General features: G+C 38.3%; 2 protein-coding genes across 3 annotated transcripts; one reads left to right on the top strand and one right to left on the bottom strand.

The window, feature by feature from the left end:
* The first annotated feature begins 4,973 nt into the window (after positions 1 to 4,973).
* LOC134639976 (VPS10 domain-containing receptor SorCS1-like) lies at positions 4,974 to 53,907 on the top strand. Its single transcript, XM_063491517.1, has 27 exons — positions 4,974 to 5,747; positions 19,997 to 20,064; positions 22,347 to 22,446; positions 22,640 to 22,798; positions 24,142 to 24,215; positions 30,395 to 30,459; positions 30,998 to 31,116; positions 31,445 to 31,534; positions 32,359 to 32,538; positions 35,050 to 35,196; positions 36,917 to 37,019; positions 37,327 to 37,403; positions 38,058 to 38,149; positions 38,328 to 38,435; positions 38,622 to 38,739; positions 38,904 to 39,037; positions 40,079 to 40,192; positions 40,928 to 41,099; positions 41,379 to 41,565; positions 42,543 to 42,676; positions 42,779 to 42,902; positions 44,528 to 44,640; positions 45,545 to 45,679; positions 48,909 to 49,008; positions 49,371 to 49,479; positions 50,506 to 50,660; positions 51,969 to 53,907. The coding sequence occupies exons 1-27, from the start codon at positions 5,058 to 5,060 to the stop codon at positions 52,025 to 52,027; spliced, it is 3,726 nt and encodes a 1,241-aa protein (XP_063347587.1). The 5' UTR covers positions 4,974 to 5,057; the 3' UTR covers positions 52,028 to 53,907.
* A 1,473-nt stretch (positions 53,908 to 55,380) lies between these two features.
* sorcs3b (sortilin related VPS10 domain containing receptor 3b) lies at positions 55,381 to 108,204 on the bottom strand. 2 transcript variants are annotated; one of them, XM_063491304.1, is made up of 28 exons: positions 107,389 to 108,204; positions 90,015 to 90,082; positions 81,842 to 81,941; positions 81,516 to 81,674; positions 81,319 to 81,392; positions 80,389 to 80,453; positions 79,640 to 79,758; positions 76,630 to 76,719; positions 76,188 to 76,367; positions 75,563 to 75,709; positions 74,558 to 74,660; positions 72,980 to 73,056; positions 72,792 to 72,883; positions 71,892 to 71,999; positions 71,529 to 71,646; positions 71,274 to 71,407; positions 70,566 to 70,679; positions 69,809 to 69,980; positions 67,468 to 67,654; positions 67,084 to 67,217; positions 66,588 to 66,711; positions 66,164 to 66,276; positions 65,806 to 65,940; positions 65,029 to 65,128; positions 64,093 to 64,198; positions 63,844 to 64,004; positions 58,044 to 58,128; positions 55,381 to 56,338 (listed from the first exon to the last, which is right to left on the bottom strand). In XM_063491304.1, the coding sequence occupies exons 1-27, from the start codon at positions 108,076 to 108,078 to the stop codon at positions 58,064 to 58,066; spliced, it is 3,735 nt and encodes a 1,244-aa protein (XP_063347374.1). In that variant the 5' UTR covers positions 108,079 to 108,204; the 3' UTR covers positions 55,381 to 56,338; positions 58,044 to 58,063. The 2 variants fall into 2 exon arrangements, with proteins under 2 accessions (XP_063347374.1, XP_063347373.1); XM_063491303.1 differs by having other exon boundaries at positions 55,381 to 58,128.
* Positions 108,205 to 144,179: the final 35,975 nt, after the last annotated feature.

A 144,179-nucleotide genomic window follows, 5' to 3' on the forward strand; every position in this document is an offset into this window, starting at 1 on the left:
GCTTCTGTCCAGTTGTAAATTACCATGATGATGTCTAAATTAAGCAACAAAAAAAGAAAAAGACACATCACTTTAAGGAGGGGATGCTCACCAGGATGCCTGGACATCTGTCACTACAAAGTGAAGTGGACATGAAATACTTCTAAAAGTTTAATTACAAGCTACATCAGGAGAACTCCAGACCTGCTGTGCCAACATTTCAATATTTCTCTCAGATATTAATGTTTACAGCCAGCGTGCCCTCAACTACAGGTTCAGCTTTCTTTTACTTTTCCCACTTTCGCAGGTTCCTCAGACCACCTGAAGTCATCCCCCAGGAATCAAATTTGTTAATCTAATGGTGGGTTGAATTACCTAGACAGCAGTTTCCAAGGAGTCCATTTTTATAAAAGACTAAAAAAAAAGACAGAAAGAAAAAAACCCGTGGGGCCATTGTCTGCAAACGTGCATGAATTTGTTATCGTAAAATGAACTTTTTCATAAAATGAACTCTCTTTTTCCTGCCTTTTTATGTAGTGTACCTCATAAAGATGACATTTGTTAAAGGCTATACACTCACGCAGAGAGAACTCTCATTCAGCGCTAACATTTCCTTTAACTCCAACACGCAGGTCTGCAAAAACATGATTTAAAAGATATTTCATTTCTGAAAATGGATGCATATTCTATTGAAACGGGATATTAGGCTTGTACATAATGTGATCTTTTGTTGGGTTTTGTTCCAAAATAACCTGGGGACGACACCTTTGTCATCATGGCTGCAATAGTAAACGTGCACTATGGATCACTTACCGTAAAAAATTCTTTACATTTCAAATACTACACTGACAGTCAGCACAGAAGCAAATTACTGAGTCCGTGTCTAAAGCACATCTTATCCAGAAATAACTCTAGGTGTTGTTGATTACATTGTTATTTTTACTAGCAGACCTGAATGTAAACACATTTTCACTGTACAAGAAATGATGCAGTCAATAATGAACACCTTCAATATTGCACAGTTGCTATCCTCCTCCATCAGTTCCTGAATGCTAATTAGCACCTGCATTATCTTTTAATATTTAGTGCCTCCATAGTGTAGTGGTTTACACATTCGCCTAACAAGCAAAAGATTCCATCCTGGGAGGAAACATAAATCCCTTCGGATGTAAAAATCTGTCAAATCAAAAACATGTGGACCTACCTGCTGCGGTGACCCCTTGTGAATGAGGCAGCAGCTGGAAGCAGCTCTGTTGTCTTTTTAAATTTTGTGGTTATTCAAGTCCTTCTAAGTGCTTCAAGTTTGGACCTGTAATGTTAAAATATTCCAATTAATGCAGGATTCTCCGACAAAAAATGAATGCAATGATAAAGCAGGTAAACATTCACTCAGTACATTTGTCTCACACTGTAAGAATACCTTTACTACCCAAACCACTTATGAAAAAGTAGTCCAAGCTACATAATTGTTGATGTTATTCTTTTTTTAATTTAAATTATTCTGCTCCTAGTCCTAACTGTAGCTTTCAGCTAAATTTCCTCAGACCAATAATGGGGTCAGATCAAACACACTGTAGTTAAGCAATAACATCAATGCATTTGGCTCTCTGGCGGGAGTAAAATGAGGAAAAATCTATGCCCTGTAGCTCAAAACATTTATTTCTTAGCATTTCCTCAAACTGTGTGAAGCATGAACTCTTTCAGATGCGGATTAATGACGCTTTTGTGATAATATTAGGCTGCTGTTGTTGTCCTGAGCTCCAATAAGGCAGATTCTGCCCACTGAAGGTTAAGCAAAACATTAGGAAGAATGAAGATTAACATAATGGTGAAGAAGTATGATAATAAGGAAATCCAGCTCGCTGATTACTAAATTTGTGCTGAATAACTAATGGTTTTAAATTAGACCTCATATGCAAGAACCGAAGGTCAGTTAATTAAAGCTGCACCCACCTTACCTGAAATAAGCAGAAACTAGACTTCAGTATACAAAGTATGCATGTGGTAGGTTTCTGTTACTTACACGTTCACAGCATTTTACGCACTGCTTCACTTCACTCACAGCAAAGCAGACACATCAAATCATATATTTGAACGACTCACTGAAAGGTTTGAGCTATTAATTGTACATAGCCTATAGCATTTCAGCGTTTCTTTCAGCGTTTTACCTTATCTCTCAATATTGTAATTGAAATCATTATTTGAAAAGGTGATTTTCTCTTCCTGGTGCCCCCGAGGTGTGTTCAGCATTAATTAAAGTGGATGTCTCAGGTGTCCGTCATCGAACTGAGCTCGGCTATTCCTACCGCAACACCTTACAACGAGGCACGAGTTGCTGCATAACACGTCTGCACAGCAGCTACACTTTTTTTCACCCCTTCTCTTTTATTTTTAGAGGATCACACTTTCATTATGTACATTGAATTACTGGATGCAAAAAGAAAGAGGTTATTTTTCTATGGCAACTGTGCATGACTTTTGCCATATACAGATACTGTTGCTGCCACCCAACACTTTGCAGCACTGAAGGCAGATGTTACCTTTTAGTTTGAGCAGAAGGCTTTAGACAATGTTCTGTGCATGAGTAATGTCCTGACTGTCTTTGCTCCCTTTTTAAAGCTATTATGAGGACTGGAGTAATAAGGACAGTTGTGAAAGTAAACCAGACGTCAACGTGGAAAAGACTAATTTCAGAGATGCCCTATACAGTGCTCTCTTCTTCTTCTGCTGAATTCTATTTAATTAAAAACACAGACTAATCCAGCAACATAGATAGCTGTCACCTCTTTCCTTTGTGTGCTTCTCACACTGCTGGCTCACAAGTTCCCATCATAAAGGCAGGAGCTCAGGGAGCATAACGCAGTTTGTATTCAGTCAGTGTGACAGGCAGCAAAGCAGCAATCTTGTCTGTCGAAAGACAATGATTCCACTCAGCTGCCATGTTGTGCACACAAATGTGCTATACGACATCAGTCCCGAAATCTGTCACCTTGCAGTGAAATTTAAAGTCTGCGAACAAGAGTAAAAGATCCTCCGCGGATATTGTTTTTTTAATGCACAATTTATTTTTGCTCTCTTTCACACAAAGTTGGCTTGTACTTACCACAGTTTTTCTTTTTCTGAGACATCTACAAGTTTTTTTTCCTTACACTTCATCCTCCTACCGTGGCTTCAAGAATGAGTAAAGAAAACAAGACTTGCAGCTCAGGGTTTAATGATTAGTTGGCTATTGGTTTATCCACAGAAAATGACTTTCTCCCTGTGACACAACTGCTTGTTTCATTTATATGAGCTAAAATCAAATGACCCCTGGGTTTGGAAGATTTTTTTGAGATCAAGCAAGTAATTTCAGAATGTCATCTTAGACTAAGATATTGTCATGGCGTCTTTTCACTATTTTCTGATTAAAAACATTTTTGAATAATATGACAAAGTAATCAGTAAACGTAATAAATCTGCTAAATTGATGCTGAGGATAACTTTTTAGCATTATCTATCACAGAGACGTTACAAGCAAAACAAAAGCTAACTAAGCAGGAACTGCTTATCCACATCTGAACTAAGCAGATAGGTCAGGCATTATGATCACTGCATTATTACTGTGAACTCGACAAAGTCAGAACAAGCACAGAAACCCACATGTGTAAACTTGTGGAAGTGTCACTCACACACTCACTTGTACACAGAAAAAAAAGAGACCAGTTTTTTCCATTTTTAAAAAAGGTGTTCTGTATTGAAACAGTTGGACTTTGCTTGAGGTTTTCATTACAGTCGAAAGTTGAGGTTTTTAGCCAGTGTTCTCTGTGATTGAAATTCTCAGTCAGCCATCAATCTGCATTATAGACTGGTTTCCCCTTGTCTGGTGGGGGCTAACTGAAACAGATTGAGACAGCTCTTGCTCACTGCATCACTAATGGCTGGCAATGAAAGACGTCTCTGTGCAGTTGACCCGTATGTGGAACAGGATCACGTCGCAGCTCAGAGCGATGGGGAGAACGCAGCTCAATATAGGGAGTCTCTTCGGCATCACTCACCAGTCAACAGCATCCTCATCCTATTGACTAAATGTTGCCCAGAAATAGAATCTAATCACAGGGTTTGGACAGGCTCTAGTTCTCCTAATGGTCCACCATTAGCTGACTGGAACAAAGCCCAAAGTATAGAGAAATATAACAATATATTTTTGCTGTATGCACTGCATGGCAATAATGGGATCGTTATTATTGCCGTGACACCTGCGCACTCTTCTGTACTTATACTCAACAGCAGAGATCAGAGATGTAGCAAGACTGATTACTCAATCACCTCTGCTTTGAATTCTTCTCATTATTTCCTGTTATTCAAGCCTCCATTAACCCCAAGAAAAGGCCACAGAAAACAGCAGGTAAAATTTGGGGAATATGCATTTTCTCCATTCAGCTGTATTGAATGGATAATACAGGAGCAAAGCCTAAGTGAAACAATTTCCAGCCCATTTTGCAGGCAGGCCACAGCCGGGACATTACCTGCATGACATAATTGACAGTGAACACAGGCAATCTTGTTAATTGATTACTCAGACCTGCTAATGGAAAATGCAAACCCTCATTGTATCTTCCATAAAGCTCCTGTCAGTAACATTTCCTCACAAAGACTGCCAGTGGCAGACCCACTAATGTTTCCAGACTTCCCCCCCAGGGACCCCATACATCACCTTTCAGGCTGTTTTGATTCTGTCCATAATTACCAAGATATAAGATGATTATTAAATCAAATGTTTTATAATGACATACTATCTGTCACACTGTTGATCAGAAATAAACTTAAGTTACACCCAGCCCCTATGCTTGTTTTTATTATTCTGTTGTTCCTTCCTTCTTCTTCTTTTTCTTTTTGTTTTAATCCAGGTTGAGATGATGATGCGGGGTATCGGCCCCGCTCCCCTCTTGTGCAGGATTCAGCCTCCAGCTCCTCCTCTGATGCATCGTTTGCATCAGTACTTGGGAGCACTTGTCCGCGCGCTGCTGCACCTCCTCACAGTACATTCAACCACTTTACCAGGTGATGACAGACACTCGCTCAAGACTAAAAAAAATGATATGTTTTTAAGTAGGAATCAACGTAGAATGGAGACGCGCCTCGGTCACTGCCTTTTTATCATTTTCTCTGAGTGGATTTGGATCTTTACCCTAACTTCCATCCTGGGCGGAACAAAAGCGGAGGTAAGGTGCATTCCCTCTTGCCAGCTGCCGCTCATTTCCGCAGCATTTCCCCGGGAACTCTCGGCGCTGGATTTGACAAATTTTGGAGAGGCAACAGCTGAAGAGTTTCTTAGATTTACCGAGGGGTCGGTCACCCCCCGAAACGAAAGGCACTACGATGCGGAACTGACCGCGAGCGAAGAAAGTTCGTCCAAAGTACAGCCACGGTTTGGGGGAAATATCTCAAGTTCTCTGCATAAAGGCGCCCCAAGCAGTAACCAGAAACTTTCCCAATCTGAAGTGTCTTCACGCGTGTCCTCCCCCTTTCTCAGCAATGTAACCGAGAATAACACAGACGATGGGGGAAATAAAATTGGTGATGTGACGGAAAACGAGGACAGGAATGTGACCAGTTGGAGACGTAGTGCGAGGAGCACAGAGACTTGGTCCGGATTCAGACCCGAGGGCGGGGAGGATGCTTCGGTTTCGGACCAGGAGGAGTTTCACCTCACAAGTTCGACATTTGCGCTCACCGAGGACACGGCTCATAACCAGGCGATGGTGCACTGGTCCGGACAAAACAGTAGCGTAAGTAGTTAATGTGCTCCAGATTTACGCACGGACCTCTTTTTGACGCAGTGTGGTCATCATTCATCCACAGGTCTTATGTGGCAGTAAGACTCATTCAGAGGTTTCATTTAGAGCACGAGTAACGCGATGAAAGATTAAAACTGAGAGCTTGCAGAATTTAAAGGAATCAGTCTCTGCCTTTCAACCTCTCCCTTGCTCTCCCTCTCTCTTTTTCTGTCTGTCTCGCGCACGCGCACATACACGTGCACGCACACCCTATTCATGCTGTTGTTTATTGATCGGCTGACTTGGCAGATATGGTAAAGAAAAAGAAAATAATGTTCTGCACACATAGTTTAAGGGGATTATGCCCCTTTGCTCTTTTGTGCGTGTTTCTCCCATTTAGTCACTCACAGAAGCTCATTTTGCTTTTCCCCGTTTTGGTCAGTCACTCATTTGTAAGTTCTCTGCATACATATGATTTGCAAGATTAAATCAATAAAACTATAATTCGCCTACCACCCATTATATAAGAATGGCTCAGATAAAGTATAGGACGAAAGTTATAATAGCGTAATAATTAAGAATCAATATAATTACAATCATGTAAAGAAGCTAAACCTGGAGTCCTTTAGACTAAAAGACAAATTAAGGATAAATGAAGCATGAAATAACATCTTAATACAATGACATGCTAAAATAAGGACTTGGAGACAAATGGATTTACAGGTTGAAAGATAACAGAATGCTCAGTGGGGGTTATTCCCTGATATCCAGAGGGACATACTTTCTACAGTTTGGACAGATCCAATTTTCTTATGTCTGATTGTGGTTCTGAACTTCAAACAACCTACATGGAGGACATGAGTAAATGTAAAGACACTTAAAACAACAGGGAGCCTTATGGATGGAAGCTGGTGAAACACCGTAGTGCTTTATAGACGAGCAAGTTATTTAATATCTGTAAAATATATATGGAGCTATACCGAGTTTGGCTATAACCAGAATCACTCAGTGTTCTCTTCTTCTTGTTCTGGTCAATATCACAAGCACCAGAATTTGAATGATTTGTAATTGACAAATCAAATTCTCAGCAAGACCACTGAAATACACAGCAGACTAGTCTAGTCTACTGAGAATTAAGCACAAACTGGGTTTTTGATATGGCAATGTTACTCAGCTGAGAGAATGCCGATTTTATGGTGTAATATATTGCTATGATCAAAGTCCAGCACACTCTCACTAATGTCTTTTGCTTAGGCTTGAACTGTGGAAGTAGAGAGCTAAGATTTTTGGACAGTACATCTCTTGTGGCCCTGAGGCAAAGCAGAAGTATTTTTTACCTTGCTTGTCTTTCATGAGTCTCACAAAGTTATTACTCGTCAGACTTATTGTATCATTTGGCTGCACAGGTATGCATAATTCTGTGTCATCAGCATAGCTGTGGAAAGTTCCTATTTGAATACATTACCTCAGTGTTGCTCTGCTTTGACTTTAGGGCAGTTACATCTATTGGCTTTTTTACTCATAGTTCTGATAACGATCTTCTCTCCTCTGTACATAAACACTAGCTAGGATGCCAGAGCCAACTGGTGGTTAGCCGAGTTTAGCAGTAAGCCTGGAAACGGAGGAAACTGCTTCCCCAGCTTATCCAAAAAGTAACTGGTATGATACATCTTGTCTACAACAACAGCAGAAATTTTTTGCTTTGTGAGGCGACTAGAATGATTTCTTAACAGTTTCCTCCCAGTTTGCATTCATTATGCTAAGCTATAAGCCTCACAGTGCACAGTTTTCTACCGCTTGCCAGGAAACTAAATAAGCTTATCATCCATAATGCAGTATAGTTACAGTATAAGATGGGAAGTATCTTGGGGTATCAAAGATCCAAAAGTCATACAGTAATAAAAAGTGATTAAAGTGCTTTTTGTGTATTTTTGTCTGCTTTTAATTAACAGCATTAGTTAGTTATACTCCAAAATCTGTTATTGTATTAAGTCATTTTCAGCAGGATTTGGCACTCTCGTCTTCACAGTTGCATGGCGAACTTTCTGCTTCAACAAATTTCCCCCTTATGCAGAATCTCACCTCGCCTACTCACAGTCTAATGTGTTTGTGTGTGTGTGTGTGTTACTTGCCACACCCTCTCCCCTTCTTTCTCTCTTTCTCCATGTGCGTAAGTGGAGGCCAGGTGGTCACTAAGAAAACGTGTACATTTTCCAGCTGGTCTACTTTTTAAAATAAATCTATTTAAAGCAGTAATCTATTTCAAAATGAAGCGAGTTGCCTTGTCCTAATTAAACATCTTTGCTTAATCTATTAACACTTACAGTTTAGTCATAAGGGCTTTAATCAGGTTCCCTGGAAACAAGAAGACATTTAGTATCACACATCACAGGCCTAAGCAGCCTTGTCTTACAGGCTGAATAAAAGGACACATTTTGTATTATTGACCCTCTCATACAAAGAAAGAAGAACTGTTTAGGGACCCATGTGACTCAGTTTGTATGGGAACCTGCTTTGAGAATTTACACAGTTGTTGTCACATTATATTTGTCATCCATGACATTTTATTTTTTAGCAATGCTCAAAAATGTAGATATTTGTTTGTTGTGCTTGCTTGAAAACTCTGAAATATAATAACTGATGAAGCATTACATCTAAAGAAATTCAGTCAGTTTGTACGGTTTGTGACACACATTGTCCGAGCTTGATGTCGACATGCCTTGATATCTAGTTTTTCTGTGCAGTTCAGGCAGATGCTTTGCTACTTATTTGCTGAAGCCTAGTTGATGGATGGTGCCATTCATTTATCATTTGTCCAATTATCACGGTTCACAAACGAAGCTGCAACATCATTTCAGCTTTTCAATCAACACAAAAAACCAGGCAAAATCAAAAGTAGTGCTCAGTCCATGCTGCTAATTCATGTGGTTGTTGTCTGTCACATTTAGCATTTCAATACCAAGGGTGCCTTCATTAGAGTTGAACAATTTAACTGTAGCGGTTAATTAGCAAGCTTCAAGGACTCTATTAAGAAGAAGAAACTGCAATAAATTGAGATATATTTGAATGTTTGCTTCACGCTGAATTGTAGTGTAGTATTAAATAACTTTCAATGGTTTACCTGCATTAGATAATTTCAATAAACTCTTCAGCACTGGGTTTTTGAGTGGAGCCAAGGGCACAACGTGTTTTGCAGGAGGAATTATAACAGCTTAAATATCCACAGGTGGGTAGTGTTTGATAAACCATATTTGCGTTAGACTTTGTCGCTCTTTATTTGAACAAACCAGGTGTGTGTATCTCCAACAGGCTGCTTCTTATAGTCTGCTTGCATCTTTTTCAGTGCACTGGGTCTCTTCCAACACGTCCTCCGGATAAACGATTGTGATCAATCTGTTGTTTCAGCCGTCATAGCACGTCATCACCATTCCTGGCTTGAGACAGGGATGCTGGAGTAAGACTGTTATCTAATTTTCAGAATTTGCTTTAAAATAGAGCCTTTTAAAACATTAAACACATATTTCAAAGTTTCATTTTGTAGGTTATAAGGGTGCCTAAAGGTAGCGACTCTCTCATTTGAACAGCTGTTTTCCAGGGGAGGACTGTCTCTTCTCCTCTGTTTAGTAAAATAGAAAAAGCATGTTAGCTGAGAGCTTAGACTGAATTTTGGAATCTACAATATGGATGGAAAAATTGTGGCTAAGGCTTACAGCAAATATTTCAGTTCACTGGCTTATAGAACATGTATAAATTGGCCAAAACATATACATCCACAGAGCACAGGTAAACCAGCAATATATAAGGTAAATCACTGAAAACTTGCAGTTTTAGTCACACTAAATAAAATACTTATTTTAAAAACATGCTTGCTGTAATTTATAATGGATCTTTTCATGGCAGCCATGTGGAAAATCAGACTGGAATTTTGGTCAGCAGTGTTGGTAAAAGTGCAAGACAGGTGACCAGAAGTTAATCAGGTAAATAGTCAGGCATCGTGAGTCCCCATCAACTAAACATTTAACTTCAAATGATGTGGAAAAATCACAAAAACAGTGCGACAGAGGCAGCACTGCAAATTACTTCTGCAGAATATTGCAGGATTGGGCTGTGTGGGTTGCACTCAATTTATCTGAACAAACGAGGTGTTAGTTTAATGTTGAACGTTGTCATTTCAGAGGGTATGATGTTCAGGTTGCGTGTTGTCCTTGTGTTCGAATGGCTTCATTCAGGTGCTCTAGTTTCCTCCCACAGTCCAAAGACTAGCAAGGTGAATCGGAAAGTCTAAATTGCCTGCAGGTGTGAAAGTGCTTGTCATTCTGTTTCCCCCGTGAGGCTGTCAAACCTGTCCCAGGCCTTACCCAGGTTACGCTGGGATACGATCCAGCATCACATGACCTTGAAAACATCTGTTCCGTTTTATTTTCACTTTATCCAGCTGTTACACTGAAGAAGAAGAAGAAGAAGAAGAAGAATGCAGGATGCACGGTGTGTTATTTGTTTTGTGAAGGAAAAAGTTAAAAGCAGAAAATTATTGATAGTGTTGTTAGTAGAAAACACATATTTTTCCCCACCCTTCCATATTTTCAAGGTCAGGATAGGGAAGAGTGCTACGACGTCCAGGAAAATTCTCAAACATTTTTGTCCAAAAGAACGCTTAAATTACTAGTAGATAGATAGAGAGGCTCCTAATACATCTCCCAGTCCTTGAGCTTTTCAGGGGTTAAGACATTTAACGTGGTTCATAACTATTTTATCATGGTCAAGCTTCATGGCCTGCTTCTGGGTGCTCGAAGCCTTCTGTGCATGTAGTGTTGAATTTCTCTGTGCTTCTCTGCTTTGAGCAACCTCAAGGAGAAGCTTCGCAGTTCATGACAATCCATATTTTCAGCTTTCCCATTTTTGTAGAGGGCATCCTCCTCTTCATAGATCACGTTCTTGATAGCTTGGTGCGCAGCTTCTCCTCATCTGCCTCATTGAGTTTTTAGTGAATTGTCTCATCCGCTACTGCGAAACTGGAGGCTGGCCAGGTATGCAGTCAGTCACCAGTTTCATCCGAGTTTTTAGTCGTTTCTATGACTCACTGACTGAATCACAGATAAAATTTTGTCATTCTCCAGTTCCACTTTATGACTGTCTTCTGTGCCCTTGAAAGTCAATATGGGTAAGCATCACTACAGTATCTTTTTAACTTTAATGTTGCTGAGCTGAGTCTTTGTGTTTGTTAGGTTTGGGCTATAAAAATGATGAGATGAGCAAGCCATTTGTGTATTCACTGTCAATACAAACATCTGTCCTATAATTCACCTTTATATGTATATAAATCTCTGCTGTCACATGAAAAGCGTGAGTCTACCGCACCCCAACTACATAAACCTGAAAACAGAAGATAAGATTTAGGGTTACAGATATATTTAAGTTTGCCAGCACCTGTTTTTTTGAGGATAAATTATCAGTTAAATTTGTGGTTTCAGTCATACTATCAGTGTTACTAAAATGATGTGATTACCCAAGATAATTAAGGAATCAAAAGCAAAATGTTGGTGTTAGAGCACTATGGAGGTATGTAAATTAATACATCAAAATTAAGGCTGGAAACTTCATGCTAATAAAACAAATAAATAAATTTTGAGGGTGCTGAAAAATGTGAAAGTCATATCTCTTTCCTTTCTAACTTCCAGGCCTCTTCTTCTCTGTTTTCCCATATATACCATCATCCCGGAGCCACAACGAGAATACTGTGTTTGCCCAAAGTGCGATATTTTCAGTACAAAGCTGGCCTTATTCAAAGAAAATGCTAATGTATCAGCACCAGGAATATGCAGGATAAAATTGGATGAAATAAGCAGTATATGGTGAAAAAAAACTGTTGTGTGGACCTGAAAAAACTGTCAAAAATAAGTGAGACATGCAAAGTGTTGGAAGGAAAATAAATAATCATATTTACCAAGATGTTGCATTTTTGGTTTGATGTAAAGGAGAGGAAAGGCACAGCAAACATGCAATATTCCATGTTTTTAAGAAAATGAGCACACGGGTCAGAAAAAATTCAGAGGTCTTTGGACCTTATCCAAAATTAGCTCATCATTAATAAATGTAATAAAGCAAAATAATGCTGTCATTCTTTCTTTCTTTAAATCTATACTCATATAAGTCAATGCTAAATTAAATCTTAATGAATAAACAGTGACATGAAAGGGATTTATGACTTCACATCTCCCTGTTGATCAGTTTGACACAATTTCCTGTCCCATTTCTATCAAATGCCATATTGAAGTAATTACAAAAGAAAGTGCAGCTTTCTCTGCAGCAAACTCTAATCTAGATCATATTGCTGCTGTTTTGCCATTTTTATTTGTGCTGGGTTCAAAAACTAGTCCGACCATTAACATCTTTCCACTATTTTATCTCGCCTATGTAAATTCTGTCTCTTCAGTAAAGCATCACAAACAGCAAACAGCCTGTTGACATGCTCAGGTATCCTCAGACAGCCCACTGACCGACGCAGCCAGAATGGACCTCCACCAGCTCTGCTCACTCCTGGCTGGGATGTGGAGCCCGAGGGGTTGGTGTAACGTTTCGGGAAGGGAAACATCACACACATAAATAAATTCATGAAATACATAATGATAGGAATCGCAACACCATGACTTAGCATAAGACAACCGAAGACAACAAATTCATTTTTCCTGACAATTTATGGCTGTAGTACTGCCTGTACTGCATGGATAAACAGAGAGACTGTTTTTTTAAAGCTCAGCACTGCACAGAAACTACTGGCAGGATGAGTTCAGCTCTGCCGAGCCACCAAGCCTTCCTGTGGTGAGGTTCTCTTACGCCTTGAAATCCTGCTGAGTGTGTTTTTTTTTATTGGCAAGCTGCGTTCCCCTCCTGGGTTTCCTTTCTTCTGCACCGAGTGTGGTCTAACAGAGCAGAAATTCCAAATTCAAATCAGGTAACGATCTTATTCTAGACAAGGATAAAGTTAATTTGCCGGGAACAATGCATAATGAGATCTCACCTCTTTCTTTGTTATATTTTTTTCCTTTTTTTGTCACAGACACATCTTTTTGTTTGCACTTCTTTGTGTTTGCTTAAATACAACTTATGCTGTGCAGGTCCATGCTATTGTTATGTGTGCTCTGGCTGTTTCCACTGTGACTCAGTGTTGTTTCATGAGCAGCTGCTAAAGCTTCAGAATAATTGGAGTACCAGTTGGTAAGCAAAGAGTTGGCCTATTCATTTGCACAGATATCTTCACAATTAATGTTAAAATTACCGCTATATTGTTGAAGTGCTATTTGAGTTGTCAGCTGCTTGGTGTGCCTCAGTGCCTCAGTGCTCCAGCTCAAACACTCTGCCAGTTGGTTGCTGCTGTCAATATTCTTTTGTCGACCATTGCTCAGTTTGCACCTCATTTTGTGGTTCAGAACACTTTCATTTTACAGTGGCCACCTGCATTACTTGTTCATATACCATCTGGCTGCTTCAAGAAAAGCCTTATAATCAAAACCATAACTTTGATTTGCTCACTCCAGCTCTCCGTTTTGGATTTACAGTGATGCATTTTGGCAAACAGAAGGATCAGCTGTTTTACTTTATTTACATCAGAGGAAACACATTGAAGAGTCCAGGGAGCTTTTAGGTTTGTCAACACACTGCCAATTTTTTACCTTTTCACTCAGCACTTCCAAATTTCAAAGTGAGTGCTGAAGATTTAAAGGGAGTTTGAAAAAAAAGAAAAAGACAAATCCTCCTCGCACAGCGGGCGTAACTTTTTGGCTGAGTTGGAAACCTACCCACTTGCTGTCTAATCTTGCTTGCATTGATCAGACCCCCTCCTCGTGCACACTGAAGCTCACAAGCTTAGCATGCTGCTGCAACCCAGCTGCTGAACTAGCCTGGGCGTTCATTTATGGTGAAGAAGCAAATGATGCGAGAGCTTAAGCTGAAAGAGTAAGGAAGCCGTTTCAGATGACTTGCCAACCGAGCTTCTACTTCGACACAGTTCCGTTGTCTCGGCAAGAGAAGTCCAATAAAGTCAGATACTTGCTGCTCTGCTCAAAAGCCAAAGCTGTAATGTGAAGCTGCACTTAAAATGCTGATTATTTGATGTTTTCTGTCTGCCAGAGGAACAGAGTACTGCCATCAGGCACATCATAGATGAACTTTATTTCTGCAAGAATGATAGTAAAATGTGCATCCTTGTTAAAGCAGCGGTCGGAAAGCCTTTACTTAAATTCCCAAGCAGCACATTTACTCCGATTAACACCTTCTTGTATTTATACATCATTCTCATCAGGACACGGATAGTTTATGTTGTGCAAAGTGCTGTTGTGAAGTTACTTCATAATTTATGATTGCAGTGACCTGCAATCCATGGGAAAGCCAACAGCCCTGACTTCAAACAACCTAGCTCCAGCGCAACATCTGCTCTACGAGGAAATGTTGCCTTTGTTAATGAAATGATATAAATTGATGTGGCAGACAAAAGGCTCTGTACATTGTGTGTCTCACTCAGGTGGTATTGAAGTGTATGACAGCATGCTCTCCTGCAGGCTTTTGTTGCCGCGCAGTGCGTCGTAGGGCAATAAACACCCTAATAGAATTAGACAATGCTTTCTTTTTTGAAGGTGTTAAATGATGCTGTTTAATGTGGTAATTTCATAAAGTGAAGTTTCATACTTTTTGCTGTGCTGCCCCTGGGGGCTTTGAATTTGCTTGCTAAGCTTTGTTTTTTTTTTTTCCATTCCTTAAACAGCGTGCACTCTAACATTGTTATCACCTCTGTGGTGTGGATGTCTAGGTGTTCTCACATTTCTTCTCCCAATTAGTTTGTCTTATTTGTGAAAATCAGTGCCACCAGTTGTCACACCTTTAAGCGTCATCATTACACAAAATCTTGATGCCCTATGACAACATGCAGTAATTAAATTTGCTCAAATCGTGTATTTGTGTTAACGGCAGATCGTATGCTTACTTGTGATGCGGATGTGTTACATTTGAGCATGCAGCAGGGAAAAAGGCTTCGACAGTGACCACTTTTTGATGTGTAATATTTGTCCTTATTATTAATATTCCAGTGAGTAACTCCTGTAACAACTGCTTTTATGGAATCATCCATCTGTTTAATTGCTGTGGCGAAATGTGATGACAGTTTTATTGATGAGGCGTCTTAATTCCAACAGCTGATAAGGCCTGATCAGCGGGTTGGTTAGAGTAGGAATGAATTGCAGTGTGCACTCTGTTGCTCATTTCATTTGTCTCAAGTGTTCATCCTTCAGTAACCGAATCCCCACACTGCTTTCTACCACCACACCTCCCCTACCCCTCCGCATACAACGCCTTCATTTCCCACCAGTAATCTCTTCACCCTAAGCTCTTTAAGTCACCATTAAGCCTCCATTCATTCTTATATAATGATCAAATTCATCCCAGGCCATTTACCTTCAAGGTTTAAGATTTACAAAGGATTAAGAGTTGAAAAATCAATTTGCTTGCACTTGGATGTCAAGTAATCCACTTTGGAAACATGCTGGAGTTACTGCAGCCTACTGTTCTATGTGCCACACCTTAGCTGCAGGAGTAGGTTAAGGTTGATTTGCAGTGCAAACATGCGTGGGTTGTCTGGTGGTACACGATCTCGATAAGCACTCTGCTAAAAGTTTTGATTATTATTATTAAATCTGTTATTTAGACTCTTACCTTATACATCACACGTGATTCATTCACAAATAAAGAAAAGCTTATGCAAGGTTAGTTCAAGATAAATAAATATAACCTTTTAAAATGTTTCTATTAAATCAGGGAATGTAGTTTCCTGGCTTTTTGTAGCTCTTTCCATTTATTGACAGCAAAGTATTTAAATTCAGTTTTTCCAGTGCAGTGTGTGAACAAGAGGTCCAGCTAATGTTAAAATTATTAGCAGTCCTGGGATTGGACATTGTAATTACAGTGTTTAAATTTAATTAAAGAGCATATGCAAGCAGGGAGTTTTTACAGTAGGGCTTTGTAAATAAAATCATAGAATGATGCTATCTTTTCTAAGCTTGTTCATGTAAAATATATAAAAAATAATCCCCACTGTGATACACACAATCAAGAGGACTTAAGGTAGATGAAGAAGCTTGCATGTAAACAATATCCCCATAGTCAAGCGCAGACAGATTGTTTAATGATTTTACGACTGCTGAATGAGAAGCAAGATTTGTTTACCTGCAAAAATCCAATTTTTGATTTTGGCTGTCTTGGTCCACGTGGGCCTTAAAACTGATTCCAGCATCCAGCCACTGTTGTTGTAAAAGTATTTATAACAACAGATTCAGTTTTATGACCATGAATGGTTTGAATATTGACTATAGGGCTGATACTTCTTTATCTCCTCCATGGAGATTATGTGGTCTATCTGTTACTCAAAAAATAATTCAATTCAATTCAGTTTTATTTATACCAACAACAGTCACCTCAAGGCCAATGATGTTGTGCTTATATACAGTTGTATATAGTTGTTGCTGTTTTTTAAAGCTGGTAAAAACCAAAATTAACCATTCCACCTACCTACCTGTATAAGTCATAAACCTAAATAGAGTCCAATGACATTATCTATATGCATATTGTAAAGCTGAAGCTGGTTTACTATTCAGCTATTTGCCATTTTCATTTTATTGTTTGTTAATGCAAAATATCTATTATCTAAAGGTTTATTGATGATCAATTTGCTGTTACTTAATAATAGTTATTATAATGTGAGGGCTTGAGTACATCAAGATCTGCTGCGTTCAGGATCTAGCAAGTCAAGTTTATTTTTCTTTCATTTATCCATCTGTTAATCTATAGGTGCATTTTTATTATATCCGCGGGAAAAATTATTCTTAAACATTTGTTTCTTATTTACCCCCTCCCCCCTTTAATACAAGGGAAAGGACTGAACCAAAGCCAGAGTACAATATGAACCAAACAGTGAGTTACAGAGTTGTTTTACCCCCAGGTAGCTGACACCTTTGTTCAAATTGAAAGGTAAAAATGTGCTAAAACAGATTCTATTATCATTTAAATTCAGAGGATAAATTACCATGTGGTGTATTCATTAAAAGAAGAGCCTTCATCTGGTGGTTTGAAATAGCAATTTAATAGCTTCTGTGACATGTTAAGCACCTTTCTGACACAGACATGCCAACAAAGTGAATATTGTATCACTTTATTGACGTTTTAACTGCAGCCATCAAGTTTCACCTTACTTTCAGCATCACTCAGAATACAGGACTCTTTTCCAGCCAGCAGGAAGGTAGATACACATGACATTTTGCTGTAATCTTGGAGTCTTTCCAAGGAAATGCATAAAGTTAATTGCCATACAGAAGAGGGGGTGGGAGTGTAATTTGTCCTAATTTTCAGACTGCTGCAGGTTGTTTTATTGTGTATGACAGTGTCCATGAGGCTATGACTTTTGGAAGGCATAAAGGCCATTTTATTGGAAGACCATAAATCTCTGCAAGCCAGTCTGGACACAAAGTTATAACAAGCTGTGGGGATTATCTTAGAACTACCTCCCATAAAGAGAATTTTTATACATTCAGCACAAGGTAAGAGCAGAGTCAGAGTTTTCTGTCTCAGCCTATGCATAGGGGGAATACAGTCTGGAAAGAAAGTAAAACCGTGAATTTACAATTTACTGCATTAACGGTGTGGTGTTAGGTAGAGGCAGTGGGCTATTGGTAATATTCATAATATATCAGATAATGGGTTTTTCTCTTGGAGAAACATGAGCAGAATGAACTAAATTTGCTGTTTAGAGGTTATATACAGTAATTGCAAATATGATATCTCTGAGAGGATCTTTCATTCAGCTCAGAGTAATTGTGATAAAATATTAACTGATCTGTAGACAACTAATCTAAACAAATGATCACTGATTTCAACCCCAGTCATTTAATGTCCAAAGTAAACTGCAATCGCATAATAACACAATAATAACAATAAAAATATGTACTTGAAAAAAAGTCCACAATTTGTTGAAAACATAACTACTGTACATGCATTTTGTAGTTTTTTAAAAATCTGTACACCACAGTGGATTTTAATTAAAACATTTGATATGTAACCAAAATGCAGATTTTCAGCTTTGATTTGGGGTTTTTAAAAAAAGTTTTGCACTAACTGTTAACGAATCGCAGCCATTTGTATACTTAGTCTTCCATTTGCACAGACTCAAGTAATAGGGACTGGATGACTGCCTGTCTAATGCTATGTTTCCTCCCCTGAGATGCTCTGCCAGGCCTATACTGCAGCCACCTTCAGTTAATGCTTGTTTGTGGCTCTGTCTGTTTTGTACATAATAACTGAAAGCATTCTCTACTGGGTTGAGATCAGGTGACTGACTCGGCTATTGAAATATGGCCTTGAGAAACTCTTGGGCTGCTTTGTAGTATGCTATGGGTCATTATCCGTTTGCACTGTGAAGCACTGCCTGATCAGTTTTGCACTATTTTTCACGATCCAACTTGGTGCTTCTATCAGCAGTCACATCAATAAACACGTGTAGTCCAGGTTCATATGCCCATGCCATAACATTACCATAATCCACCAAATGATGTGGTATGCTTCAGAACAGGAGCTGCTGCTCTCTCCTTCTCTATACTTTTCTCTTCCCATCATTCTAGTACAAGTTCATCTTGGTTTCATTTGTCCAAATATGTTTTTCAGATCTGTGCTTGCTCTTTTAGGTGTTTTCTGGCAAAATCCAATCTGGCCTTCCTGTTCCTGAGTGTAACCAGTGGTTTGCACTTTGATTGTCTAAACCATCTGTATGCCCATTTTTGAAGGCAGGTCTTGATTGTAAACCTTGGGAATAATATGTTTACCTCCTCGAGTGTTCTTGACTTGTTAGATGCTCTGAAGTTGCTTTTCTCCTAAAGCTTTTGCTATCTCTCTGTTTATTTTGTTGTTTCAACCTAATTATGGTCTCGCTTGCTTGCTGTGACACGTCTTTGCATCTACAGTATATTTAGGAATCATAAGCATATTGAGAACAAACTTGATTTGACTTCATATTGAATAATTTAGCTTTGAAAAATACTACTATGGATTTTTTCTTTTTTTTACAGAAAATATGGTACATGATTCACCTGAAAGTGCCTCATGGAGTCCAAATTGTTTTCTGAAGCAGTTTTAGTAAAGCACATTTATCAAATAGAGATGAAAAGGATTTGTTTGATTTTAACCTGGAAAATGAGTTCTGTCTGGCCTTTTTATATGCAGAAGTTTAATAACAAAAAGTTAAAAATTCCTGTTAATATGATGAAGTTCTTAGTCACCATAGGGAATGTCACCCCAAATGCTCATAACGCTTGATAATTAGAAGGTAGCGGTGAAAAGCTCAACAAGATGCCTCAAAAGGCTTCCCGAGAGAGTTATATGAGCTGCTGGTTTTATGATTCCCTAGTGCACAAAGGGCACTGCTTGAGCAGTTAATTTGCGTAAAGGATGAAGGGCACCACGTGAACAGCAGTTCACATGGTGCCCTTCATTAGTTCACAATGACTGTTTAGCAGACATTATTTTTATTTCTGCATTTGTTTGTGCTAAATATATATAATTATATGTAAAACCATTTCTTCACTAAAAAAAAGTAAAAAAACAAACAAGTAAAGAGCATGTAAACACGCCTTCATGCATCAGTAATTACATGCACATACAAACACACTGGCTTTGATTAAGGTTTGATACGTTCTGAGAAAAGCAGGCAAATGATATTCCACAGCAAGCCGTTTATTAATATTAATTTGCAAGACAGCAGGAAATCTGTAGTTTTTATGTGTTTGGTAAAGCCCTGTGAACTGTAAACCACACATGTAAGTGACATTTTTTATGACTCTCTACAGAACGGATGTCCTATATATTTTTAAGGTCTGCCTTTCTATGCCAAGAATAAATTATAGTGTTTACTGATTTATTCATTTAGTCATTGCTCACCAGTGGTAGCATTTCGTCTTAAAATATATAGGTATATAAAACGCAGTATATCATACATATGTGATCAGATTTTTTCCCTTGAGAATATGCACAAGGCTTCACGGCGTACGGGGGTAGTGGGTTGACAAGGCATCACGGTTTTGTTGTGTTTTTAATAAAGCATTGTCTGTCAGGGAGATTAAAAGACACATGCACGGACGGATTTTGGTTCGCTATCTGACACTTTGTGGCTGCTATTGAAAACTGATGATACACACCTTCACAGCTGGTAATCTGTTTGATCTGTTTTCTAGGTGATTCTCATGTTGACAAAATACTACGACTTTAACTCTGGCAGAGTAACGGAGAGTTCTTTATGGAGGTAAGATCTCCTCTCTGATATTACGCTCTGTAGTTATACAGCAGGACACATTGATGTTACTGTTATGTTGATGTTAATGTAGCTGCACATTCTAATGTCCTGTTTGGACCCTTGGAGAGCTCATTTAACAGCACAAAAGCATTAACTTAATGTCATTCTTGTGTCCACAGTGACACAAGTTACTTTCCTGTCAGTAAAAAGGTGAACGACTGAATGATTTAGTGTAATAGAAGTTTTTTTGGTAGGGTCTACACTTTGTCATCAGATGTTGAATCCAGCCTTGCCCACATATTTATGACAAGCATTTTAATTTTTGTCTTTATTAAAAGAAGCGCCCATAAAAATAAATGCTGACAACAAAGAATTTAATTAAATGGGAGGAACACAAATTACTGACAGAATAGTTGAAGGATGAAGCTTTAGCTTATCACGCCTATCCTTTATACAGAGCATATTTGAAATGGCAACGCTTTTCTAACTTGATTTCATTGAAACAAAAAGCAAATGAAAAATAATACATTTGAAACAAATGGTAAACAAGGACAAAAACGAATGTTTCACAAACAATAGTAATAATACCTAAGGTTTTACATTTGTTCATCACCTGGTTTTTGGAATTTAAAAAGAGAACTACACAATCTTAATTCCTTGTCATACCTATTCCACAACTGTTACACCTATTCCAGGTGTTAAAGATTCCTCCTGTTGGTGAAAAATGTTCATTGTTTTCATGAACTCTGACTAATGCTCTGATCAAGGCCTGTGTGCTGAGTCGTGCTGGAGCCTTTTTTTTAGGCTAAACAAATGAGGTTTTATTTAATTTAACCTTTGAATACAGTTTGGAGGTGGATTAGTTTGTGCTTTGTATATTACCAGCGCAGTGTTGAGATAGACTGAATAGTAAAATTTTAAGGCATGTAGTTTAATGAATAGTCGCATGGTTGGTTTATGATTATCTGATCAATTTTTAAGTCCTGTAGCATTTTTTCCCTGTACCATACACACTGTATTAGGTCTTGTTTTGAATGTGTTTCTCTATACCTCCACACAGTAAGTAATGCACAGTATGTATAATGATTTTGATTTATGTAAAGTTTTAGGTATATTTAGTTTTGGACCTTCATGTTTTTACATTGTTTATATTCGCCTAACAAGTGAAAGTTCAATCCCTTTGAAGTTTGGGAACATAGATCCGTTTGGGCTTGTGTCAAGAACGGCATCTGTCGTAAAAAATCTGCCAAATCTGACATGTGGAGTTACCCGCTGTGGCGACCCCTTTGTGTATAATAGAGCAGCCAAAAGTGGTTTTCATATGAACCTTCCAACATCATTTATAGACAATTATCATGCCCCAAAATACATTTTTCTTACCCTCTTTACACTTATAAATTTACTTAATTTTTTTTATTTGCCTGTTACAAAACATCCTCTGCTTTAATTTAGTGATAATATATATATATTTTAATTTCAGCCCTTTTCTTTCAGTTTTCTTTCCACTATATTGTTCCAGGTTTTCCCAGAGAAATATAAATTAATCATCAGCAAATAAAGTGAATTTTAACAATTTAGACCTGTTACATGTCATTTATATACAGTATGTCATGTTGGTGTTTACTACAGTCATCATGAACTGAAGAAACAAAGTGATTTTCTAGTTATTATCATTCTTAGTTCATGAAGTTTTGTGCCACATTTCAATGCATTCTCTTGCCAGGATATCAAATACTGGTGTTTATCCTCTAAGACACCCTAAATCCACAGGTGTTTTTTTTGTATTATGCAGTGCAATGCCTGTTTTTACTGAAATGTCACCAACCACCTAAAACCGATATCTATTTTGGTGAAAATAATAGGCATTCAAAATGAAATCTGAAATAGTGCCTTTGTTTTGAGATGAAAAAACAAAGACTTCAAAACCCCATTATTAAGCTTTTAGGCAAATATGTCCTTTATTTGATTTCTAAAACACGACAGAGTGGTAATTAAATGTAAGCATCAATAATAACAACAATAATAACACTTATAATACCACTACTAATTAAAAAGGAATAATAATATCATGCCCCAGCCACACATGCAACACTGGATTTATTGTTGTTTATTTTAATAATTAAAAAAATCTCCATTCATTTAGCAAATTGCTTCACGACTTCTGCTGTGGTAATTTTCTGCTTCCCTGAAATGCTTAATGATACCATCAGCATCTTAACTAGTAGGTGTTGCGCTGTTCTTCTCCTCTCTCCAGCAAAACCCATTTACTTTGTCCTATAATTGAATTTTAGGTCAACCGATTATGGGACCACGTATGAAAAGCTCAATGAGAAAGTCGGGACAAAAACCATACTGAGCTACTTGTATGTCAGTCCAAACAACAAGATGAAGGTAAGTGTGAACGTGCATGTCGTGTACGTGGATTCATAAGTCTGTCAGCAGGGTTATTATGATTTTTACCCTACGCAGCCATGCAGGAGTCTGTGCCTTGCGTCTGTTGCACAAGCACTCTTTAAGCCCTGTGGAATGGATGCTGTCATGGTGGGCTGCTGATTCCCCTGTCTCTTGTCTTGTCTTGTCTTAGATCATGTTACTGACCGACCCAGAAGTGGAGAGCAGCTTGCTCATTAGCCTTGACGAGGGGGCGTCCTATCAAAAATACAGCTTAGCCTTTGATATCCTCAGCTTGCTTTTTCACCCCGAGCAGGAAGACTGGATTCTGGCTTACAGCCATGACCAAAAGGTAGAGTGTAGCTGTCAGATGGCATGAAATAGTTGCAATAAAACCTGAAAATGTGACAGAAAAACATCTCCATATGAGAATGTGGGCTGTTGTATACGGATTACTTGCTGCTTTTTACTCTTTTGTTAGTTTTACTTGAATGTTCTGCCAGACTGAAGTCACCATGGGGTCACATTGCAAGTAATCTCTCTATAAAATGATACAGAACATAGGTTGCCTTCAAGGCCAGATGCATTCATTTTAATGCCAACATTAACTCTCATAACATGGTCTTCACAAGCACAGATATCTGCAACTTCTGCAACCCTTAACAAGTCATAAGGTGCAGCTGCAGACAGCTCTGAATGGATGTGTCCTCAGAAAGCACAGGGGAAAGTTAACAAGTTAGACACGCCCAAACAATGCACAAACTCACTCACACACAATAGCGAGCATAAACACACACCCTCCATTACTCTGTGTGAGAACCCTGCTGTCTGCTTTACTCAAAACCAGAGGCATCAAACTCGGACTCCCCAGCCTGCTATTGGAAGACTTGATTTTCAGAGAGAAAAACAGTCAAGGTCTGAGAAGTGAGATAAATGATGCAGGGAGGAAGATGAAAGCTGAGTTGAGAGCCACAGATGGGTCAAAATAAAGATGCTCCAGAGAAGTTTGCCTTTAGGTCATTCTGTATGTCTTTGTAAAGCTACATTTCAGTGGTTTTCCTTGTTCCTTTTATCGCGGCTATAGCTGGGTTTCATTTTACATTTATTGATTGCCTGTCATGTCTTTTAAAAGTTGTAAGTACTTAGATAACTCAAAAATGATATTGCCGATCCTTGTAAGGCTGAGAGCTTAAGATGCACGCTGCTCAGTCATTAAGGAGAGATGACAGGCTTTCGGACTGCTTGAACAGAAGTAAAATGGCTTTATGGAGAAAAATTACAATGACAGCTACAAGACGGATTTTAAGATGCCAGGTAGGAATCCTGCTGTGTTACTTTAAGAACAAGACGCTGTGGTTTTTAACTCAGAGACCACTTTGTATATCACTTTCCTCTTATTTAAGCCACAGTAGATATACACCATTCCCTGTTTTATTTTAAAAATCTGGCTTCTAAGGGTTATTGCATTTTTACATGAACTGGTGGATCTCCGCATATAGCATGCACTTAGTAGTACTGTATTTTAAAAAAAACAACTAAAAATCATAATGCCACAAAATTTAAAGATTTGGCAGCTGCTTGGAAATAAAGTTGGAAATAAATCTTGAATTAATCCTTTTGGAGATTCAGAAAAAAATCATCTTTATACTGTACCTCATGCCGTAGACATTTGATTAATGCATTCCCATTTTTCAGCTCTATGTCTCCGTTGAGTTTGGAAGGAGATGGCAGCTTGTGCATGACAACGTCGTCCCCAACAGATTCTACTGGTGAGATCAACATCCAGTCATTTGTCATTCTGGTAGAAACAGGCTGCATTATTTTCACACAAAATATGTAAATTGAGTTGTGTGCATTTTTAGCACACGGCTCACAACAGTAGTACAGAGGGGAATGATCAGTCTGCAGCTTGTTTTCAGTAATGACAAAGAAGACAAAACATTAATGTTATCAAGTCAGATTTAAACCTAACATCTAGAGTCTCAAGTGTGCCATTTTTTAAAGTTTTAACTCGGGCCTGCCATTTTTATTTTGTCTTGTAAAGCACTTTGTGGCTTTGTTTTCAAAAGTGCCATGTAAAGCATTTTTTTTTAATAAAGATCTTTGTAGGAAGTGCCTTGGGTTATAGAAAAAACAACATGTTTGCATTTGTCCTTTCAGAAATGGTAAAAATTAATTAAATGTAAAGCCCTTTTCTTTAAATAGCAAATGCCAAGCAAGGTTTCCAGGAAGGCAGAGCTTGTATTTATAAATATTTTATATTTGCTTGTCGTTCTTTTTATTTTTTACATAATGCGCTGTGTCTAGTTTACACACACTTATAAATATTTGATCCACTGAATGCAGTCTCCTCATGAAATATTTTTGGCATGGTGTTGGATTACCACAGTATGTTACAAATCAGGGCTTACCCAAACATTATCCATCAGGTTTTCTTTTTTTGGTTTCCTTTCTTTCTTTCTTTTTGCATGTACCTGATGCATAGAGTCAGGACTGAGGTTGTGTCCTGGGGCTTTTGAGCTGCTCTTAGGAACCAATACAGGGACTATGGTCGCTGATATGTGTTAAATTTATGACAGTTTTTATAGTAGCTGGCTTCACACTCCATTTCAAGCTCTTCTCTACATAAATAAATAAATAAAGCCATATTAATCAGGGAGTTTGAAATGACGTACAGTGGAGTGATCTGCAGGTTTTTGTTAGTCTTAAATCATGTTGACAATATTATGGTAAATACAAATCTTTAGAGAAGAAGTATGACTAAGTAGAATTTAGGGAAAGTCATGAAAAAGGCATTTTAGTGCCTTGTTTAATGATGCTGATATTTTTATCCTCAAGCCTCATTGCTTATGGTTGTTCAGGAGAAATAGTTAACTTTCTAATTTGTTTTTTTCTAGTCAATAAAATTAAATGCAGAACGATGGACATCTTTGGGTTAAAGGTACTTCAGTTTGCAGTTAGGTTGGAAAATCTTCATAAGCTAAAACTGCTGCATGAAGTAAGCCCACAGGATTTAGTGACTGTGTGTGTGTGAGTTCGGTATTTATTGCGTCAAACTCCCAGCCCACAAGGACTTAAAATACACTAAAAATACAATTTGCAGTGGTGAAGGAGCTTGTCATGCAGCAGCTTGTCTTTCTATGTAACCTAAATAATAAACTACACACAGTACTATACAAGGCCTTTCATAATTTTCCTATAGACAATGGCTATTTTTCACTCATTTTCAGTCCAGTACTTTTAGAGAAATGGTATGTAACACTGACCTATTAATCATCTAAGGATACAAAAAAGGCTCCTAACTGGAGGGATGAACCAGCCTACATTCAAGAAACAACTTGACAAATAAACAATTTTATATTGTATCTTTAGGCACTTTGTTACTAAATCCTCTCTCAAACACATTAGTTCCCATTTCTTGAGCTAAATCTGTGAAACATGTCAAACATAAAGCAGTTTTACAAATATGAAATTGTATGTTTGCACCGATTGCCAAATTAGCTGAAAAGTTGCCATATCTCGACGTAAACAATACCTGATCTATCACCATTGTGAAGACCATCATAGAGTATCCACTCGCTTAAATACTGACATTCAAATTTTAACTAAATTAATAATATAATAAAAGAAAGAAAGCAAGCGTTGCTTGACTGCTGTAAATTAATGAACTTCATTCATTCATTTCTAACTCCCATCTTCTTCGTTGTTCTGTGTTTTACTACATTGAATGGAAAATTTATTTGCTACCTTAAATGAGTTCATTTACTTCATCTTCATTGTATGTACACAATTATCAGTGTATTTATAGATTTCACATTTAGTCTTTTGTCTATTTAAATAAGTTATTCTGATCATTAAAAATTAAAAACCATATTCTTATGGGCAGTCAGGATGGGCTCATTGTAGATGTGGATGCAGAATCTATGGTCTAGAAAGCATCTGACTGGCAACAGCTTAATTTTTCAGCATTAAAAGGATCCCAAACACACAGCGAAACACGGACAGTCATGAGATCTGACCCAGATCCAGCCAAAAAACAGCCAATATTCAAAGAAAAGCTTTAAATGTCCTTCAATAAGCATAGAGAACTATTCAAAGACATTACAAGATAGCTTGCCTAAGAGGGTTCAGGCTGTGATGAATGTAATCCTACCAAATATTGACTTTCAAGCTTGTTAGAAATGTGTTTTTAGGCAGTTTACCTCATACACTGTTGTTCCATGTATGTTTACTGCACCTGTTCCACATCCCCTAGCAAAATATAAAGAAATGAGGGGCAGCTGAACATTTTTGCACAGTAGGTTAGTATATAAATACACGTTTGACTTTCAAATTCTTCCTTACATGAGACTGCAGCTGCTCTTCAGCAGAGAATGTGTTCATAATTTAGGTTTGTACAAGACATCAGCAGATGGTCTTTCTTCACAAACCACCAAAGGTTTGGTGTGAAAATCACACATAACAGTTGTTTGTTTTAAAAAATAAAAACCAAAAACCAAATAAAGAATTCACCTCACTAACACAGAAGCGTCAATGCAACATATCCCAGTTTTAAAGATATGTTTGATTTTTCCCCCCATCATCTGGAACAGTGAGTGATGCCAAAGGATTAATCAAAAATCTAATTTACAGTGCTCAAATGTGTAAGCACATCCTTTTGTCTTTAAGGAAATATGTAAACCCAAATATGCAAGAAAAAAACATCCCACACTGCTCAGTTTAAGATGATTTACAAATGCATATGGTAACACTTATTGTGAATTCATGACCTCTTGCATACTGATATGAAAAGTTGAATATGATTTATTTTCTGCTGCTATTTATCATTTGCTTTGTTGTGTTAAAGAAGGACAAGGCTGCCTCTTTATCCGAAAGGCCAGGCTAAAGATACGAAGAATAAAAGCTTTGATATGTAATTATAACATTTGGAATTCAACCAAAATTGCTCAGTGCCATTACTTCATTTTTCTAGCCCATCCTACACCATGATGAAGACATTAACATGATTTGATAATTCACAAATCTTTGCCATTGAAATCCCTAAATTGTTGCATTAGATACTATTAATTCAGGTATGTTACTTATAGTTCTGAAGGTTTTAATCAAATATTTTAATCAAATGTGTTTACTCAACCACAAAGCGGTCTATGAATTCCTGAAAGGTCTTGCGTCCTTGCTGTAAAATGCTACCAAAAGGCGTTAGTTATTGGGGAACATAGTGTAACATTGCAGGGGTTATTTAAGAGCAAGTGCTGCTGTTCACTGATAGAATTGGATGAAGTATTTGACAGAAAGTCCATTAAAAGAGATGGAGCTGTGAGGCAATTACAGAGTGCTGAGGGAAGCAGGATTGGAGCTTTTTATATTGTAGTTCAGACACAGTATGGAAAATGAGAAGAAAACCCATCTTCTGTCACAACAGCTGCTATTAATACAAGAAGTGGTCACTCCAGTCACTCTTCACTTAACCGCTACCGTGAAGAATCTGTAGTGAAAGTGAATAAAATAGCTAAGTATACTTTACAGATAACGAGTGGTACAGGCCAAACGACCCATCAGGTCAGCGTCTGTAGTTATGGTTGCTATGTTGTTGCTCCTGAAAAATGAAACCCTAAAAATCGCCACTGCTCCTTCTCTTATTTCTCATGACCACTAATGAAATTAAAAATGACAACCAACTAATCTAAGACAAATATTGCACTTCTAAGAGCATTAAAAAACCCCACCAATTACTGTGAGCTCAGTGCGCTTACTAAGGAGTTTTCTCAGTTTTCTTTGTTTCTGTTACAGCCTGATTATGTACAAGGCTCCACTTTATTCAAATATATTCAATGCTTTTTGTCTCACTATTTTACTAAGCTACTTGATACAAAACACTGAATGTTAAAATTGGGGGACCTATAATGAAAGCCTAATTTAGGGCTTCAGGAGTCCCAAAATAATTTATTAAGGGGATAAAATAAAAACAAAAATAAAAATTCTGCCTGTTCTTTAAGTTGAACTAACTTTTAATCCTTTGCAAATGTATGCAAGTCAGTACAGTTATATTTATATGTAAATAAGTTATTTCTCAGTTAGCATTAGTTGTTCTCATGCAGTTTATGAAAAAAAACCATGAGCTGCATGAACATATGCAGCAACTATCAGCACTAGTGGTGACAAAAAATAGTAATACTCCAATTTAAATGTAACAACTTCTTGATTTTGGAACTACTGGGAATAACTGGGAATAACTGTTTAATACATAACTTAAAGGGGCATGCAGTGTAATGCTTGCTGCTTTATATTTTATTGTCAATCTGTATTGTAGTAGCTTTGGAGGAATCACACCAAAAAAATCTGATAAAATATAAATTATATAAAAGCTGATATTACTTCTGAACTCTTTAAGTCCTTCATCTCAGACAGCCTGTTGTCTTCTGATTGGCCAACTGGAAGCCTGGGCAGCTCCAGGTGCTTTGGAGCAATATCACATCTGTTTGGCAGCGTGGAGTTTCCAAATACACATATGTGTGTATAAAAGATAGATGTACCCAGCATGTCATTGTTTTCTGTGCTCTGTAGTTTGAGGCCTCATTTTGGCTGCTGCCGTGTTAGTTTTTGGATCCAGAAGTGACCAGATTTAGAGAACAAAGCAAAAGTTTAACAAACCACCACCACAAACTTTGCCGGTTTACTGGACAGACATGTGTACCTGCTAATTTGTTTGGTAGCACACTAGTAAAATACCAGAATTTAACTCTTTAACACTAAAGGGCAAATTTCTAAACCTTCTTGCACAAGCTGTACCACAGCCATAATGTCAGTCAGGTTATTTCATGAAAATGCTCCAGAAGACACTAGCAACAGACAGTGGAGAGCTTGAGTCTGTGACTTGAATTAGTGCAGATGAGGCCAAGCAGGCAGATATAGTGTTCAGCAGGCTGCATCAGCACACGTCAGTCAAAGCAGCCACGTCCAGAATCCAGAAGGATGAGTTATAAAGACCCAGTATATATTTGTTATGATGGAGGAGACTACCTCTAAAGACAAAAACAAAACAAAACAGTGTATTATGTATTTTCTGTGCCAGGCTGTAAACAAGGTTTTTATTGCTTCTAAGTTGGCCATTTTGCTATAGCAGTGTGTGGGGACTGACTCGCTTCAAGTGGCCTCTGCAGTTTTTTAAACACTTTTGTGTTGGATTAATTTTTATAGCCTGGAGGTTGTAAACCTTCTAAACAATGTACATTGTTATTTTCAACTTTTCAATATTCGTGTCAGAGCCAGAATCAAATATGAATAATCAAAAAAATCCATTGCTACAAACATGACATGAACATTTTTTTCTGCATCTTCATAGAGATGACGTAAGCTTATCACAGATTTTTTTTTTATACAGACTTTTCCATATATTGCTTGTGATTGAAACTTCAGTGTTATATCATACAGTCAGCTGGTAATTAGCTTAACCAGTCTGTTTTGAAGCATAGATGCCCTGCTGCTGTCCTTGTTGCTGCAGATCGTCTCATATACCAGACTGAATTTGAACATGTGAGAATAGATTGGAGAAATTGCCATTTGTAGTTAAGAACAAGTGTTCATCTCTGTTTTTACATTTTGCTCTTGGAATCTCCTCACCAGGAACAGGAGGAGACAGTGCTCACAAGCAATGGATGGTAACACACTACAGGCACCGGAAAGCTGGCTAGTCAGAGCACAGTAGGCTTATAGAGAAGAGGTGGGGCTCAGTGAGCCCAGAGCTAATATCACCTTTTTCATGCAGAGGCTTCAGCAAAACCCATACATCAGACGAAAGTGGGCTTTTAGGCAGCCTGTAGCTCTTATATCTGCTAGTAAGAAATAAATGAGGAATTTTTCAGACAATGTGAAACATTCACTTTTCTTAAGGGTCATGGGACAGACACTGATTATAAAACAAATAGCAATGTTTATCATGATGTTACAGGTCCAGACTGGGCTTGGACAAAGAACAAGGAATGATTCATCTGGAGATCAGCGTCTCTGATGGGCGTGAGTCATAACAACATGTTACCTTGGCAACACAGAAAATAAATTGATTTATCACAATTTAGTTTAACAATGTTTTTTTTTTAAATATAATAAATATATATGAATAATTTCATTTAATTATATTATTATTATAGTGAGAAACAAAGAAAGTAGTCAGTGCTGAAATTCTTCTTCCCATCTGGCTACATGAAGTCTTCATACAGTCGAGCTTACTCATTTTTGAAGGGCTGGGCTGTGACTTGGCGCACTCGACTCGACTTTCTTGGCCACAATGTAGAGAGGGGGGCACTTCCATAAGGGCCTTGTGTGTTAATGCCCTATCTCTGTAGAGAGTACTTCATTTGGCTGATGTTAACAAACTGGGACAGCTCTCTCTATTTTATCTATTAGTAAGAATATTGGCTTCCAAATTTTTGCCTCTATGCTTCACTTAATACTATGAGCATAGGCACTGCTAAGCTTTGACAGTGGGCTACAGAAGGTTGTTTGTTCCTGTATTATGTTGTCTTTTTAGCACTAATTTCTTGCTTACCCACAGGATCGCAGTACATAACTTGTAAACTTCAGAATTGCTCTGATGGAAACAAGAGCAAACCTTTTCCTGGGTTTATCATCCCTAATTCCCTTGTGGTTCAGGATGAATACGTTTTTATCCAGGTGGGTTTTTATTGTGAGGTCTGGTTTCATTAAAAGACAATTAAATGCTGTAAAACCAATGTGTTCACTCTCGTCTTAATGTACAGTCATGTTTTTCATTAACTAAAAGGGGCCATTATCCTGTGAAGGGATGGGGTAAAAATTAAATTGCAGCGTTGTGTATTACTACAATGCCACTCTGGCATGATGCACAACAGCCTAATTAGCAGCAAACCCAGAGTTTTGATGGCAGTATAAATTATTTGACCCGAGCTTCGGGCAGTTAGTGTCTTCATTTATGTTTATGGATGTTTACCATGGATAGATGCACTCTATTCTGCGTTTGTAGGTGCCAGTAGGTGGCCAGTCTGTCCATTATGTGTCCTATAAAAGAAATGCTTTCTACCCGATGAAGCTTCCCAAGTACACTCTGCCAAAGGTAAGGTAACTGGAAAGGATGCAGTGTTTGATTGAGAAGAACAAGTAACATTAATTTAACTATAAAACATTTATTCCTCTGGGATATTTTGTTCTATGATTATAAGTTTTAGTGGGTTGATTATTTCCAAATACTTTCATCAAGTTTGCTTCCAGTATTATTTACTGACGAATCCATTAAATTGTTTTCTGTGCTTTAATCTCCTGAAAAATGATATAGGATTGCATAATTATGTCTCTGTTTATTTAATACCATTTCACTGATTTTCAGTTTTCTCATCTATATCTACTTCGCCTAAATTACATTTATTTAAAGAAAGCAAATCTGGAGTTCCCGAGGGCTCCCCAAAATGTTCTGAAGCAGAAAATGTCAATTTAGCATCTGCACAAAAATGCACTGACTTCCATTTACTGCAAGCACAGCAGGGTGGCTTAGCAGTTTGAGAGACTGTGTTAGAACAACAGGAGAGATTTAGTTCCAGCAGTGTTGTTTCAATAAATCTATCCATCCTGCCTTGTATTCTGTGACCATTTTTTCTGGGAAGGGCACATCTTGTGCACCATGCTGGATAAGAGATTCAGTGAAATTAAAAGGAGCTTGGCTTCATTTTTAGTGCACAGCATGAAATGCCTTAGGTCTAATTGCTACAGACCCAGACTGAGTGATGTCAAGAAGTGACAAATTGTTAGCTCGCAGCTTTGTGCACATCGCTAAGCAGATTTACACTTACTTGTTCTTTAAGCCATTTCCTAAGAAACATATTGGCAAATGAGTAGTTAAGTAATCCACACAGAGGCATCCACTCATGAATTCTGCTTATTTAGGACTTGCAGATAATCAGCACAGACGATAACCAGGTGGTGGCAGCGATTCAGGACTGGCACCAGAATGATTCCTACAACCTGTACATGTCTGAGTCCAGAGGGCTATTCCTCACCCTGATGCTGGAGGACGTTGTGAGCAGTGGAGGTCCCGAGGGAAATATAATGATAGACCTGTATGAGGTAGGCAGTGAATGTGCTGCAGGGGTGGTGCTTTTATCTGACTACATGGTTTTGTAATATTAGGGCAGTGTCTTTTTTTGTAGTTTCTCCTTTTTATATATTTCATATTTTTATTAATTTCTGTCTGTCTGTGTTGACATTAATGCATTACTACTTTATGCTTTATGGAGCACTAATTGAGATACTTTCATATGTTAACCCCAGAATTTTATTGGAGCATATGGTTTTAATTTTATGTTCCAAATTAAGGTAAATGAAGGTACCCTATATGGTTCCTCAGTTTATTTTCTGAACATTTTTCTTGACTGGAGTCCTGTCCAGTCACAGGCACAGGCTGCTGTAAGGTGGCAACATTCGCCAGTAAGAAAATGTGGCTAAAAATATATACTTTTCTTCAAAGGTCTAAGTTCATTTGAGTTCATTCACTGAACTGAGCATGCGTATACACACAAATACAGGTTGTGCCCGAACAGAATACTTCAAGTGAAAAAACTGTATTTTTTGAGTCAATACTGAGCCCACTTTGAAGAAAAACAGTAGCAGTGAAGTATATCTCTACTACAAACAAAAAAATAAATAGCATGGTGAAACCATGCTATTTATTTTTTCTTCTATGTGAAAATCGAGGAAAACTAAATAAATCATAAACATTGAATTACTAAATCAATTTTAGCAGTAATAAAATATAATAACACTAATATATGTAACTGAAGTATAATAAAAATACTATAAGGGTATCAAAAAACCAAAATCACACATTTCACTGCTTGAAAATGACTAAAAGTGGGATAAATGTCTCACTGGATCACTGTATGATGTTATAGGAACTTGTGGCAACATTCAGTGTATTATTCACTACTACTATCCTATATTTATAAGAGTTTTTTTTTTAAATAACACAAATATGGCTCTCTAGATGCATCTGGTGTATGTCTCAAAGTGGACTTATGGAAATATGATCAAATATAGTGCCACCATTTTTAGCCATAAATTTAACTAATTTCTAGAGACAGCACCTATCTCAACATTTAGAACAACTATTGAAATACATAATGTAGAAGACTAAAGTCTGAAATACTCCCAGCCACTGCTGATTGGCTGCATTAATGAGCATTGCATTCAAATCCATTTTTGTCACTATGTGTCACATACATTAGCCTGATGTTTGCTGACTGACTGGGAGACGTTTATGTGGTTCCACAACCTCACAGTGAAGCCAGTTTTGACGTCTATTTAAGTTACCAAATGTGGTTTCTTGCCCCAACAGAGGGTTTGCTTGACAGAAAATCAAAAAGTCACAAACTTTCATCACATTCATCAAGTAAAAATGTCAGACTTTTACCGAGTTAGATTTCTTTAGTTTGTTTTCTAATTTGGGATTGTATTTGTTTCCTTAAAAATTGATAAAAAAATTTTTTTACATTAAATAACATTAAATTGATGCTGCTTAGGAATGAATTTTTTTTAGATGAATAATCAGAAAAACACTTTAAAAGTTTTTTTTTTACCCATATACTGAAACTGTTGACTATAAGAGGACTCTGAAGGCAACATGGGGAGAGCTAACGGAGACACTATGTGTCTCTAAGAGTACCATACAAAAGTTAAATCCCTGGTTTGGGATCTTTCTTGAGCAACATAACAGACTCTGACAACTAAAGCACCAACAGATGGACAAAAACTTTCATAAGAGTTCTTGTGGATTTTCTGCTGTGTTTTCCTTAAGTGCACTGAGATGTTTTAGATGCCCCTCCTATAATGAAGCAGATGTTACACTGCATTCATTCTGCAGCATCTGGGTGCTTCTCTCATATCTACTTTATGGCTGCTTTATCATCTTTTTCATGCAACATTACAGTTGCACAAGAAAACATTTAACAGGTTCAGTCATTAGATAAGGTATCATCGATATACGCATTTCGAAAACACGGTCAGTGATGGTGCATTGGCACAGTGCAGAATACTGGCTTTAACTAGTGCCCCTAACATATTATATCTGTGCTGACAGATCTACTATGAGGTTGCAGCAGCTGCACATGTATGCATCAGCCTAGATTATCCTCATCCTTAGCCAGCAGTAAAAGCATCACGTTGTTGAAAGCTAAGATAGCCATCAGCAGTAGTTATGCTGCTCTCTGCCCAGAAACACTTAGCTGCAGTGACCAGTAGAAGATATGAAATGGTCATTCATACTTTGACAAAGATTTGTGGAAATGAAAGAGAAATGTGAGCTCAAGTGATAGCTGCAGGTGAGAGTCTGCATCTCTCTGCACATAAATACAAAGAAGAAGACATATCTCAGGGCTGTGCCATATGTTGTTTTGATTTTGCAGAGTCCTACAGATGGTCCAAAATAGTGCTCCATGTCAGGAAAAACTATCACTTTCAGACATCTCTTCCTTTCCAAACTAGGTCTTCAGCTTTACTTAAGTTTGAATAATTTACGGTTATTTTTTTCCTCCCTTTTTTGTTATTTTTCTCCCCACTGCTCTCCTTCTCTCATGTTCTCAGGTTGCCGGGATTAAAGGGGTGTTCCTGTCAAATAAAGTTGTCGAGAACCAAGTGAAAACTTATATCACATACAACAAGGGGAGAGACTGGCGTCTTCTTCAGGCTCCAGCAACCGATCTCCAAGGAAACAAGGTCTATTGTGAACAAGTAAGTGGGCCACTGACAAGAGATACATTTGGTTATTTGGATTTCCATTATCTGCTTGCAAAAATACCGCAGTGAATCATGCTAGACCATGGTCAAAGTCTGCTGATAACTATGTGCCATAGCAACGCAGTTCTGAATGTGGCAGTAAGTGAAGAGACCTGTTATGATTTGGTTTACCTTCCAGTATTCATTTATATTCAATACATATTACTACTGTAATATGTAAAGAGAACATACGATACCTTTCCTTATTTTTAGTCATATTCAAACATGTAAATGTAATCCCTATGAGCCAAAGCTCAGGCTCCAGACTGCTCTGAGTACTAGGTTCATGTTTTCGTCTTATGTGTTGCTCAGTTCCTGGCACAGAACTTAGATGAAGTCAAACATGTATGTACGCACTCTATCAAGACAGTATTGCTACAGCACTGCGTACGCAGTAGGGGTGCAACATTTGCACAAATCTATACGGGACTGGGGAATGACTGCAGGCATGAGCACTTGATCATCGTAAATCACGAACGAAAAATTGTGATGCACTTTCAGGCCACTCTTTACATTAATCCCCTTTAAAAACTCCAGTTTTGCACTGAGATGTTGAATTTTAGAGTGTGTCTGTGTCCTGTAGAGGCTTATATTATTCATGCAACAAGATGTTAGCAGCAGTGGCAACGAATAGGGTGTAAAACACTGGATGATGGAACTACGACATGAGTAAATTTTGTAAATTCAAGTTTTAGTATTATTTCTGTAGTATTGAATGTGCAACATAGACATTTTACTTGCTGCCTAACCTTTGGTGTTTCCTGACATTTTCCTGGTTTTCCATGTCAGTCACATGTTATTATAATATTATGAAGATGATTTAATCATCAAGTTCTAGCTTTAAACATGTGGTGATTAAATGATTTAAAAATCACTGGATTTTATTTTTATTCACATTTTACATAGCATCCCAGCATGCTTTGAAAACCAGACTTTAATGTATTTATTTGTATCATAGATTTTTGGATAGCTTTTTGTTTTTGTGTGCTAATAATGCAGCACATTATTGGATTTTTGCTTTATTTTTCTTTCTTTTCTTTTAAAAAAATAAATCAGTACAAAGCTTCACATTATTTCTTATTCCACCAGGGTAGGCAAAGACAAATCATAAAAGATAAGGAGCACAAGCATAAGTGGCAGACTTAGTCAACGAGAAATTAAAGGAAAATTAAAACTTTTTTTAATTTAGAGAGATTCTAGGCCCATAAATTAAATCTAAAGAGGCACTTAATCCAAAAAGGTCCCACAAACACTTTCTGTCGTCCAAACTGCCTTTTAATCTACCAAGCGTACACTCGTAAGAGATTTATCTCTACTGCTGCATCTGTATCTCTAGCCATTTTCCACTAATTCTGGGAACTGTAATAAGTCCATATTTACTAAGTATTACTCACTATGTGAAATAGCATAAGTTGGGACTCATATTGCTTCATGAGCTTTGATTCCACTGGGCTACAGCTGCAACTAAAATGCAATGTAATGCTAATGTAAATGCTAATGTCAATTATTTTTTAAGCTTGTTGTGTCTTTTTACAACAGACAAAAGCGCAAATATGGGCTTTGAGTTACTCATGTATATAACAATCAAATCTTCATGTCATCTCCTGCGCATAGATCTGATCTATATTAATGTTTCATTTTGATTTGGGAAACTAATGTCCTTCATGTTTCGCAGCCATACTGTTCGTTGCACCTGCACCTCCACGTATCAGAGAATCCTTACACCTCGGGAAACATTGTCAGCAAAGACTCAGCTCCAGGAATCATAATAGCATCAGGTGAGACGATATTTGATTATTTTGCACATCCATACTGTTGTTTACGCTCTGCCTTAATGCTGGTCTTTGATCACATCCTTCAGCACACAGTCACATCTGTTTTTTTTTAGATGCGATTCCAGTTCTGTCTTTCTTAGCTGACAACGATTTAGAATATAAAAGGAAATCTGTTTGTCCTGCACATCTGTTGCATGTTCTTTAGTGGAACGACTAACAAAAGCACTTTTGTGTTGTTTCTGAATTAACGATCGGGTCTGAAAACGTGACATGCTTAAAATAATTGAGATTAAAAATCTTTTGTATTCAGGCGTGTTAGGACCTGAGCTGACCAACGCTAATGTCAGCATCTTCATCACATCTGATGCTGGGAACACCTGGAGAGAGGTACATTACATTAACTGTTAGATTAGGGCTATGGGTACATTTTGTGATATTAGTACCTGTACAATACCTTCATCTCGATAGGCAGTGCTTTCTGAATGTATTACTCTGTTGAGTATAATCAGGTTTTCCTTTTGAGTCTTTTTATCCATTCAAGAAACCAGTGATAAAAGCTGTCTTCCCCATGACTATTCACTGAGTGTAATACGGAACAAAAGTTTTAAAACATATGATTTTAGCGAGCTATTATCTGAACAAAGAAGAAGAGAACAAAACAGGGAATCTGAGCTTTCATTGCCAACTTTTATTCCTCAGTTTTCAGCTGCTGTTGCTGCAGTCACATTTTCAAAAAAAAAACCCCAACAAAAAAAACAAAAAACAAAGGCATGAAGTTTGACAGCCAGCCTTGTGCATATCTGATCTGTAAAACAAATAAAACAAAAGGAGCATTTAGACTTTTTGCCATTGGCTTAAGTCTGAAAAAGAAAATCAACAATAAGAGCAACACTCACTTGACGCTTTCCTTTGTTCACACAGTTGAGACTCTTGTGTGTTCCTGCTTGTTCGTGGTATAGGTGTGAACATGCATGTTCTTGTACTTTGTGCAGACTTGAATTTTTCTCTGGAGTTATGAAGTGGAGCTGATTATGTCTGCAGGTTTTTCAGGAAGAGTACAGTGTGTTTTTCCTGAATCAAGGAGGATCTCTGGTGGCCATCCGACACACACCTCTGCCAATTAGACACATTTGGTAAGGCTCTCCAAGGACGCACCACATCTTTTTAGAGACTGTATTCAATCTTCAAAACAAGGGAGTTTGGGGGGGGGGGGGGGGGGGGGCATTGCTTCCCCGCTGATGCTTTTCATACAGAATTCAGCTCTATTTGTGGCTGGTCTGTCTGTGATCCAACCATTGTTCTCTCCCTCAGGCTGAGTTTTGATGAGGGCAGAAACTGGGACAAATATAGCTTCACCTCCTCTCCGCTCTATGTTGATGGGGTGCTGGGGGAGCCTGGAGAGGACACCCTTATAATGACGTAAGATTTGAAGGAACCATGAAGACTCAATGTGTTTCATTTTAGTTAATTACCGCCCTTGCTAATTAGATTTTACCCAGATGAGTAATTATTATTATCTGTGGCGTTACAGGTTTTTCACATATTTCTTCTCAAATCTACCCCAGATTTGATTAATTTTCTTGCTTTTCTGACTTTTATGTGTAGAATATTCGGTCACTTCAGCCATCGATCTGAGTGGCAACTTGTCAAGATCGACTTCCGGTCCATTTTCCAACAGCGGTGCACATCTGACGACTATCTGACGTGGCAGTTGCATAATGAGGTAAGGCGGTCTTTCTGCTATTTGACTGATGATAACGCGAAGATTCATCCATTGATTAAAGCCAAGAGAATCACTTTGATTTAGCTGCACAATAAAAGCAAGATGGTAAAAAAGAAACAAAAAAAAGAATTTCTGAAATGTTTATGATGCATTATTAATCACAGGGTGAAGTGTGCATCATGGGAATGAAGAGAATCTTCCAAAAACTGAAAGCAAACGTTCGATGTGTCAAGGCCAGAGATCAGTATATTTCCCAGATGTCAGATTCCTGCCTATGCACAGAGGCGGATTTTGAGTGGTGAGTTCCCTTCTCTGCAGCTACACTCTTTTCACTTCATTAAATCCAATGCACAACACTTTATCAATCTCCAGAGGCAGAGTCTGTGAAGTAAACCTAAGGCACAACAAGAACAGTATTTGAAAAGATCTATTTTATAATTCACTACTTGTTATTCCTATTTCAGTCATGTTTTTTTGTAAATTTAGGACATAACTTGGTAATAATAAAAAAAAAGTTTCACAAACACAGATGTTTTTCTGCTTCTTAGTATATTGTGCAGTTCATTTATATTATCAGTATTCCTCAACAAGTCACTTTTACCACACGGTATTACCCAAACTTATATTTATGGTATTATGTATTGCAAAAGTAGGAAAAATCTCAATTATAAAATGTTTAAACACCAGTTCGTGACCACATGATCACAAGATAAAGAAAAATGTGGGTGCCCAGCCTTCGCAATCACATGAAAGCAGGTTCATTGCTGCATGATTCAAGTGCCCTTGAATAGATTTTCATAATGGATAACAGTAATGGTTCACTCTAGACTCTATTATTAGCTACTTCTGTACGTCTAACAAGTATTGCTTCGATACTTGTTTATCACTTCAGACTGTCTCATCCTTTCTTTTATCTTTCTCATCTAACCGGTGCTGATTGAGCAGCACAAACTAATATAACACAAGCTTAACACCACTTTATTACTAGATGACTTCTGGCTCCTGAGAGAGTGTTTCCCTGATCATGATGAAAGATTTCTGACAGATCAGTCTAACTTTGCAGAGGTATTATAATTGTGTGTTTGTGTTAACACAAACAATGCTTTTGCTGCCTCAGAAATTTGATGCAACCCCCCCAAAAACATCAAACGTCAAATACTCTGAGCTGCTTTGCTGTGGGGACTTTTCTCTAGCCCAGAACATTTCTGTTTGAAGGATGCATGTAGTTATTGATTTTTTTATTTTTATTTTTTTGGAGTGGGGTTTGGGTATTTTTTTTATATATATAAATAAATGATCAGTAATCTTGATAATAGTGTCTTTTTCCCTACTGAAACAGCGACTATGGGTTCGAGAGGCAGATCGATGGCACCTGTGCTCCAGCTTTCTGGTTCATTCATTCAGCAACATCTAGAGACTGCATCACAGGGGACAGCTTTCTCAACACCACAGGGTATGCTTGAGTCACTTGTTCATTATGTTTTTTGATTTAATTCAGTTTTATTTGTCAATACAGTTTACATTGCACAGTAAAGACCATCGATAGTAGAGAGATCAAATATCCCCCACCGAGCTAGCACTTGGTGACAGTTTTCACAGGATGAGATTTCTGGTAGAACCAGATTGAAATGATGCCAGAAAAACAAGCAGCAGATGCACAAATGTTTTTAGTTAGTTTTAAATCAGCCTTCATGAATCACCTGTTGTTGTGTGAAAATAGTAGTTTTCATACAATGTAATTTCCAAGGTTAAAAACAGATGGAAAACATGTTTGAAAGAGACGTGTGTGGAGTTTAGGTAATTAAAAAGATCAAACCTCTGAATTTCTTACTTCAGATTAAGAGCGAGGCTTGCTTATATTTATTGCCACTATTTAACTATCAGCCAAAATAAGCCAGCTGTATAGCACAGGCTTCCCACCACACTGAGCATCACGGCACATGCTGCTTAAAAACTAGTCATTAAACAAAACTAAACCAGCAAACATATGTGGGAAATATGAATAAAAAAATATCCAGTAATAAATCTGTTTGCATTAGTATCTATTCATAACAGGCTAATTAAGCTCATCTAATACAGCGGTTAAATATGACAAGTCTGCATGGGTTGTGCCTGCTTTTATGCTCATGCCGTGTCTGACAGTCCTTTATTTTAGGAGTCCTCTTCTCTTTTCTTTTACGAATTCTAGATATCACAGAGCTTTGTCTAACAACTGCACTGAGGGAAACCTGTTAAAGTACAGCCCCAGACGACAAAAGTGTCCCAGTCAGGCTCCCAAGGGCCTCCAGCTCTTCACCAACGAGGGAACGCTGGTAGCAACTTTGGGAAAGAATGTCACCTTCTTGGTGTTTCTGGAAGAGGTGCTGAGTTCACTTAAGAAAAAAAAAACTGTAGTTTACATTATAGGGTGAAACTTTTAGGGTGCATGCTCTTTTATTGGTGTACTGTATACCAAGATGCTGTCATGAACATATCACAGAGGACCGAGCAGCAGCACATCAAATAAATATGCTGTGACATGATTTACAACATGACCTCATTCCAGTAGATATTAGAGCACACGGTTGTGTGTCAGCAAGAATGCTGACAAACAACCAAGGTTACAGCGTGAGTGACAGTATTTTCTTTTCTTTTGCAAGGGTCTTGGCTCCATGACAAGTATAACAGTGGACTTTGGTGATGGAACCGCTATATCGTATGTGAATATAAGCTCCATCGACGACGGGGTCAAGCATATCTACAGTAAAGTTGGCATCTACCAAGTTTCTGCTACAGCAAACAACGCTCTGGGCTTTGACAGGGTCGTACTCTACCTCCATGTCTCCTGTGAGTGGAAAAAAAGTAACTTGTCCTGGATAAGCTCCTGCTAAAGCATACAAAATCATATAACGCATACACTTCCACGAGATAAGGGGGGTTTGCAATGCTAGATTTATAAGCATCATTCATAATGCAATGCTCATATTAAACCTGGCCAAAGTTCACATGATTCACACAGTTTTTTTCTGATCTTGGTGTTGTATGATGTCAGTGATATCTTTAATACAATCAGCTCAGGCGATACAGCTCTAGCTCACAGATGCCCCACCCACCTGCTGTTCAAACCTTCTGTTAATTGTTTACATCAGACATCAGTTGGCTTAAAGGGAGCTAAAACAGCTTGAGGGTCTACACCATGGCCCAGTGTAAGATAAATGAGGATTATTTTGAAATCTGAATCATGCAAAGCCATGTCCAAAAATAAAAATATGGAGCTGCAACATACACGTATATAATACAGCTGACAGCAGACCATACTTTGCACCAGCCTTCAAATAGATCAAAACACTTGGACTTTTGAACCTTTAGAGTGAAAGAGTGGTTTGAAAATGCACTCACGCTCCTTCTGCGGGTTCAGATCGGCTCATTAAAGTAAGACTTTACCAAAAAAAAAAGAACGAAAAAAGGCTTTGAGTGTCATTCATCTAGCGTGGGTGTGAAAGACAGCTGTTTGTTGTCTCCTTGTTGACAGAAAAGAGCGCCACTGGTCAGCTTGAATTTACCTCATTATAACAGATTCCAATAGTGGCACTTTCATGGGTGCAAAACATCAAAACATCTGCAGACACTTGTCAAACCACTCCTGAAGCGCATTCAGCTCCATCGTGTCTGTCAATGTGTTCCAGGCCGCCATTGTTGTGCCAGAATACTGTGTGATCAAATACGTGGTTTCTCTTGAAATTCGGAGCACCATGAAAGCTTTACGTTTACCCGCATTTTAACAAAAGGTACGACTTTGGAGTTTCTGTATTTTCCCTCTAAAGGTCAACTCGAGCAGGTCCAGCTTTCTGCTCCGTCAGTGGTCATCAAGAACAAAGCAGTAAACCTTACCACAGTGCTACAGCCCAGTGATGTGGGAACAGTCACTTATTACTGGTGGTTTGATAACAAAACGGAGGTAAGCCATACTTTCTCCTACTAAACCATGCTGTCTGTTTACTGAGCAGCATGATAGATAGTAGACAGTTTCATCTCATCTCATGCCTCTATGCCTTTTTAGCCTGTTGTGACCCTCAGTGGCGCAATGCCCTTCACTTTCTCCAAGGAGGGAACTCACACTGTTACTGTTCAGGCTTCAGTGGGCAACACTGTCCATCAAGATCAAAAGAGGGTATCAGTTTATGGTATGTATCTTTTTTATGTTACCATCATTTTCTTCACCTAATGCACTTAAGTAGCCATTCGATAATTGTTTTGCCTCTAGAAATTGAGAGTGAATAACTTGAAAACTTTATGGCTTCTGACAGCACAAAAAAAGGGTTCAGTGATGCTTCTTTCAGCCATCTCGTGGCATTCATGAGTGAAGGACGCTTGCTGAGTCACAGTAGAAATGGTTTAGTTTAGTAACTATAGTTTTGTTCATGTGAAAGCTCTGTAGGGGTTATGAGATGTGTCTGAAAGCGCCAGAAAACATAAAAGCATTGCTGCAGTGTTTCTATGATCCAAGTTTAAGCCTAAGTAAGCAAGTGAGACCAGTTCATTAAGTAAGAACTGTTCTTACTTAATGAACTTAATTCTATTTTTAATGACTTGGAGGCATTTACTTCAGGCTCCAGATGTTTTGCCTGTTGTTTCTGGAATTACAATTACCTTTACAAAGATATTCATTTTTTATAGACAATCAACTTTATAAATTTTGGTTGTTTCTGTGTTTTATTTTTATTTTTATTGCTTGCAATTAACAATGTGTGTATAGTTTTGAATGTGTATGCGCTACTAAATTATGCAACTTATGATTGCACTGTTGTCTTTCTTGGCCAGGACACTTCTATTTTTTTCTAGTATAAATAAAGGTAATTATAAATAATGACAGAGCATTTCTTTAAATTTTGTTCACTTTTTATGCTAGTTGCAAAGTTAATTCTACCACATATGGAACTGGCACATGCGCAGGACCCATCACTGAGCTTTAAATGCATGCATTTTCTTCTGCTTATCCAATTAAAGACTCGAGCCTATCCCAGCCATCATAGGGTGAAAAGCAGGGTGTAACCTGGACAGGCCACCAGAATATTGCAAAGTTAACACAGAGAGACCAACCATTCACACTCACACCTGTGGCCAATTTTACAATGAATTTCCAATCAACATGCATGTTATGAGCTGTGGGCGGAAATTACACCTGGAGTGTACCTATGGAGGCAAAAGGCGAACATGCAAACACCACACAGACAGTGGATTCAAACCCAGGACCTTCTTGCTAAACAGCAGTGTTAACCACTGCACCTCTGTGCCACCCTCACCATAAACAATAAAAATACATGTAACACAGACAAAGACAGCAGAAACTCTGCACAGAATTTCTATTTATTTTCTTTCTGATATAAATTGTTTACTAACATTTACAAAGATGTAAATTTTAATGAAAATACCAATTTTTGAGAAGTCCTGGGGCTGCTCTTTGAATCTAATGAAACACTTAGCGCTATAGCAGATCTCCAGTGTGAAGCAGTTCATTTTACATTCTGCCAGTAGTACAATCAATATATTTTATCACTGGCACTCCGGCTGTCTTTTCTTGTAGCAGCTAATAAACAAAGTCGAGGATTTAGCTCCAGCTAATGATGCATGCACAGGAATAAACAATGTATTCTAAAATGAAATTAGAAGGTCACCAGACCAAAAAATATATGCAAGAAACGACACTTTTGCCAATCAGTGTAAGGGTTATTTGAAGTGTGTGAAGTGGATAATTGTTTAAAGAGGGTTTTTTTTCCATGAAGTAAGAAGATTTCTGCCTATATTTCAGATTATTTCCGCTCACACGTGTTGGCATTTTCATCTAATTTGGATGAGCTGAACCCCGGGGTGTCTGAGTGGAGAGAGGACATCGCCAGAGTTTTGAAAAACTGCATGGTTCAGGTCAGTTTTTCAGCTGCTGGTGTTATAAAGGCTGTAACATGAGTAGGAATAAACTAAACCTCAGAAATCTCATTTAGATTCTGGCAATTAGCAGCTTTTCACTAGTGTGGAGGAGGGAAAAAAACTCTAGTCACTGTCTAGTGAGCTAATAACACTTAAGATTTTGGTTACGCTACATTTGTAATGTATGCATGTGATCTTGTCAAGTGTTTCACTCCAATAGCTGCAGTGTCTTTAACCTCAGTAGCTGTGTAATTAGTCATTTTGCTCTGCACGCTGACATAGCACATCACCCGAAATCATTATTACGAGCGCAAGCTTTCAACTGAACATGTCAAAACACTAAAGGGCAGTAAAAGTGCTGCTATGACACTTGCCTTTTGCCTCTGTGAAGAAGAGAATGATGGTTAGAGAACACCACAACCTCTAGTAAAAAAGAGCCACACTGTGGTTAAATGTGCCTGGTTTTCTCTTTCAGACACTGTGGGGATGTCATCAAAGCAGCGGGTTATGTAAAAGACCTGGATACTGAGCTCTATATATATCCGACAGTAGCCCTCAGTATGAAACATTCACTTTGACCTTCTGTCTTGTCAGATATTACCACAGTTTGCACCAAGAAACTGACAGCAGACCTCTGGTTACGGCACAAATGCACTAAAAGCTCTGGCCTTTACCAAAGACTGTCAAATTGAACTTGCATGTTTAACTTGATTCGTGCATTATACCTCGACAGTGACTGGTGCTTAGGCAAATGATATATGAAGCAGAAAGCAGAAAGAATTTACTCGTTAATACAGATGACCCCCAAGGATCGTATTTCAGGGCTGGAGTGCAGACTATCACCTCAAAGTGTGTCAGTTAAAAAACCTTTTTTAATGAGGTTTTGTTGTTATTATAAAAGGTCACTGGAATCAGTGAGGATCAGCTCCTGGTCACAGTGCTTCCAGGGCTACCAACTACAGCAGAGATTTTCATTGTACCTGAGAAGAGGCCAAGAGACAGAGCCATGGATGAAAAGTGGGCACACCTGGATCAGGTACTGTCTCATAAATCACTATAACGGTCCTTGACAGACACTCAGTACACTTTGGTTTTCTGTAATCCACAAAAGAAAATAAATAAATACAAGAAGCTGAGGAGTTAAGAGACCGTCTCAGGAGAGAACATCTCAGGAGAATGCCTCCTTTCCTTCAGAGTGTCATACAGGATTGTTGAGCTATCAGTATAAGCTAAGTATTAAAAACATATCTTTCTATCACGGCGGCAGGAGAGGACCCAAAAGCAGCACTCTAAAAACACCACATAAACTAACTGACTGGACCGAGGACATAAATACACATGAGGTAACAAGAGAACAGGCCACAGGTGGGAACACAGGTGACACTAATCTAGACAAATGAGACAAGGGAAGCAAAACTGAATGTGTTAGGAGACTATTGAAGTAAAACAGGAAGTAAGATAACCACAGAGACAAAACTAAGACTCACAGGGTTGACACCGGGACCGGGGACAAGACAGACTGAGGCTGAATCACAAAACTCTTGATAACCTAGAAAATAACATTCGGAAACCAGACATCATTATCTCCTGCTTTCAAAAAATAAAAAATCCAGACAAAAACTCAGAACAGTTTCTGTCACCACAGGGTTGCATCTTGCTTTGCAGATACACAGAACATTGTATTTACCATCATGCTTACACCATAGTCTTAAGCTAAAGGATAAAAATGAAAGTGGTCTGCAATTTTTTTTTCACCACACTGCCTCCTGCATTGATTTTTTCCCCCTGAGAAACTCTTTGTATAAATTTCAGTTTCTCATATATTGCTGCAATCATCCTTAATTATCTAAGATTCTTTCTCCAATTTCCGATTGATGTGGAGCATCAAGCTGTTTTTAGAGTCCTTGGTTATATGTATTGGAGAAGTGTTTTAAAGAGAGTTACATCTTAACTTCACTTTCTCTCTGTTTGTCCACAGTACTGGAAGTATGTGTGCGCTGAAATGAAATTGTATTTGCACAAATTCCCCCTCTCTTATCTCTGACTACTGACTATTATTTCCTGTTTCCAGTTTTTCTTTTCTTTTATGTGTTTGACAGACAGAATCTGTTCTGCGAGAGACTACCTAATTATTATCCAATTATTTTATGCTTTTCTTTATTACTTCTTAAAATGTCTTTTGCCTTCTTTGGTGCCACAGTTTCCCTTTTTTTTTCCATTCCAATCATCAACTTGGGGAGACTTGAAACTTGTTCTGGCAAGGCAATACATCAAAATGAGCATAATGTCTGCTCTTATTTTTGTCAGAGTTACATTATAGTTGCATAGTAACACAGTTTTAAGTGCAGCTTGACTTGGAAAGTCTGCACTTCATCACCACCTAACATTAAGGTTAACTCTGACAAAAATAAATGCAGACGTGATGCTTATTGTGATGGATTACTGAAGTCAGCCAAGTTTAAAGTCTCTGAAAATGCATTTTCATACCATTGTGAAATGAATGGATGCTACTGGCTGCTTGGTGGTGAGAAAAAATGTGATGTTATGCCTTGGAAAAGGTCAGCCGTAATGAGGACTGTACATTTTTTGTGGTAATTGGGCTAAAGCATGCACAAACTCTGGTGTAGTCCATCAAGTGAGAACTCAGTGAATAAGAGGAATGTGTTCCATATAGGCTCATTGTTATTATTATATAGACACCATAGGCTCTTTTTTTGCACAAGTCCAATCTTTCAGTAGCGTCTCAATAGTCTGTCCTCACGTACTTTCTTGTTTTATGAGTATACCCCTATTTAATCAGTATTTCTCTTCCTTGTCACACGTATTGTTTCACAGAACCTCAAAACTGATTTTAAATCTGTATCACTAAACTGTTAATTATTTCAGTGTTTCCACAGATGCATATTGTATTTCAGGTACTCCTAAAATGTAATACTTTATGTCAACACTAGAGGGCAATGCCTTCCCGTGTAAAAGCACTGAAGCTGCATCCACTGAAATAACACTCAGAGTATCTCAGAATGTGTAATTAGACTGACAGTCACCTCTGTGAAGTTTTGAGACTTGCATAAACCTTTGGGTAACGATAACAACTTTATTTTAAGCCACCCGGGCTTCGTGGTTGTTATTTTCTTGCTGTAAAATAAGATTCCTGGAAATGTATCTCGCGTCATGTTCTGAAAAGCTATCAAATAGGTAAACAAAGCAATAAAACAGAGATGTTTTTTAAAGCTAGACAAGCTCATTTATTCATAACGGAAGAGACTGCAATGTATCACAAGTAAACATAATTTTGCTGGCTCACAGTCAGTCTTGAACTACGTTAATAGGTATTTAATTACATTGATGCATCATATAATTGGCACCATCGAGAAAGGAGGCAATCTGGGGCAGGCGGCCGGGATTGGGAATTAAAGAGATGTATTTATCTAAAGCCTGTCTGATTACCTGGCAGAACCTCACAGACAATAGGGTAATAAATCTTCAGTTCACTGTTCTCATCTCCAGTGAATGACTTGCAATGTGGAGGCACTGAGTGAGCGCCAACACATACACATGTGCATGCGTTGAGCGCATGTGTGGAGGAGCTTATTAAAATGTGTAATAGATTTACTGACCCTGATATGCCACTAGAACAAAAAGTAATTATTCATACTGTGTAGAGCGGTCTAATTTTAACCAGTGGAAAGATTTTAGAAAGAGCGAGATGGAATTAGTGAGGCATGGCTAAGGACTCAAATGGGCACTGGGAAGGCATTTTGGTCTCTTGCTAAATGACTGCTTCATCAAGGTGTGAAAAGCAGGGGAACTTGAGTCTCTTCAGGGAGAAAAATTAAAACAGCAATTTTAAGATATTAGAACACACTTTGATTTCCAATAATGTTGCCTCACTGAACCTATAAATGGGCAAATCACATTCCCTTTAAAAGGAAGCATGACAAGGAAATAGTTGAAAAACTCCCCGCTGTGATGGAAATGGCAGAAGATTATTTTTTAATGTCACTGCCACACCATAAGCAGAACACCTGGTTACCTGATAAGGTTTTTTTCCCCCACCATTAAAGCCTGTTAGGTTTCAGTGCAGCAGGTTTGGTTTTCCCTGTGTCACATCACCATTTGCTCCTCTTTAGAAGGAAGCAAAAACTCTGATTCATAATTCAAGCTGTTGGATGGAATGGCTGTGGTTGAAATATTGATGACTGTGAAATATTCCTCTACAGCTGCCGCTAACTGAGCCTTCTCCATTCTGCCACTTCTCGTCATAGCTTTCTCAGGTTCTGCTAAGTGCTCTGAACCAAGACCTCATCCAGTTCACACTCAAACCGGGGGTGCAGGTAAACGTGTACGCCACACGGCTGTCTCCAGGTGAGCCTGCTGCGTCTGTCACACACCTACCTGAACAAATGGCAGGCAGTCTGATCCATTTTTGTTAGATATGTGTTCCAGACCCCCATTTCTGGGGTCGTGTCGGGGCCAGACTGTGTGCGGTTCTTCTAGTTTGAGGTTGAAAATGAGATCTACATGTGAATGAGCCAGCTTTCAGCCTTTCAAATGCTTATTAAAAATTAAACAGAAGTCTGGAAAGTACAGCTTATGTATTTTGTCATATTGTTGTATTTGTTTTCCATGTTCTCTCTGTTTATACTGCGCTGACTGATATTTAACAGAATTGCTATATAATCTTGGCCTGCATATGTGCTCATTTTCTCCATCTTTCTGCTTCAAAGCCCCTCTCGTGGACAGCAGTGATAGTGGCCACAGCGGCACGGCGGTCATCATGCTGGTGTCAGTTGTCCTGATGGGCCTGGCTGCCTTTGTTATATATAAATTTAAAAGGTACAAAATACTTGGGCGACAGAGCACAGTCAGAGAAAGACAAGTTAGGCGAGTCATGAAAATGAGCCCTCCGATTTACAGATGCTTCCATGAAGTTGTCTGTGATAAGATATGTTATTGCTTTGTTTGTTTGTGTGTATTCGCACGGCCCTATTTAGGGTTGCTCCCATTATCTAGAAGCAAGCACCTAACTGCTGAACTCCTAAAACTTTCCAGAAGTATTCAGACTCCATATATCTCTGAGTTATGAACATCCACGACACAATAATAGCTTGAGAAATAAGACAATTCCCCTCTGTCTCAATCTGCAGAATATTACAGGGAATGACAGGCTAATCAATTCTCCCAGAGCGCTGAATGGGTGTCAGAGTCCTGCAGTTATCAATATTCATCTATCTGACAATGTGAGGGTTGACCTTTCGGAAATGCTAAACACAGCCATCCAAGGTGAGGCATACTCTGCAGAATGGCAGGAAAGGTTGAGGAGATGAATCCTGAGACAACACACATTATACAGTGAGGGACATACAGTAAATAGCATCCTCTGCTGGAGGTAATCCCATGCCAATCACAGGGGGATGGTTTTGTTCGTCAGTAGTTTGTGGAATTTTACTCATTATAAAGCAAACACTGCTGAACTTTATGGATCGTAATTACTACATTAAGAAATCAACTTTGAGTTCTTAAGCTCCCCCAAATGTCACAGCACCAGCTGCAGCACAAAAACACAAGGGGGTGAATCTGAAATTAGAAATGCAAGATGTTAGTTTTAAGCAGAATTGGGGATGCATCTGAGGGGATGAAAAATTGATTGAAAGTGAGGTGAACAATACGAAAAGTGAGAGAGCAATGCCCAGTGGAATGCAAAATGCCCTAGTTTCCAGCTTTCAAGCAATCCTCTCCCATCCTTAACAGTTAAAAATAGTGCGTGACACATTATGCTTAGTGAAGGCATTAGTGAAACAGACCTGATGGCAGGTTTCCATTAACTTGCTTCCCTTTCCCCCCCTTGCGCACGACCTGCAGGAAGATCCCAGGCATGAACACATACACGGCAGAGCAGCCTGACAAAGAACAAGAGGTCATCCCGTCAGTGACCTCCATAGCCGTCCCAAACCCTGAGGGGGACAAGCTGACCGCACTGGATCACGTGGATGTACAGCTGGACTCAAAAAGCAGAGGTGTGTAGCTCTTTGTTAAAGCTACAGGCTTTATTCAGGTTTATTTTTTTCAGCTTGTATCAGTTTCTTTAAGCAACAAAATAGGTGTCATCTTCCCAGGCAGCCAAGCCGGCGGTGTACTTGTCACTAAAACTGCATAATTACTTACCTGATACAATTGAGGTAACTGGAATTTTATTTGTAGTGCTAAGAGCAATAACAAAAATGACATTTAGAAGATTCGTTTCTTTCCTGGAACATTATCGCCATTAATTTGGAGATCCCACAGAAAGCACTGTCAACAGTTTTTTTTTTTTTTTTTTTTTATTCAGAATGAACTATAAAACACGGTTTACAGCAGTGTCTGTGAAGAAGCCAAAAAGGGCACACTTACTTTACGGGCTATAATTGAAGGGAGCAAATGTAGAGTATGGATAAAGGTGGGAACTGGTGGAATCTTCTGGACAGTCATGGCAGGATCGCCAGTGAGAGTTTCTTAAAGTGGAAATTCACAGAGAAACTGAAATAATGAAACTGTGCAACATAAATCTGGTATTTCTTGTTGACTAGTACGCTCTTCCATTAAGAATCATAGTTTTGAACATGTACATTGACAAACGCATAATGCTACACCTGATACATTTTTATTGTGTGATTCCCAGAAGACGTCTTGTTGTTTGATACTGTATGTAGCAGTGTCTTCATTAAAGATGAACCAAATGTTTGGCAAAAAAAAAAAAGACTAGCCATGTGCTAGGAAATCAGAAAGCTATATCTTAACCGCGACATTCTAAAACTGTGTTCACTGAAAGTCAACGTGTCTTTATTTGTATATAATAAATATCTGAAACATTAAAGAAAGTTGTCGCAGTCAGGAGCGCTGGCCACAAGTTGAAGCTCACTGACTTGATATTCGCTTACTGTTAAGTGCCAATGCTATTTTTCCTCCCCGTATATTGTCAGACGAGTTGCCAAGACAGAGTTATTATTATGTGTTATGTATTTATGTATTTGCCAGCCTGACTTTGGCACAGTGAGGTATTAGCATGCACAGGTAAGTGAAGCACAACCAAGTGTGAGCTAAAGTGATGAGAATGTCTAGGTGAATTATTTGACCCAATAAAATAATTAGTACAGCTGCAAAGAAGCAGAGTGGTGAAAGCATTTTCATCAAGAAATATATATGAAGTTCCGGTTGATTTACCTCCACGCGTAGCTAAACAATCGACCCATCCAAGATAAATGTGTTTGCCTGCAAAAATACACTCTCATGCAAATAGCGTACATAAAATTCCTCCCGTGTCGCTTTCCTTTCTTCTCCCTCGCCAGGCTACCTGCCATCTCACACAGACATCAAGCTCTCTGATGAAGCACCCCATGTGTTTTAATGTTGAGAGTCTATGACCGACTCGAAAGCAATACATCTTCTTTGGCAGTTACTTCCAGCAAGCTATGAAACCACGGTCACAATGAATGGTCTCGAGTGTTTTGCTACCCATGCATGGATGGACCAGTTCACACTGTGCTGCCTAATCCCTCTGAGGAGACTGTACAGATTTATACTTGCTTCTTGAAAAGGAACACTTTTTGACTGAAATACTTGTATTTTTGCAAGGACACTGATCTTTTTATGTAAATAATGTACATCCATAATGGAAGAAGTCTCAGCTGGTTACAGCTGCGCCTGCCCAAATATGAAAATATCAAATGGGAGTGATGTGTAATCATATCTCAAAATATTCTACCGTTTCTGTTTTCGGACTTGTGTTTGTGGAGTTTACTTTATTTAACTATGTGGAAATAGCTTATCTGAGTAAGACAGTGAGGGAAGCAGATTCATTAAGCTCTGTACAATCAGTAAATCTTATCAGCAGATTCTCATCAAATGAAAGCTTGCAATATCCAGGAGATGAAGGAGAGCTCCTAGTCCCAGATCTGTGTATTCCATCAAGCCTGCCTCTGTGCCGCTCAAAATGTTATAATATGTGTCATAACAAAAATAAGAACAGAAGATTATAGTAGATGGGTATGCACAGCAGATGAAAATCCGAGCGATCCCTCTTGTCTAGTAGACTCAAATAAGTCATTTTGGAGACAATGAAGGCAGCAGAATGAATGCTAACGTCATAAATGTTACCCTGCTTTAACGCGAACAACACACTAGTGCTCTAAATCATTGTTTTGGGCTATTATTGCAACGGTAGTCTTATATTTGATTGTCATACGGTCAATTTTAACTGTTGCACAAAACAGTGACTTTTACACTTTGTATTTATTCATTGCCAGAAGCATTTCTGGTGTATTCGGGTTTCTATACAGAGAACAAAATGTAAATTTTCAGAATAATAACACTGCGGCAGACACTCACTGTAATGCAGTAAAAAAAAGTGCTAAATTTACACTTTAGTTATTAGATCAAGGTTTATTTTCAGTTTGTCGCCTCCTTGACACAATTACTACTTACTTTTCATATTTTCTTTGAACTGCTGGTACTGTGAAGGATGTGGTGCCTTTTTATAGGAAAAGAGTGAAACTGTGGATTTTTGGATTATTGTAATACACTTTTTATTTACTCTGGACTGTTTATGATATTAAGATGATACCGACATCTACACATAGCATTTCCTCGGTTTACTGCAATGCACGGGAGCCTGCAGTCTGTTTAAGGTTTACCCCCAAGGACTCGGCGGACAAAAGCCTGCAGATTTGTTCATCTCGTTCGCTGCAAGGGACACAGAGATAGAGAAGACATATCTCCTGTCAACAAGGCTCAGCCTACGCACACTGCTTTGGTCAGCTGCTGTCTCTTTGGGATAAGTACTAAAGTTCTTCTTCATCAAACTTTTCTTTTTAAGTGTTGTCAGCATCATATGTCAGTAAGACAAATTGACTAGAGGCTTCTCCATACTTCTTCCCTCCAATCCTCCAATTGAGCCTGAAGCATAAATAAACTCGTCTTCAGAAAAACTCTCATCTCTCCACACGGTCATCTGAAGATTTTTTTTTTGTGCTTGTTATTTATTTAACAACTATTTTTGTTAAATCCGAATAATTAACCTGTGAATACGATTGTGAACATATTTGCATGACCTTTTTTTTCTATTTTAAGCTACCTAAATATGTCTTAGGTAAAAAAAAGAAAAAAAGAAATGTTAACAATGTGAACTGGAAAATGTTATGTTTCTCAACGGGCTAGACTAATCATTCATTATAAGTGATGTGATTATTCAGTGGGTTGTTACTGTGTTTTTCATTTGATCTTGCAGAAGTAACCATAATTACATAAATAATAAAGAAGAAACACAAAAAGGATTGCAGTGTGGCTGCTATATTTTTGCTGTTTAAACCACGTAGTTAACTCGCAGGCTTTGCAAAGTCAATCAGCAAGGCTCATGAGGAGCAAAAGTAAGGCTCTACTCTAGCCGACTGTGAGTCTATCACAAATTGGTACTTTTGATTGATAGGCACGCTCACATTGTAGAATTAGTTGCTTCTTCTTCTTTGTCTCTTAACAAGTGTTGCTTAGCATGCCTGAAGTTTCAGTGCAGCCATTTGCATAATACAATGGGGCAGAGTGAGAGGACAATGAAAAGCACCAAGTAGCCTGGAGTGATTCTAATGGGCTAGTTCCTTGGCTCTCCCACTGTGCAACAAATTAATTATCCCCTCTCCAGGAAATCAACACACACACACACACACACACACACACACACACACACACACACACACACACACACACACACACACACACACACACACACACACACACACACACACACAATCAACAAGGAAGATTTTCCCAGTCTGGGTAGCACCTTGAATGAAAAATGTCCCACAACAATAACCCACAGCAATATTGTGTTAGCCACAGTGTGAAATTGATGAGCATGTTTCCTTTCATTGAGTGCTACATTACAGTGTCTGGCTGCAGCGAATCATCCATTAGTGATTGTCACCGTTCAATTTGATTGTGCACTGCCGAACATCCCAGGGCAGTTAGAGAAAGGCCTTGGTGTTAATTCAGACTGAGAGCAGGAGCGAGAATAAGACTCTCGGGGCGTTGATGGCTGTTGGAGTGATGAAGATTGGTGTGCGATATGAAGCCGTTGAAGTGGCAAACAAAATGCAAAACACAGAAACAAGGTCCTGGTTGCTGCAGCTTTGTATGTGAAGACATATTTCAGCCAATCAACCACACTGTTTTATGCTCCAATCTCACTGTCTTTCACATTTCTTTTGTAACTCAGAGAAGAAATCATACTAATACCCCCATACTAACATCTGCTTTTCATCACTTGACCACAGCCATAGTAATTGTTCCCATTAAAAAGAAACCAGCTATAACTGGTAACTTGAATGATAGAGTGTTAGAGGTAAAATGAAGCTCAGTCTAAATGTCAGATGGGAATCTTCACATGGGTGTTATCACACTTCTGCCCATTAAATCTGACTTCAGAGCCTCTGTGGGATCATTAAAAGTGCTGTGGTGAGCCTGATACACTGGCTGCTACATGGCACCTGTGTTTCAGATAAGACTGTGGTGGTGCTGTTAAAGAGAAGCTTCTCGAACTCTTTGGTTTTTAGGTTTGTGTCATGACAACCCCAACATTTTTTGTAAGCACTGCGAGCCATTTCTTAATCTTACATGTTCCACTGTTACGCTTACTGTGGGTGCATGCATAATACAAAACATAATTCCATATAAAAATACATTTATTTTGAACAATTTCAAAATGGCAATTCGTTCACAGTAAGAAATGTGATTCCAAACAAGACGATTTTTATATAATCGACAAAAAGGAACAATATCATAGAAGTTTCATGTTTCATGCACAACTCTGGGCAAATGCACAACTAGACTATAAGACAAGGTGTTTAATAGTTTGTTTAATGTGTCAAGTAAAGTTTAAAATCACAATGATATATATATATATATATTTATATATACAGTACTGGCTCACCCCAATAAAAGTCTTTTATAGTCTTTTATCACAGATAATTAGGGCATGCTACTGTAAAAAAAAAAAAAAAACTAACAAAAAAACCCCCAATGAAATTAAAAAAAGTGGACATACATCTTGCTGTGAGACTTAAAATCAAGGAAAGACACAACTGCCTGCTCAGTTGGCTGCCTTAACGACAATGTATGAAGATGCTAGTGTACAGATTTAAATTCCATCTTATTCTATGTACATGTTGTTGATATTTCCACTTGTAAGGCCAGACTTTCATGATGTTGTATACCATATTCTGAGAAACAGTCATTGAAAGCACCATGTTATCTAACAGAGCAGAAACATACGTCCCTGTCTTATACTCTTTACCAACAGTCACATATGTATGCATAAGCATTATATCTACAACTCAAAGACCTCTAGTTTTAGGATGGTAACGTTTAGCTTGAGCATAAAATTTAAGAGGTTAATAGAATAAATTATATGATTTAAAAAAAAATCAAACAATCTATTATATTTTTGTCTTATATTATAGTCACACTCAGGAAAACAGTGACGTGAGCCAAAATTACTGAGATGTGTACAATGATGATCTTGTCACCTGAAATGATTGTTTCAAAGACAGGGACCAGGTTTGCAACCACTCGCAGTCAGTTGCCTTTGGTGGATGAAGACAGCAATAAAACGGCAAAAAGACGGAGTCAGTCTGCTATCAGTCTGCTTTCAGTTTGAATGTAGCTGGCTCTACATACACAGAAATTCACATTAAATGGAAATTCACACAAACTATTTACAGAGTTCAGCCAGAACCTCATAGATCTGAAACAGAATTTCCTCCACAAATAATGACATCATTGCTGCAAAATGACAGAGATGGTCAGCAACCTTGCTTTCATATAGAGATATAACCAGAATACAACTTGTTGGCAACCAGTTGAGTCATGTCTCCTATTTCAAAGAGATGCGTCACAGATGAGTTGTGCTCATTGGTGCAGACTGACTCAGATTGATTGCATTGTGTTGCAATCTGTGTTTATAAATTAGACTGCAGTTTTATGCAAACTTTTGCTAACCTGTCTGAAGGTGACTGCACTCAGTCTGAGTCAGGCCATGATTGTTTAGAGACAAAGGTTGAAGGTGTTGCATGCTCAACTTCTGCTTCTTATTTGCAATTGGTCGCCAAATGCAAAAAAAAAATCTGATGCAATCACAAGGCCACCACCCATTTTTCATAGTCACAATGGGGTTGCAGTGCTAGTTTTATACTAGTGCGACTGAGCTATTATGAAGGAAGAGCAAAATGTAATCTGCCCCATCATGCAAGTCTTTGTTGGATGGGTTGACTATCCATTAAAGCTGTGTCCACACAACAAGTGATTCTCAGCAGTGCGGTGACCAGAGACCACAAAGTCAACCTCAAGTGACTATAGATCAAAAAAAACTGCTAACAAAGCAAAGTGGACAAGTCCAAGATAAACTTTTCTCAAAATTGAGGCAATCGATTGAAGTGACTACCAGAGAGAGCACAGGATGCCGGTGATTGACCTGGTAATCAATACATTGGAGCATAACCGAGGCAACCAAAGCCTGGAATGATCGCTAGCAAACAACTGTTGGTTTCAGATGCATGAATTGCTCCCTGTGTGGACACGGCTCTTCAGGATGTAAAAAAGAGGAAAAAGTAAATAAAAAGTATGAATAAAATAAAATATTGTAATTGACAGAGTTGATCATTTTTAGTCAAATTAGTATGATAGAGATAAATATGAATGCAGCAGAACCTTTTTATTAGATGGAATCAGTATTTTCCAGCCTTGTTTAGTAGTATTCTAATATTCCCACAGGGCTGTCTCCTTACGACAACCACTGAGAAATCAATGTTGAGTTTACAAACTATAGTAAAGCCTATCCATCCTCTCTCTTGTACTAACCTCTCCATTAATAATATCCTCCTTCTTATTAACATTATACCCATATATTCCTAACACTGTTTTCTCTAGAAGGGCACCTACCAAAGCTTCCGGGGTATTTGTTTTCTAGTGCCCGGCCATGTATTTCCCAAATACTATACAAAAGGAGTAAAACAATATTTGAAGCAGCACAACATCATCTGAGTATTCATAAATATTAATAATGTTCATATTAGCAATGTAGGATCCATGGCATGTGGTAAAGAGCAAGGGAGTCTTGACGCCACTTACTTTTTGCTTGTTGCTGCACTTATTAACACATTTCAGCAGTTAACTGTCCCCTAACTAGAGGCCCTGTAGTCTGGCTCAGTGGATTCATCTTTATCATCTAGTATTGTAAACTAGATACTTATTCTATCCACATGAATAAAAAAACATGTCTCGGAACGATAGCAGCTATTGGCGTGAAAACAAAGAAAAAAAAAGACCAGTAAATAAAACTATTTCAGCACAGTTGAAACACAACAATCAGTACTTACTCTGTAACAGAGCTCATGTCTTAGACATTAGTACAGTTTGGAAATTCCCTTGTAACAATTCTCTCCATATTTCTGCCAATTCCACCTGAAAAAAAGAAGAAGAGGTGAGCAAATTATTAAACTGAGTAAATAAAATAGCAGGGGACTGCTGTGGCACGATTTGGCTTTTTTGTTTTTTTAATTAAATGGCTTGTAGAGGCTTTTATATTTAATTACATCATTCATGCATTTTGCCTGAAACACACTAAAAGAACATGGCTTATCCGAGCAGGGCTGAGCTGGTGATGACGGTGGGCTGATAAGATACGATCGCCGCGACAAGTGGGGTCATTCAGATCGTGCAGACACTGGCTTATTCGAAAGTTGAACTTCAGCGTCTCAACCATCTCAGTTCAATAAATTCAGCCATTTGTATAGAGCAGCCTGAACCTAATTTCATGTTCATCCTCATAAGTAATAACCTGCAATAAATTCATTAAGGTGGAGACCTGGCTGTCAGTTCAGATTTACAAAAGACATACTGATTTTTTTTAGCTTTAAATTAATCTTATAAGAGGGATGTTTTAAGACTTAAACTTGTGTAGCCTGCAGCAAATTGAGTGTTTAATATAAAAGATAAAATGAGCTTTAAAATTGAGATCGGAATTCTAGTGCTTTTTAAAATGAACCAGAAACAGTAACTGTATATTAACTAAAGTGAGCTCTTTCACCTCTATAAAGCTAAAAGCACAGCTCAAAGAAATGAGCAGAACACTTGATTGTCACAGTATAACACAGTCGGTTAAACATCAAGTTTATCAGTCTGTTCAGTTAGGAAGCATAAACTATTGTAAATCCATTTCACCTGCTTTGGTAACAGTGAAAGTGACAACAGGTTCACTGGAGAGGCAACAACAAGACAGCTGCTAAAAAAGGAATGTTTCTGCAGGAGGTGGTCACAGACAGTTGCTCTCTCCTTATCCCTCCCGACTGATTTTTCTCTTATTTTGCTTTTTATTAGTGTCCTTGTCACTACTGGTAGCATGAAACAATACCTGCAGCCCATTCAGGCTGCACAGGTAGCTGCCCCAGGATGGCGCATCCATACGTGCCATCACAAAAACTTTGGTGTATGTCTAAGGACAGTCTCAAGATTGTGGACATGATACCAAAAGACAAATACATGCAGAGAGGTGGACAAGACCGAAGAAGGGCATCAACCAAGAAGCAGGATCAGCCTCTGCTCCTGTGTGTGTGGAGAAACAGGGGGAGCACTGCCAGAGCCTTACAGAATGACCTCTAGTGGGCTCATTGTGCATATTTCTGACCAAACTGTCAGGAACAGACTCCGGGAGACTGGGATGAAGGGCTGAAGTCCTTTAGTGGGACCTGTGCTCACAGCCCACCACCATGCAGCTCGGCTGGCATATGCCAAAGAACGCAAAAATTGGCAGTATCCACCTCTGACCCCCTGTTGGCTTCACAGATGAAAGCAGGTTCGCTCTGACAAGGAGTCAAAGAGTCTGGAGACATCATGGGAAACTTTATGATGCCTGAAACATCATCCGGCATTACAAGTTTTGGCGTGGGTCAGTGATGATCTTATCCTTATCCTTGCAAGGTCATACAGACCTGCATACACAGACTGCTGTTTGGTACCAGGAGGAAATCCTCAGAACTTTTGTCAGACCTTATGCAGGTCTACATTGAACTCATGTGTCCAGAGGGCATTTAAGGCAGTGATACACTGACTGGCTCTCATATTCACCAGGCCAGGGCTGATGATCTTGGTTACAATTGATGTCGTTGCATCATTTTGTTTGCAACAAATTATACATTATACATCAGTAAATAGTTACAACTTAGATATGTCATTCATCAAGATGTGGTTTTGACTTAAGCGTTTCCTTGATTTTTTTTTTGAGCAGTATACTTATTTCCTTCTGTCTGGATGGCTGCTGTAAAGAGACAGAAATGAGTTAATATGTTTTCAGACATGTTAACTTCCAATTCTATACCAAAAGATTATTATTCTAGTTAGGTTTTGTTTCAAATTTAGATGGTTCTGTTTTATTTCAGACCAATACATAACAAACACTACTAATGAAGCTGCAATAAACCATTTTTGTGGCTGCTTTGGAATGCAAAAATAATTAATATACAGATCTGTTCAGATTTATGTGGCCAATTGTTTTTCAGCAAACATGTTACTTTGCACAACCAGTTGTTACAAAATAACATTATCCCCTCTTTCAGCTCTGTGTTTGGTCTCCTATAAAGTTTTTATAGCTGCAAAATGTCTCAGTATTTTTGCCATCTAACTTTTAATCTTGACTACTTGCTGTTTGGTGCTGAGCTGCTGGTGTTTTTAGAGCTTTTTCACAATAAGAGTGGACTCAACATGCTAGTTGCAGATTGCATAGCTAAGGTTAAGTCCACTGTAAAGCCCTGCAAAGCTGAGGGGAGCTGCAGAGTCAGAGGTTAATTCTCTGTAGGTTCATCAATAAGAACACCTTTCAAACTGTCCTGTCACATTGCCTTTTGACACACTATTATTAGAAAACAAATCAGAATCAATTTAAGGATGTCACTTAAGAGTAATGATCAATGGAGCACATGCAGGATACATCCAAGACTGATAGCTGTGACCAATTATGTAGCCGAAAGAGAGGTGCTCTTCAAAAGTTACTGCTTCAGTGTTTTGTCTCTTTGACCAAGAGATGACATTTGATACTCCTACACTGAGTCTAGTGAATTCAGGTGTAATTTTTGGAGGTTACATGCAGTATAAGCCTCATCCTCCTTTCAAAAAAAGTTTCCTTTTTCCTCAAACAGCATCAATTTTGTACGTACAAATGCTAATCAGAGAATTCTAACTTGTCTTCCTTAGTTGATTGCTAGGTAGACTGGTCCTGACAACTTCCTGTCTTGTATAATGTATCATACATGAATCCCCTTTCCAGCATAATTAATCCCCATTTCAACTCAACTGTAATTTTCTACGGAGCCCATATGAGCTGTCATTTTAATCATTTAGTATTAACATATATCAAATGAAAGTCCTTAACTAAGCTGCCAAAAAAATGTTCATTTAAGTCTGTCAGATACTGCTTGAAACATTCAAATCTTCCTTTTAACCTTCATGAATTCTGACTGTAATTTTACTTAATAGCTTCAGCAGCATTGTGACAGCTACCAGTGATAAGAGATTCTTCTTCTTTTTAAAGCATGTAAGGATATTTGGACTAAAGTGAGGACACATAAAGTCACTGAACCCACACATTAATTAAATTAAACTCTCTAGGGAAATATTTCCCACTGGCTGGTGGAACACCTGCCTTACAAGACATGGAAGGTTCAGTACTGTATAACAAATGTGCTCTATTTATTCCACATTTTTAAAAAGAGTTCACAAAATTGTGTAGGTAGATTATCGATGGCAATATTCAAAACAGATGAACAATCATATTAATCCTGCAGTAAGCTGAACAGTGACTTGGACTAACAGATGGTAGACTTTATAATGTTCCTGTAAAATAGTGAAAACCGAATACAGCAGACTCAGCTTTCTGGGAACATTTATATCTCAGCCAGAATTGGAATACATGAAAATCAAACCAAGTTGATGAGTACTAATGAAATCTTTAAGCAGCAGGTTGTAAATTCATTTAGCATAGCGAGCCACAGATTAAAAGGCCCCATGCTGCTCTGCCCTTTTCTAAATAAACACACTCGAAAGCAACTAAAAAGGAGTAAATTTGTTTCAGATCAGCAAGGACTTGGTTGAAACAGCTGAGAAATGAAGAACAGCCAAAGTGCTGAGTGACCAGAAAAAAGGCCTGCAGCCCACATGTCTGTGTCAGGAGCACTGCAATGCTAGTTTTGTCAAACAGTCCACACCGTCTGCAGGGACTGAATAGTTCTCATCTAAAAGACATCACAGCGGATGTCAAGCATAGCAATCAAAAAGTTAACTTGTCATGGTGATATCTGGTTTCTGTGCAGATGCTGCAGTTGTGCTCAGGCTGTGCAAATTGCAAAAATATGACACACAGCATTGATAAAGACGTTGCAGCACCTCAGACACGCACTGAATTTTAATGTATTTTTGAGTAGTTTCACTAAAAAAATAAAAAACATGCCATTTTAAATAAGAGCAAAAAGAACATCATCGTATTTTGAGTCTACGCTAAATTATATTTCAGATTTATTCAAATGCTCAGTGATGTTTTTTAGGGCAATAAAAAGTTAATCAGCATCTGTCTTTTACAATAACATTCAGCCTTTAAACCCCGTATTAATAAAATACATATTAATACATTAAAAATTAATCACAGTAAGTTCTCATATACTCTTAATGTGGGCCTGAAATAAAAGCTTGCATCATTATACACTGTCTCTTCATTGATTGAAAGCAACAAAGTACATTCGTGGGGAACTTATACTGTACTTGACTATTAGACATTTATACTATATGTTTACACACTATGTTTTAACATAAAGTAGGTCCAGCATTTTATTGAAATATATGATCAAACATGTGAATACAATATATAAGGCAAAAACAGAGCTTGCACAATTGTAACAAGCTTGAAAGTGAATATTTGATCTGATCATCTTTAACTCTCTTAGCAGCATTCTTGTAATTTCTTTAAGTAGTCTTCAGGAATAGTTCTCCAGGGTTCTTGAAGGACTTTCAAAGCTCTTATTTGGATGTTGGCTGCCTTTTGTTCCTGTTCTCTATCAAGATGATCCCAAAATGCTTCAATAATGTTGAGATCTGGACTCTGAGGAGGCCAATCTGTGACTGATACTATTTCAATTTGTGCTTTTTCCACCCTGCAGACACTCGCTGTTGTACCTTACTTCTGACCTCCTCCATTCATATTGATCATGATTTGAACAAAAAATTTCAAATGTGGACTCATCACTCCATGAGACCTGTTGCCAGTGATTTTCAGTCCCGTCCTTCTGTAATTCTGCAGACATGAGCTTTTGCTTCATGTTTCCCTACCTTAATAATGGTTTCTCGACAGCCATCCTTCCACTGAGACCACAAAGGGCCAGATATGTCTCTCAGGCTCTGTGTCAAGTTGTTTTTCATTTGTTAAAGACATGACTTTTAGATATGGCTCATACTTCATCATCATGTGGATACTTTTTAGGCCTGCCACTTCTTCTTTTGTCCTCCATTTGTCCAGTTTCCTCAACTTTTTTTAAGGATACACTGCACAGCTCGGTGCAATCTGCCAGGTTTTTAGCTAATAGCACCGTAAGAATCACCTTGTTGTTGCAAAAAGTAATATTTTGTGTCTTTCAAACTATAGCTTTTTCATACAAATGACATTTTTTGACAGGCTAACAAAGTGCCAAACAATACAATTTAAAATTGGTTCTTTGTTAGGTTTTCTGTGATGTGTAGATACAACACTGTTAATCCTGTAAGCTAAGAGCCTTTTTAAGCTTAAATGATTTATACCTCAGTGTTAAGTGGTTCATAAAAATACTCTGAAAATGGTCAGGTACAAGAGCTGCACTGAAAATAAGTAAAAAAGCAACCAATGTCAAAAGAAAAACTTTGAAAGACCTTCAGAAAGCCTGGAGAATTATTGCTCCCGACCATTTAAAAAAAATTAGACATAGTCCGGGTACTTGGAAGCAACATATATAGAAAAGAGGGATGCCTCACAACTTTTGCACAGTAGTGCAGCCTCATTAAAATGCAGATTTTGTGTCACTACTCCATTAGTAATAATTACGGCACATTTTTTAACAACACAGTCACAGTTTGCCTGCAGTAAAGGCATTTTGAAAGGATTACCTATGTTCCTCGCCTCCAGCTCTTTTTCCATGAGTTCTTTCTGGGAGGGAAACTCACTGAGCTTGACCTTGGACATGGTGTCATTCTGACCGACTGTGCTTATCACTTCTGGCTCCTTCTCATGGCTGTCCTCAGTCTGGACGTGGATCCAAGGGATTTTCCTAAGAGACAGCAGAGCAATAAAGATGATTAGTTTTTGATTATCAAGTGAATTCAACAGTATTTACTTTGTTATCTCAGTAAACATACCTTTTGAACTTGTAGATGAAGAATGCAGCTAAACCAACAAACACCACGATGAGCAGCATCAGCATGGCCGACCCACTGGGAAGTGAGTTTGAGTCCACAAGTGGTGCTGAAAGCCAAACACCATAAATGAGCACCAAACTTTTTACATAATATGTGTTAAACCCATTCCTTTTTCCTAAACCATGTCCTATTCCAAGGATATTACTTCATTACCCAATGTCATGAAGAGCATATCCCTACATGTTATCTCCTCAGGGCATAAAAAGCACCTTTAGGAGGTCCACTGCTTCTCTCCAGGGTTCGTACTGCAGCCAGCAGCAGCTTATGCATAGTCATGGCTTTATAAATGCTGAGATGCAATATTCAAAGTATTTCCTCTCACTGCCCATCTTTCTCCCCGTCACAGAGAAGCCTATGAAGTCTTTGACCTTTCCGGATCATTTTAAAGGCAACCCAGACCTTTGTATGCAGACACAAATGAAGACAGATCCATTGGTGGATGAAAAGGGTAAAGACACGCGAGGTGATCGACACGTTTTTACGATATGCTAATGACCCGGTGACCCTGTGAATTTCCCGTGCATATCAAACACCTGCTTTGTCAATCATGTGATTGATTGGCTGACTTCAAAGAGAGCTACTGTCTCATAGCCTCAGGTGCAAAACTGGCACTCTGTGAAGGATATTTAAATCCTGTGATATACAGCATCGTCCGTCTCTCAGGAAACACTTTGTCTTTGCCTTGCTTTATTTTTTCAGAGCGTCGTTAAAATTCAATGTCAAACCAGTCTAACGAAGACACATCTTATCTAATGCTCTGTGGATCTGTAGACATGCTGTATTAATCTGCCGTAAAATAAGCCTAGGGCCTGTTTGAGTGTTTTGTTTTCACGTATCTCTAAAAGGGTTTCAATGTAACAACTGCTGAAAACTTACCCAGAGTTTGCTGAGTCATGTACACAATAATGCGAATGTCAGCTTTCAGTTCAAACTGGATCAGGCCTTGGTTCAGTGCAGTGACAAAAATATTTGATATCTGTCACAGGATTTTAACAAAAACACACAGAAAACACAAAGGTTTACATTAAAATTTCACGAACAAGCAAGACATTTTTGGAAAAGAAAAGATTGATACAATAATTAGCTTAGCTTAGCATAATGACCGGTGGCGCCATTGACTGGCTCTCTCCATTGTTCAAAGATTCGCCCGATAATTAACACATTACAGTGTGTTTCTCTCGCGTTTTGCACTTACTTTGTGTTTGAGTCCTAGCAAAATAAGCAGTCTGCAGATCTTTTGTGAGCTCAAAAGCTTTTGCTCAAGATCATTTAAAAAAAATAAATAAAAATCAACTATTCTGACAAAAAGACAGGAGCCTGAGATGGAAGTGGCAGAACTGAAGATGTTAAGAGTTTTACTGAGGATGTAGTGAAGGAGGACGTGCAAGTGCTTGTGTGACAGAGGAGGATGCTAGGGATACGCTAAGAGAAGAAGAAGGAAAACAGAAGAAATAAATACCAACTATGGAAACATGCATACCAACCATATGAACAAACAGTTAATTTTATTATCCTATTAACAGCCTTTAGGGCCTCTTAAATATCTAGCATAAATATAAATACAATGTATTTTTTAATGTCCAGGAAACAGCAGCTCTACATAAAAGCTGACATGATCTAAAACAAAAATTTCGACATTATCGTGGCTCTTACTGTCTCAAGAGCCTCTTCGCTCCCACTCTTGTGCTCAGTAGATGTCTGCTCATCAGGCAGAATAAAGAGCTCTGCTGTAGTTGGAAGCCCTGGATACAGAGATACCAGCAGCTGATCTTCATGAATCCCAGACACCTGCAGTGACACGAAAACACGACAGCCAGGTATGGCTTTACTCTGGAGGCTAAATTCACATTAAATAATGTGTCTCCTAAACAAAATAAAAGAAGAACACATGGGTTACAAAACATCATGACTGCTGTGTCATTTTAGCGCACCCGTATAAAATAGTAATGACCCTGAAAGCCATTGGTGTTCGCTGTCAACTGCAGGAAAGATCTCTTAGGAACTGATGTACCTGTGATAGAGCTGTCCGCACCACACGGCCTATGTCCTCCCTCCATTCGGGGATGTCAGGATTGTGCTCATCAAGCGCTGGCGAAAACGACAACAGCAGTGACCTGAAGAACTCTGGAAAAAAGGTGAAGTGATGTCTGTTAGAATATTAACGCTACTTCTAGTTTAGGTTTTGATTAATCTGATGTGCAGTTTTGTCCTTTTTCATTTGGCAACATCTGCCTTGAAGTTAATTGCTCCTCGAGATTTCGTGTTCGCATACCGTGACATTTTATTCATTAGATAAGTCCACGTTGACATCAACGTGGCGAAGCTTGCAGCGCTGACCGAGAGGCATTACGCTTTCCCTGAGATAGCATATTGCATATTCATGTAACAGGCATCTCTCCAATTAAAGTGCTTTGAAGACTGTCTCCCCCACTCACCTTTAACAGTTATAACTTTTGAATCCTGCATTACAGTGCTCCCAGAAGCAACCTGGACCGTGACCTTGCTTTTTCCTTCGCTCTGAAATGTGTGTGAGATGCTTCCCTCCAAGGTTATAATGGGCTGGATTTCAAAAGGAAAAACACAGAGAAATGCACAGAAAAAGCTGCATCCTCATGGCTGAATATAGAACACTACGTATATCTACTGTATAATGAGGGGATGCTGCGCTGAACACAATCAATCTGATAGAAAAATATAATCAACCATCCAAGCTGGATCCTCCAGAATGGCACAGGGCAGTCACATGCTGTCACTTTTTACATGATTTGTGGGGAGATCTGTGTAGATTTACACTTTTAGATTACAAACAAGAGCACAAAGACATCAAGAGAGGAGTGGGAAGATGGGGAAAAAAAGCAGCAGTAAAAAGGATAAATGCCTTGTGTGTATAGAAGAATGGTGGGAGGAGGTGGAGGAGGAGAAGCGTCTCACCTCAGAGCTGTTGTCAAACCACCAGAAGAAGGTCAATGTTCTGGTGTGGCTCGGCCAAACCACTGCAGTCAGATTAGCCTCCTTCCCCCTGACGGCTACAATGGGAGCGGAGAGATACACCCGCTCTAGTGGACCTGCGGCGATGACAAATACGCCATCATATATCCATACATGCATCGAATGAATGCAGTTGATCGCAGTTGATGTACATTTAGCTTCAGGTGTGTGCTTTTGCATTTTCCAAGGTTAAAATGCATAAAAGTAATAAAACCATGACTGAAATGTAATTCAGCAGAGTGGGAACGTGACTATCCATGAAAGAGAAGAGGTTTATGCTATCTGCACAGCCTCAGGAATCAGTAATGATGTTTCTTATTCACATACTGGTGATGTGTAAAAACAGTGTGCTGCTGTCAGATCCTTGGCTGTTTTCTGCAGTAGCTGTCACGCGGTAAATCCCAGTCGTTCTGTAGATGTGCTTGATGCCATCATCCGCCCTGCTCAGGTTAGAGTACGTGATCTTGATGCCATTTCCAAAGTCTAGCTGGATGCTGGTCCTCAGCGAGTCTCCCTGTGGACAGATGGTATTACATAGCATCTGTCATCATGGCTTAGGTCAGGATACTTTCACTTGGACCACATGCAAGGAAAGAACGATCAGTCTGCCGCTGAAGTGCTGGAGCTGAGATGTCATATAGGCTGTGTCATAAACACTTTGAAGGTGAATATGAATGGAAAAAGACAGAAATTCAGCAGAGAAAACAAGTGGAAATGTGAAAAGAGAGACGCAGAGGCAAAAAAGGTCATGAAAGAGTCCCAAAGTAAGATGGAGGAGTTTATAATCTGGTGTCATTTTTCCAGCTGATCACTCAAAAACAAACAGACACATTGCCATCACCAAAGTGTTTTTCATACAAATTACAGAAACTTTAACAACAAACTTTTGGTTTTATTACTCAGGCTTTGAGCTATCTGTAGTGAGATGTCACGCTGAAACAAAAGATCAAATAAACTTCATTTGTGGTGATCAAAGCAATGAAAAATTGCACTTTAAAAACATTCAGCAACACCCTGTCAGCAGTTTTTAGGCGGCATTTCAGAAAAATCTAGTTCCAATTAAATTAGTTAACAATAAGATCTGAGGACTAACTTCTTCCTTAACTAACCTCAAGTTGTTTCTTTTTTCTTACATTTAATGAATTTACAAAAAGGTGCAAATCTATGTTATGTTAAAAGAGGTAAATTTGAGTGGAACAGGGAACAAGGAAAAACAATGTTTGAGGTGATATTTCATAAATACATCCATTTTTCAGGCTAAAGGTTTTTTTTTTGATAACCTTCGAGTTAAAGCTGTTCTAGTTTTTGGGCAATCTATGTAAATCCTACAAGGTACACACATTGCATTCAGATCTGTTTTTTTGGTGCAGTAATGTGCTGCTGTGAATATATTAGTCATAAATATATCAACATTGTATAATCTATTAGGATTTTGAATATCACGCTTTTCTTTTTTTCTGCATTTGTCTTTTGAAAAAATCAATACATATTTCCCAGAAGAGAAGTCTTACAAAATATTCCTGAGAATAATTTGAGATTTCAGATTACTTTTAAATGAGGTCTCCATTTTTCTGTGGTTGGTAACTACCATCATCATTTCCAGTTCCATCCATTTTTGCAACTGCTTATCCAATTCTGGGTAGTGGAGGAGGGGGCTTAAATCGACGTTCTTTTCTTTGGCTTAGGGTTAAGAAAATGAAACAATGAACACCTCGGAAGAAATGAAGAAACCGTCTTCCTGTCTTTTATGTGGTCTTTTCTACCACTGGCTATTATATTCTTTTTTTCTCTCTCCTCCAAAATGAATCTCAGTCGTGCCTCATGGAGAACTGGATGATGATTCCTCGTAGGCTCCCAGTTCCCGCCGAGCGACCCAGACCGATGGACGACATCTGGAATCCGATGCTGTTTTCTGGCAGACGATGACGACATCAGCTCAAATAGCTTCTTCAGTCTCTTAAACTCATCTGAACTGAACATCATGATATTGTAACATGCAGCTTTTCCAGCCCCTCCGTTCTTTGCTTTGTTTATCTTTTTAAACAAGCTTATATACGTTTCCTTTCTGGAATCAACTGTACATCAGTTGTTTTATTTGCTGTCCTCTCTGTTGCATACTTTACTATTAATTATGTTTTGTAAGGTGACCTTGATTGTCAGCGCCATTTAGTAAAGTTTTTTATTATTACAATCAACTCTGAAACCAGTTTTCACATTTTTCTTTTACATCTTTTACGTCCCTAATTATTTCAGATCATTTATGCTAGCCTGTAGGCCATCATTAATTGAGAATAACATCCTTTGTAAATGTGTCCATCTCCAGCAAGGCACATTGTTTCTTACAGGTTTTAATAGGAGGTTCAGTTTGTCACCATAAATGATATTTAAACAACAAAATATAGTAGCTGAAAAAGAGGACGTAGCATGTCTGATTTAATTGGCACTTGAGCAGATCTTTTCTTTAAAATTTGCTCCTACCACACACAAATGGAAAAGTATTCATCATATCATCCTCACTTCTATATAACAGCAAGACAAAGGTAAATCAGTCATTCATTTAGCTTAGGAATTAGGAAAAAAAAGCAGGAGAGCGCTAGCCTGGGTTTGGTTCATTATGCAATATCTGCTTCTTCTTACACTGCAGTGACTTTTAGGTGTAATAACTCACCTCATTGAGGGAGACCATAAAAGTAACATTGCTTCCAACAGGGGAACTGAGCTCTCCCTGACTGGTAGACAGCTGGAGGCCTCGGGGTGCTCTGGGACGACACGGCTGCCTCCTGGGCGAGTACACATTCCTCCCTGCCTCCTTACAATTATTGGACAAAACCTTCCGATACCTTTTGAGCATAGAGTAAGTAAAGAGCATTATCACATCACATAACAGAACCCAGCATTAGCTACATGTTTTACCAGTCTTCAAAAAAATAAAGACTTAACTGTTAAGTGCCAGTAAATTTTCATACAGCTCACAGCTATTTACAAAAAGAGAAAAAAAAATGTTTCTCCCAAAAGATTTTTTTTTTCTTTGTTCACCACTATCACATTTATTTTTTTATTTATTTCTGCTTGGAAGATGCTCCTCAGTTTTATTTCTGCAATTTAGTGCAGGAAAATAGCACCCAGCAACAGCACATACTGTGAATTTGGCAGGCTGAAATACAGACCTCTATGAGCACACTTAATTTTGTCAGTTTCCTGAATGTAAAAAAGCTTCATAACCAAAAACCTGTTTTGAATTATTATACATTATAAATTATTATATATTTTAGAATTGGGAAATAATGCAGATTGGGCCCTCAGAGCCCTATTTCTCAACCAATAGGACGTAAACTATTATTTTCTGTTTATGTACTATACAACATGACAAACAAGGTGGAATGGGATATTGTTTTGTGATGGACTGAACATTGGGGGCCACTTACCCTGTGCTGTTAAGGAAGCTTTGGCTGGTGCTGCAGCTTTTAGCCGCACCGTTTGGATTAAACCAAAAAGCAGGGGAGCAATTCCCATCTGCCTGGCGCTCCCATCCATAATCACTGCCAAAGCAAAGCAAAACAAAACAAAACAAAACAAAAAAACTTCATGAAATGATAAACACTGCTACTCAGAGTAATCTAGCTATGCAAGCTTTTGTAGTGGAGCAAATGCTTTGCATTTGGAGCTTCATGGCATATTTTAAGACCATAACTAGAGACATGATTGTCAGACATGTGGGATCAAACAGAATATCAGACAGATGGATAAAAGATATTTAAAATTCATTTAACGATCCATTATTAATTGAATTCTAATAAGTCACTTGACATTATGCAAATCACAGCAGCGCGATGAAAAGTTCTTAACTCCGATCCATATTTTTCAAACTATAATTATATCCGATGAACAGAGTCATATTGGTTATTCTGTAAATATGCAGTGTAAGAGGGATATTAAGCCTTATGAAGTTCTGCAAACTGATACTTTTGTTCTTTTATTACAGCCCTAATTACGCACAACTGAATTTGATGTTCAAAGTAGAGAGGCTGTTTGGTAAACATGTGATGAAAGAAATTAAGCGTCACTGGGGGAAACAAAAAGTGAGTTACAATATATTCCCTGCTAGGAACACTGTAGAGAATATAAGCCATTACCATTCAAAATCATAAGCTGTGCAGGGGCATGGCTCTGAGGAATAGATCCTGGAATAGTCTTGGGCCAGCATGCAACGGTTGCCTGGCCTGCGCTTCATATAGATCTGCTTCTCACCCATCACACAGAGCTCTCCCTATATCACAAAGAAGGAAAGAAAAAAAGCTTGTCTTCTTTTTCACAAGTCTGAAAGAAACAAATGTGCAAACACGCGCTGGAATCGTTAATAAATCAGAAGTGATTAATAATCCTGTTACCTTGTTGTGCAGGTACCATGTCTGATAATCTCCATCCATGCATCTCCTGCTAAAGAGGCCTTTGTAGTCAATCTTAATCAGTTGCCACTCTGACCGATGGCTGAAGTGCCCAAAGAAACTGAAATATGATGCATAAGAAAAGCAAGATTATCTTGAGACATAGACACGCAGTTTTCTGATATCATATTCAGCACCTGCAATCTGAAGTCTGTCAGTAATGTTAACAGGCAACATAAAATTCCTCTTGATTAGAAGTCTAAGTTAATCTGTTGAACCTTTCCTTGTTTAAATCAACACAAGAGCTAATTCTTCAGATCTGATATTGTTCTATTCCTCTTGGACTCTACCCATGTGTCTACTTACGTGATAATATGATTGTCAGACTCTGGCTCCATTAAAACTCCATCCACATACAGAGGAGCCAAGGAGAAGCTGTGGCGGTCCCATTTCTTTCCTTCATCTAGACTGATCCTGCGTAAAGGAAGACAACAACTGTCAGTGGACGAATATCTACCTACCGTTGTTTATCTATCTGTAGTAGATAAAATTATTGTTTTCTCTGTACGTGTAACATTAAACATCACGAGCACACAGGTTACAGAAAGAAAAAGCAAGAACAAAGAAATATGATAAAAGATTTGAGTTCATTTAGCTTTTGCCGCGGGTGAAAAATGAAGCACCTTGAATTCTCTTCAATGTGAAAAATTATCTTGACAACAGACTGAACAATAGAACAAATGTTCCTTGGCCCAGGTAGATTTTTGAAGGTGACAACAGAAAAGAGAGATATGACTCAGGTTGTAACATTAGAAATAGATTTGGGGGGTTTCAAATCACCTCTCTCGGAGCTTAATCACATTTGACAGGGCTGTAGTGTGCAGGGACATCAAAGTAGATAGTGTTACAGAGCTCCCACAATATGAGGGACTTATGAGGGCATTCTGAGTCTCATATTTCCACCCTGCTCTACTCCTCATTTACATAAAAGCACTCAAACCATCATATCCAACCACGAGTACAAAGCTGTAACAGACTCTCTTCCGCTGGAAATGACTCTGACAGTTCTGAAGCTGCAGCACCGATACAATAATCATGCAAACTTGGCCCATCAGCATTTTAAAACATTAAATATAATCATATGCTGCAACCCCCCCCCCCCAAACAAAATTGCTCTGGTGTAATTTCCCACTACAACCCCAACACCTACAGTTTCTACCTACAGTATTTATGGGGTTAGAGATTACTGAAGCAACTTATACCTACCATAAGTGTCGAATTGGCGCCGCTGCTTGCAATACCGCCAACAAAGCTCCTCCATTGTCAAGAAACCAAACGTTGTACTCTTCATCAAAAATCTGAATCGGTAAATTTGAAAAAGAGACACATTTGCTCATTTTATTAGGCAACACCATTCTTTAAGGTAACCATACAAAGCGTGTCATGGATGTCACCTGTCTCCAGCTATTTCCTGCATCAGATGTTATAAACATCCCAAGGTTGGTGGAGGACAGCTCTGTTCCAATATTCCCTGAGTCCAAAAACATGCATAATTTCAGTCAGTATTTACATAGCAAAGACTCACTATAGCTCATAACTCACCTATGTGCACAATCAGTTGATAGAAATTACTCAGAAGCTATGTATGTTCTCATTTTCCACTGCAGGAAAATGACAGTTTACGACTTAGCCTGATCTAATCATCTCACCTGAAATATCAGATTTAGTCTGGGAAGTTTTCATATTTGACTTCAATGACATAAATAGGGCACTGTGTGATTAATTGTGTGTCAGCTGAACTGCTACAATGTATTTACCTGAAAAACAATGGATAGCAACAGTACTGTGCAAAAGTCTTGAGCTACACCTCATTTCTTTATATTTGGCTGCAGAGGATACAGGACTGCAATTTTTATAGGGGTCGTCACCGATAGGTCTCCAGGGTTTCTGAAGGTCTTTCATAGATTTCTTTTGGACATTGGCTGCGATCGCTCTCCTTTTCAGTCCAGTTCTTGTACCTGGCCATTTTCAGCAATAAAACAGGCACCTTACCCAGAACATGAACCACTGTTGTGTCTCCACATCAGTGGAAGCAAGGAACCAATTTTAAATTAATATCGTTAGCAAATTTGTCACAATAACATACAATTTATTCTGAGTTCTTTAGTTGAATCTACAAAAATGTCAAAGATAACACATTTTGACAGGTATAAAGCAGTAAATGAAAAAGGGAGAAAAGCCTGAGGTTTGTCAAATTACACAAGAACTGAACGGGTCTGGAGTGATAAACCAGTGAAATGGAGCGATATGAAGTTTTTGTTTCAAATTCTCAATATTATCAACATGTATGGAGGAGGTCAGGAGAGAGGTACTACACTGAGTGTCTGATACATATCTGTAAAACATGGTGGAGATTCTGTAATGGTTTAGCGTAGCATTGAGGATCTTCTCAAAACTGATGAAATTATGAACACAGAAAAGTACACATTTCAATTCACCATGCAACACCATCCAAAAGTGTCTGGAAAATAACGGCTTCATTTTTCAGCATGACAGTGATCCCAAACACACTGTCAATATAGAAAAAGCATACTTGGGTAAGAAAACAGACAGTGGAATACCATCAGCCACGGATTGGCCTCCCTAAATCCTAGACCTCAACATTAGTGAAGCCATGTGGGATCATCTTGACAGAGAATGGAACAAAAGACATCCAACATCCAACATCCAAAGAAGAAACCTGGAGAAGTATTCCTCTATACTACTTAAAGAAGTAGTATAGATAAGGAAGCTTGCCTAAGAGAGCTCAGACTTTGTTGAAGTTCAAATCAAATACTGACTTTCAAGCTCGAACGAACTGTACAAACTCTGTGCTTCTATATTTAATTTCCATATAATTGTGCACATGTTTCAGTTCTCCAGTGCACCTATCTCCTATTTTTCTATCAAACTATTTTAAAAAAAGAAAAAAAAGAAAGGCGACTCAAGACTTTTGCACAGCACCTTAAATTCATGTCCTAATGTAACTCTACCTGTAGCCACAATGATTCCTGGAACAGACTTTTTGCTGGTGATTGGTCCGGATGTGTAAGGATTCTCTGACATCTCCAGATGAAGATGCAGTGAGCAAAATGGCTGTCAACAAAACGGATTCAAATACAGCACAAGTTGAAACAATATATATCTCAGATCTTAACAGCAGCAATTATAATTAGCTCGGCTTTCAAACTATTCTTCCCGTTGAGCGAAAAGTGCTAACATTTTCAGACACCATTTATAAAACAAAGATACTTTGTTCCTCTCATCTCCTCTGCTAGGAGAAAAAAAAAAGAAATGGCTGAGAGGACACAGAGGGCATTTGAATTGTTTCATTCTAAAGCAAACAAGGCATGTAATTAAAATTCCCCAAGATGCACTGATAAAAATGGCAAAATTGATTCAAATCATTTCACTCATCTCCCCGAATAAAGCGTACCGAAAAACATCAATACGGCTTTTCATACAGCTGAGGTTGGAGGAGGGGGTCAGGAAGCAGAAGAGAGCATAGTGGTCATTTGTAAGACACACAGAAGGACTATAGCCTGCTATTAATTGAGGAATGTACATGATTTTAAATGGTCTCTGAAGAACATAATGACTGGATTAGGTGAACATCATACCTGCTGAAAAACAACACAGCCACAAAATGTAATTCAGTGCAATCTAACTTTCATTAGTCCTGTTTGACTACAGGTACTAAATTGAAATTTCAGAGGTTAATGGAAAGTCTAGACCCCTAAAATGTAACGCAATGACACTGTGACTTAAACTGATAATAAGAATATTCCAACAAAGCATCTTTTCAGTCATTTAGGGGACTAAAAAGACAAGTCGATGCTAAGGCTGGCACCTGGCCTGGTGCAAAAATGGCTTTGTCTCCAAGAACATCCAAAACACAGCTGATGAGGCTGAAACATTTGAGGAATGTTTCATGTCATAGGCTTAATTTTGCATGAATAAGAGCATTCATTCACTCCTGCCCAAAGGCTCAAGCTCACCAGAATGCAGTGAAGGTTATTTCCAGCCACATCAGTGGCAGGAGCTGGCAGCAGGGACCATGTTTGCCCCTTGTTGTATGTGATGAAAGTCTTTATGTAATTATCCACCAGTTTGTTGGCAAGATACATGCCATTTATCCCCTCAACCTAAGAAGGAAAACAACAAAAATGCATTCATTACTGTCTAAGCCCTTTTCACTTCTAGTTTAGGAAATTAATCTATAATTATTGACTCGTCTTTTGAGCCTCAGTGGAAGCAGGCTGAAAATACACGGCACTGTAAAAAAAAAAACTCTATGAAAGGATATTTCATGTTTTGAAAAATGTTCTTTAAAAGTACAGGATTATGAGCAAAATATGTAAAGTTTTATTGTTAATAATTCAAAACAGCTTTAAATAGTTTACTGTGTAACGATGCACCATATTTTAGTAGCTGTTCAGACAAAATATACGGCCAACAAAATTCTGATTTTTAATTATAAAAATGTATTATTAGGATGTTAATGGATTAAAACCTACTATATAATGACAGCTTCATAAATTAACAGTTCTCCAGCACAGTAACAGGAAAGGGAGTAAGTGGTGGAGTGCCAACATCAGTCCATAAACAAGGCTAACTACACACCTTATAAAAGTCCACTAGTAGATTACCCGCAGGTCCTCTGCTGGTTCTCAGGTTCTCTAATGAAAGGATAAAGTAGACCCCGGGAGAGTCTGAGATATACAGGCTGTAAGTGTTGTTCTGATTCCACTCTTGGACAGCAGCAAATACCTGCTTCTCATCTGTGCTGATAATATGCATGTCCTGTAGTAGGATGTGTGCAAGAGAAAAATGGACAGGTGGAAAGACAGAATGGGTGAGAATGACAGATGCAGGCAAACAAACACAAAATAGTCTCAGAAGAGACGGCATTAAAAGGCTTAAATGTGACATTGCTTCATAAAAGTCGTGTTACCTAACTCTTAAAACAAAAAGCAACAAAGGTGATTTGAAACAATAACAATATCTTTTCTTTTTCTTAAATATCAAACACTTTTAGGATGTAGTTGTTATTTCTGTTGCTCACCTTTGGCAGACAATATTTAGGTAATTTCATCCGCTTGAATGATTCTCTCATGTAGGAGACAAAGTAGCTGGCTCGTCCTGACTTGGTTACCTTTGCAATGAAGGCAGAAAAGCTTTGTCACTCTGTAATCAGATCACATGCACTGTATATACCCCTGTGTCAAGAAGATACATCATATTTGGAAGTTATTTTTTCACAGTAATACAAAAAGAAAAGAAATTTAGTTCAGTGGAATTTATTTGCACATTCCCATTATAGCCGTTGCTGTTGGTATGATTTTCTCCTACATAGAAAAGCCTATGTAGACCATCAGACAAATGAAAACCAAACTGAGATGGGAGGTGTTTACAAGACATACAGTACATTGAAAAAGGTGCAGAAAGTAAAGTGAAAGTCGTTTTCATCAGTAGCTAAAATGCAGTAAACAAAAAGAAAAAAAACCCTTTTACTGTGGCCATCGTTTTCTTCTAAAACAGCACTCTCCTCAGTACGCTTGCAAACACTTTTTCAAGGTACTAGGTTATTCAAAGCATGTTGCCGAACATGCCAAACATTGCTCCTATGGATTCTCTCTCATTGGGGATTATATCTCTGTGTATAATCCTGGACCAAACCATCTCCTAGTGGAAATTGTGAAAAAATGCAATGGTACACTTAATTGCTTTTTTTTTTGCTGTTTTTTCAGTAGGCAGCATATGTACTCAGCAGGGTTGTCAAAAGAAAATGGCACTTGCATGCTAATTGATACTAAAAATTACTATCAGGTTACATACTCCTTTAATGCAGTAGTGATATTAATAGTGTCACCTATGCCTCTTTCAGGTGACATAGAGCTTCACACAGCACTGTTGCAGACAGAGAGGCACACAGCCCCTCCCCTCACTAGCAGCTAAACACATGAATAGCATAACAAACTTGGCAAAGTTTCTGAAAGACTGATGTCCCACTCTTCAGGAGGTCAGTGAAGCTCCTGTTCCAACAGCACTTTAGTATTGAACAGTTATCATAAATTTGAGCTTGTTAACAGATCTTAACGTTAGCCGTTTAGCTAACACTAGTTACCCACATTATCAATAAGCTAGCAGCTATGGTTAATAATAAAACAATGCTAATAACCTTATCTTTAGCAAACCTCATCAGTCCTGCCTATCTGTAACAGGATAGCAATTATTTGTGTCTAAAAAAACTTGTGTTTCTGTAAAAGTCCCAGACTGAAGCTGGGAAACAGACAGAAAGAGTAGCAGTCTCGCTCTGACTGACAATGAAAACACAATTCTAAATCACCTGAAATACATAAAATAAACAGGTTTGAAGCTGAATACATCTGCATGAACCAATATTTTTAAAAATCTTTTTATTTAAAAAAAAAAATGTAAAAAATATAAATATATAATAAATATATTTTTCTGGGTATCGAGTTTGAAATTCAACCTGTCTCTGATTATATGTTTAAGTTTGCCATAATGCTACAAATTGAATCTGGAGCCAATCAAAAGCCTCCTCGACTGTGCTATACGACACACAGATATCAAATAAATTAAAGTACCTAATATTTTGTACAGCAATGCATGAGAGTTGGACAGCACCCCACTCTGTTGTGAAAAGAGGGCATGCAGAGACTTCTATCGAAGGTGGTATATGAACACTGCTTTCCAGAGTGTTGAAAGCAGACAAAAATTAAGCACAACAGAAATTACTGTCATTATCTCAATTAGTCTAAAGCTAAGAGGCACTGAAAATTGTGCTGGCTTTATCTACAGTGTTTCTTGGAGATCTTAATGCACTACCACTTTCCCTTCCACTTACAGGCAGGGCAACACTACTTGATTGCTTATTTTCTAATCAACTAGAAGGATGGTGTTTGTCCCCCAACACACTACATTAGAACTCTAATGGAATAATCTATCGAAAATCAATGAGCTGCATTTTCCCAGGCCACATTTTTGAGGATGTTGCACTTGGCTGTTCCTTCCCTCCCAAGAGACTTTGGAGGTGTTGAAGACTGCTTATTTCGTTGTAGCCCAATCGATAACCTCATTACTCTTTGTCAAGTTAAATCCAACTGCCCCAAGCAATGAAAGTCACAAGAAAGTCATCTGTGCCACCAGATCTCCGTGCAGACACTCCCTGTATGTCCAGTTATTTTCACCAGCATCTTCCTCGTGTCTGCCTCTGCCTTGACGGTCAATCTCATCTCAGCTAAATGCAATTTGGGCTTTTTATTGAATCACCATTTCTGAATCACACTGTGATTTTTTTTTCATACAGTTTCATTCTTACACTGTAGCCATTCCAATCAAGTCAGTGGATTAAATGTGTTGAAAGTGAAACTAGGTCACTGCTAGCATTGCTGCTGCAACATCATATCATATCAAAAGATTAAATCTGTGAATAAATAAATCAAAATGAACAGAAAATATTTAGGGGTGTTTATTTAAAATGAAAGCAGCCACAGAAAAGTAGTATAATTTGATTTTTTTATTTTCCTGAAATTTAGTTAGTACAGTCAAGGATGACCAAAATGCATCAAGCCTGACCAGCAAGAGAAAATTGCATAGCTGTGGATGGAAATCAATGACAGTGGAGGGCATTTGAAAATTAAATTTTCTAATAATGACCCTGACTGTGGCTGTCTAATTGGAGTCAAAGTCAGAGTGAATGATAATAAGGACACCAACCTGTCTATTCACAGTTCCTTTGCCGCACATTTTTCAGGCATGGAGTATGTCTGTGTGGAAACTCAAAGACTGAGCGTGCCTTGACATGAACGAGACAAAACATAATCAAAACACACATCGGGCCAGTGGGGAACAGGTGTGTTGGAGAAAGCTATTACATGGGTTTTGATGGAAAAGGATGAATTGGGTGCACATGAGAGCAAAATAAAAACAAACGACAACGAAAAAACCCCCAAGAAAATCAAAAGATCACATAGACAGCAACCTTTGCATGAAAGATGACGACGACTGGCTTAGTTTAATCGAGGAAAGTAATCTGTTACTATGCAAACCTGTGTGAAAACGTATTCATCCTGTACGACGAGTGAGTTTGTGTCTACATGTCCAGGGAAGAGGTACTGTCTGTTGCCTTCTGTGCATCGCTGGGCTCTGCACTTCACATACTGAGCACCTGGAAAGAGACAAAAGGAAATCAATCAGAAGTTGATTACAACCATTTATCTTCAAACAGTACTTTGTATGCAGTGGAGCTCCTATACAGTATGTAAATCCAAAATCCACTCCAAGTTCATCGCTCTGAAACAATTTTCAGCTTGTGTAACAGTCAAACACTGACACTAGTCACCAAATACTTGTTAAATCCAAATTAGATTCAAGACTATTAGAGTCAAAGCTCTGGCAGCGTTACACGACAAAGTAAAGTTCAAGATGTTATTGTGCCAGACAAGGAGAGGTTGTATGGTAATTCTGATACACATTTTCTCACCACAGGAGGAATATGAGCATCATTTCTAATGCAGGAGATTCCTTTAATTGGTTTGACAGAATAGACCACGTTGTTTAGAAACGGGAATCTGAGGTTTGTCTATGAAACTCAGGGGGGAGATTAAGGAGAAGAAACATCCATCAGCCCACTAAAATTCTCCGTTTTTGTCAGGAGACACCTATTCTGCTTTACTAGACTGCAGGGACCAATCTGAACAGAAGAACAGGTCTCATCTTGCCCGTGACCTCGCTCTAAATGAGAGGCAAGGGGTCCTGTGGGTCTTGCTACTGCAGCAAACTGGAGTGCAGTACTCACGGCCTTTTCCGATGCGCGTCTCAATGTGGACCACATCTGATTCTCTGTCCAGCCCCATTACCGCCCTTGAAAGAAGAAGAGGAGGAGAAAATAGAGAGGAGCGGGAAAAGGTTGGTGGGTAAGAAAAGGAAAAAAAAACATGAAAAGAAGAAGAAAAAGAAGAAAGGGAAGGCTCAGATGGACATTGCTATTCTGTGAAACCCATAACAATATGTTTTTATTTCCTGTAGATCAGTCAATGTATGATCTGTGCCACCAGCGGCAATTAATCTCAATTCACCAAGGCATCAACAAAGGAAACGGCAAAAGAAGAGTAGTATGGCATGGGGGGGGCTTGACAAAACATCCCCCATTCCCATAAACACATGCCATGGCAAATGTGTGTTTTTACAAAATTGTAGGAGACTCCAGCCTTATTTTGAAAAATAACTATTTGGCATAATGTGCGTGAAGAAATAGTATTCAAGAGCACAAATAATGCATTGTTTCGGGTGCTGCTTCACCCGCTGCGCTCTTCTTATTTATCAAACATCTAACTGTTCATGCATGTGGAGAGGATGTCCTCCAACCAATGTCCTTTCTTTCCCAGCAAAAAACAAAAAACCCACTGGGTTTGACACATACCATGACAAACAGGGATAAACGGCCTCACATCAATATTCACTGCCTTGTGCCCGCACAGTCAAGATTACTAAATGACAGCGACAACAAAAACAGCATGTCATGTTTGTGCTATGGACAAAGAAACATATTCCTTCAGGTCTACGTGACGTGGGTATAATCAGTTTTGAGCTCGACTGCTGTGAGTGAGATCTGCTTTTGACTAGAGGTCACAAGATCCCTCTAGGACTATAGAGTCGTGAACACTCTGATGATGCAAATTGCAATCACTGTACAGAAGGAGAAAGACGGGGGTTCACATAATCATACCAGTAGAATCTGCCTGGCATCACGTTGTCATGAACAAGCTGCCATTTCCTCCCAAAGTCCATCGAACTGTACAGCTGCAAGACAAAAATAGGCTGATCTTCATCACGCTTAGTATTTTCAGGAATAAGATGTTATTGAGCATCGTACATTATTTTATTCCCACTTTAAGTTTCATTGCGGATTCACTCAGAAGATACCTTGCTGTCATGACTATAGGCGAGTATCCAGTTCTCCTGCGCAGGATGGAAGAGCAGGCTCAGGATGTTGAAGTTAATGGGATGCTTTTCAAAGCTCGCCCCTTCATCTGAACTGATGAGAACAGCGCTCTCTACTTCTGGGTCACTAAGCACCATTATCTAAAGTACAAAGGGCCAGATGATGTGTATTTATATACACATACATTTACATGTATGTGTACATGAGAGAGAGAGAGAGAGAGAGAGAGAGAGAGAGAGAGAGAGAGAGCACCATTTAAAAAAAAATCATGCAAGGAAGATGTAATAAGCAACAGGTAAATGCTAACCTTCTGTTTGTTGGTAGGGCAGACGTAGAGGTAACTTAAAACTGTCCTTGAACCCACTTTGTCGTTGAGTTTGGTGTAGGTGCTCCCATAATCAGTGGATCTGGACACAAACAAAAAACATTTCATGTCTGATGAAAAAAATCCATTAGAGACAAATTTGAAAGCCCCATAGCAGAGTGTTGGGATGTTTTAGCCCATTAACTGCAAATCACTTTTTCTTTAGAAGACTCCAGAGTATACCATACTTTTTTCGATTGATTTTCTACCATTCGGGCAGCCTTTTGCTTTAAGGGATGAAAATCTACTTGCACAGTCTACATTCATGCTAATGTAGGTTTTGTTGCTCCTGTAAAGTGCTGCGTTAAAAAACACTGCTACACTAAAAACTGCCATTCATTGTAGCTCAGATTATAAAAGGACTAAATGTGTAATGTAATCAGAGGGTGGTGTTTGGCTGAAAAGCAGGGCTTTCAAGTAGTAAGTGTAGAGCTAATTTTTACAGAAATATGCTGGATAAAAAGATAAAATTAATCACTGCTAAAAGTAACCCTTGCTTTTAGCAAGTAGTGAGCGGGCGTCTATTTTGTTTGTTTGTATCTTAGGCTTCAGGCAGCAACGCCAAGTATTTTGAGTGGTAAGTAGCAAAACCCAGCTTTGAAAGCAAGATGCTGAGTCACATACAAATGTGCACAGCAGTGTACATGCATAGAAATAAATATAAATAAAAGTTAAAGCTTTGAAGTCAGCTTTAATTTAATTTGCTCTAACTAGCTGTAACATCTGCCTATTATTTTTGAAAATACAATATCAGTATTTATATAAATATTTCCAAAACTTTAATTTGCTCTCCAGACTGTGGAGCCTAAATTGCAGAAAACTTGGCGACTCATCATTAGTGTTTCAAGGGGGAAGCTACGTTTTAATTACTCTACAATTGCGCTCACTAGCCACTTCATTAGTTACACCTGTTCAGCTGCTCGTTAAAAGCAAATGTCTAATCAGCCGATCAAGTCAGTGCATTAGGTGTGCAGAGATGTTCCCGCTGAGCATCAGAATTGGGGAGAAATTTGATTTAAGTAACTTTGAATGGAGCATGGCTGTTGGTGCCAGACAGGCTCGTCTGAATATTTAAAAAAAAAAAGAGAGTACTTGGGTATTCCCATGGTATGGTCAGAATTTGGGGTAAACAACATGAAAGCATGGATTCATCCTACCTTGTATCAATGCTTCAAGCTTCTGGTGGTGTAATGGTGTCGGGGATACTTTCTTGGCATACTTTGGGCCCCCTAGTACCAATTGGCAATCATTTAAACACAACAGTCTACCTGAGTATTGTCGCTGACCAGCAGAGTGGCAGAACTCAAATTATTTCAAACTGGTTTCCTGAACATAAAAAAATGGCTTCCATAGTCTCCAGATCTTAATCCAGTACAGCACCTTTGGGATGTGGCAGAAATCTGCATCAAATGTGTGATCTTATCATGTCAGTATGGACCACAATCTCTGAGGAGTGTTTCCAGCAGAATTAAGGCAGGAAAGGTCCGTTTTCTCTTTGGCCCTTTGTTAAGATCAACTTTTGTTTAAGCATCAAAACTTATCAAGGGTTTTTAACAGCATTTAGGACAGGTGAAGAATAGAGCCAAGTCATTTTTGAGGCCTCCCTGGCTAGCAGTTGAAGGATTTGTATGCATGTGATAGAGGATTTTCCTGATTTTCCTTCTTAAATACTGCCAACTTCTTCCAGTATCACAATGTAAAGAAAGAATCTTCCAAAAACTTCCTTGTAACTTTGGAATTTTCACTCCACCTTCAACCCTAAAAGGTCCAAATAGCTCATCCTTAATTATAGCAGCTCTTACCAGTACCCCTTTTCCACCTCCGCCAGGTGCACTTTGTCTTTAGTAATCCAGCCACGGACACATCCATCTGCTCCAAAAACAGTCACTGTCATTTCATCTTGTTCTTGTTCAGCCAGAACTGGAGGGGTTATCCACATTCTTCTGCATTTAATTTGTGCCATTTTTAACAAAACACTTCATTATTTGTTAGTCACTCAAAGAGGTTTTGTAAAAATCTAAAAGTCGCTGCATGGTTTTTGATATTTCCCTGTTATTTAAATCTTGTCGTGGGCTACCTGAGATAATTAATTTGTCCAGTAATTATGAACACCTTAATAAACAGTGTGAATCGATTTAGCGGGCACCCTCTCATATTACAGCAACATCACCTGAAAATGATAAACAGCAACAAGCTTTTACGTTTATATGTTTTGGAGTTGGAAAGTGTGCATAGAAATTATTATATGATGAATACTAACCTGCCAAGTTATTGTGCATGCAGTGTAGTTATATGAAGAATGATATGTAATTTAGCAACAATCTTGTAGCTTGAGGACTCACATGCACGCAAACAAGTATGCAAGAGACAGGATATGTATTATCAATGCTGGCAAAATATGCTATTAGTAGGCAATACAAATGCATGCTGCATGAAAGCTGTAAAAACAAGAAGGAACAGCTGAAATACAAAAAAGGTGCAGTGAAGGATGACATCAGCTAGTGAAGGTGAAGCCACTGTCGAAGCAAATTAATACATTTGGCTCAATGATTAGTTTGCCAATAAAGTGAAAGCAAGGCTAATGTATGACATCACACTGCTGATTCTATTGATCAGCTACTGGTTCCAATAAAGCCAAAGGAAAGAGCAGACAACACCACTATTCACATAGGATTGGTATTGTCAGGGGAGCTTTATGTGATTTAGACATTTACCCAAAACACGTCACGCAAACTCTGTTGATTTGCTTGAATTTAATAACATGTCTGCTAGCCAGCTACAAAACTAATGTTACTATACACTGCCAAATAACTACATTTGAGCTTGCATTTTGTATGAGTGGGTGTCCATGCTGTGTGGCAGAATTAGTGCCTGAATTTGCATGTAAAACATAAAGAGGCAAAACACAGGTGCACAGAAAAAAGACAGATATCACTATGTTGTCCACATGCATTAGATTATTATGCCACGGCACATCTGTGTAAAGTAGATAATTTGCTGTGGACTATTTACGTTCAAATTACAGACATGTTACATTTATAAAAGGATTAAGATTATAGATTACTAGGAAATATTGCTATAATAAAGAAACACAAGATTGCTAACTACAATCACTGCAACATATTTTTTTTAAAAGCTAGTTGTGCAAATATTTAAAAGAAATGTCCCCTACCTTACAGGACATTTCTTGAACACAGTTGTTTGGCCTCAGGAATACACATATTATAAAGTATTGTAAAAAAAAAAAAAAAAAGTCTTTAGCACACCCTTAACTCTATATGTTTTTAGCCAGACTTTGCGAATTTGTAGGCAATAGTTGATAATTGAGCAATAGTTCTCAAAGCTTTCTGAATTATTTTTAAAGTTTATTTAAACTGGACATTGGCTGCTTTTCCACTCATTCTCATCTTTGTAACTGACAGTTTATAGTGTAGCTTTTGTTTTGTTTTTGTTTGTTAAGCACTGATCTATGAATCATTCAAATAAAAAAAGGTGTTGCATCAGACAGCTTCGCAGAAAAAACTGTTTTAAATTGTATCTTTAGGCACTTTGTTACTAGCAGCCTGTTCCATAAACACATGATTTGTTCCCATTTCTTTAGCTGAATCTACAAAAAATGGCAAACATAACATAGTTTGACAGGCGTAAAATAGTATTTTTGCACCAACAAGATGCTTTGCAAAGAGCTTTTAGCTGAAAATCGTGACATGCTGTGCAGTGTTTCCTCAAGAAAATTGAGGGAACTGGAGAAATGGAGGACAAAGGAAAAAATTCAGGTCTACAAAAGAGAGAGTATCTAAAAGTCACACCAGCAAAAATCCAACAAAGACCTGACACAGGACATGAAGAAGCATTTGGCCCTTCATTTGATCTATCTACTGTCTCAAAAATATTATGAGAAATGGTCTCAATTTGAACATTTTGGTTCAGATCCTTGTCAGTATGCATGGACGAGGACAGGAGAGACAGAGGTACTACAGTGAGTGTTTTATAGTAGTCTTTAAACATGGTGGACACTGTCATGGTTTAGGTCTGCATTTCAAGCAGTGTTTGTTCAAGATCTGATCAAAATTAATGTTATAATTAACATAGAAAAGATTTTGATCCATCATATATTCCATATAGTATTGCATAAGCATCTGACTGGCAAACAAACACACTGCCAATGCAGTAAAGGCATACCTGGATAGAAAAACACACAATGGAACACTATCAGTCATGGATTAGCCTCCCGAGACGCCGGACCTCAACATTGTTCAAGGAGTGTGGGTTAAAGAGCAAACTTCAGCCGACATTCAAAGAAGAGCTTTGAATGACTTTCAAAAAGTCTGGAAAACTATTCCTGAGGAATACTTGAAGAAATGACAAGAAAAGTCGCCTAAGGGATTTTTTGGGGGAAAATGTGTGTTGAAGAATGAAGATAGTCATACTGAAATATCAACTTTTACAAACTTCGTCTACCAGTACAAACTCTGTTTCTTCCGAATACTGCTTTTCTATATATGCATGTGCACATTTCACTAAACCGCTGAACCTATTTTCCCATTTTCCTAGCAAAATAGAAAGAAATGAGGTGTGACTCAAGACTGGTAGCCAAGACTGTACTTTGGTAAATAATATCAAATATTATAAAATTATTTTTCTGAGAAAATTCCACAAGATACATTTAGCGTTTTGGGAATTTTATCAGGAAATTTGTCATCGCCGTAAGATGGTGTATATATCACACCGGGGCTAATTTGAAGACTCACGCGTTCGAAATCATTAAGGAAAGCTCAGACTTTAAAGCTTTTTGACAACCAACAAGAAAACATGAACGTCAAAAGAAGGAATATGGTTTATGAAAGCAAAGTCTGGCAGATTTCTGCAGTGAAAAGTTGGGATAATAATCAGGCAGTTCTCACAGAAATCTGCAACAGAAATAATTTAACTCTGACAAAGACATCACGCAGACTAAACATCCATTCCCTGCATGTCAAATAAGTCTCTGCAAGCTGATTTAAACGATACACTGACATGTAATAAAACCAGGTGCAAAATCAATTAATGAAGTCCAGGTATGTAATGGAAAATGTTCATCAGTAAATATAGAATATGCTCTTTGTTGTTGAAGGGCTAAATCATCCAGCATGACTACAGTCCTTGAATACAACATTATTCTGCGTAATGGACACATTGCAAGCTTACAGTATATGAGTAATAGCTCTCCTTTCATACTGTTTGTACATTGAAGGCTGTGAGGAAGGAATTTTGAAGACTTCCTTTCAAGTGCTGTGATGAAATCCCCTTTCATATAGCTTTTAATCTTAAATTAGAGCCAGAATTGCCTTTTATTCTCTGTGCTTTCAACTGATTTAGATATTTAGTTTCATCCTCTTTCATTAGGTTTTCTTTTCAGTAGGGAAAACTTAAAGTGCTCACATTATGCTTTTTGAGTTTCTCCTCTAACCCTTTAGTCCGTTACATGGCATTTTTTTGTAAATGTAAAAGGTTTTCAAAGTAACAGAGGACAAATGTAGTTATTCTCTCCCATGGAAAATAGTGCTTCTGAACGGTTTGAAACACTTGTAGTCCAGGATTTTCTTCTCTTACTTATCTATGCCACTACATAGCAGACTGTTATACTGCCCACATGGAGGCAAGTTTGGCACACCCTCAAACAAAATGGACAAAACACTCCGAATTATCTGTTGCTGCTGAACACATGCATTCCCAGCAATGCAAGAAATAAAAAGTCACTGGATTACTTTTATTTTGGTGGCAATCTCCCCACAACAATAAGAAAATCCTTAAGTTAAGTGCTAGCACTGTGCGCAGCTAGTGTGGTTACCATTATTGTTTTATTCATTTGTTTCTCTGCAAATCTCTTTGCACTTGCATGTTGTACTTTGCTGAATTCCCAATAAAACTCCACATTTACATATTTTTAGACTACAGATTGCACATAAAACAGTAACACGAACACAGCCAATTTAGACCAATGTACAACATTACTTTGAATCAATTTTTAACCTGCTACTCAGTGCATCTAAAAGAATTGTAGCAACAAGCTGCAAACAGCAGTGATGCTGTGCTTTTTTTTAAATTTACATGTAAATTTATTGGTTAATATCAGGCAAATAAAGCTTAAGCTAAACCTTTTTGTTAACAGGCGACAGTGTTACATGTAACCCAGTGTTACCATGCTTTGGACTAGCTAACTGACCAATCAGACCAATCCTTCCTGAAAGGTAGTTTAAAAGGAACAGGAGCTAAAGCAGAGTGTATAATAATAATAATCTATGTTTAATTGATCCTCGTGGGGAAATTCCTCTCTGCATTTAACCCATTCACGCAGTGGGCAGCCATTGGGCTGTAGAATAGGGAGCAGTGTGTAGGGACAGTACCTTGCTCAGGGGTACCTCAGGGTAGCCGTTCAGTGGATTCAAACCCCCGACCTTCCGATCATGGGGCCACCACTCTACCTACTGAGCTATCCCCGCTCTATGAGTATGAGCACCCCAGTACAGCCTGAGAAAAGCAGTGTTTTCTTTTAATATTAAAACAGGTAAATTCTTTTAGTAGATAATACGAGCGCATGCATATAAAAACTTAATGAGACAGATTTTAAAATAAATGTAAATAACAACCAGCTGTATTTAAACGCAATCAGAAATTTAGATCTGTTGCATGTAAAGACACTTGCACAAAACTGCTATCCACAAAAAGGGGCAGATGTGTTCATCATCTTGGTTCTCATATTTCTCCTCAGCACAAACAGCCAAACCAAGCTTCAGTTTTACCTGAGTGCCTCCAAATGTAATTTCACTGTATAATTGGATAGACACCCAGTGTCTGCTATCATTGTCTGTGCATTAACTTGAATCGTTCCGTTTGCTGTTGACATTGTTTTCAAAGCCTTACCCTAAACGCATTTGTATTTGTGCTTAAGTACTGCTTTCAGTTGGCATATCGCTCTTTGATTGCGGTGGTGGAAGTAAGCCTCTTAAACGATGTTACTATATTGTGATGTTTCTTGGGCAGGAGCGGCAGGCATCTCAAAACACAAAAGGCACTTGATGCGTGTTTAGATGGCTTCTGTAAGTCACCCGTTGATCCGAACACTGCGTCTTGCCACCAACAGAGGCCTGCAGCTGTAGTCATAAATCATTTATTGTGTTATCACAGAAATCATTTACTCCCTTTTCTTTTCATAACATTCAAATCTCTGCTTTTCTAATACCCATACTAAGAACCTTCGTGCATCCCCGGAGGAACACTCTAATTTACTCGTGGTGCCATTGTTAAGCAGACACCTTGATGATGGAAGACCTCCTGTACACAATATGGGATTTCAAAATGTGTCAAGTCGGGTGTAAATCTTAGTGCCGCCTCTGGTGAAACAGATATTAATTTGAAACTCTATGCTTGGCGGACTGATGGTCTCTTTTTCACGTGTATTTCAGAATGAAATGAGTTCTCTGCAGGCTATGGCAGAGGTGAGAGAAAAGGCATATCAGAGGCTGGATTGGGCTCTATGGTATAATCCTTAATGAATTCCATTCTTATTTATGACCTGACAGAGCACTGTAACTCACCTCTCAATACATACTGAATGAAATTACTACGGCTATATAGCAGCAATTGCATGTCAATTGCTTCTGAAACAAAAGGTTACAGATGACAATCAATCAAAAACTCCATCACAAAGTTTCTAGGTCAGAGGAAAAGCACCACAGATCCAAACAGAGAATCCCTCAAATCATTCTTAAGGTTTATCTTTCAGAAATAGTCCTTCTGATGATGGACAGAAAATAGGTTGGGCCTTCTCTAAAAGGTTGTTGTGGTGCTAGTTGTGTTATTTATGGAACTCCAGCAAGCAAAAAGAGGATGGTACTTCAAGATGCTTTATTAAAACATACTTCATATTGGCTTCGAGTGAAACTTGATTGTTCGTACCCTAGCAAGGGAGAACACTATAAATCATGCTTACAGTATCCAGCACTCGATGAATATATTATTCTTGTTGTTTTTGGTTTGTGATTTTGCATTTTTATAAAATTCCTGCAGTGATACCGCAACCTTAATATTGGTATGGAAAGGAAAAAATAGCAGAGATTAAAAAAGGAAAACTTACCTCCATAATGAGCTCTCGGTAACACCCCCCAGATTGAAGTCATAGAGCTTAGTCAAGATAAGGATCACCTGCAACGTAACCACAACAGACATATTTAATTACAAGTCAAGATCTGCATTAAAAACCTTTGGCTCGGCAGCGCACATTATCTGTCTCCACCTAATGACTTGGAATAAATACAGCATGTCCGCTACTTTTCTTTACTAATAAATATCAGGCTCATACAGTATGTTAGCCCAATGACAAGTGATCCTCATGTTGTCAGGAAATGTCAGTTGACTAGTGGCAGGATCTGAAAAAAAAAATCCATGAAGGCTGTCAAGAGTTGTGTCTGTATCTCATGTGGAATGATACCTACATGACAGCAAACTCTGAACATAATTGTTCAGTGAACAATGAAAAGAAATGCAGTCAGTGACTGCAATGCACCATCCTCTCTCATTTCCTTTTTTTTTTTTTTTTTAACTTCAGCCTTGCTTTTACCTTCAAAACATTTAAGTACCTTGGCTGCAAAAGCACCAACAGATCTCAAATGCTGATGTTACATGTTGTTATTTTACTCTTTTTACTCATTGGAAGACGTCCAGTTCCAGTTTAGGTGGAACATTTGTTCTCTGGGGATGGTTGGACAATGTGTTTCTGGGGAAACAAAAATGCGGCCCATAAAAGCCTGTCAAGGCACAGAGGGCAGAGTGAAATGGTGTGCAAACGCATTATTGTCACTCCAATGGCATTATAAATGACTTCCCGTGGGGATGCTCATAACTCAGGATAGAAAGAGGGGTAGGGTAGAGAGCTTGGGGTGCTGTATGAATTGTGGGAGAAGGAATGGTAGATAATTACAATCAAAGACTAGAAAGATGACATAATATTGTGATTTTATTTTAAAAAAAGCCATGAAAGATAGGTCAAAAGCTCAATTACAGTGAGTTTAAACGTATTAACCTTATGGGACCCATGGAACGACTCATTAAACCATAAAAAGCCACACAAGACTCAGAGGAACAATGACACGTATCTAAGTCTGCTTTGAAAATGTTAAAAACCCAATTGACCCACAATTTAGCCATCAAATGGCCACTGTGCATGGCTGGGACTATCTGCATTGCAGGTTAATTAACCAATCACACAGTGAGATAAGCATTTGCATAACTAAATGCACCATGTCTGCAAGGTCCAACGCTGGAGTCAGAATCAATTTGGAGCGCAGACTTAGTTAAATGGCTGTGATGTTAGTCCTAATTGCCTGCTTTGAAAAATAGATACAAGAGGAAAAACTGAGCCAAACTGTTGATCGTTTGTCTCTTCAGTTCTCTTTTGCTAACAACAATGAATCTGTGTCACGGGATATTATAAATACTACGAGGTAAATTGAATCTGGATTTGATTTTATCAGTGTCAGAACTAGAGCAGTTCATTCTTAACCACCGGCATTCAAACATCCGGCACAGCAAACTAATCGAGTGAACAACGATTAGATGTTCACAGTTTCGTGGGTTTCAATCATTTCTGCTGTTTTGCACGTGAATTCCAAATGAACCAAATGTACATAAATGTAGCTGATGATGTAAAATAACCTTGAAAAAAATAGCCCCAAATGGCAAAACTTGATAACGAAAAGCCTCTCTGCACCAAGCTGTAATTGCCATTAGGAGCTCTCCCTTAACTGTTGTCAACGTGTTTGTGTGGTTGGCTCATTAACAAAAGCTGACCCACTGAAATGGGTCAGTGAAGATCTACCTCAGGGACCAACAGACTAGTGAGGCAGCTGACTGTTTGGATGATTTGTCCCTAAGTGGATACATCAAGAGTACATCACTGTAGACTGCATGTTCCCACATCTTCAGCGTTATTGATAGGCTGTGCATCTGTGACTCAAGTCAATAGGGAGCAACTACTATACATGCAAATGCCGAGACCAGTAGGGACAGCACATGACTTGCACACCAGATGTGTGACTTAAAGTATGAGAATGAAGGTGCATTAAACACGAAACTCTGAGAGTTTGTGGTGCAGCCTTGCATTTATGTAAATACCAGGAACAAACAAACACAAAATGGCTTCCAGAATTATTTTGAGCCTTCTAGGTAAATACAATTCTCCATGCATATCATCGCTCACTTGCATACATGAAATTAAGTAAGGACCCTGGAAGGCCAAAAGCAGTGCATTTATTCATGTTTATGTTTTATTGATGTGAGCAAAGAGAGCTTTGCCCCGGGAAAGTCAACCAATCATTTTTCAGATTGGCTCTCACCCTCCGAGGAGTTGGGTTTAGTCATCCTTTTATCCTAACATTCTATTCTTGTCGCTGTCTTTTCCTTCTTTGCTTCCTCTTTTCTTTCTTTGATTCGTTCAATCTCACCTCATTTGTTTCTTTCTTCCTTATAGAACAGACTCTCTAATTACTTTCTTTCTTTTTTTTTCTTTTAAATCCAGCATTTTTCATTTGGCGACAGAGGAAAAAGAAAACATTAAAAGGCACACACAGACAGGTCGTTTTTGCCAAAGATTTTAACTCTTAGATGGCTGAATAAACAGCCTCCATGGCAACAAGTGTTAAAAGCCATAATTTAATTGTGATTATTTTATTTTTTTTAGCTTAATTCAAAAGACTTACCAGCGAACAGATCTACCAGAGTTTTTCCTGGCTAATGGTTTAGTCACACTAAAATAGAAATAGGTCAGAAACCTCCTTTCGACTTGGAAAAATCAGTGGGTTACTTTGTGATTTCGTTCAGTTTTTTTGCTGTCAGAAGCCGATTGCATGTAGTAGCAGCCAGCTGTTTGCCCAGAGGTTGAGCGTGCAACACCGTCAACCTCTGGGTTGGGTGACCGTTTTTGATTACAAGTTGACGATCATGGCCTGACTCAGACGTACTGCAATGACTTTCAGACAGATTAGTGAAGGCTTGGAAATAGCTCACATGTTGCAATCAATCTTAGTAATGCACCGATAAGCTCAACTCGTCTGCCAAGCATCTCTTTGCAATGGAGCACTCAATTCAACTAACTACTTGAGTCGATTGTTTAGATATTTTTTGTTTATATTCCTACATAAAAGCAAGGTTGCTGAGTGTCTTTGTAATTTTTGCTGATCCTGCAGCCATCCTGCAGCAACTATGTCACTATTTGTGGAGCGATTTCTGAAGTTTCACAACTATGAGGTTCTTGCTGGAGCCTGAATGTGAGGAGTGTCTGTGAATGTCAATATCTGTGTCTGTAGATGGCAACAGACTTAACACTCCCAACTTAACCACATTCAATCTCAAACTTAAAGCAGACTGATAGCAGACTGACTCTGTCCTACCACATTATTGCCTGCATCAAAATAGGTTCGAAGACAGCAATTTACTGCGAGTGTTCACAGACCTGGTCCTCATCTTCGAAGCAAACATTTCAAATGCAACAAGATCAAAAGTTCATTGCCCGCAATTCAAATAATGCATCTTTGGAGGCCACCAAAATTTTCTCTGCTCAGGAAAAACCCTGCCTACGCATTCAACTTGCACAACTGTGCAGGCCAGACAGCATATGCAATGACAGCCTGTGGACTGAATCATGTCTCTACAAATTCCATATCAATCCGACTTTTTTTTTTAAGAGAAATGGTCAAATTTGAATGTGCTTCAGTGGGACATGAGAGGCATCTCAACATAGTTGGTGGGCAGAATATTTTCTACACAACTCGCAATTTAGGTATGAATCATCTCTGTGTACTGTACTGAAAAATGGCTATTAATAAAATAAAATAGACTGTTGCTGCACATCAGCACAGTTATTTCGTGATTTCTAGCACCAAGCTTCAAATGGAACCTGTTGCTTATTCAGCCCCCAGTAAAGCATAATTAGGCTGGCACCCCTCAAATATTGTTTCTGCCTAATTGGGTAGTCAAGGGAAGCAAAGGAACCCTTACTCTAAACATCACACCTCCAGACTGTTTTTTTTCTGCTCAGGAGTAACACATCGCGGGAAGAAGAAACAATCTTTAGAAATGCGAGAAATGAATCCACTTTCATGTGGATCTGGTGCTGTTTTTGAACATAACCAGAGGGGACAACAAGGAGCTAAATTAATTTCCAAGGGACCCCCAAAGTTGATACCAGTGAGTGATGTAAGGCTCATTGTAATAACTCAGCTAGCGGCTGATGCTCAGCGAAGCACTGACATATCTCTATTTTGTTACTTACCTTTAGCCTCTGCAAAGTTCACTGCTACAATGATACACATTTACATTTTCATGAATACACATAAGCTTTGTATATTGTACTGCAGGGTAAACATTCATACAGTGAGCGAGCCATCTCCTGGGAGTGACCCCTGTCTATCTGAGCCACAAACGTCTAACAACTCACTGGAATATTTCAACACTAATGGAATTATTTTCATTCATTAGATATTTTATTTTAAAACCAAAATATGCCACCTCTCTCTGACAGCTGTCTGGAGGTCAGTTTTGTGATCTCCCAAAAGAGTAAAAGTGGTTTTTGAATCCATCAAGTGACTGAGTAAGACATAATCTGACAAGCCTTGCCTTAACTGGCATGTACATGTGTACAGTCTTCTCTAAGAGCTTTTCATGTGTCCAGCTGTAATAAGTAATATGACAGTGCAGACTTGAGAAGCGTCAGACTGGGTTTGAGGTCATTTAGAAATGACGTCACCGTTGGAGAGTTTGGCGATTTTTTTCTTTTTTTTTTCACTCATTTTTTCACTTTTCTCTTTCGCCTCAGTCCAACCGGTCGAGGCAGATGGCTGCCCTCGCTGAGCTTTGCTCTGCCTGAGGTTTCTTCCTGTTAAAACTGGATTTTTTCCCCCACACTGACACAAAGTGCTTGTCATAGGGAATAATCGGGTTTCTCTATTTCTATGTAATATTTTACCCTACAATGTCAAGAGCCATGATTTCATTTGACTTCCTGATTTGGCTTTTACTCACCATTTTTACCTTATTTTGTTCTCAACAAAGTGTGCGTCATTGAAGATTTTCAACTTAAATATTTCATTCATTAAGTTCCGATATGTGTTTTAGGTGATTTTTTTTGAGCAAGGGAAGAATATTTTCATAGAACAACAACACATAGAGGTTTATAACAAGTTTCAGCTCAGTGTCCAACACCACGCAACTTTTCTGTTTTGTTTCACAGCTCTCAAAGCACTGTTTTTGGCAGCAGTGGGCAGCTGTTTACAGTGAAAAACCTCCAACACACTCCTGCACAGCAGCTCAGCAGCAAGCAACAGATAGAAACAGTTAGTGCTTAGCTTTTTCACAAGCAAATAGATAGATATATGCCTTTATGCTAAAAATTTATTAGTATCGTTGTAGTTTTAAGTCTCATGTTGTAGTTGTTTGAACCAGGTGGTGCTGGTCCCAAAAATTCTGGATCATTCAAGCCATAGCAGAAAGGTTACTGCAGTAAAATAGACGACATGCAAAGAGAGAAATCCAAGAAAGGTGAGAACTGCTGAAAAAAATCACTGGTTGACAACAAATAGAAGATAAGCTGTATCATAATGAAAAGCCTGATCTATTGTTGCTGACTGAGAACACCCTCGTCATTCTGATTTTGAACTGATGCCCTCAGGTCGACTTTTTAGGAAGCCTCGAGCTAGTAAAATGCTTTATAAGGGAATCATTTGTGCCAAATGCAATTAGTATACTGAACAACAAGATACTGCAGTGTATTTCAGTTATATTGAAGTTTTATGTATGTACTATATATGTACGAAAGTGTGCTGATAATTATCAGTATTTTTCTTAATTATAAATTGATTTGTGACTTAGAGAACCAAAAACAATTTTCCACTGATGTGAACAATAAGGTTACTCTACTGTATTCTATTCTAGTCTGTTCTATTCTATTATTTCTGCAAATGGAGCCTGGGTAAGCTATGCCTAGCTTTTACAAAATCCCATTCAGAATTTACATAATTTCATACCTGTGTCACCCCATCCACAGGTACTCTCTATGCTCTTTCAAATAAGAAGCAAAGGAAGTGGTTTGAAAGAGGTAAAAAATGTACAACACCTTGGGGTGAGCCATATCTAACCAATATTGCTGATCCACAGAGACCCCCTAATGCATTCAGGCTATTATCAAACACCAAAAACTGGTGAAAACAGCAAGCTGGAACTCGCCGCTCTACCTAACTTCACTCCATTCCTGTTCAGACAAATGCAATCTTGAAGACATAAAAATAAAGCCTGTTTCATTTGTTGTTAAGCTCATTAGATTCTCAACTTCATTAAGGAAATAAAGACAAAAGCCAAGGGCAACAAAGAGTAATTTGAGTAATTTGACAAAGACTGCTTTCTTTAAGTCAACTACCTAATTAATATCCTTGATCTCCTACCTACACTGAGCACATTTCAGGTTTGCTGCAGACTATCGCTTTTAATTTTCATCTCCTGTGATTTGTGGGGGGGAAAAGATCTCCATCAAAGCACAAGAAAAAATATTGCTGTTTTGTGTCTTTTGTTGAGCCAAATGGGACTACCAGTGTAGTTGTAGTAAGTGATCCGTGTATCAAAATGAGCTCATCTCTTTTGTTCCACAACAGATTCAACAAAGTAGTCATAAAATGTTTTCCCTTTTTTTTGGCATAAGATTAAAGATTAATATATTCATGCATCCATTAGAAATTATCTGATGCAAACACCTGCAGAGAAAAGAAATACAGTATTGGTTGCAAATTTGCATAAATTTCTTTAAGGCTTGACAGCAATGAGGGCAAAATCAAGATGCACTGCAAGTGGGTGGAGGGAAGGAAAAACACAACATCTTGATTGTGGCTCTGGGAGGACGTCTCCAAAGTAGAGCACTTAGTAGAGACAAATGTCTTTCAAGAAAAATTGTGAGGTCCAAGAGAGGCCTTACTCTGTCCTCATCTTATCTGTGCACCAAATTGATTGTTTGTACTTTTGTGGGTGAAAACATACTCCAGGGGATGATGCTTTCATCAAGTAAACCCCCGCAAAATGTCCCTTGCGCATTATTCTGCTGTTTCTATGTTTGCTTATCCACTAGACTTTTGAGCTTTGGTCATGTAACCCTGATGCTTCGAGCTTGAGAGGTTTCACCAATCAATTCAGTCCATTAAGAAGGGGGAAATGAATGAAATGGGCAGAATATAAAAGGGTTTCACTTCAATGCAGCTCTATTGTGAGGAGATTTTGTGAACATGTTGTACTTTTTTTTCTTGCTAACAACAATACACAATAAACTGTGCTGTTTGTCCTTAATAAGATAAAAGATTGTGATAGATCTGCTTCAATCTTTTTTTAAAGAAAGTTTGGGGTAAGAAGTCATTGAAATACGTTTAATGGACTAGATATGAAAATATAAACTGCCATGTTTTTTTCTTCCTTATGTTTGATGTCGTTATGCCACAATGCACTGTGGCTTCCTCTAAAAAGGTGGAAAACAAGGAACACAGCATTCAAGGACAGATTTGATGGCAATTTTAGAAGTCATTTAAATGTTTTAACACGTTTAACAAAGTTTTAGTCACATCCCATGCAATCTAAAATTAATTTGATGCATTGTAAGTGGTGTAGAGAGCCAGCCACCCCCCCCTACCAAAAAAAAAAAACCAAACAATATTTGCATTTTCCTCTTACAGTGTTTTGGCACTGTGCTTCTCTTGATTGCTCAGATTTAGAGTTCATAGATTGAAGGTACAGTTGGATGTTGTCGGTGCATTATCGTCTCATTCATTAAGCCACAGAAAACAACCAACTCTGACAATTATTATTATTATTAGATGAAATATGGAAATATAAAAAGTAGTACTAAATGAAAAGTTCCCCCAAAATCAAAACTACTATTTTCATTTTGGAGAACTTTGTACAGTCTAATGCCATCTAGGCATTTCTTCCAGTGTCTTCTGTTCTTTCACAGCTTTGGCTCCTAATGGCTCAGCTTCTGCCTGGAGGGGTCTGAGCTAGAGCCAAAGGCGGTAGTTAGTCCAAATTGAGATTTTGGAAGAGAGAAGCCCTCCACCTAAAATGACCCCCTTCACTGCCAAAAGTGCTGAGACTCAGCTCGTGAGCTAAATGTGTCCCACATATAATTTTGTCTTTCTTCCCCTCTTGCTTATTTGATTTTTTCATAATGCAAAGAGAGTAAACTGGTAAACATTAGTTTTAATAAAAATTACATGTATACACTACGCGTTTTCTTTGCCAATTATACTTTTTAAGGAATAAAGTCCTGCCAAGATCATGTTTGATAGGAAAGTTATTTTCCAGAAAGTAATGTGCTATGTTCCTCTTTTTCTTCTTTCCTATTTTTTTTTTTGCCTGTACAAATACTGTACTGAAGTGCTTGTAATACAGTACAGTACAAATATAGTCTGAGCTGTTTAGTTGTAAATATCTTGTGTTAATTTGGGTTATATTTACCCTGACAAAAAGTTGTAAATACAGTCGAGCAAATCAGCCCCTTCTCCTCATCGTTATGATAAAGACTGACAGGGGGGATGAGCTCGGTGGGTTTCAGCGCCAAATGTTGTTTCCAGTTCATTTGAGAATAATTATGTTAATAAAACAAAAGATCAACCAGTTGCTCTTTTTTAAAAATTTCATCCATATTCAGTCGTGGAGTGTAACACTCGAGGCAAGCCAAAACCGTTTCTTCCGTAGAGAAAACTTCGGGTGTTTTACAACAATTTCTTTTTAGAATTGGCTCGTGAATCTGGATGTTCAAAGCGCAGGACTTAGACACCAGAGACTGGGCTTTTCTGATAGACAATACAAACACTTTGAAACCCCCTAATCATAGCCATAGTCTCTGATAACTGTTAACAGAGTAAACAAGTGAGATATTCAAATCACTGGTGACTTTTCTAAAACTAAAGTCCAAGAACAGCATTTCTCCTAACATCAAAACTAACAAGGCGCTGCGTGTTTATCACCACGCAAAGGTTTTAGCATGCTTTGATTGCAACATGTAGATATTTTGTACATATTTTGTACATTGTAAGAAAAGAATGAATTGTGTGGTCAATGTATTGTAATTTCAAAGTGTCAACATTTTGTGAACTGCCAGAAAGGTTAACAGTTCTTCTCATGCTGGTGACTAAAACCATGTGATGTGTATTACTTCTGTTTCAAAGCACACTGCCAATTTATAAATAAACATAAGGTTCAACAAGGCTCATAGTGGCGGTTTTGCGTATTATGTTGGCCATGTATAAATGCATCCATCCAATCATTTTCTTCCTCATATACAGGGTTACAGGGGGTTGTCATAGAAGAGTTAGTTTGTTGCAGGAATAATGCCTAATTTACAGTACTGTGATTGTGTCCATTTGCTGAGGTATTTGCCTACAGAGAGACTATAGAGAAAGGTTTTCAGCCAATGCAAATGTGCTCCCCTTCAGTCCTCCAGAATCCCAAGTGCACTTTGCTGAATGTGGATGCCACTGTGCATTTGTTGAAAGTTTATGATTTGACAGGAATCACGGTGTAGTTCAGCAAGAAGGAGAGAAGTGCCAAAATCCCAATCAAAGATCAAAAAATACAGTATGAAAACTACAGACAGCAGCTGCAGTGAGCAGCTCTTTTTTTTTTTTTTTTTTTTTTTTTTTTTACTGCTTTTAACACAATGCTTCACTTCAGCTCTTTCTATATGATAACTTTGCTCTTCTCTGTGGCTGGCTGATGGACCAAAAAAAACACCACAACCAAGAGTAGCCCACAGGCTTGATTCTGCCTCCATCTGAGTATAGATGTTCTCTGCAGGTAGCTGGGCAGTCCACAGTTACCAGCAGACTGCAAATGTGCTACCAACGGTGAGCCATAATTTCACCACAACACAACAGCCTTCAGCCACACATCTATGGCCAATTTAGAATCTCCAGTTAACCTATAATGCATATCTCTGGACTGTTGGAGACAATGCCACAGGCACAGAGAGAGCATGCAAACTCCACACAGAAAAGCCTGAGCTAGCCAATTCAAACCAAAGACCTATTGTTACATTCTCAACTACTTTTCTTGCTGCTGCAGCAAGAGTAGAGCTACATACAACCAATATAATAAAATTTCCATTACTTCTGGGCGGCAAATTGAGCCATTAAAAGAAGCAAAAAAGACAGAAATTGATAGGATTATAAATCAAAGATGGTCATTTAAACATTCTGAACAGCACTGTTTAATTATAAGTGTGTGTCAAAATCATCGTATGAAATCAGGGCTTACAAGTTGTTTGCTTTGGCTTCAAAGGATGTGAAATGATCACCATAGTAAAGCTAGAATATAATTAGATTTTATTTAGCTGTTAAAATAATTTAGTCTCATTCGCAGACATTTATAATGATGGCAGTTCAAATGTGTTCAAATACAATCATTAACTCACATAAATGATGTGTAGATCCTGTCAAGTCTTGTCACCATTTCTGCCATTATTTTGATCCATATTTATTTGCCCATTTATATAGCGTTCAAATTTGACAATAAGTCAGGTTTTTTTTGTTTGTTTTTTTTCTGTTCTGAGCAAAAGCAAAGCATCATTTAAAATGATTTGTTACAGGATACCAATTGAGAGAGTACTCTGTTTTCTAAATGTGTCATTTTGTGTTTGGAAGTTTTCCATCATCTCCATTGATTGCACAGTGTGTGTGGCGCTCAAGGGTTGGGTCCTTTGCATCTCACTTGATCGGGAAAAAACATTTTCCTCCTGCAACTAATACATTCCTGTCACTGTAAACAGCCAAGTCAAGCTATTATTTAAGCTGAGTGCCACCTGAGCAATCCCAGTCATCTTTAAACATGATAGTAGCGTCTGTGTTTCTTCTGGTTATATGCTGCTGCAAATCCCAGCGATTCCCAACACACAGTTTGATCGAACTTGTTTTGTGTGATATCACGAAGAATAAAACTGAAGACTAAATCAGCCTTGACCTTTAGACATACAAAGTTTTAAAAAGGCACAGTTTGTGTTAGCTCGGTCTCTATGTTAATTAATAAATTTGTCTCCCAATCTGAATATCAATTTTATGATTTTCTCCAATCAGAAAATGCATAAATTTGCTTTTATAACCTAATCACAGTTATATCTACCTCACTGCAGTTATTAAAACTAATTAATCACATGCAAACCTGTCAAGTATGATTCTGCACCCGCTTTGTCTCTTTGATTAAAGCTGAAAAATAAAACGTGTGCACGTGTTAGTCTTACACAAATAACGAGAGAGCGAGGGGCAAATCAAGTAATGACAGTGTGCTTGAACATACAACTGATGGCAGGCCTTTATTTGCTGCTTAAAATGCACTTTGTGAGGCAAATTTAAATTCTAAGTGCTGAGGAAGTGCTGAGAGGATATGTTGATGTGATGCATTATGGTCCCTGAGCACAAATGATTCATGAAAAAAAAGGGGGCACACATTCATGTCATTTGTGGAGTAAAAACTGGGATTTCAATGAATTATTACTACAGAGAGGTAGAGACTTGTAGCCTGTGCGCTATAAAATAAAACTGAGGCAAAAGAAAATAACAATGGGAATGCTGCCTTTTTCTCCAGAAATGTTTAAAAATTGCTCATCCAACTCTGAGAAATGGTGAGGGTTTTTTTTTTTTTTTTGGTGTGCCAAATATCAATCTGCCTCTAATAGAGCAGGGCAGAGCTCAAACCACAGCCATAGTCATAGATGTTCTGACTTAGCTTTGGGGATGGTTAGGTCTTAAAAAGGCCTTGATCTTTACTTGAGAGCCATTATCTATCATTAACATTAGCTAACAAAGCTGTTTGCAACTAGAGAACACTTTTGATTGCAAGGCAACTGCACAAGTTACCTGGTAGAGGGCGACCAGTCTCCAAACAGTAGTGGTCTGCAATTACTAAGTAGTGAATGTGAATTTCTGTTTAATGTGAATTTCTGAGTATCCAGACAACAACAAATTTGCAACAGAGGACAATTTAAGAATCATTTTTGCCTGATTTATCTCAATTAATCACCATATTATCACAAGTGATTGCAGACTGACTCTATTTTATTGCTGTTTTTATTGCACCATCTTGACACACCAAAATCACTCTGAAAACAGCAGCTAGCTGCAAGTGATCCGGATCCAATCCTTTGTGTTTAAAGCAACCATTTTAAAGATAATGAGCTTGCACGTTCATTACACACGATGGCAATAATTTTGATCATGCCGTAGTATCCAACCACCGTTTTCCATGGTGTGACTACAGCATAAGTAACATAGCTGTTTTAGCTAACATAGCTTTGTTGGCTAATGTGCCTGCCACAGCAGACAAAGAGTTACATATACACTCATTAAACAGCATTAACCTATAACTCTGGACAGTTGAAGATAATGCCACAGGCACAGAAAGAACATGCAAACTCCACACAGAACAGTAACAGAAATATGCTATCCAAAATAAAAAAATTTAAAAAGGGAAAAAACAACAACAAAACATTTTTACAGATGATAACACTCCTGCAAATCTTTTCATTGTCACTGCAATTCAATGCTATCTTTCACTAATTGTTATGAGTTGTTGCTTTGCATTTATAATTACTGTGGATTTATCTCACCAAGCCTAAGTTGTCCATGGAGATTGCTTTTTTGACTAAATTTGGACTAAAAGCCAGTCATGGTCTTTAAAAACAGAACCCTTTATGTCTAAAGTTGGTTGAAAGGTAAAAGATCAAAAGTAATTTGTTTCAGTCTATTGCTGGACTTGAATTCATGTTTATCCTCCTGAACATGTTTCTGTTGATTAGAGGTCACATTTTAACATTGTTTAGAAATTTGGCAAAGTCATCTTCAGTATGTTTTCAATGGTTTTTTGCTGGGTTGAACAGTAGCACCAGCACTTCTATGCTGATAATTTGATTCAAGCCATCAAAGCAGTCCTCTGCACAGGCAGGCAACGTGCTTGGATGCAGGTATACTAAGAGATGCTAAATTAAATATGTTTTACCTTGCAAAATGTCATGATGTCTCTCTGGATTTATACTATCCAGTGTCATTTCAGCTCCCTACCTATCTGGAATGAGTTTTATTCCCTTTGTTAATACAAATTAAATCTAGGGATGTATAATAAGTCAGCTAGATGACTGCTAAGTGGTTGTGGCCATCACTCAACAGGAAAATAAGATGTGGTTAATGTGATTTAAAAAAAAAAAGATTCTTAAATGAAAATAATGTAGGGGTTTTTTTCTTGACAATTTTTAACCTGGTGCATTAAATTGTGTTCAATTTTGCCTTTTTTTGCCATTATGTTTTCCTTCTTTTAGAGTAGTCGGTTAGTCTAAGTGTTACTCACATTTAATCACTAGTTCTAGGAACATTTTTACAATATTTTTTTTACAACACAGCAGCACATTTTCTATGCAATAATGCAGAGGATGGCATCATAGGAAAATGGGATATGGTCAATAGCTCATAAATGTGGCATTATTAACCGGTCTTAATACCATGGGAAATAGCTGGACTTGGATCTAATTACCTTTTATTTATAGCTCCACAACAACAATCTCCAATAAACTAGAAGCTCTGTGCCATCAGTACGAGTAAACCATAAACCATAGTAACCATGTAACTGCGTCACATGCTCTGGTCACAACCAGTGGCTCAGTATTTCAGTGGGAACTAGACTGGTCTCTTTTTACGCAGCCAACAAGACTGGTGCAGTTCCTATCACCATCTTACAATCACATCAGTGGACAGCACACCCCTAAAGACTTGAGACGGGCTGGATTAATGAACAGCCGTGTGGTGTTGACACCTCAAGGGACAAGCAGGTAAAGGACAAAAACGGCTGTTCAAAAAACTCTTTTATGTTGAATTTTATTCTCTCTTTTTTGTGCATTTTAAAACTCTAAATATACCATCTATGTTAAAATCAATTAGTAGGAAAAACATGAAAAAAGAGACATAACTGTAAGAAAATATTAAGTACAAATTAAAGATTGAAGTGCTGCCAATATTATAATACAAAGTGTACCACAGGAGGGAAATAATTTGTACTTAAATGTGAGAACAACAACCACTTTTGATTTTCATCAAACGTTCAATGGATCAAAATCCCCTTAGCTAGCAATCGGGGGCAGGATGATGAAAAGTTCATGAAAAACAGGCCTTTTATCAGTCTCTTTGACTGAGTATCATGATGGGGGTTTTTTTTTTTTTAATAGAGGAATTTTGTGCTAAACTAGAACTGCAAAAGCAGAAAACTGCTCTTGTTTGTGTGCAATAGGAAAGTGAAATGTTGCAAGTTATGAGAAAAATTTAAAAGACACATTATAACTTTCCTCTTTATTTTATCTGAGAACCTCACCAGTGGCGGCTTTTTAATGCACTTTTCATCATACTGTAACAGCACCAAACTCCAGTCAAACTCCCCTGTGAATTGGGAACCCATTACATTTGATTTTATGGATCAAGGAGCTCCCGTGCAACCAGCTTTGGCATGTTAAATGGAATGGCTGTCTATCTAATGAACCAGTTTTAAACACAGGTGTCCCGGAGGGCCATGCCATTTCCTCCTTTTTATTGTCTATTTATACTGATAAGATTATGTGCAACAATAACGGCCTTTCTCTGGTTAGGCATGCGTACAGCATGACTCAGGAGGCCAGTCTGATTCCCACTCAGCCGCTGCAATGGACGATGATGTTACAGAGCTGACAGATTGACCTGAGTCTTGCCACCTAACAAGAAACAAAAAAAATCAATAAATAAATAAAATAAGAGATTAACAAGTCCAACAAGCGCATGGCCCGTCCTAAAGCAAGTTTTTAACAGTAGCTTCATGGAGATGACCAGCTCCTTATTGTCATGGTATATATTTACATTATTTACAATGACACACAGTATAATTTCTGCAGCAAATGCTCAGACGAAGTGAAGTCAATAAAGATACTCATTACTGTCTGCAGCTTCGACACAGTGTCCTAGTTTGGTCAGCTATCTGTGAGGAGCTTGGTCAATCAGGAGACTAAAATCATTTGGCTGCCAATAACTCCATGATCACCAGCTGGCTTGCACACTAAGACTTTTGCCTTCAGTGGGGTAGAGAGGGGGCTCTCTGCATCCCTTGAGTGTAGGATGTGGTGCAATGGCTGTTTAGAAAGATTACCAATAGTCATATCACAGCTTGAACACCCATGTGAGGAGAAGACTGAAATATTGATTTGCCATATAGGACCATCAACAGCCAAGTGTATTTATTAGTATTTTTAATTAGTTTATTTTCTGTTTTTATGGCACACATCATTACAAATCATGAATCTTTTTATCACCATCCCCATTCACATTCAGCACAGTCTTAAGGAGTAAGAAACATGCACAGCCAATCGATGCTGCATGTAGCTAAGAACCATTCATTTCAAAGGGAATTAGTACATGTTTTATTCCCATGGTCGACTCCAATCAATGTTATCTCTCTTAAAATCAGAGACCAGAGAGCTATGACTCTAGGCTTTGATGTCTCAGACAATCACTGAAATCTAATAATAGTTGAGAGACTGATTTGTGGACAGATTTTGGGTTTTATGCAATAAAATTCTTTATCAAATCTGAACTCTGAGGATACCCCGCTGGAGTTTTCACCATCACCTTCTACATCTTTTTCATTTTACTCCCTGTGGAATTTTACATCTTGGTCAGATCACAGGCGATGTCTTGAGGTGAATATTTGATAGAACTACCCCACACCACAGAAATGAAGTAATTTTCCTTCAAATGTCCCTGTAAGATTGGATTTATTATCAGTCATTTACATCTAATATAGCCTGAGCTATAACATCTAGTCATAAAATGCCATCAATCTAAACTCTACTGTTTCAGTCGTACTTTTGGGACCATGGAAAGGAGTTCAGACTGTATAAATCTCAAATGTTGACGGCTGCAGTGACAACCCCATCAGCGATAATCCAGTGAACAGTGTCCTGCAGTAGCAAAGGCCATCGTTGGTGAAGACATCTCAGACCAGCAGCATATTTCACATAGCAATCCATGAATCAACATTATTATTAGTTATATTTCAGGACCTTCTTCAATGACCAAAGTCTGTGATGCCCCTTATGTTATGACATACACCACAAAAGAAACGGCACCAGATAAGAACACGCTTATCAGGAACATGCAAAATGATATAATTCACCCAGTGAAATATGTCTGCATTTTGGGATAACACGTGAATATTTGCATTTTTTCTGGGACACAGGGATCTTTAGATGTGGTCTCAGACTAATGTTTCAGCCGCACACCCGTTTGCCCAGCAGACTAAGGTGACTTAAATTACCTGAAGTAAAAAATGCAGAGCAGCTCATTTCTTTTGAACAAGGCTGTTTGTAGTTTAAAGATCTTTGTTCCTGATAAATGCTGCCAGTTGAAAACATTTTTGCATGGTGGATATATAAAGAGAGATAAAATCTCCATGGCTTTGTCTTTGTTATGGTAAAAAAAAAAAAAGTGCATGTGCATTTAGCTGTGGTGTAGGTGTGTGTGTGCATTTGTGCGTCTATGTGCATGTTTGTGAGGATGTGGATGTGTGTGTTTGTAAGGGTGTGTGACTGTGATGCGGGCAATCTGGATGTTTACTGCAATGTCTTGTCATCCATTTAAATTGTGCATAGTCCCATCAAGACGTGTTGAACTGAACATACTACAATACAGTATTTAGACGGGCAATTGAACAAGTATCAGTTAAGTGTGAATAAATGTCAGTGACAAAAGCATGTTCAATTTGCCAAAAAGGTCAGATAGTGTCTCATCAGCATCACATAAAGGGCCAGGTTGGACACAATCCTTTTTAATTGTAGCTACTACACCTTCCTGGAAGGCATTACTTGATTATTTCATAAATTATTAATGTGTTTTGATTGCTGCCAAACAGCCTGCACCTTCCCACGGCACTGTCACATCAAATTTACCTAAGGGGTTAACTGTTATTTTAAAGTTCAGGTGGCGAACAGTTTGTTGAGATAACCGATTCCATTACTGTTTGAAAAAAGCACGAGGGAATCCTCCAAGTGCACACTTATATCCATCTGGCGTCCAAGCAAACAGGCGCGCAATGCGCAAACACTAATAATCTCTATATAGGTAATAAAAGAAAACATAATTATAGTAAAAAAAAAAGAGAGAGAGAGAGAGAAAAAAAGAAAATAGCAAATGCTTCAAGTTCAGTGCTTTGTTAGAGTGGAATTTATTTGGAGGAACGAATTCTTTTCGTGCGCACGGAATCAGCTGTGCGTAAAAATGTGACAGATTGATGCGCATCTGTTGAATAATAAAAACGTCGATATAGGGTAGAAACAAAGTTAAAATATCACCGGTGTGAGGGGCATTTTTATGTTCTTTACACCTTTAAAATATGATGAAGTGTATTTTTGTAAAACTGAAACTTACGCTGCTGTTGTGCCCGGACCAGTGCACCATAGCCTGGTTGTGTGCCGAGTCTCCCGACAGAGCAAAAGTAGAAGTGTCCAGGTGAGGTTCGTTCTGTCTCGGGTTTGGCACTCTTGCTTCCTCCCCGCTGCGCCGGTACTCGGGTCTTGCGCTGGAAACACCTTGGACAGTTTGCACGAATCTCTCTCTTGAATACGCTTCTCCACTTATACTCCTATCCACGTTTTCGTTGTATGGTGCGCCCACACTCCTCTTTGCCTTCTTTCTTCCGGCAGAAAATGTATTTTCTAACATTATATTCGCTTTGAATCGTCCTTCTTTGTCCTCGAAAATGTTATCATACTTTTTATCGGGTATGTTGAGACTATAGTTTGTTTTGATGTCGATCGGTGCCTCATTTCCACTCTGTGTTTCATTCCACACTTGCTGGCCATGGTTTCGTTTCAAAGCCCCGGCCGTATTTGTTTCAAACGCGCTAAAAACTTTCGTGTTATTGTCGATTTTCAGTGAGACTTTGATTTCCGCCGATTTTCTGGCCACACGTGCGTCAAGTGGCGTTACATCCAGTCGATAAAATCTGTCGAGTTTTGTGGAAAAACTTATTTCCGCGCGAGCCACAAACTTGGGGTGAAAGGGGCAGAGCAACACCAAAGCCAAAAGAGAAAACCCCCAAAATGACCAAAGTCCCATTGTGGTCTTCCAAACTGACAGTCCACCAGTGGGGGGAAAATACAGAGAGCGGCAGAGCTGTTCAACTTCTAAAATATTCAAGGCATCATCTTTATGAACAAGAAGCCATTCAGGAGACCCGCTCACGTCCAAGAATTTGTCAAAGTGAGGGACCAGTTTGGGAGGCGCTGCGCATCAGACAAACGCACCGACGGTGAGTGACTGCGGGAACGATTGGAGCTCATTGTTCACGAGGACGTTTGGAGAAAGAAAACATTTATAACGCTGTAATCACCCGAAATCATTTTTAAATTATTCCACAATTCTATTGTGTTTTATTCAGTAACATCTTTATGTTGCCTAAACCTATGCAATTTGTCCAAAACAGCGCTTGAATGACTCAGAGCTGTTGACAGCAAAAGTAATTTGTGCTTTGCAGTACCCTGTTCATTCTGTGGCAACGTTTTGCCTTTGAAATGGCAGAAAAAAACATCATTTGCTTGCATCAATCAACACCGGATTCACTTGTCAAGTGTGCACGCGCGCGCATGAGTAAGGGTGCGTTTGGGGAAAATTCAGATGGACTTTCTGATAAAGCAGAGATTCGGAATTATCTACCGTTCTTTGCCTGTTGACACTGTAACTTTTTTTTTCCTAATTATGCCACAAACACTGTGTGCCTCAGGCCTTCCACTGCACAACAGCCCAGGATAGAAGAAGAGCTTTGAAGTCATATAATGATATGTTTGGCACCATCTTCATGACTGTGTTGCCACTGAGGCAAGAAGGATCAAGTAGCTCTTTCAATCTTGGCACTTCGACAGTTTGTATTATTCCGTCATTTTTAGAGTGTACATTTGAAAACTGAGCTTCCTCCAAATCAATATGCCATTTAAAAGGTATTAGTTTCAATTAGTGGAGCTAAATGAATCCTGAAAAGGCAATTCCAACTTCCTGCTGACTGAGCTGTCTGTCAGTTCTTGAAATTGTGTGTCAATATTTTAAAAAAGTACTCCTGAAATACTTGTTTGTGCTATTTTGAGTGCATACGTGCATTCACAGTTGCACAAGCAAGCTTAAAAGTACACCATACTAACCACTGTGACATCACCCTTAGCTTTGATCTCTGCATTTTGAAACCTTAACATTAGGATTTTGGCTGGCACCATATTTGATTTTTTAAGCCAGAAGTTACATTATATGGATGAAAGGATGGAGTGATAAGTTGTGCTATATTAGGAAGGTTGGTTAGTAACCTACATTTGAGTGGTGAAACACACATTGGCTAATTAGTCCTAAGTAATAGACTAATAAAAGGTGTATCTCCATGTTGGTCTTGTTTCTGCATCATCATAATAATGTTGTTCCAGCATCAGCACTGCAATTGACCAATCATGTTGTTGTGATGTCAGAGCTTTGCTATGTGGTAAAGACATGTAAGTCTCAACCAAGTTTCATGTTGGTTCCATACATGCTAACCCTCCCGATTTTTCCGGGAGAATCCTGAATTTCAGTGCCCCTCCCGAAAATCTCCCGGAGCCACCATTCTCCTGAATTTCTAGCGATTTCCACCTGAACAACAAAATTGAAAAACCATAACGCAGAATTCATAGCTCGGCCCAGCCAATTCCAGTTTCCAACAATGGTGGCAGCTACTTAGTTTTAATATTACTCTTATTACTCTTTCTGGGTCGCAAAATAAACTTTTAACATATTTTCAGGCGAGAATGTAGCTGTGTAAACTTCAAATATCTGAGCCGGCGAGAACAGCAAACTCCCAGCACATCGTTTTCAAACCGCCGCAGTCTTTCGCTACTCAGGTTAAACATGATATATAAGTCACTCTGATAACTTAAAAATGTTATCGTTTGGCTTTTTCAGTGTTTTATTTGTTTGTGAGTAAATCGATTTGGCTGAGATTAAAGTTATTAGATTAGATTAGATTAAATTTAACTTTATTAATCCCTCGGGATTAATAAACATCAAACAGAAAACTGATTAAACAGAAGTGTGAGATGGTTGAGAATTTACGCCAGCATCCGGTTATATTTTAGACAGCAAGGAGCAGACGGCTGAGTTTCAATCCACCGAGAGAGCTCATGATGTAATTCTGAAGGCTAGACCTTCCAGTTTCACAGTCGCTAACTTCCGGCCTACCCAGCTTTCGGAGGACCCGGCCCACTTAGACCGCGAAGGCCGGGTCCTCAGGAGGATGCAGCGTCTGAATTTGGACACCCCCGCTGTTTCTGGCCAGCCAATAATAACGGTGACATTTAACTTATTTTATCCGATAAATAAACACTGCAAAATTCAAGTTTTTTGTATATATATGTATATGTATACCCCCTCCCCCCCAACAGCCCTTTTCAATGTCTCCCTAATTCTGAGGTCTCAAGGTTGGCAAGTATGGTTGGCTCCATGTTGGTTTTAAATAGCATTAGCTAGTTTTAAATAGCATTAGCTAACTTCATGGCTAATGCTAACTGAACTGGTCAGTTGCACTGTTAATCCTGGACCATCATTGTTATAGTGATGCAGGAGTCACACCAACAAAGGGATATCACATTGTAAAAATGCTGGATTTAAAATCTGAAGCACCGCGTTTATGTATGTCCAAACTATTGTGTGTTTTTTTTTTAAACAGGCTTTTATATATGCCTTTTATTGCTGTAAATTTGGCCACTTTAACATGGAAGTCCATAGGGAGCGAGCTTCAAACAAGCACCCAGAGAAATGCAGTTTTCAGCACTTGACTACATTTTCCAGCTCCAGAGGTTGTCCCTTGGCCTACACATGCAGCACATCAGTTCTGATAACAGTCATGCTGAACATGGAACTGATCTCTTCTTCCTTTCAGTGGTTGCAATTTTGGAAATTGTAGGGTCTTGACCTTTCAGCAAAAAGCATGTTCAGGTGAATGTTGTTGGCACTTTATAAGTAGACCTGGACTGAATTGAATTGAAACAAAACAGAAAGAAAGGGCTGACCAACCAAATGTCAGCCAGTAGCAAAGGAGATCGTCAGTGCTATCTAGACAATTAATGGTGGCATTTTTCATCAGCTATTAATGTTAATGTCTTAATAGCTGTCTTTGGTGTAGAAGAATTTAGTACTACGTTTTTGACGAGAGGATCAAAAATATGACAGCTGTGGTGATAATTACAGTCTGATTCTCCTGTCTTCATTTTTGATAACTGAACAGTTTGCACCATTCAATTTGAAATAACACCATCTTGTTGGAATTTGTGCACTATGTTAATAAATATGCATATACACAGTGCACTACATGGAAGCGTAGTCCACAGATGTATTCAAATGGAGACACAGTGATAGGCCTATGTTTACATCTGCTGCCAGACAGCCGCCCAAAGGACAACAATAAAGAGAAAAATTTTCATCTTTTCCAAGGACGACAAGCACAGCACAAAAGCAGTAACCAGATATGTTTTTGTATGTTACTTAAATTTTGAGACAAAGTGAGAGCAATAATACCAGTCAAGGTTAAAATAATCCATGAGATGCTTAAAAATGGATTCCACGGTTGCATGAACATGAAAAATAGAGGGGAAAAAAGCCAACTGCCCCATCTTATTCTTCATTTGATAGTGAACAAAGTACTTCAGAACAAGTAAAACCAAATCATAACGATTTTCAGATTTCATATTCAGGAATGCAGCTTTTTACTCTACTGTATCAACTCTCAGCAGCAAAATCATGCATCTACTCAGCTGTAAAACATAGTGGAATTGGGGGTTGAGAAAATTTACAGCCCTTGAAAACTGTGCAGCAAGAACAACCCCAAAACAATTCGCTGGAAGGACTGACGTTGACATGAGTTCAGTGCTGAGAACAGCACCTTCGGATCATGCACACATTCACAGACAGTGCAGTGAAAACAGCAATCAGAAGGTAAGCCGGCAGTCCCATCCGCCTCAGAGGGCTCAATTCTTGGTCATCGGTTTTTGGCACGGCTGTACAAACAAATTGAGATTCATACAAGTGAGTACTCAGGGCAGCAGGTGCTACTGTTGCATCTCCACAGCACGCCAGACAGCTAACTCTCTCTACAGGCCATTCCCGCCAGAACGCCCCTGCAATGAGGGGGTAATTGGACTGATCACACTCTGTTTACCCATTATGCTGCTAAAATGAAGTGGGTTGTTCCCAAACACACTGTGACAGGCCAGGGAGGGAGGAGGAGCCTTTTCTATCAATGACACATCTTTTAATCTATACTAACCTTGGGCAGGGAGCATTGTGCGAATTCGCTGTTTGCCTCATTGTGCACGTTCATGTGTGCGTCTGTGTAAGACAGAGAGGAAGAAAGAGGAAGAGGCGAGCATTTGTACTTTTATGAAGAAGTATCAGGGGGAGAGTTTTTAATGTGTCTGTGCCCTACATCCTGTGTGTGCTTTCACTATGACAAGGAATATTGCATATCTTCCTGGGTGGAGAACATCTCAAATTCTGCATAAAACTTAGCTACAGTGAAAGAGAATAGGCAAAAAGAGAGATGAGAGGACAAGACTGAAAACTGTGTACATCGGTGTAGCTCATTTAATTTTATATGCTCCCCTCCCCAGTGTAGATCATTAGCAAGATTATCAGATGTAATCATCTCATTTCTCTTGGCACATAACTCTGACAGTCCTTGCAAACGGTACCATCCTCTCTCCTGTTTCAACCGAAGACAGGGAGCAAACTCTAAAGCTTTCAGGACAAAATCCCATTTGTGCATCCGCTGTCTGCATCCCAAGCTTGTTAGTTCCAACACTTCAGTGATCCCGGCGGAGCAGACGCACAGGCAGTAGCAGGAACCATAATGGCCATCACCCAGACAGCTCACACTCGCATGCAAGAGATGAACAGCAAGGTGCACTCCCCACACTGCTATACCCATGCCATTAAAAAGGGAAACTTTCTTTTATTGCAGATGGCAAAACACTTATTTTGTACCTCCTTCATCGTCTAGATGAAATAAAAGGGATTTTAAAATCACAGTGGGAGGAGTAGTTTAGGACAGTTTGCCACTGCTATAAACTGGCCCTGTCACTGAAAACAGGCCTCAATGGTGAATCACTGTATTACTATTATCGCTTTGACATATTTGTTCTTGGGCCTCTTTCCTGTACATGATGAACACAGGGAGCAGCTTGGCAGGATATCAATACAATTTACTTGATCTCTTAAAGCTGTAGGTCATCTGTCACGCACAGCGGTGATGTTTTACTTTCAGCAGAAATGTGTTGGGTCAGTTATAGGAGTTACTCCTTTAGCTATATACATTTACATAATGCATCATCATTGCAGTTCATTTCCAATTAATCACAACTTAGATTGACATCAGTTTGGCTATTGTGCCTCCCTGTCTTGATCAAATTGCATCTCGGAACACTGGGATAAAAAGATGTCTGATTATTTATCAGTCAGGTTGTAAACCAGTAGCTCTTATGATCCCCACAATACTGTCCAAAAGTCCTGAGCTACCCCTTCATTTCTTTATAGTTTGTTAGGAAAATGGGACATAGGTGCAACAATTTTTGAAACATTTTTAAACTCATGTGGAAATACAGTATTTAAGGCAAGAAGAGATTATATATTTATAAGAAAGTTGAAAACCAATATTTGGTATGACCATCTTTGCTCTTCAACACAATGTGACATACATGTTTGCAACAGGCTGCTTGTATAAAAATGATAAAGGTTTTGCTGCACAATGTTTTTAAAAAGCAAAATCAACTACACTACACTGTAGTCCTGAAATATAGGAAACGTGTTTAAATTCATACTTTTGGAAAACTGAAAAATGTAAAATGTTTATTTTACATATTTCAGTGTCATTTTTTTCTTGTATTGGCAAATTACCATGATAAATAAAAGTTGAATCAATTAGGAAAGACTGCATTCTCGATTATATATTTTAAAAAACTAAAGGATTATTTAAAATCTGAGCACCTGACTTCTTTTTAGATCGTTGTAAAAATGTTGAAAAAAAAATACCATGCCTTTGTTTGTTAATAGAACTAAGTTTGAATGTTGCATCAATATTGGTAAATTCATGCTAGAAATTAACATATTTAACTGGGAAGGCATGTGACTTTCTGCCAACCATGTGTCGGATTAACAACTTTCAAGATGTAAGAGAAAATACATGAATAAATTATTGAATCAGCTTAATCACTTTGGGGAGAATCTGTGTATGAACAGAGGCTCTCAGTAATGTTTCTGAATACTTTTTTTTGCCTAATTATGTCACCACACTCTTCAAGGCCTTTATAAAATATGACCAAAAATATAATCAGATAATTATAAAGTTGGTCTGTTCATTCTTATTAAACATGTTTGTTTAATGCCACTGGAGAGTGAACACCATCTGTTATCAAAGAGAAATTCTTTGACCCACACTGTAAATACCTGATCCTTCTCCTACAGAAAAGCCAGCCATTTTCTGCAGACACTGTTCTACTTGATCAAATTAACATTTGAATTCTTTTAAATTGTAGCACAGTTGTTGTCAGTTTAGTTTGAAGTTGATAACAACTGGCACAGGGAGTGACCTCATATTAGGTAGTCACTTTATTGGGTACACCTGCTCAATCACATGGCAGCAACTCATTGCTTTCAAGCATGTGAACAATGTGGAAGAAAACAGCTGCTCAAATAACCTCTCGTTGCAACCAAGGTATGCAAAAGGGTATCTTGAAGCCACAACCCATCAAACCTTAAGCTACAGCTGCAGAAGACCACACCAGGTGTGAACCCTGTCAGCTAGGAACAGGAAACTGAGGCAACAGCTTGCATGGGCTCAGCAAAAAATTGGAAAATAGAAAAAAAAACCCAACATTGTCTGGTCTGGTAAAAACATGGATCCATCCTGCCTTGTAACAACGTTACTGTCAACAGTGGTGGTGTAACTGCTTGGGGAAAATTTTTGGCAGACTTTGGAGCATATAGTTAAAAAAAAAAAAAAAAAAAAAACAAAACAAAAGGGGAAAAAATACTCTAAAAGCATCCAGGAGATTTACATCAGCCTGCAACTATGTGACGCTATCATGTCAATATGAACCAAAATCTTAGGAACGCTTCCAACACGTTGTGAAATTGATGCCATTAAGGATTAAGGCAGTTCTGAAGGCAAAAGGGTGTGAAATCCAGTATTAGTGAAGTGGCCTTAACACAGTGACGGCGGCTGTATTAGGCATAATTGCAGTACAGTATGCTGAATAAAGCAGATGAATATGTGATCATTATGCTCATCTACTACTATTAGTTTTTGTGTACTTGGAACATTACAGTCAATGTGCAGCTCATTTCATTTTCATATATAATTTTCATCCCTACTCAAATTTAATTCTATGCTCTCGAGCTTTAGGTCATCTTTATGTAGGCAAATAAACTGCTTATGAAATCAGACCATATTTATATGCATATATACACAGTGTTGGGGAGTAACGGAATACATGTACCGCCGTTACGTATTTAGAATACAAAATATGAGTAACTGTATTCCGTTACAGTTACCGTTTAAAAAGGTGGTATTCAGAATACAGTTACTTTGTTGAAATAAATGGATTACACGGCGGTACTTTCCTGTTTCATATTGTCGCGGGTCAGGACTGTTTGGGTTTGTTTGACAGCTATGTTCTGTTGTTCCAGGCGGCAGCGTTACGGTTGCCATGGTTACAGGGTGACGCTCTCTCTCTCTGCGTGTTTCCTGGGTGAGAGAGCGCTTTTTTTGTTGTTGTTGTTGTGCTAAGCTAAAAGGCAGAATGCTACAGGCATGGCCCTAAAGAATGTAGCCTCATGGGCAGTGTAGTCCGTGCTGCAGCGAGAATGGACTACCATACACGTTATGTGTCTGTGAGCGAAGGAGGGAGAGAAAGGAAAGGTCTGAGCTGTCACGGAGCAAAAACGGGAGCTGGAAGCATGTAAATATAATAATAACCACTGCAGCCAAGAAGAGTGCCTGACGAGCCCATTTGTAAGTACGCTATTAAGACTCGACTGTACACTGTGTTCGTGTTTTCCTCCGGAAAAAATAAGTTCCGTTGGAGCAGCCTTTCAACGCCTCTCTCTGTCTCTCGCTAGCAAAGTTGACCCAGACAACAAAGTAAAGCTAGTTTTCAGCTACGAGCCCGACACGGAACCCACCGTATTAGCCAGATGTCCCTTTACTACGGTTCGGAGCCGCGGACCTTCAGTAACAGTAATAAATCACAGCAATAGTACATTCATGTAGTTGTAAACAGCATGATAATATATTAAGTAATCCAAAGTATTCAGAACACGTTACCCTCATTGAGTAACGTAACGGAATACGTTACAGAATACATTTTGGGGCATGTATTCGGTATTCTGTAATGGAATACATTTTAAAAGTAACCTTCCCAACACTGTATATACATATTTAGATGTATAAATACTGAGATCATTTCATATTCTTATTTAGGTGAGTTCAAATATGATTAAATACCAACAGGATTAGATTAGATAAGATTAGATTAGACTATAGAAGCGATAAAACCTACTTGACACTGAGTTCATCCAAATCCCTTCCCCACCTTGCTAGTATCACGATGATGTTAAGACAGATTTATCACAGTAGTACACCATAGCAAATTAAAATGAACCAGTACGTGTTGTGACTGACAACTGATTAAAATAAATAAATAAATAAATATCTAAGTATCTATTCCATCTCCCCTGCTCCAGCATCATAAACAAGTAATGGCTGTATCACTTTACTGTCGTGTTATATTTTACGCTGACAAGAAAGAGGCCAAGGGAAAGAAATGTCTTCCCCATTATGGATTTCGTCCCACATTTACACATCAGCTATGTGGGCTAACTTGGACTTTTAGTGGGTTTCCTTTAGGCTTTCCTCACAGGCTGAAAGGAAAGTCAATACTGCTTAAACCCCTCTGCAACTTTTGTGAGATTTTTTTTTTTTTTTAAATGAGCACTTTAGAACTCGGCCAAAGGTGATGCGTTCTCTGCTCCCGTACTTTTTTTGGGGGTCTATTGGCAGGCAATTGCTTACCACCAACCACACTTTTTCTCCCACCACACATACACAAGCGCACACACATTTCTCCTTTTTGTCTCCCTGTGTTTCTTGGTCTCTCTGTCTTCCTTTCAAGTACATTCCCACCCCCCTACCCCAACCCATCCGCTCTCGGTCTATGTGTCTCCACTTGCACTTCCTCGCTTCTTTCCCATCTCACTCCTTTTGAAGTCTGAGACAGCTCGAAATCCAACGCGGTTCTTTTTTGGACAGCCAAGGGGAAATGGCTCAGAAAGAGGGGCTCAAGTTCGATTACAGCTGTTAATCAAAAATCTACACTGCCCAGCATGGCGTGATGTGAGAAATGATTTTGGTTTTCATCTGTAAAGGCCATTGTATGTTACATGCACAGAGCCATATGAAGATATCTTGTGCATCACTGCACATACAAAAATGAAAACTATACTAGGATAACACAAAATATAAACACTTTTGAAGATATGCAAGGGAGGACACAGGAAAAAGGAAAAAAGAAATCTATGATCAAGCAGCTGAGGATCAGTACAGCTCATTCTGCATGCATGCAAAATACAGTTCAGCAGGTCTGAGAGTATGTGCTGTTTGTTTTATTGAAATGAAGGACTCTCTGTATGTGCGTGTCTTCATCCTGTCCACTTCACTCTGGAGGTTATTATTATATTCTGGGCCTTTATACTTTGGCTAAAATCAATTTTTTTATGTTTTCCGACAGATGAACCTTGTGAGCATTCTAGATAGACATATGCATTATACCCCATAGCATCAGGGATGATAAACTTTATGACAGAATCTAAATTTTGTCACTCTGAATCTAGCGGGAGACTGCCAAAAGTTGACCATCAGCATGTTCCATCAGAGAGACTTCAGGACAGACTTTCCTTTGCCTTATGTGGAGAAATAGCCGTCATAGAATCAATATTTGAACTGGCCAGTATAGACTCGTGAACAGGGATGATGGTAGCATGGAAACAGAGACAGCTTAACTATGAATGGACAAGGAATCAGATGACCAAAGACCAGGAGCAGATTCGGCAACAGGGAATACAGAATTGATTAAATAGTGGTTGATCTTTGGCTGGCTGAACTGAACAGATTTAAAAAAGGACACATCATGACCTCTACAGTGCTAACCAGCAGAATCTCTAGAGAGGCTGGGGGGCTGATGAGCTGGGCAGTTGTAAGAGGGAGGAGCTGAGTGATAATAAAGGCAAGGAGCTTTGTGGCTACAAGGTGCAGCTGTGATGTGACCTACAATTTCATCTCCAGGTATTGCCAGCAGATGGTTACCGGAGAACCTAAGGGCAGGATTAGGCTGGAAACAGACAGGTTTAGTGCTAGACTGGACAGTTACTGATAATTCAGCCAAGACCCAAGGCTTGTAAAACGTGAAAAACAGCTTCTTTTGTTAAAAAATAATTTTAAAAAAGTCCATCTTACACCTTATGCAACCTACAAGAATGTGGGGTATTGCGTGATTCATAAAATAGTACCCAACAGAGAAGTTTCAGTTGACATGGACCATGTGTTCATTGTACTGGTTAAATTTAACTTAAATCCAAAAGGTGATAAAACAACAAAAGGAAAAAATGTATTTTCTGTAATGCTTTACAAAGTAATCACATTACATTTTTCAGTAATGTTGTAATGTAACACATTACTGTACTAAATTCAATAATTACATTACAGTTACAATTATGTTGTTACTTGGTAGTGGTGTGTCGGCTGTAAGCCTTGAAGTTTATACAGTTAACTGGTTATTATGAGACGGTGTGTTTCAGGTGATTTTATCGAATAACAACAAAACAATGTAACAAGTAGTGTAACAAATTACTTTTCCCAGCGAGTAATTAAGTAATGTACTGCATTACATTTACGAAAAAATAATGAGTAATCTGTAATACATTACTTTTCTTTGGTAATACTACCACTACTATGAGACACAAAAATAGTGTGAGGCGGACTGACACGTGAGACACGGGAAAATCTGTTTTTTAAGTCTGAAGTCACTGGGAGTTTCTGGGTCCAAACACTCTTCCAAACTCGGAGGCACTACTGCGTATTAAAAATCATCCAAATTCTCTCAGCTTCACAACAATGATCAGTGTTACTGTTGCGGAATCCATGAAAGTCTAGTTTCCACTAAAAGATATTATACCATATATATATACCATAAAACTGCAAACCATAGCTGTAGCTGGAAAGTGAAAAGTTGGGCTAGCTGATGATGCTGTGATTCCTGGTGGCTAGCTATGAAGCTATGGTTAAGTTCATAGAAACACATTAGCATGATGCAGAAACAGGGTTATGGAAACGAGGGTTCAGGCATTGTAGATAATATTTTGTAAGACACACTTCATAGGTGATGTTGAAAGTTGGATTGTAGTTCATGCAAACAATTAGCCGATTCCTCATTCGGTAATGACATGCCTGCATGTTTAAATCCACATTTATATATTACTAGTTCACACTCAACAAATGGTAAAGCCACAGTGTTAACTTAAAATATATATAATTAGCTTATTTTTGAGTACATATATAAATCACTCATATGTTTTTGTTTTTTGATGAATGACAAAATCTTTGTACATCAAATCTTTCACATCCACACCTACAGCCAATTTAACATCAGTGTTTAGCTCTACATGGATGTGACGTGGGAGGAAACCAATAAAGACATTCCCCAGACGATCAGCAGGTTCCAGCCACTTCGCTACTGTGCCACCCGTGAACTTTTTAATTTTCTACAATTTGTAGTTTTTAAAGGATAATTTTCTTATTTTGCAGCTGTGTCTATCAATCCAATCACTAGTGATTCTAAGGGTTATTTGAAAAATTTCTCATTTGGAAAAGTAATTACGTGGCATTACTTAACATCAAAAGTATTTAGTTTTATCACTTTCTTTCTTCCCTCAGTACAACTCAGTCAAAGAATCTTCAAACAGCATTTTAAAACAGCTGAAATAGGAAAAGCAACAAATCTACAATAGGTATTGTAGGAGGTATTTACTGATTACAGGCATCCTTTATAGTCCCACAGACACACCCACTACTTTTATCTTTCAAATACAAATTGGAATATCAGTGACTAAAACAACACTAAACAAACACACTAAAAAGATTTGAAAGGTAAATACAGACAGGCAATCTCAAGAAATTTATCATGACTCAAATTCTCTTGTAAATATCCCAAACATTTTACATTTGACCTGCAGAATTTGGTACAGCGTCTACACTGCAGAAAGTTTACAAAACTTCCAATTAAAAATAAAGACATCATTTGAAGTCATTACTAGAAGGAGTATTGAAACTCTAAAAGCAGCATCAGACAGCAAATTCAACTAGAAAGTGCATTTCCTGGAGTAAACGCATTGGGATTATTACAAGCTGCTGTTTGCTAGAAGCAGTAGTGGGTTTCCAGCCTTTAAGCATACTGAAGTAGGAGAACATGAAAGTTTTGCAGAATGAAAACAAATGCAACTGTTTATCAAGAACAGAAAAATTGACAAAATTTTAAATTTACATTTTCTCCTAAAACATTATGAAATATTGTTGGGTCACTGAAGGTCTCAAATGCACTGGAAACCTGACCTTGGTTTAAAATACATAATGCATTCAAGAGTTATTGCAATTCGGATGAAACTGACTCACCTGCAAAACTGTGTTATTCAGTTATATAAAAACAGTAACTTATTTTGTTTATAAATGTAAGAATTGAGATAATCACACTTATCTAATTATGGTAGAATAATTACCATAATTAGAATACATTGTATACACTGTAGAATAGGAAATAAAGTTTTGTGAATATTTTCATATTTAAAAGTGGACATGGACTATCATTTTCTGCAGAATTGAACAAATCCTTTGACCAAACAGATGGCTAATGTTAGCTGACTAACTCCAGGAAGACAGGGTGTCGTTGTGTTTTTTGGTTTGTCCATTTGTTTGTGTCTTTTTTCTCTTTAAATCAAGGTGTTCCCACAATGTGTAATTTATGTCGTCACATTATAGTTAATGCAAAATATACCAATAAACCAGTTCTTAAATAAAAACTAAAATAAGACTAGTGCTTTTTTGACAGGTGAGTGGGTTCTGCACCATGATATATTTATTTTTGTTTGTTTATTTGTTCTTTCTTTTTTCTGTAGGTGAATCTGGCAACACTCAATATACAATAAATAATGTGGTAAAAATTTAATATGGCAAATATATGAAAGATCTGTAATAATCAGTGTATCAAGAAAAAAGTAAATAAGTACCAGGGCTCGCAAAATTTCAAAATCCCTGGTAGCCCTTCGGGCAGGGACTCTTCAGTTTTTGGTAGCCCAAAATAAATTTAAGTAGCCCGAATAAAAAAGGCAGCAATTTTTTTATGTTTTGTTTCCGTTACAATATGATACTTTAATGTATAATATTGTAACGGAAACAAAACATTAATCAAAAAATTGTTGAAACACAAATTACAATATTGTATAAAAATTACAATCATCAAGTCAAATACTTGGTTGTAATTGAACAGAAATTTCTATGAACTTGTAAGAACTGTACAACAGGAATCAGTCTGTGTCAGATCCTGAATTTGAAATTTCCACTGGAGTCACAGGTAAGAGGCAAGTGGAACCAAGATCTAGGCCATTTGCTTTTTGAAGTTTGCAAAGACTGCTAAATTTTGCCAGTGGTAGTTCACTCTTTGCAACATAGTACGCTGTTCTAAACAGATTTTTCAGGTTGATTTTTAGTATGTTATTTACAGACTGAGCAATAATCCATTTCTTGCATTTCTCATGGGTTCTAATGGGGGCCTTTCTTAAAATTACTGGTCCCAGTAACAAAGGCACTTGTCGACTCAGAAATCGAGGGAAACCAACAACACACCCGGCAGAACATGTTATTTACACGGGTGCACATAAGTGGTCCGCATGTGCGCATTCGCTGTCACAATAAAAGACGCGCACCAGATAAGAAGTTGCAACGCGCGTTTGCGTCCATATAAAAGGCACTGTTTTTGTCCGCTAGAGTGGGATTTTCATGGCACATTCTGCACCAAATCTCTGTGCGTTCATCATTTGTTTAAAGCCAGCTCACCTCCTGCAACCACTTTTCCTAGAATACGCGCTTCTTTTGCGGTTCGGACTCCATCTGACATTTCTTTGGAGGTGGAAGAACACCAAAGTAATTGCTTAAAGGAGCTTCTTCGACATCTTTAATAGTTCTAAACAAATGTCTGTCCTCCTCCAGAAAATCTTATGGACGCAAACACGCGTTGCAACTTCTTATCTTGTGCGCGTATTTTATTTTGACAGCGAATGCGCACCTGCGGACCACTTATGTGCACCCCTGGTTATTTAGCTTGTCATATTCCAGCCACAGAAATTCTTTTGTCCATGAAACCATAAAGCTGCACTTTCTTTTTGCCTTATAGTCTGATTTGTCATAACGTTTTGTGGTAGGCTTTTCTTTGGCTGTCACTTCTTCACCCTGACCGGTCTTATTTGGCTCAGCAGAACTAAAATATATATCCTGCTGCCTTTACACACGCACTCACATAACACTCAGCGATTCTCTGCGCGATCAACCTCTCACATGTTTAAGCTTCCTGCGGGAGATTTCACTTGTCATGTTTGATAGTAAACTAACGATTGATAAGACGATGTCAGAGGATATGGTGCGCAAATTATCGTCACTCACCAATCAGTACTGTCGCTCTCTATACACAGTTCGCGCGATTGCAAAGTGAAAGCAAAAAACAAGCGCAAATTCAAATGCGATTTCAATATGTCACATATAGGGCTGCTCGATTATGGCAAAAATGATAATCACGATTATTTTCACTGAAATTGAGATCTCGATTATTTGATGATATTTATTTAACAATAACAATGTATTGAATAATGGCTTTAAAGATTGTCAAAAATAGTATAAAATAGTGTGCAAATACTGATAACAGTGCAAATGTTTGCAATATAAAAAAAATAAAATGTAAACATCTATGTTTAGTGAACTTTGCCATGTCGCTCTGTGGTGCAGCTACGACACCAAAGTTTACACACTATGTCTACTTGATCCACGTCTGACTCCGCGAACCCATAATGTTTCCACAACACTGAAGGTTTTTTTTTACCTCTCTTTTCAACCAACGGCAGTCACTCTCCTCTCCAAATAACTTCTGCTTAGCTTTCCGAGCTTCCCTCTGTTAGCTCCTCTTAATTGTTGTGCCGCGTGTTCGAAACGCAGAGAGGTGCGCTCGATTTGCCACACGGAGCAGCGCGAGAGTAAAGCACGAGGGAGGTGCTAATAATCGGCTCAGTCATTTTTAATGATCGTTGAAAGCCCAGATCGTAATTTAGATTAAAATTCGATTAATTGAGCAGCCCTAGTCACATATTGACAGTGGTTCACCGATGCCAATGACATATTTACCCAGCTACATTTCCGAAAGAATGCAAAAGCATTGACATAAAATTTTCCTTCCTATGATAGCCCGACGGGCAGGGCAGGGATAGATTCTGGTAGCCCGACTGGAAAAATCGCTAGCCCCGGGACGTCGGGCTAGCGATTTTGCGAGCCCTGAGTACTAGTATTTGACGAGTATATAATAAAAGGCCAGATGTGCCAACTAGCTAACTATCACTGTCAGTGAAAACTACCTGGAACTCCAGTAGTGGTTGCTACTAGCAACAGGATTTTTCACTTATACTGATTTTCTGAATGAATGATTTCCAGTAACATTACAGGTGCACCAACTTTAATTTTCCTTTGAGCCTTGAAAATCTGTCTTAGCCGTTCTCAGTATATGTCACTGTGCGAGGACCTGTTTTCGACCCTATTGCAGCAGCAGTGTTGTCATGTTGATGAACTATTTCAGCACATAGCAAACATGCTCAAGATGAATAATTTATCAGGATGTGAACATGATTACTGTCAATACTAAAGCACAGTTACAAATACGTACATTCAAAGAAAAACAAAGCAAAACAAAAAAACAGTTTTTGATCATCCCATCTTATTGGACTGTCATGGGAAACAATGGAACAATACAGATATTAAAAGATGTCTGTGTTCATTGACTAGCATCTGCTTTTACTTCTTGTGTCATTATACCAACTGCCATTCTTAATAGTGACTTTTTACTTTTTCTTTACTCTTCTTGCAATTGGAATACTGAGCTGTCATATTTATAGGCTCTGCTGCAAGTCCCATAATAAAAACATGCAGATAAAGAGAGTGAGAATAAACTGTCTCACTTCTCACAGTACAAATGCAAACTGTACCTAGAGAGCTAGTCTAGAGTAGAGCAGACAACCAATTATAAAGCTAGCCTCAATAAAGGCTGAAATGTTGAAACAAATGAAATAGACATTAGATATGCTCAGAAAAAAGTTATTTTGTTTTATTGCAAAGTATAATATTGCATTAAAACATGTCCTTGCTAAAATGTTAAAAATGCTGTTTAAAAGATCTGAAAGTACTGGACCGACATTATATGACTAATAGTAGCGTGTGAATTTCCTTAAATACATGGGGGGGGGGGGTTGGGGCTGTTTAAATGTTTTGCAGGCTCTTGAGTTCGCACCGAGGGAAATCCCAGTGCTACAGTGTTAGCTAAGATAAGCTGAAAAACACATTTAGGTCCATAAGTTTATAGATAGCATAAAATAGCATTGCCTGTTTAGTGGTTCTATAGAGTTGTTGTCTGCACATTTGACCAACAAGCAATAGATCCCTCGTTTGATTCTAGGAGATGACACAAATCCCTTTGGACTTGTGTGAGGAAGGCTATGTGTATAAGAAAAATAGAAACCTGTCATATCAATCGTGCAGAGCTGAGATGAAGCATTTTAGGAATTATACATCTAATTTAATCTATCTAATTTTTATACATAGTCCGCCATTCTATGTTAGTTTGTCCAAAAGTAATTCGACAAACGAAAATAATTTTAAAAATATCAATTATTATTTTTAATTTTGGGGTGAAAATCCTTTGCAGTCAATGACTGTCTGAAGTCTAGAATCCATGGATATCACCAAATGCTACATTTATTCCCTTGAGAAGCTCTACACGGCCTTTTCTGCAGCCCCCTTCACTTGCTGCTTGTTTGTGGGTCTTTCTGCCTTCGGGTTTATATTTAATAACAAAAAAGCATGCTCTATCAGGCTGCAATCAGGTGACTGACTTGGTGACTGAACAATATCCAATTTCTGCCTTTAGAAACTCTGTGTTTTTGCAGCATGCTTTCGATCATTATCCATTTGCTAATGTGAAGCCCCGACCAATCAGTTTTTTGCTGCATTTGCCTGAATCTGAGAAGAGTATAGCCCTGTACACTTAAGCATTCACCCTGCTACTTCTATCAGCAGTCACATCATCAATAAGCATTAGTGGTCTGACTTCACTGGCAGCCTTACATGCCCATGCAATAATATTACTTCCACCATATTTGACAAATGATGTGGTGTGTTTTGGATCATGAGCTTTTTCTTTCCATCTCCATACTTTTCTCTTCCTATCATTTTGGTAAAAGTTTCTCTTGGTTTCATCTGTGCAAAGATTTATTTCAGAACTGTGCACACTCTTTAAGATTTTGTTCTTGAATGTAACCAATGGTTTCCACCTTGTTAATACACCTCTCCTCCTCCTCTTGATTTGGACAGATATTTTCACAGCCAAGGAATGAATTCTGTGATTGTCCACCTTGTTGTCTTCGATGATCTTCCTGGCCTTTTGGTGTATCTGACTGGCTGGTGCAATACTTCTTTTTAACAATGTGCCAGATTGTTGATTTTGCTGCTTCTAAAGGTTTTTTCTCTTTAATAGGTTTGTTATGTTCTTTCAGTCTAATGATGGCCCCTGTCACTTCATCACCAGCAGCATCAACTGCTGCAAGTTCAGCAGTTGGAATCAACTCCAGATCTTTTATCTGCTTAATATGTCAAAGAATAATGAGGGAACTAGACTCACCAGGTCGTTTAACTGCTTGTCCAATTACTTTTGAGTCTCTAAAAATTGGTGCTTGTGCATAAGAATGTCTATAATTCCCAAAATTGTTAATGTTGTTTATTGAACCCCTTAAATTAAAGCTGAAAGTCTGCACTTCAATGACATATTGATCGTTTTAATTAAAATCTACTGTGGTAGTGTACAAAGGCAAAAATTGTGTCATTTTTTTGAATTACTTAAGGACCTAATTGCACTTTATTTATCATGTATTTTGGAGCTGAAATAACAATAATAACAGCCACACAGGGTCATTTTAGACAAAAGCATGCTTGGCAGCATTTTAAGACAAATACCTTTTTCTTTTTCTTTTTTTCTCTTTAGAATGAAACTGCTTCCATGCACAACGCAAGTTCTTAAAGGAATTAGTGGAAGTCCTTGACAGGCTGATATTGCACCTTGATTTTTACACATCCACCACCTTTGGGATGAAATGGACTGTAGACTGGTACCAAATATCAGTTCCCAACCTCACTCATGCTCTTATGGATTAAATATGAGCAAATCCTCACAGCCTGAGTTTAAAATCTTGTGGAAAACCTTCTCAGAGAGAAACTGAGGCTGTTTTGAGAGCATGTTAATTGTTTCTAGAATGAAGCAGTCACATCCATACATATATACAGCATATACAAACACAGGTGTGTGTGGGGGTGCGTATGCGTTTGTCCGTGTGTGTGATGTTCTTGGGTTAATTTGTTTTTCCATTTGTGTCTCAGGAAATGTAATTGCTGCCTGGATTATGCTCAAAGCAATGTTTTACCACTGAAGGAATTGCTATGCTGTCGCACAAAGCACAGGACTTTCACAGTATATACAGTGCAGGGTTTGAGTTATAAAAATAACTTCTTTTTTCTGTTCACTGTTCTTTTTCAATGTTTAGTCAAGACTGAAACAATATTTATATGCTTAAGAAAATAAATAAATAATTTAACTTCATAACTTAATTTAGCAGATTCACTCAGTGTAAGTTTTTTTCACCTTGGCAGATGCATTCGTTGATTGCAGTGGTATTATATTCATGTAAAAAAATACACACTGCACTGACTAGCATGGTGTTTTTTTAATTTTACAATATTTTGTAATTTATTGAAAAATAACATCACTATTAGAATTTTAAAAATACTCTGTGTTTGTAAATGTAGTCTAAGGTAAAGGTCATGTCTTGTTCTAGGTTATTCCATTGTAAGAGAGCTTGTACTCTCTTGAGATTCCTTCCCAGGCGTTTCAGCCGCCCCAATAGCTGACATGATGGTGAGGTGGGGCAATGGCATCACCAGGGACAAGGTGTGAGCAGTATATACTGCTCAACAGGAAGCATGTACTGTAGCTTATTAGTCTTTGTCTTTTGTATGATATATTTCCAGCATAATGACTTAAGTAATCTATTTGACTTAAGTTGATTTACCTTTAATTTATAAAGCTGACAAGTGGTTCTAATGGATGAAATCTTTCAGAGTCCATTTAATTAATATTTGATTCCAGTGCATTTTATTCATTTAAGTGACAAATATAATGATGTATCGCTATTTGAAGTCGATGCAAAAAATATTTATTTGGATAATATATATTTTATTTATTTAGTATTTTTTATTCATCAAAATGCCATAGTTACTTGAATATTTATGAAACTGAACGACTCTTAATATCTTAGAATGAAAAGCTGGATAACCATGTATCACCCTCCACCTCTACTGGCTAATATGAGTAAAAGGTGGTCCTACAATTACATTTATAATCCTGTCTGTGTGTAATGGTACTGCTTATAATGAAACAGAAAATTTTCAGCAGACTCATTTTCCCTCAGTTCTAGAAATAACTTGACTTATCTCAGCTTAATGTGTCAGTTTTACCACTATTTCTTTTGGCTCTGTCTCAGTGCCTCGTAACATATGTATATGATGGATGACTTTAGCTTTGTAGCCCTTGCCATTTTTTTTAAATGGCTAACCAGCTAGTTTGGTTAGCAAGGTGAATTCATAGACAGTGAGCAGCATTTCTCTGGCTGAAAATGATTTGTTGATGTCAGAGGAGCAGTTCTCAAGGTAAAATAGAGTTCAACCTGGCACTAGCAAAGTAAACCTATAAATAGATTAAAATAACACTGAAGAATATCACTCACCAAAACCTCTTTTCTCACGCAAATATTAGTACATTAACTGAAGAGCAAATTTAATGTTCCAGGAAGGAACCAACAGTAGTTCAAACATTAAGCCTTAACAAAATTTAAAAAACAAAGAAACATTTCCAGGATTTTATCATATTTCTGGTCAAACATCAGGCATTTTAGAATAGAAGTCTATCAAAAAGGAATCACTTTTGGAGCTCGTCTAGCAGTTATTTGCTTTTGTCACACATGCATTGGCCTCAGAAGTGGCCACACAGGTTTCCACTTATGTCTACCGGCCCATCACCAAATACTGTAAAGACAAAGTTAGCTAGCTCACAGGAGCCAATAAAAGACCTGACATTTTGGTGGGCAAAGCAGACCTGAGAAGGAGACCTACAGATGTACACAAATATGATGTCAAGTGAGTAACACTGTTAACCCATTTGAGCTGGATGAGTAAATAGGCACAAGTATTTCTTAATGCTTTCCAATTATTTTGTAATTATTTTTACAGCTTGTTGTGCTGCCTCATGTGGCTAAATAATCATTTTGTGCAAGTTTAAGAATGTATTCATTTTAAGTTTCCAACATTTTTCTCATTGATTTAGTTGCATTCTATTGCTGTGTTTCAAGTTTCCCTGTTCGGATCAGCTTTTTTGTAATTAACATTTTACATCCTCACTGTGTACTGTATGAATCTAAAACACTTTATACTGTAACACGCTTTGCCTGCAGTTTGCTTGCCTGAAGCATTAAAGACAACTCCATTAGAGACCTATTTGGATGCAAGTCTTTGCATTGCTTGTGTTGAATTTAAAACTCAACTATAATACTGGTATGAAAAAACTCATGAATAAATGGAGGATCACATTTAATTTGGTGTTTTACAAAAGTGCCAACACTGTCATTGCAAACTACTGGAGCAAAAAGAATTGGTTGTGCAGAGTTGTTCGGGCTGAGAGTACAAACATGGTATAAGAGTCTGGTGGGCATTCATAATTTCCAAAGTTTAAACTGTCTCCTGTAGGGCCAGAGGCTGAGTCTTATCGGGGATGACACAACTTTTACTCTCTGGATCCCCCGACTGCTCACTGTTGTTAACTCTAATGCTTAACATTTTTTTTACTCACTGTTGAGAGGAAAACCCACCAGTTATGCCGCATAGTGGTTACAAAGCATGGATATTGGCAACAAGGGTATATGTTCATACCCATTACACGATCACTCGTCATCACAGCAGATCTGATGGAAGTGCTGTGATAGAAGTGAGCATTGTGAGGGGGCAACTTATGGCTGCAGTGTTTCACGCTGCTTTCTCCCTCCCTTGTGGGATAGAAGCTTAAAGCTTTCTTCTGAGACTGAATTAAAGGATCTTCCCCCTGCGTCCCGGCTCTTCTGTGCTGCTCTCCCTCTCTGTTGGGTGGCTTTCACCACAATGAGATGGAAATGTGACACAGTTAGGTGGGACTCCTGCCTGGGCCTGTACTGAGGAGTAGAGGTGTGTGTGACATATTTCCAGCGACTCCTAGCTGCTCCCAGAACAGCTGCTGAGGACTGTTATGACAGCTTTCCACTGAGAGCACAGGAATCCATCTTCTCTCCACGACACTTCTATTCCAGTTCAGTCACTCTCATTTTTCCTTTTTCCACAGTTTTTGCAATGCTGTCATTCAAGCAACCTAGATTGGGTTTGGGGTGAGCTGAAAAAGTGGTGGAAAACATTACTTTTCTTTTCTTTCCTGTTTTTTCTTTTTTTTTTCTTTTTTGAATAACACTTGGCAGGTGTAATTACTCAGTTCTGCGAAACGCATTTCCTGAATGCTCACGCTACCTAATGACAGATATTAGAAAAGCATCCTTTGATCTTGCATTGTCTCTAACCATCCTTTCATGAGACTTTTGACAGCGTTATCAAATCAGAGATAATGCCTTTAGACAAATCAGGGATCAGATGGAGACATAAAAGGCAAAACAAAACTCTGTTTCCTTGTTTCTTTTTAGTTTGTGCCATCGTACAGTATTTAATTTAATATACTGGGTTAAAAATACATATTTTGTACTTTCTATGAACTCTAGAAAGGTAGAGAGGCATACAGATGAGTTCCAAATGGTTCACCTACGCCGAATAATCTCAAAACAGGCACCTGTTTATCCTGGCTTTGCTCTGCAATACCAGCAGGAAACCAGAAGGAGACATGTTTTCTGAACAGCAGCTTATGCATAAAGCTCTGCTGCAAGACACAAAATGTGAAAGTAAAAATTAAAATCCTCAGAAAAAAAAGTCCAGAAAACAAAGAGAATAGGATTTTGCCTGTGTTGCCTGTGAGTCATTCAGAGGAGGCAAAGCAAATTTTTAGTTCTTTTAATAATCTCTCTGAAACAGATGCCATTCATGTTCCGCTGATATTGTCTAGCTGTGGGTTAAAGGCTGTAATATTCATGGGATGTTGCTTATATATGAGTGCAGATGAGTGAAGAAGTAGGCAGCAAAGCAGTGAACCGCAGGGCAGTGAGGCAGGCTCACAGCCAGAGAGTGAAAAGAGTGAAGATTTGTTTTCAATCAAGGAAAGAAACTTGACTCAAAAGTTTGACATGGCAACCAGTGGTATATACACACAAACCATATTAATATACTGCAGTTTTATATGAGTCCATTTTAGAACCATAGCAATGAGGAGCAACGTCGGCGGGGTAATGAAAAAAAAGTTGTGACCATTATAAGTAAGTCAAAAGCAATTACACTAATCACGCAAAAGGTTTCCACTTGCCTAATATTGTATTAGCTCCCCTTTTGCTGCCAAAGCAGCCCTGACCACTCGAGACATGGACTCCACCAGACCTCTGATGGTGTGTGTGGTATCTGGCACCAAAATGTTGGTAAAAGAGCCTTTAAGTGCTGTAAGTTGCAAGGTGTGGCCTCCAAGGATCAGACTAGTTTATCCAGCACATCCCACAGATGCGCCACTGGATTGAAATCTGGAGAAATTTCAGGATGGAGAACACTGGAAACTCGCTGTAATCCTCAAACCATTCCTGAATCTTTTTTGCTTTGTGCAGGACACAGTTATCCCATTGAAAAAGGGCATGGGGATATCTTTCCATGAACATGGTCTGGTTCACCATCACTCCTTCCTTGGACCGTGTTTGATAGATACTGACCACTGCAGACTGGGAATACCCCACAAGAACAGTTTTGGAGATGCTCTAGCCTCTAGCCATCATAATTATCCCTCATCAAATTCCCTTAAATCCTTGCCCTTACCCATTTTTCCTGCTTATATCTCCACAACTTTGAGAACTACATGTTCACTTGCTCCCTAATAAATCCCACCCACTAATAGATGCCTCGATGAAAAGATAATCAGTATTATTTACAGTGCATTTTGGTCCCATCCTGCAACAGATTGGACAAAAAAGCAATATTGTGTTTTAAAAGTCAACTTAAAGCTATCAACAGTAAATAAGAGCAAGGTTGAGCAATAAAACAACTGCACAGCTTCCTAGCAGCGTGTTATTGTTTAATACTGGAATGTTAATATATTTAGACTGCTAATATCTTGATATTTATCTTGCTAACAAATTTTATGGCACTCCTCAGAACCTCTTCCCAACCTTTTCTTGTTCCTTATATAAATTAGACAGCACCCAATTCAATTTTATTGCTTGGCAGAAACTAATTCCCCATAACTCTGCAAATAAAACAGAACAAGTCTTGTTCAGTCGTCTTGTATTATTAAATATACAGTAATATAAAAAAACGTTTTTACTGTTAGAGCTGGAGTGAGAAGGCTTTTGTTTTATCCTCAGGGGATAGTGAAGAACAATAAAATAGAAATAATGTTAATGTGTTATAATGCTCTAAAACCTTCTTGTAAAAGCTTTACATAAATGCATTATAAGCTAAAGATTCATTTGTTGACTTGTCGATTTGGTTACTTGTTGTTACCGTAATGGATGTATAAGGGGGGAGAAACTTCAGTGAAGGCGCATATGTGTCCCAGATTTACGTGCTACACTGCTAGTTACGTTTATTGAGTGTAATCTATAAATCCTGCTTAAATACAGATGGCAAGAGCTGTGACTGCTGATTGTAGCACATATTTTCATGTGACACATAGTAGCATGCATATAAATGATTGTAGCTTGTGCAGTGGAAAGAATCTGGTGAGTATGCAAGGAAATGTGGCTTGTGGTGAATTGTGCTGGACAGAAAGCACTCTCTCGCTGCTGGATAAAGAAAGATAAAGGTTACACTGGAGAGCAATTTGTGCTGTGCAGAGAACCAAATTAAAATGTGGTTTTGGGTGACCTTGCGGTCAGGTGAGCATGAGGCAATATTAGGCAGCTGATTCTAAATACTGCTCGAGCAGGGGCAGATCAGACTCTGTCTAAAGCCTTTCTAAGCTCCAAACTCTCAAATCACCACTTCTCAACCAGCAGACCACAGTGCGTGGCCTCTCTGGCTCTTTTTGGCTTATGTGTATGTATTTCTGCCACTTTGTTCTGAGCCTTTATGCCTCACACCATTAGCAAGCCACCTCATTCTCCCCCTTTCTTTCTCACCCTCTCCCACTGTTTCCTGCACACGCCAGCAGGATTTAGATACCCTATGTATTATGGATGGGAAAAATAAACAGAATGCGCCAGCCATTTATATGACACACTTGTGAGATCACAGGACAGGAGCGATTAGAGTGGTCAAATAAAGCTTCAGTGGGGGATGGAAGAAAGAGGGAAAAAATACTGAGATAGAGCCTGTCTTATAAATCTTCTTCATTTTTTCTGACGCTTCCCTCCGCATGTCGTCTAGTAACCAATTACATTAAGCCACCACTTCCATTCGTACTGGAGGTCTATTAAAGTGGGCCTTAATGTAATAGAGGACTTATGTATGCGTTGTTGAGATAATTATTCCTCTCATTGAGGGCGATTGCACCTTCATCAAGCACAGCCAGGCTCGAAGGACCTCCCTATGCACAAGTATATTAAAACAGCAGCACATATGACGCTGTCATGCTCTACACCATTATGCTTAAGAGAATAATCCTATCCAGAATTAGAAGGGGTAACTTTACTATTGAGTGGTGTCCAATCTAATGAGTCTGCTAGTCTGTAATATTTAAAAATCATTTAGGCTGTCGATCGTGTTGGCTTGGCTTCTCTCCTTGAGGCAGTGTAGGACAGGTGTGAAAATAATGTAGACGCTCATACTCCATCAGCAGAAATGACTCTAATTAGAGCTGCAAGCAGAGATGATAAAGCTCTTGCACATGGCATAGCACAATGTAATATAAAAGGGTTTAAATCAGGACATTTAAATATTACACCAGAACTTGTTTCAGACTTGTATACACTTAAAAACAACTTAAATTGGGCCCTTTTTTTTTCTTTTTTTTGACATTTTGTTGGTTATATCACTTGCAGAGAACAAAATGCAAACTTTTTATTGTCCATAGGTGGCGCTATGTAGCCATTTTGACATGTCAATGTTTTGCGACGGACTCGAGAAATTTGGGGCAAAAGACAGAGTACATTCGCATTACAACAATGTTTTCAATGCTAAACAATAACATTTTGATTAGGTGCAATTCAGGATTTTAGCATCGATCTGCATGCTGCCCCTAATTACTCCTGAACTAATTGGGGTGTTATGCAAATTTTTTTTTTTCTGTGCTCAAAGTTTCCGGTTTGGTTATGTTGGATAAATCACACTCTCTCTTTTTCTGTTGGGCAATGAGAGACATTTGGAAACAAGCTGTTACATATTCTGTGCACATATTATGATTTCAATTTTTTTTTCACATTTTTCATTTTATTAAAATGAAGCTACAAAAAAAAATAGACACTCTTGATTTCTTTGTAAGTGAGAAAACACACACACACACATATATATATATATATATATATATATATATATATATATATATATATATATATATATATATATAAAACCTATGATATATCCAAAAAAACCAGCAAAAAAATATGTTTGTGTGGGAAAACGCAACAATCACGACTGCCTCACTTCAGCTAAAGTCTGTTTTTAAAGTTACTTACACTAACCAGCCACTTTATTAGGTTCAGGTTCTTGTTAATGCAAATAATTAACCAATCAAATGGCAGCAACTCAATGGATTTAGGCATGTAGACCTGCTGAAGTTCAAACCAAGTATCAGAATGTGAAAGAAAGGTGACTTGGAACATGAAATGATTGTTGATTGCAGTTGAGCCGATGGGAGGATTTCAACAACTGATAATTTACTGGGACTTTCCCACACAACCATCTCTAGCGTTTGCAGAGAAAAAATATCCAGTAGGCAGCCACTCCTGTCAGCTATAAACAGGAAATGGAGGTTACATTGGAAAAAATTTTTCCTGGTCTGATGAGTCCCAATTTCTGCTGCAACATTCAAATGATAGGGTATGGTAGGGATATTTTCTTAGGAGCCCTCAGTAGCACCTGAACATCATTTAAGCACTACAGCCTGCATGAGTATTGTTGCTGACCATGTTCATCCTTTTATGACCACTCCCATCTCCTGATAGCAATTTCCAGCAGGATAAAGCGCCATGTGTTTCGGTAGTTTGTTGAACATGGCAGTGACTTCACTTTACTCAAATAGCCTTCACAGTCACCAGATCTCAATCCAATAGAACACTTTTGGGATTTGATGGAACAGGAGATTCACATCATGGATGTGCAGTGGACAAATATGTAGCAACTTACTGAAGCTATCATGGGAATACAGACCAAAAGCTCTGAACACTGTTTCCAGTAACTTGTTAAATTTATGCCATGAAGAATTAAGGCAGTTTTAAAAGCAAAAGGGGGTCCAAGGTGTAACAAAAAAAGTCGCTGGTGAGTAAATATTGAAATATTGTTCGCAATCTCACTACATATTGAATATTTAGTGAGATTCTGGATAAGACACTGGTCATAAATACTGTGAAAGCAGAGCATTTATGACCAGTGTCATTATTACAATTTGTTTAGCTTCCAATTCTCTGTATTTTTTATCAGTATTGTTTTTAGCAAACAAAACACTTGTTGTATTGTATCTTGTTCTATGAAGAAATGTAGCTTATGCTGGACTTTCTCTTTGCTTATGTTTATGGATTATGAAAGCTCGGGTAATAACTGAAATGCAGCAGCACAACAAACGTTCCAATCTGGAGTCTCATTACATGAATGCATGTAAACATGAAGCTGAAGAAGGCTGTAGTTGCAGGAAACTCTGCCATAGCTTTATATCCAGCATATAGTGGGTTTGTAGTACAAAACACAGATCATGGAAATTTGGGAAGAAAAAAAAATAAAGTTTGTCAGATTTGTACTTTTTCACCCTGTTGCTAAAGCTTAGTTGGAAAGTTTGCCAAGTCAGCCTCCTGCTGCCTAAGGTAATCTATTATGAGCAGCAGATGCAATATAATTATAGAAGTCTCAGCACTTCATTTGTTAGCCTTGATACTGTACACAGTTCAGCCAGCAATATTTTTTTTTTAAAATAATTTGTAGTGACACACCATCAAAAACAGCAAAGAGCCTGACAAATTAAACAGAGCACCTCTACGAGAGGCACACAAAAACACCTTTCATATCATGTTCAAAAGTTCATAATATCAAAGGGCATTGGCTGATGATAAGATACCCAGGAAATGTGAAGGCCTGCAGAGAAAATTACACCTATCCCAACAGCAATATCTTGGCCAAAATGAAAGTGATAAGTGTGTAACCTAGGTGGAAATAAAGCTATGAATATATCAGTGTGTTAGGGTGCAATTTTTCTGATTGTCCAAGTGAATCTAAAGCTTGTGCTTTCACCATTATTGATATATATAGAAAAAGACACGTATGACCTCGATTTGCTAGATATGGGTACAGTGTGATGGATCAGACAAGACAAAACAACAATCAGTAAGATGCCACTGCTGCTGCTGCAAAGTCTATACTCTTTGTGAAAGTCTGCAGCTCCTCTGTATCTCAGTAGACACTTCATCTGGTATCACAGACTCTGTTGTCACTTTACTGGTTTGCCGAAAAGGAAATTCGACTGCTGTTCCATCCTAGAGTATCAGACAGGAATCACACTGTGTTAAAAAAAATACAAAATGTTCTAGTTTGTGCGTTTGAGTGTGTGTGTGCCCTTCATACAGTAAATATGAACAAAACCTGGAAATAGCCAGGTAATTTGCCATCATCATGTTGAGAATTTAAAACACTTGTTCCACAACCCCACTGCTTTCACCAGTTTAATTTCACATCACACTCGTAAAGGGACCAAAGGAAGTACAAGTGGACAAACTGCCTATTTTCTTCTGCATCTCACCTACTTATGCCCTCCAATTATACGAAGGATCAAGATTATCCTGCACACAAATGTTCATTTTGACTGAGACACGGAACCATTTTTATAAGTACCAAGTGCAGTGTTTCCTGTCAGCGGCATGACAAATAGCACTCAGGGGTCTTCAGATGCACCAACTTTCCAAAGTTGGATAAAGATGAATTCAAGTTCTCATTTATGCATAATTCATTATCATTATTCTTTCTATCCTGTCAGTCGGCAATGTGTTTGAGTTCAAGGGCAAAGATGAAATGATAGTACAAAGGGGTTGGATAACTCACAGTGGTAAAATGGCATTATATCTCTTCCTTAATGTTTAATCAACGCTGTCACTGAGCCCACACAAGGCTCAGTCAGACTACTCAATTTCAATGACTCTGCCGTGTGTGTGTGTGTGTTTGTGTCAGCGCACAGAATTGTGTATGTGACCAGCTTAGAAGCTAACATTCTTCCTGAAATGTCCTAGAAACTTTTCCTGCCGTCACTGTGTTTCCAGTGCAGAATGAGAGCTGAAAATCACCAATTAAAATGTCAATGCTAAAACCAGCAGTCAGGACAATGACAGACTTTCATCACACTGATGCAGTGTGCTCCACATACATATTTCATAATTGCTTTACCAGTTAAATTAATGAATTTTCTCCTTTCATCTAAAGCAACTGCGACCAAACCTGGTCATCACATTAATGTGACTGTGAAACTGGACCAGTGAAAATTTTCATTATTACAATTGGCTGAAAACACTGCATCCTTCTATTAAGAAGTGCTCGCCACTTTCAGAGGCTTTTAATTGTGTGCAGCAGAGGCTAACAAAATCTTGTGAAATAAGAAGATGAAGAAGATCTCAGAGCTTTTCAAGCAAAACCTTTTAAAAATGTTGTTTACACCCATTTATCATAGTAAACACCACAGCTCACTGACAGCTTTGTTTTTATCCTTCTTCTAGTTTTGGCTTAAACGTCAATAATTTTCAAAAAATAACAAGCCTGCAACAGGAAATTCACTCTTTATTTTGAAACTAGAACAGGAATGGTTAACTATGCTCTAGAAAAAAGTCAGGACTTTTTTTTTCACAGATGTAGATGGAACAATAATAATGACGACATGATTAGATTTAGATTTTAGATTATTGCAGTACAATACTCCATGAACCACCAGGAGTTGACAGCAAATTTGATGCCATCGCATTTGATTTTGTGCTATTTTGCATTAGTAGTTAAGTTGCAACTGTTGGCAACAGTGCAGGGTATAAAGAGTAGCTGCATAGTGGTAGCGACTGGGTTGGAAGGGATTTTTTTCCACTGCTTCTTAGGCGCATTGCATGGATGCTTCCATCCAGAATCCCTGGGATCAAGACTGAATGAGAGTTGCAATGGTTGGTTGGTTGGTTTGCAGAGCACTGAACAAAAGGCGTTCATAAGGTGGTTGGGAAAACTGACACCGCGCCTCATCTGGAAGACTTCAGTCTTGTTCATGTCATCCTTCAGCATGATCGAGAACTCAGAACAATGCAAAAACATAGTAATAAAAATTGCAATATGTACTCACATTTTTGTTTGCAGTGGGATGTTACGACCGAGGAGGAACATGAAGGGAGTGACGTAAGTGTCAGGTAATTTCAAATTCAATGTTTCTATCAGCTCAACAAACATCAGCAAACACACAAAATGTTTGTGTGCAGTTTGTCGCACAGTGTGTTTCTAGCTAATGCTCCAGCTGCTGTATTTCACAGGGAGAGAAAAGAAAGAGAGCTAACTACACTCTGAGATGAAGAAAGATGTGAGAAGACAGTCGGGACAGATGAGGAGAGGAAGGAGAGAGGTTAGATTTAAAGGTAAGGACTGCTCAGTGACGCTTGATAAACTTCAAATTTAAAGCTTACATGTGACGTTAGAATTTTAATTATATATTGGACAGATTATGTGTTTTGATAAATTCTGTATTTTCATATTGGGAAACATCCTGCAAAACAAACTGAGCTATACTGACTTTGTGTCAGGTCGAATGAAAATACTAGGTAGTTTTGTCCAGGATAAACAGGTTAGTTTGCGTTAATGTGATGAATTCACAGTAATGCACTGTGTTTGACTGGTGCACAGTGGCTATGGTGCTCATAGTCAGATTTAGGTTACATCATATGCAGTAGAGATTCATTTGCATTTAAGCTGACGATGGTTAGATTCATTCACTGAATTCCAACTTTATACTGTCTAGTGTAAAGGCAGTATGAAGCAGGTCAGCTGATCACAGTCTGTACACAAAGGAAATCTACTGAAGCTCACATTAGAAATTACTGCTTGAGTTGTTAGTATTTTCCCAATGCTGAGCCACTACAGCAGATCTTATACACTTTCACTGCTTGTATCCTACATAACATATTCAAACTAAGTACATTCGTTAGAGTTAGAATTTAGATTCGAATAATATTTGTATTCTTGTGTACTAAAATTATATTATTATGATAATATAGCAGAAGATTCAGTTATTTTTGCACAAAAAGTATTAGTAGAATTGGCCTCCAAGGAGCTACTTTTACTTTCTTACTCTGAGTACATTTAAGAGCCTGTACTTTTTCACTTTTACTTGAGTGAAAAAGCGTTTAGTGGAGTATTTTTTAACCCAGGTATCTGTACTTCTACTTAAGTAAAGAAAGTCTGTACTGGTATTTTTGCCACCTCTGATCACTCACATAGTGTAAATCTTCTATATTCATAGTTTCTTTACTGAGAAAGGACTTGTTCAGGGGATTCCACCTCTGAAACTGGCTGCCCCTCCACATAGACCAACCCAGGCAATAGTCATTGGTAATGACTGCACCAGTCAAGACTATTGGTCCCTTGGACCTGGAACTTTAAGCAAGACACAAAAAATGGTGTATGAATCAAACCTGGTTACCAAAGCCCATAATTTATTCAATTTATTTGTTGTGTACTGCTGGAGAAGCTTTTTTTTAAATTGGTTTAAAACTACATTTGGGGTGGTGACCTAGCATTGAAATCACTATGGAACCACAGACAATGCAAAACTTGTCACATGACAATGCATCCACCATTATCAAAGTGTTTCATCCTTTATGTTTGAACTTATTGTCTTATACATGATAGTTTTTACCAACCAGAGATGTTCTGGATTTTGGCACTTGAATTTTTTTTACTCTTGTATAGGAAGACAATCAAGATGGAGTAGATGTGAGCTCAATTCTTTCAATATAGAGGTTGTTGCTGTCTCCAAAGTCAGACTGTGCCAATGGTCATTTGGCCATCTCCCTACCCAATTTAGCTTTAATACTCAGATCAATAATAATAATAAAAATAAGAAGAAGTAGACTGGTAAACTGCAAATATCAGGAAATTTTATATTAGAATCTAGTAGTGTGTAATATTGCAAATTTTTGATAGCGATCCAAAACCAAATAAATAAAGGCCCAATATTGCTGATACCAATACTGATACAGATACTTTTATTTTTATGAGCAGTGTGTAATGATTTATGAGATGAATCATCATGGATTTGCAAATTCTGATTAAATGACCACTAAAGCGTTGTGAATTTAATTTCCACAATAATTAGTTAAAACAGTCAAATGCATCTTTCAGCTTTTCATGTATTTTCAAACTCCGCTTCTTAGAGACCTGGAATGTAAATGTGCCTGTTTATAAAGCACTATAAAACACAATTAAAGTTCAGGATGGGCCACCTGTGGAACTTAGAGGATAGAAACAAAGTATCCATCCTGTCACAATAGTATCGATCCAATAACAATATCAGCATTGGTATCGATACTATCGATTACTGGATCGATCCGCCATCTTCTAGTAGAATCCGTCCCCACATCTTTCATTTAGTTTGGAAGCTTGTTAAGAAGTTTTGTAAGGCTAGTTGGTGAACTCATTGCTGGCAAATCCCATTCAGATACAATACCACTCTCTTCTCTCTGTGTTTACTTCAACTTGGAGTACTATTTGATTTTTTTATAAAAAGTTGTTGAAATGGTAAAAGCTTGCTAGCGGAACATATCACATATGCAAATGCACCATCAGCTTCTTTCTTATAAATGATGAATGATCTTCACTTATTTAGTACTTTTTAAGTTCTTCACAGCTCTTTACAGTGTAATTCTCATTACACACTAACAGCAGCAGAGTGGCCATGCCTGTAGTTAGAAGTAACTTGAGGTTAAGTGCCTTGTCCTCACAACAAACCCACTCTACCACCTGAACCACATTACATAATAACTGTCTGCAAACCACTGTCTGTCGAATAGTTTTTATTCCAGCAGACGAAGGTCAAACAAAAGCGAATGGTTAGATTGGCAATAATTTTAAAAGCTTCCTCCATTTTCACCCACCGTCCCCTTAAAGGTCAACATTTTTGAAATGAGTGCCACAGCAGAAACTTACCTTGCTTATCCAAATTTACCAATGTAGAACCTGATGCAAAATAATTTGCATTAGTTTAAATCTTCCCCATTGAGCACATCCACTGTCTGAGTGGACTTCATTAGAATTAACTGAAATTGTAGTTCCCTGTTCGATCATGCCCCAAGCCAATCACCTTAAAGCTAATAGAAGACCTAACATCAGGAACATCAAGAACACATTGTCTCTCCCAAATTATTACAGACTGTTACATAATGATACTTGGACTCCTTCCTGTCACATTTAAACTCACCTTTAGCTCATTTCTGACACGCAGGATAACAGATGAGAAAGAATAAAAACTGATACAAATCTGCATCTAAAGAGAGGTGTAACTCCTATTTGGAACCAACATTCTTATACTATATACATACATATGATATACCTGTGGACCACTGACAAAAACGTAAACTTTCATCATATTCGACAAAATATTATTCCAATTCAAGAAAAACACTATTAGGCCTGTCTTCAATCATATACACAGTCCAGAAACTGATAAACACTTTGAAATAAAAAGGGCCTTGAAAAACATGAGCTATTTATTCTGCTTCTTTTGTGGTGGAGTCTGTTGCACTGCTGTAGCAGCAAGGAAGACAGTCTAGCTTTGGTCAGAATAAAAGCTGTTATGGTAAACTGGTGAAATGTCAGCAATGCCAGCTCTTCTTGAAAGACAGAACTTCACAACCACAACAAAAGGCTCCACGGTGTTCGCTGACTGACTGCGTGCTATATACTGACTCTGCAGGTACTCTAGACCCATGTGACACCACACAAGCAACACCACTATACAACACCCTATAAATTTTACATTGAATTTACATTTCAGGAGACACTGAAATTCATCTATCTGCATTATGCACAATAGCAATCTCTCCGAGCGTGCTACAAAATAAACAATAGAGTGTCTTTACATTGTTTTTTAAATTTACGCATATTTGTGTTAACTCAGTAATAACATGATTTATTTTAGTTTGTGATTTCCATTTACTGTTTGATGTACACAGTAATATATCTAATATATAATTTTGGCTATGTACAGTACATGATAAATAAGAGCACCAAATAATAATCTCATTTACTCAGCTAAAAATAATATTTAGATCTCTGGAGATCTGCCAATGATGCAAAACTGCTGCTTCTGCAGTTTGATTATGCTGTGTTTTTACATTTTATTAGCTGCCCTAATCAATATTTTTATATTAACAAATTGTTCATTAAAAAAATGAAATATCTAGCTTGAACTCTGTCTTTGGAGGTTCAGTAACAGTCTTTCGTTTCATCGCCACGCACTCTCTCATCAAACCCATTCCTAGCTCAGCAGCTGCAGGTAGCTCTTTTCAGAAAGAAACCCAGTGTGCGCTACTTGTACATCCCTGAACAGCAGAGAATGTTTGCTTCTCATTGGGGGAGCTTTTAGCAGCTAAAGAGGTGGATATTTCCCTGAGGAGTTGTTGGTGAGCAAACCAGAAGTATAAGCAGAATAAATATTGGGCTTAGAGCCATCAGGTGTCAACTGATCTGAACAAACTCAAATGTGCTGCTCAGCAATGAGGTCAGTTCAGCTATGAAATGGGTCCAATTCCAAAAAGAATTGTAATGTCACGTTTGTCGAAGAGAAAATGATATTTTCACTGTTTGTGACACGCATATTAGATTACTTATTACAGTTAAATACTTGATTTCTCAAAACTGAACCCTTGTTGAATTTGTGGTATAACTAGAAACATTTTAAAAGGTCTGCAAACACAAGTGTATAAGAGTAAGACAAGCAAAAAAAAAAATCAAATTCCTTCTTTTCACAGTTGACTAATTCTTTTCATTTTCAAACTGAGAAAACAAAGTTTATTGAAAATATAATATTTTCAGTCAGCCAGTATCATTGCGTTGTTGGGGCAGATTCAATTTTCTTTATCTTTGATGTTGAAGTCGATTTATACTTCGCATCGTCTTGTAATCATGAGCACTTCAGTGTATCTCTCAAGTGAATAAAGCCAGTACTGGCCCAAAGCTTATTTGAATGCGCAGTGTCCCTCTGTTGCAGACTTTTAAGATTTCCAAATAGGAAGTCATTACCTTTGACGAGAAAATATCACTATCATTTTCTTTTCAAAGCAGTCCCCTGAATGCAAAACAAACAAGCCACGGCGTCACGATACACACGGCGTCATGGGAAGAGAAGATTATGTTCTCTTGACAAGTCTTATTTAGACGTGTGCACTAGAACACATTAGGCTCTTTATTTACTCCCTCTCAAGACATTACAAACACTTTGTGGCCCAGAGTGCCTGCTGGATCTATGCAGTGTTGATGCACGGTTTGAAATTCTGTGCTGGAAGTGTGTCCAATTTTCATTTCAAATTACATAATTGCCGATTTGAGGATACACGTGTAAACAACATTATCTTTGTTTTTTTTTAAGTGCATGTGACCATTAATTCCACATCACAGCCTCTTAAAATGATCAAAAAAATATCACTGATTATAAGATGTTAGATTTGCCAGATTAATCGTGCATGAAAATCTCCCACGCTCTTCAAAAGGGTGGGAGGAAGGAGAGACGGGAGGGGTTTAAACCAGGCAGATCCCATATTGCTTCTGTTTAATGTCATGTAAAGTACATCCATCTGAGTGGAAGCAAATAATCTACTACTACAAGAAGCGCCTCTGGCAGCAGACCACTCTCCTGGTAACAGATAGCGCTGGAGTGTTCAATCAGCAGTCAGGAGTGTAGCAGGAGTGAAATCCTTTCCTGTGGTGTCTAATAGCATAAGTCCTACCAACACCAACATGGGAGGGAGTCGGGGGCAAAGGTGATTCCGCCTCCTGTGTTATCAGAACCGCAGTGACAGATCTCCAGCAGATGCGTGCCCGGAATATAAAAATAGACTGGATTTAATGATTGTGGCACGCTTCCAAAATTGTGTCCCTCTCTGTGTCTATGAACTGTGAAAGTTATCAGACTGAGCGAGAGGTGTTCTCTCCTGCACCCCAAGTCAATTTATGTCTCAAGTCAGGGCCTTTACAGATCAAGCTGTTTGATCCGGCTCGGCTGGCTCTGGCGTCTGCTCCTGAGCAGCTCTGGCCTATTGACCAAGGCAGCTGTATCGCCCCCACCGGCCTGCTTTAAAATTTCCATTCAGTTCCTCTCAGAGTTTGGGGAAAAAGCTTCAGCTCTGGAAATAAGAACATGTCAACAGTGATTCATGTCAAA

The sequence above is a fragment of the Pelmatolapia mariae genome, linkage group LG13 (genome assembly GCF_036321145.2).
Source record: "Pelmatolapia mariae isolate MD_Pm_ZW linkage group LG13, Pm_UMD_F_2, whole genome shotgun sequence".
Taxonomy (NCBI): Eukaryota; Metazoa; Chordata; class Actinopteri; order Cichliformes; family Cichlidae; genus Pelmatolapia; species Pelmatolapia mariae.

What these genes read in the sequence shown, in the direction of transcription:
- LOC134639976 (XM_063491517.1), top strand. Translation starts at nt 5,058, where the DNA reads ATGTTTTTAAGTAGGAATCAACGTAGAATGGAGACGCGCCTCGGTCAC. An exon ending in GATCAGCGTCTCTGATGGGC is followed by an intron (nt 30,460 to 30,997) that starts GTGAGTCATAAC and finishes GCTTACCCACAG; the next exon opens with GATCGCAGTACATAACTTGT. An exon ending in TAATGATAGACCTGTATGAG is followed by an intron (nt 32,539 to 35,049) that starts GTAGGCAGTGAA and finishes TCATGTTCTCAG; the next exon opens with GTTGCCGGGATTAAAGGGGT.
- sorcs3b (XM_063491304.1), bottom strand. Translation starts at nt 108,078, where the DNA reads ATGGGACTTTGGTCATTTTGGGGGTTTTCTCTTTTGGCTTTGGTGTTG. An exon ending in GACGCGCATCGGAAAAGGCC is followed by an intron (nt 79,759 to 80,388) that starts GTGAGTACTGCA and finishes GTCTCTTTCCAG; the next exon opens with GTGCTCAGTATGTGAAGTGC. An exon ending in ATGAATACGTTTTCACACAG is followed by an intron (nt 76,720 to 79,639) that starts GTTTGCATAGTA and finishes TTCATTGCAAAG; the next exon opens with GTAACCAAGTCAGGACGAGC.